The following is a 141175-nucleotide window of genomic DNA, read 5'->3' as shown; positions in this document are numbered from 1 at the left end:
GTGATGTACCAATGCCTTGATTTCTAAACAATTTGCAGTAAAAGCAAAACACAGAGTCCTTCGACACTGAATATTGGAACCAGTTTCGATGAATTTCTTCCCCATAAATGAGTTTCCTCTTGTAATGCTGAGCAGAGAATTTTCTTTTATTTCCATCCTTAGCCACACACTGTCATCACATCTGGGCCATGAAGCTGGATCCCCATACTGTAACTTGTTTGTAACTTCCTCATCCTTTCTTCCTTCTACTTCATTTACTTCAATTTATACATTTGCTCTGAAGGTGAATAAATTTTCTCCACTTCCATATCAGCCTGATGCTGTGAGCTGCCTTCATCTAGTTTCCATCATCTTGAGTTTCCAAACTGCTTTTTTGTGGATGTAAGCTACCCTCATCTTGAAGTAATATACCTTCATCTTGATGTTCCAAACTGCTTCCATGTGGATGTGAGCTAACCTCCTCTCCAAGGAAAATTCCTTCATTTGGATGCTGTGAACTGCTTCCATCTTTATTTGGATTAAAGAGAAGATATTTCAGGAAGGATCCCTGCTGTTTTGCTTGGTCCTTTTCCTTCTCAGACTTTCATTTATAATACTCAGCTCCTGAGGGTTTTCTTTTTCCTCTTGCTGCCATGGGGCATTTGAATATTGTTATGTACTGTGCTCCCGACTGCAAGTATTATAGCGTTAAGGATGGCTGACACACCCACCACACTGTTGGCGATTTAAACCACATTGCAGCCATCCCAACACGTCTTTTCACTGCTTAAAGATTCAATGATTAGTAACATACACTCACTTACCTATTAAAACAGCTAGTTACAATGTTTACATGGAAACAAAATGACCTTTTTCAACGTTATAACCCGACACCGGTTGTTTGGAAAATAATCCCCTCCCTCACGGTTACCCGCTTGGAGTGTGATGTCATCACTTTCATAGTCTATTAAGCTTTAACGCTGTTATTTTTCTTTTATCAACCTTATTTATTACATGTGAACCAATTAAAACAAAGAAAGTTCATAATTATACAGCCCGATAATAACGCTAAGGTTTAATAACGCTTAAAGATACTCACATTTTGGATTTATAATGCTGAAAGACATTATTCTTTGGCACCAAGAAACACAAGTTTCCGCAGTATTCCCTCAATTCTTAACCATCTACCTGTGACATGTGTTAAAATGACTGCTGGGCATAGGGAACTGTGGGCGGTTTTGGCGGGGGGGGGCGGTGCTGTGGTTCTCACGTAACACGCTGGGGGCCACATTAAATCAAGGCTGCCAGGTCTAGTTACTTGGATGTGACATTTGCAGCCCGTCACCCCCATCTGCCTCTTCCCACCGGGGGTCTCGTGCGTCCATCTGGCTGCGAGCCAGTAGCAGGAGTGTCCCTGCCTTGTTTGCGCCACACTGCTGAGCTGGGCAGAGGGTTTAAAATGCATTAAAACTATTCACGGATTCAGGTCCAATCCGGCAAATGGTTTCCGCTGACTAGCAAATGAGGCAAAACTTGCTCAAGAGTTGAAATGATTCGTTTCGACATTTTCACAACGGCGCGTTTCCACATTTTGTTTTAACACATTTCCAAGGCGAAATGTTGACAGGATGTTTTGCTCAACCCGAACCCTTTCCCCCTCTTTCTTTTATTAGTTTCTTTGTTTCAGTGAGAAAAACTGAAGGGAAAAAACAACGGTGTGGGTTAGAAATGAACCAATTGTTTTCCTGGTTTTTTTTTTGGCTTAGCCACCAAACTGAAAAATTGCGTATTTGCTCAGCTTCAGTGAGGGCAGGTGAACTCCTGTTTAATGCTTCTGCTGCTGGGCCCGGGAGGCCTGGGCTGAAGGGAGGCAAAAAGGAGCAGGGGCTCCCGGGGCAGAATGAACAGGAGAAGAATGGGGGTGGGCAAAAAGGAGTATGGAGAAGCAGGGACAGAGCGCCAGGCTCCCCGCCCTGCAATGCTGCATCTGGCTCGTCTGATCTTCCCCCTCCCCTAAGAAATCCACAGACACCAGCAGAAAAGCAGGTTGCCCACACTGACGTGCACGGCTCACAAATCACCCGGGTCAAAGGTTTGACTAGATTGTCCGTGTGTTGTAAGGACAGGTCTTGTTCCCTTCTGCCCTGAAGAGAGCACACCAGCCCCCACATTCATCCCCTTCTCCCATGGCCCCGCCCCCACTCTGCCTCCCCCCCCCAAGTCCCTGCCTCCCCCCACAGCTGCAGCCCTGAAAACAGAAAAGCTCTGCAGAGGGGAGCAAGAGCTCCTCCGCCCCGCCCCAATAGCTGGGGAAGATTTTTCCAGGGGCCCCAAATTGGCCGAGGCCCATAGGCCATGTGGGAATCTGCCACTGACACCCCTTCCCCACCCCCCCCATGGCAGCACGAGGTTTGCGGAGGCTTAGCCTCTCCTAGCCTCCGTTATGCGCCGCCCATGAAGAAAATTTTGGATATAGAATCTCTTTTCTAGACAACCTCCCTATTACAGATAAGGAAATTACTCTGGAAAGAAGGAATGACCCCATTTAGCTTAAGGTGGTGCACTATACCCTTTTGGGGTGGCCAAATCACAGAACAAGTAGCCAGGAAAGATGTGGCCAGAAGCTATTTTTGGTGGCTGGTGTTAGATCAAGATATAGAAACCACCAGGCTCTTCTGCTGAAGGAAGACAGCGTTGATATTCAGATCTGTGAGATAGTTGGTAGAGGCCTCTTGATCCGCTGTTACTGGACGTGACCCCTGAAGTTAGTAAAGATGGCAAAAGGTTTGGTTGTCAAGAGGAAGATGATGAGGAGGAGGAGATGGTAGTTCTAGAAGAGGGTGCCCACAGCGAAATCGCAGCCCTCACATAAGATTACATTTATGATTTTGTTTTTATTGTGCCTGTCAATTAAGGAATGTACTGAGGAGGAGGCTGGTGGATTGAAAACTGTGTTACAATGATAAGCTCTTGCTTTCAATGTCATAGAATATCAGGGTTGGAAGGGACCTCAGGAGGTCATCTAGTCCAATCCCCTGCTCAGAGCAGGACCAATCCCCAACTAAATCATCCCAGCCAGGGCTTTGTCAAGCCTGACCTTAAAAACTTCTAAGGAAAGAGATTCCACCACCTCCCTAGGTAACGCATTCCAATGTTTCACCACCCTCCTAGTGAAAAAGTTTTTCCTAATATCCAACCTAAATCTCCCCCACTGCAACTTGAGACCATTACTCCTCGTTCTGTCATCCACTACCACTGAGAACAGTCTAGATCCATCCACTCTGGAACCCCCTTTCAGGTAATTGAAAGCAGCTATCAAATCCCCCCTCATTCTTCTCTTCCGTAGACTAAACAATCCCAGTTCCCTCAGCCTCTCCTCATAAGTCATGTGTTCCAGTCCCGTAATCATTTTTGTTGCCCTCCGCTGGACTCTTTCCAATTTTTCCACATCCTTCTTGTAGTGTGGGGCCCAAAACTGGATACAGTACTCCGGATGAGGCCTCACCAATGTCAAATAGAGGGGAACGATCATGTCCCTCAATCTGCTGGCAATGCCCCTACTTATACATCCCAAAATGCCATTGGCCTTCTTGGCAACAAGGGCGCACTGTAGACTCATATCCAGCTTCTCATCCACTGTAACCCCAGGTCCTTTTCTGCAGAACTGCTGCTGAGCCATTCGGTCCCTAGTCTGTAGCGGTGCATTGGATTCTTCCATCCTAAGTGCAGGACTCTGCACTTGTCCTTGTTGAACCTCATCAGATTTCTTTTGGCACAATCCTCTGATTTGTCTAGGTCCCTCTGTATCCTATCCCTACCCTCCAGCCTATCTACCTCTCCTCCCAGTTTAGTGTCATCTGCAAACTTGCTGAGGGTGCAATCCACACCATCCTCCAGATTGTTTATGAAGATATTGAACAAAACCGGCCCCAGGACCGACCCTTGGGGCACTCCACTTGGTGGCGGGAAGCGCTGGGAGGTAGGCAGAGGAGCGAAGATGTAGCGTGCTCGGTGGGGATGTGGGGGAAGGGGAGCTTGGCTGTCTGTGTGTGCAGGGCACCTACTTATTTTTCCCTGTGGGTGCTTCAGCCCTGGAGCACCCATGGAGTCAGTGCCTATGGCGGGCAGCAGGAAATAACTCCACAGACCACATGTGGCCCACGGGCCATGTGTTTGAGATCCCTGGTCTAGAGCAAGGCAGGTGAGTTGTGCTGCTCTGCCTTAGGGAGCACCCTGCTTTGTCTCTCTCTGGTTTGAGTTCTTGTGTATTAGGGCTTTGGATTCTAAGCAAGAATATCTGGGGTTTTTTCTAAGTTCTCTGTGAACATACTATTGGATAACTCAATTTAAAAAGCACTTTTTTGGTCATCTAGAGACAGACTGAGGTGGTTGAAATAAACCTATTCCCCAAACAAATCAGGGCCTAATTCCATACCATTTTATACCCACTTTGCATTTATTTGCACTATACGAGATTGTCAGGGTTTCCTCCCCACTCTGAACTCTGGGGTACAGATGTGGGGACCCACATGAAAGACCCCCTAAGCTTATATTACACCAGCATAGGTTAAAAACTTCCCCAAGGCACAAATTCCTTTCCTTGTCCTTGGACGGTATTGCTGCCACCACCAAGTGATTTAAACAAACATTCAGGGAGGGGCCACTTGGAGCCCTATCTCTCCCAAAATATCCCCCCAAGCTCCTTCACCCCCTTTGTAGGGAAGGCTTGAGAATAATAAACCAACCAAATAGGTTAACAAGGTGAGCACAGACCAGACCCTTGGGCTTTTAGGACACTAAAAACCAATCAGGTTCTTGAAAGAAGAACTTTATTATAAAAAAAAAAAAGTAAAAGAAGCACCTCTGTAAAGTCAGGATGGAAGGTAATTTTACAGGGTAATAAAAAGATTTAAAACACAGAGGATTCCCCTCTAGGCTCAACTTCAAAGTTACAAAAACAGGAATAAACCTCCCTCTTGGCATAGAGAAAATTCACAAGCTAAAATAAATGATAATCTAATGCATTTCCTTGCTATTACTTACAATTTCTGTAATTTTAGATGTATCAATTCAGTAGGAGCTGGATTACCTACTTGGTCTCTCTCTTTGTCTCAAGAGGGAACACAAAGAGAGCACAAACAAAACCTCCCCCCTTCCCCCCCCAGATTTGAAAGTATCTTCTTTCCCCATTGGTCCTTCTGGTCAGGTGCCAGCTAGGTTAATTGAAATGATTAACCCCTTACGGGTAAGTGATTCTGTACCTCTGGCCAGGGAGGATTTGATGTTACTGCATACATAAAGGTTGTTACCCTTCCCTTTATATTTATAACAAAGATGAAGAACTATGGCGAATTGGGCCTGTATTTGTGGATTCTTACACCATCCGGGGTTTTCTTATTCTGCCTTTTTAAAACAAACAATGAGTGAAATATTCCCTTTCTTTTCTGGGGCAGATGGAAGCTCTCACAAATTTCATGATGGCCCTGGATCTGGACTCAGACCAAAAGGAAGTTGTCGAGATGGGTCTACAGAGCTATGGAAACCTCCTGGCTCATTTCGAAACTGAAGACCCATCAGAAGCAGCTTACAAAATGAAGGAGGAATTGAAGTCATTTGAAAATGCCACGCTAAATATTGCCATCACGGGAGAGACAGGTGCTGGAAAATCATCCTTCGTCAACGCCATCCAGGATGTGGGACATAAAGATGAAAATGCGGCTGCGACTGGGGAGACAGAAACAACAAGGAAGCCAACTCCTTATCCACACCCGACATACTCCAAAGTAACATTCTGGGGCATATCAGGAGTTGAAACACCTGATTTGAAACACCTAGATTTTCAGCTAGACCAATATCCTGAAAAAGTAAACTTTGACAGCTATGATTTCTTCATCATTATCACTTCTGAGCGATTCAAATCCAGCCATGACAAGCTCGCTAGGGAGATTCAGGGATTGGGAAAGAAGTTTTACTTTGTGCGCGCCGAAGTAGATGCCAACTTGTATAACGCCAAGAGGCAACGACCCTCCACTTACAAGGAGAAAATCTTGGAAGAAATGAAAGAGAATTGCATACTGCACCTGGAAGCAGAAGGGATGACCTATCCTAAGGTTTTCCTTCTCTCCAGCTTTGATCTAGAGAAGTACGATTTCCATGACCTGGTGGACACTTTGGATCATGAACTTCCCAGTCACAAGAGACAGGATTTCCTGCTCAGCCTGCCAAACATTTCTCCACAGACCTTACAAAAGAAGAAGGAAACCCTAAAACAGCCGATGTGGAAATTAGCCCTCCTGTTGGGAGCTGCTTCTAGAGATGTGGCTGTGATTCTTGGTCCTCATGTCAAAAGTCTCTCTCTTGCTTTTAATGTTCCCATCTTGCTGAAACGCACGCACGATTATTCCAAGAGCTTCGGCCTGGAGAATGAAAAACTCCCTTGCATAACTCACTGAGCACTCTGGAAAATCTGTCAATGACCTGAAAGCCGTGATAAAAACCCCACCGGCAAAAGATCTAACAGTCAAATATGTGTGGGAATTACTGAAGCAGAGCCTGGTCCTGCTCACTTTAAAGTCAATGGGTGCTTTATTAACATCTTCAATGGGAGCTAAATTGGAGGCCATAACTGAGACTTGGATGCTGGTACCAGATTTTAGTGAGTATTGTAGGAAAGTCCTACCAGTGTTATGTGCCCTCACAGCTGGAGGAATTTCTTATAGTGCCCAGAAGCTGGGAATGGGCGACAGGGGATGGATCACTTGACGATTACCTGTTCTGTTCATTCTTTCTGGGGCACCTGGCACTGGCCACTGTTGAAAGACAGGATACTGGGCTAGATGGACCTTTGGTCTGACCCTGTAGGGCCGTTCTTATGGTCTTATGCCACCAGCTTCATGCTGCATAGATTCCTAGATGGTGTTGCTGAAGACACCCAATGAGTTCAGGAGGTTGTTTTGGAAGAAGAAGGGAAAAAAAATCTTTATAACAGCAACGGACTGTCCATAGCCTTGGGAGTGAATGAAAAAGCTGAACTCCGGTGAAGATTGGAGCTGGACTATTCGAAAGCCTCACCTATGCTAGCCAAAGGGAGACTTTTTTATTCTTGAATTTGCTCCAGCAGAAGAGAAGAAAATGCCAAACAAGACTTCAGGGTGCCTATTTGATTTGTATTCCATTTTTCATTCACTGAATTAAATGAACTTTCCAAGATACCGCATGGCACTACTTATCCATATGAAATCATTGTGGGGTAAGCTTGCAAATTTATACCCCCAACATTGGAACAAGATCAGAAAGATAAACGCTCCTGTGATATGAGAGAGTTTGGTATGTCTAGAACTGAAAGGTGAAGGGTAATTATTTTAGTACTTCCCCAAATATGACCAACTGTTCCAGATCTTAGATTGTAGCTTGCAGGTTTTTTGGATTTCAGAGTAAGGAGTTTCAACAAAGAAGATAAATGGTCCCATTTGCTGTCTAAACAACGAAACATTTCCTATATAAACTGCTTCCCAGGTGGAGAAACTTTCTATTTTTTTAAACATATAATTACAACAATTCTGATATTCTTAGGGAGCTATGTTAAGTTCTTCCTTTGGGGGCTTTTATGTAGATAGACCTGAGTGTATGGAGATGGATAGATGGCTGTGTGTAGATAGACTGATGGGAGTGTATGGGGATGGCTGGCTGGCTGTGTGTAGATAGACAGATGGTAGTGTGTGGGGACGGATAGACGGCTGTGTGTAGATAGACAGGTGGGAGTGTCTGGCGATGGATAGATGGCTGTGTGTAGATAGACTGATGGGAGTGTATGGGGATGGATAGCTGTCTGTGTGTAGATAGACAGATGGTAGTGTGTGGAGATGGAAAGATGGCTGTGTGTAGCTAGATAGATGGGAGTGTGTGGAGATGGATAGATGGCTGTGTGTAGATAGACAGGTGGGAGTGTATGGGAACAGTTTCCATTAACCTTCAATTTTCAAGAGAAAAAAATTCCATTTTTGTCAAAAATAAAATCAGGTTTTTTTGAAAAAACAGAAACATTTTCCAGACTAAGTTTAGTTTTTACCTCCTGAATGAGAAGGTACAATATTGGCTTCGGGGGGGTTGTTCTATCGATGATGCCCTGAAAAAATTGTCATCCATTTATTTTGCACCAGCGAAAAATGTTTTTCAGGCAATTCTTTTGTCAGAAGGACTATCCTTTGCTCCCAAGCTGCAGACGACGTTGCAGACAAACCGACGTTTCAAGAACAAGGTAAAGAAACTTGGTTTAAAAAATTCCTTTTACATTTAGAACAACTTTGGCTCTTTGAAAATTCTTGACACGTGAGAGGGGAATGGGGCCCACTTTTACCAGGTAGATGATGCCAAGGCCACTTCTGCCCAAAACAAGACACATACCCTTAAATCTACCAGACACAGAGCTGGTACTTATTGTGAGGCTCATTTCTAGCCACAGTGCAACCGTGGCCATCTCTACAGACAGAGTTTTCGCTCTACCTGTGGCTGGAAATGTGTTATCCCCTCGGCAAGCTGCGGTTAAATTCTTTGCCAAGGCAGTAATTGGAAAGTGCAGTTCAAAATGTTACATCATTGTAAGCAGTGTCAGGATGAGCTCCACCCTGACATCTGGTGGTGAGGTGTGGCAAGTTGTGGAAAAGAACTTCAGGGGCTGATCTCATTTGCATAGGCACACCCACCCCGCCTAGAATGAGACCATAGCTGCCCAAATGGTCACTTTGGCTGCTGTGGGATCCCCAGTGTCTCTGTTATTGGGGCAGGAAGAATAAATTGTTATTACCCTGATTATGGGAACTGTGCTTGGAACTGTACGTGGCCTTTTGTTATGATGGAGGGATTCACCATCAACTAAGTAGCACTCGCTAGGCAAGGGTCATGGGTTCCAAAACTGTGTGAATGAAAAGAGGCTGGGGACAAGTACTAATACTTGGTGGCATGGGCCCCTTGGTGAGGGCCTTACATGCTAATTGCACTTCCTCCTCTCTCCACTGTGGAATATCAGAGCTAATTTTGATTTCATTAGAAGTCTAGTTATAGGCTGCTGAACTCATTTTGGGCTGACAGTGCACCAGCACTGGGGCTCCCCTACTACAAGCTGAATTCACCTAAGAGCTGAAATCACTGAGTGGTGTGTTAAGTAGGGGGGGAGCTGGAAGATATATTGTGGAGCAGTTGGCGGGCCGGCTGGAGGAGCAGTTTGTGGATGGCAGGAGCTGCTCGTGGAGCTGAGCGAAGGAGTTTGTGGGGTAACTGGCGGAGCGGAGCGCAGCCGAGCGAAGGAGTTCGTGGGGCGGCTGGCGGAGCGGAGCGCAGCCGAGTGAAGGAGTTCGTGGGGCGGCTGGCGGAGCGGAGCGCAGCTGAGTGAGGGAGTTCGTGGGGCGGTCAGCTTCAGATCATGTAAGGTGCCTCTTACCACCGTCCCATTTCCACCCAGGTTGGGAGGTAAAGCTCCGCAGATAAACTTTTGAACTCTGGGGCGGCCCTGACCAGGGACAGAGACTTTTGGGGCATTGGACTTTTGGGACTTTGAGTGATTTGGGGTTGCTGGACTCAAGAACCAAAGGGAAAAGGGCATGCCCAATTTGCTTGGGGTGGGTTTTTGCTCATGGGTTTTGTTATGAATCCTGTTGGTGGTGTTTCCCCAACATAATGCCACATTGTTTCTCTCTGTTCTTAAAAGGCTTTTGCTACACTCAGACTATGTGCTTGCGAGAGGGGAAGTATTGCCTCTTGGAGGCGCCCAGCGGGGGTGGTATATATTTGTCCCAGGTCACTGGGTGGGGGCTCGAGCCGTTTTGCATTGTGTTATTGGAATGGATCCCCTAGATATTGAACCCGGCCCTTGTTGCTGCCAACTCTGACGGGCAGAAGGGTTACATCATAGAATAAAAACGTGTTTCCCATTTAAGGGTTTGTTACTCAGCGATTCAGGAGATGGGAAAACCTGAAATCCAGCGTGCTGCAGCTAATGCAAGATTTACTTAATCAATAAATATGGTTATTTTTCATGAAGGACTAATCTCTAGCTGCAAACAGAGAGGGCTCAAAGAGAAGGCGTCAGGACTGGAGAGATGTCACTGGGATTGAAAAGGCTGGGACTGTAAAAGGAGAAGAAGGAGAGGGGCTGTGATAAAGGTTAGAAATGAATGACAGCTCAGAGGAGGTAGAACAGGGCCTTCCACGTCTAACACCAGGCAAGGGGTCATGGAAAGTGTGCAACAAATGGAATGGACACAGGACAGGAACATGTGACCTTTTATGGCCAAAACTGCAATCTAGGCTCTAACCCACGCCCTGGTGACTAAACACCCTTGCAAAGGGTAGTGTGACTCAGCAGTTTTCGGGGAATGTGGGTTCTAGTCAGTCTGGTGACATGGGTTCAAATCCCATTGTTGCCATGCTCTTCTCTTCAGAGGCATTTCTCACATACATGTGCAAACATCACAAGCTGTGTTTAGAAGCACATTCATAACAGCCTAAGGGAGCCAGGCACCCAAAGAGCAGTACTTTCTAGTGCACCTTAGTGACATTAGCATCCCACAGGTGTCTGCTCTTTGCTCCAGCTGCTTTCTAAAGGCAATTTGCAAAATCAAAACCTCTGGGCTTGTCAGGGATTTGAATGCAGGACCCCAGCACCCAAAGTGAGAATCATACCCCTAGACTAACTATCTAAACAGGGAAAGAATGAATTGGGGCTTCTCTGAGCTAGGATGGCTCCCACTGCACTCAAGCATCTTTGCCTCTTTAATTGCTGCCTCCACCCTGGGTGTCTCTGGCATTGACATCAGCCCATGAAACTCCCTGCCCCTGGATGTTACTCAGTCTGTCAAAAGGCTCCTTCTCATCTCTAGGACCCACACCTGTCTGCTCTGCTTTTTCAGGATGCTGCACCAGCTGTGGAGGATTTCCCTGCCTCCGTCCAGGGCTGGACGGTCACTCTGCAGAGAGAGGTTGTTCCATAAATGGCAAATTGAACAACATTCTCCTGTCATTGGGGCAACCTGTAGACTTACCCTGGCTTCGTTTGAATCTTTACACATAGTTAACCATTTTATCATCCATTAACCTTTGATACTGGGATGGAATTGAGACTCAGTTTTCCTACAGTTACTTTTGTGTAATCAACAGATCGTATCGCTCCTTTAGTTACCTTAATTTATACCACGGAATCACCTTCTTTCTTCTTTGTAGTTCATGTCATCGTGTTTGTTTTCATTCAGTTTCATTTTCTTCCTGTAGCATTTGAATTAAACATCATCTATTTCAAAGGTAAGTTCCTTTGCTTGGAGGATCACAGTGCAGGGACTAACCCCTCCAGGGGGAGAATGAACCAGGCACAGATATTAACCGCTAGCCCCAACTCCAGCCTTTGCGCATGTTTGTCGGATGAGACAAGATGAGTTAATAATTCCACCGGCCAGACTGGGACTTCTCACCGGTCAGTGATTTGGAAAATTTGGGTTTGGCTTTGCATTTGCAGTATTCATTTTGAATGTTAAAATTCCCAGGGACTCACCAGTTTGAAGGACCCCCTTTTGCCCCTTGAGGCAGGAAAGGGGAATATGAACACAGGACCTGTGACAGCTATAAGAACATCCAGCCATGTGCTGGGCCAAGCTAATGGAATTATGACAACCATCACTGACCCTAGCTGAATTCCTTTTGGGGGCCTCTGTATGAACAATGTGTTTGGGGGTGTGTGATTGTACTTGGGCTTGGCGACACCGAAAACATGACAGCGTCACAGCTGCGCAGCCATAATGCTGCAGTGTAGACGCACCTACGCCTCCCAGAGCAGTTCTCCCAGCAGCGTGGTTAATCAGCTCCCCAAGAGGCGGGAGCTAGGTTGAGGGAAGAATTCTTCCATCAACCCAGCACTGTCTCCATAGGCACATGGGTCGGCTTAACCAAATTGCTCAGAGGTGTGGATCTTTCACACCCCTGTGCGACGTAGTTAAACAATTTTCTGGCGACGACCGGGCCTCTGCAGGGAGGGCACATGATGTGGGCCTGCTCAGACAGACTGTGTTGTGCTGAGGATAACACAGTGAAGGAAGGGAACTGCTAGGCCTGGAGATCCCTAGATCCCTCCCGAGCCTTAGAGGGATTTCACAGCCTAGTGTGTACAGAGGACGGATTTTAACATTCAGAGTCATTTTCAAAGGCGCCTACGGTGAGTTCCAGGCCCCTTTTCAGCTCATTAGCCCACCTTCACCCACCATTGGCTGCTCCTCACTCCAGCTGTAGCTGCTTCCTAAAGGCCATTTGCAAAAGGCCAACCACTGGGCTCGTCTAGGAATTGAACCCAGGGCATCTTACACCCAAAGCAACAGTCATACCCCTAGACCAACAAGCCAGACAGGAAAGATTGCTGGGGTGCTCTCTCTGAGCTGGGATGTGTCGCTCTGCACTCCAGCATCTCTGCTTTTTTAATAGCTGCCTCCCTTTGCCCTGCAGGCTCCACCTCTCATGGGTGTCTGCGGTGTTAGCATCAGCCCACGGAACTCCCAGCCACTGGAAGTTACTCAGGCTGACACCTCAGCTGCAGGCCATCAAAAGGCTTGTTCCTGTCTCAAGTGACCCACAGGGTCCTGCTTGGCTCTGTCAGGATGGTGCATCAGTGGTACTAAAGCTGTGGCAGGTTTCCCTGCCTCCGTCCAGAGATGGCTTCTTGCCAGACATTCTTCCAAACGAGATTGTTCCATAAATGCTGAATTGTACCATCTTCCCCTGTCGCTGGGGCGACCTGTGGACTCCCACTCGCTGTGGGATTTGTACCCTCAGCCCCACTTAATCATTTTATCACCCACTCACCTTTGATCCTGGGCTGGACTTGGTACCTGCTGTTCACACGGTGACTTGTATGTGATCAGATTGGAGCGCTCTGTCAGTTGCCTTAGACCCTGGCTAGTCCGTCGCTTTCCTCTGCTTGCTTCTCAGCACCTATTTCCGTTCCTGCCTTTTCCTTTTCCTCCTGTACCATTTTAATTGATGAGTTTTCATTAATGCCAATAGCCAATCCCTTGGGTTTGTCAGGGCTGCATCAGCCATCAGATGCCTGGCTCCACCTCCAAGGCCCTTCCTGGCCAACCTGTCTCCTCTCACTCCCCGTCACTGCCCACCTTCTTCCACTGGTCCCCTTTTCAAAGAGGCCCCTTCCTGCTTCCTCCCACACCTCCCCTCCCACCGGGGCCGTGCTCCCTGGGCAGGGCGGCAAAGCCGCCTCTTCACCCTCCTTCGGATACCGCCTCACAACTCACCTTTGCCAGGAGGCCCCCAAAAATCAGCACAGCAGTTCGGCTGCTGAGGCCAGTGCCCATCACAGGTAACAACATTGTCTGTGGGTTCCCTTTCCGCCCCTATTTCCATCCCTCAGCTTTTGTCTTATGCTTCGATTGCAAGCTCTGTGGGGCAGGGACCCACTCTTCTGAACTGTTTTTGTGCAGCACCTGGCACAATGGGGTCCTGGGCCCCCACTTGGGCACCGAGGTGCTACAGCAATGATTCAAAACAATGCTAACGAACCGAGGGGGCAGAAAGGAGGATCCCCTTCCTGGGACAGCCTCCGATGCTGATGAATGCCCACGCCCCAGCTTCTGAAATACAGGGGATGTGGGAGGAGAAAGTCCTGGGTGGGGAATGCAGAGATGCAAGGAGCTCGGCCAACACAAGCTGTGGAGGGTGTGACCCTCTGGTGAACCTGCCTGTTGTGTGTCCCGGAGAATCCACCACGACCCTTGGTAAGTCGTGCCAATGGGTAATTCCACTCACCATTAAAACCCTTCAGCTTCTGGACCAATGTGGAGAGAGGACTGGCAACCTCCAGATCCAGCAATTCAGCTGGAAAACAAGGGGGCAATTTGCTTGGGTTTATCTAAAGAAGAGTCCAGGGGGAGATTCACATGTTGTGTCCAGTGTTCCTTCTAATTTTTCCCACGCAGATGCGGAATGAATTGTTTTATGTGCACCAATATGGAGGTGATGTGTGGCGGGGGTGGTGCTGAGGGATGCAGAGTGTGGGGGTGTGGGCTTTGGGGTACAGGCTGCGCCAGGGTTACGGCTGGGAGAGAGGACTCCCCACAGCTCTGTCTCCCCGCAGAAGCACCTGGGCTAGGGTGGAGTGGTGCCTCTTCCTGCCACGGCAGCTCCAGGGCTTGGCTGGGTTGGGGCTGGAGGGGAGGCACCTCTCCCCATTGTGGCAGGTCAGGGGCTGGGGCAGAGGTGTCTCTACTGCATGCAGGGCTGTCCTTACCCATATGCAAAGTACGCAGCAACACAGGGCACCAGGAAATTTGGGGCACCAAATTTCCTGGTGCCCTGCACAGCTGCGTGCTGCTCCAGCCCCTGCACTCACTGGTGGCGGGAAGTGCAGCAGCCTGGCCCCAGCCATGCTGCCGGTGAGTGCTGGGGGGATGGTTCTCCCCTACCTCCCAAGCCAGCCCCCCCACTCCCTCCCGCAGAGGCCTGGGGTCCCACACTCCCCCACCCTGCAGGGGGGCTGCGTAGTGCCCCAGAATAGCTAGGGACGGCCCTGCCTGCTTGGCAATTAAGAGGCTGCTGCGTGACCATGCAGCTTAGAGGAAACTTAGGTCATGTCTGCAGCTGCGCACCGAGGCTGTTTTAAGAAGGAAGATGAGGCCAGGCGCTGACATCTGGAACTCACACATCCCGAGCAAGCAGCGAGCCACATGTTCAATGGAAGACTTTGAAAAGCAGCTCCTGTCCGCAGGGGACCCATAGCCACCTCAGGTGCGAGTTACCGTCCTGCTGCTAGCGTCAATGCATCCTTGAGGCACACTCTGGCTCGAATCTTGCTCTAGGCTCCACTACTTTAAATCAGCTGGGAAAAGTGCCAAATATTAAATGGAGAGATTCAAACTTCTGCCATAAGCAACATTTCTTTCCCCTCAGAGACTCAGGAGATGGCAAAAGCTCATGGGATGCCCCCCCCCCCCCGGAAGAGCTAGAGAGACATGTGGGTGCAGATGGAGATGGAGAGATGGGCGGGGGCGGGTGGGGATAGCTAGACAGGTGGATGGGGTGCCTAGGGATGAATTGAGGGATGGATGGATGGATGACCAGCATTGCTCAGGGCTTGGCAGATGGAGGGGAATAAGACCCCCAGCCAAAGGGAGAATGCAGCCACCAATCCTTGCTCTACACAGCACAGCCCTGAGCGATGGAGCTGTCAGGTCCACCTGCTCACTGAAATCTTCATTTATCTCGACCTTGGAGTAACAGCTGCTGCTGCTGGAAATGCCTCCGTCTTTCCAATGGCCAAGCTGCAGCTGAATTGTCAGCCAGGTAAACTATCCACCTGGGAATAAAACCCCCTTCCCGCTTCTCGGGACTCGGGAAATGGGGAAGCCCCCACCCAGTTCCCTAAGGCTCCTGTGAGATTGTGATCAAAGACTTACCATTGGGATCTTTCACTGAGGAGGAATCTCTAGCTACCAACAGACAGAGCTCAGAGAAGGCCGCAGGCCGGGAGAGAGGGCTGTACAAAGAGAGACGGAGCAGGCTGGGGCTGTAAAAGAAGACAAATGAGAAGGGATGTGACAGAGGCTGGAAAGGAACGACCACCTAGAGAAGGCAAAGGAGACCAAGCAAGGGGGCCCTGAATGCTGGTAGCAAAAATTTATGCCACTGGGGATTTTGAATCTATAACTTCTTATAGCTAAATCTGCAATGTAATCACTCCATCGGGAGCAGGAGCTGACCAGAGCAGTGAGGGGTCTGAGGTGCTGGCTTGGGGCTCCTGTTTTTTCGGGGATGTCAGTTCAAACCTACCTGTTGAGGTCACTGACAGCCGCTTCACACACAGATATAAAGGGGATGATGGAGGGAGCTAGACGCTCACAGCTGTGTTCAAAAGAGCCTAAGGGGGTTAGGCACCCCATATAGTCACCAACACAGCAGGTCTTTCTAACCCATCCATAGCCTCTCCAGCAGACCTCAGTTCTGGGCCCCGTCAATCTCTTTTTCCCAGCTTCGGAACTGTGCCCACACACCCTCTGGCTGCTTTCTGCAGGCCATTTGCAAAGCCCAAACAGCTGAGCTCATCCAGGATCTGAACCCAGAACTTTTCACGCCTAAAGCGAGAATCATACCACTAGAGCAACAAGCCACATGCCAAAACCCCTCCACCCATGGCACCCTCTCTGAGCCAGGATGTCTCACTTGGCCCTCAGGCACCTTGGCACCTTTAATAGCTGTGTCCACCCTGCAGGCTCCACCTCTCATGGGTGTCTTTGCTGTTGGCATCAGCCCACAGAACTCCCAGCCACTTGAAGTTACTCAGGCTGACACATCCCCAGGCCATCAAAGGGCATATTCCTGTCTCTAATTACCCACAGGATCCTGCTCAGCTCTGTCAGGATGGTGCTTGAGCTGTACTCAGGCTGTGGAGGGTTTCCCTGCCTCTGTCCAGGGCTGGCTTCTTTCCAGTCACTCTGCAAAGCGAGATTATTTCACAAGTGGCTAATTGAACAACATCCTCTTGTCAGTGGGGAACCTGCCCCCTTCCACTGGCTGTGTGGCCTGTTTCTTTAGACCTAGTTAATAATTTTATCACACATTAACCTTTGATACTGGGCTAGAATTGATACTCAGTATGGTTACTTTTGTGTAATCAATACATTGTATCTCTCCTTTAGTTACCTTATATTACAGTTTTCAATCCATTTCTTTCCTCTGTATAGTTTACATTATCATATTTTCTTTCCTTCATTTTCATTTTCTTCCTGTATCATTTTAATGAAACATTTTGATTTATTTCAAAGCTAAATTCCTTTGGTTGGAATCCCCAAGTGCGGGCACCGGAATCTCCGGGGACAGAATGAGCCTGTGATAAACGAAAGGGGGGGGGGGGCAGGGGCAGGGGTATCTCCCTTTTTTGAACCGCCAGCCATTCAGGTTAGGTATAAAATCCCTCTTAGTAGCTGTTCTCTACTTGCTTTAACTGTAAAGGGTTAAAAAGTCTCCCTGCGATGCATAGGTAAAAGGAAGGGAGTGGGCACCTGACCAAAAGAGCCAATGGGAAGGCTAGAACTTTTTAAAATTGGGAAAAAACTTCCCCTTTGTCTGTCTGTGGTTGTTCTGGGGGAAAGGCAGACAGGGAGTAACTATGCTGTAAGAAGCTTGGGGCCAGGTATGAAAAATCCTAGGTATCATATCTAGAAACTACTCATTTGAAACCCCTGATACGTAAGTAAATCAGGAAATGTCTAGGAAGACACCATTAGATTTATTTCTTTATGGCTTGTGGACTCCTCTGTGCTAACCCCAAAAATTACCTTTTTTAAGAACAGAATTGGATTTTTGTGTCTTAAGAGGTTTGCGCACATGTTGTTTAATTAGCTGGTGGCAATAGCTGATTTCCTTTGGTTTTTTTCCTCAGCTCTTCCCTGGAGGGGGGTATGAAAGGGCTTGAGGATACCCCAAAGAAGGAATTCCCAAGTGTGCTTTAATGGGTCTCAAAGGGGTTTTGCATTTGGGTGGTGGCCTCATCTACCAATTCAAGGTCAGAGAAAAGCTGTAACCTTGGGAGTTTAATACAAGCCTGGAGTGGCCAGTATTAATTTTTAGAATCTTTGCAGGCCCCCACCTTCTGCACTCGAAGTGCCAGAGTGGGGAATCAGCCTTGACAGAGCCAAACCAAAATTAACCAGTAGCCTCAAGTCCCCTTTGATCTTATTTCCCCTGAACTAGTCATAGGAGAAGCAATGAGTTAATAATTCCCTGTGGGAGACTGGAGTTTATCCCAGTTAGCAATTTTGAAAATGTGGGTTTGGTTTTCCTTTTGTAACTCACCAGTTTGCAAGACTCCCTAAAGACAGGACAGGGGAATATGAGCCCACAAACTGACAGATCTAACAATGTTTGACAATATGCTAGCCAAATTTATGGGACTAAGACAATTACTGAATTAAGTTTAATCCCTTCAAAGTCCATTGTATTGCAAAGGAAATTGTGTGTGTGTGCTGGCGGAATTGCACGTAATTCCTCCAGGTGAATGACTAGTGCAATCTGTGGATAGCAGTAGGAACTTGAAAGGGCTTCAGACAACAATGCATGCAAAGTGGATTTCCTAGAAAGCACCTGAGAGAAGGGAAATGCACATTCTCCACAACCTTTTGAAGCTATGCCCTGGAGAGAGAGACCCATTATCTACTGGCGACCTGCTCCTGGAAACTCCAGATCAAAGATCCCCGAACTGTACAAAGGACAGACTAGACTTTCCATGAGCAGGCTACTTTTGTACTGAGGCTGCTCTGAACTTGTCAGCACAAAAGAGGCCCCCTTGTGGGCATTTGAAGGATTCACTAGAGCAAAAGTTGGAGACAACCAGGGTGACATCCATGAGGTTATTAGCACGTCTCGGTTCTTCTGTTGTTTCTGATATGTTTTCTCTGGACTGCTTTGACCTCGGGGATGGAATAGGCTTGCACAGGAAGTGCTGAGTGGTAAGTCGTAATTGTTGGCAAAGACTCTGTTAGTCTCAGAAGAGAAAGCAAGCAGGCCTGTTTAGGCAGGCTCTCTTCTGCTGAGAATAACGCAGTGAACTATGTAGCCTGCAAATACCTTGATCCGCCCAATGGCCTGTGTTCAGGTTTGGTAGTCAGAGACAGGAAAGCCCCGATCATGCTCCCTCTGGTTCGTGCCAGATTCTCATTAAAAAACTGACAGTGCTATTTGTCACTGAAGAATAATCTCTACTTACTACCAGAGAGGAGTTGCTCAGAGAGAAGGCAACAGGGCTGCAGAGATGTCTGTACAAATAGGATTAAAAATGCTGGCCCTGTAAAGCAAGACAATTGAAAGGGGACGTGACATGACTAACTGCCTAGAGGAGATCGATTGGAACCTCTCTTTTTTAACACAAGAACAAGAGGACATCAAACCAGTGTGTCAAATCTAAGTCATGCAGGATTTGAATCTGTAACATCTTATGTCCAGAGCTAGAAGCTAACCACTGGGCCACTAACCAGAGAACAGTTCACCTCTGCAGCTGGTTGTGTACTGCCATGTACCCTTCTTGGGAGGGATTTCACCAGTGCTTAATTTGTAATGAAAGAAGTGCTGGGGCTCAAACAATGTTTTTACTTTTATAACTGATGTGCCAAGCCCACATGAACTGGGGCTCTGAACTGCCAGGCCTGGAGATGCCAGGTCTCTGAAGTGCCAGGCCTGGAGGGGTCGGGGCTCTGAACTGCCAGGCCCAGAGGTGCCAGGCCCCCTCTAAAGTTCTTTATCCCACCTTCACAACTGAGCTCACCCACCCCTGTTTGCACCTTGTCCCAGATCTAGCTGCTTCCTAAAGGCAATTTGAAAAACTAGCACTGCTGGGCTCATCTGGGATTGGACCCCACGCCTCTCACATGCACCATGAGACTCAGGCCACTAGCCCCCCACAGCAGACATCATGTTGTCTCTGAGCAGGGTTGTGTCACTCCGCACTCTTTGGCTCTTTTATAGCTGGCTCTGCCCTGCAGGCTCCGCCTCTCATGGGTTTATCTGGTGTTGACATTAGCCCACAGAACTCCCTGCCACTGGATGTTGATCAGGCTGACAGCTCAGCCTCAACCTGTCAGATGGCTCTGTCCCATCTCTAGTTACCCACAACATCCTGCTCAGCTTCGTTAGGATAGTGGCTGAGCAGTACTAAGGCTGTGGAGAGTTTCCCTGCCTCCGTCCAGGGTTGGCTTCTTTTCAATCATTCTTCCAAGGGATTTTGTTTCATAAATGGCGAATTGAACAACATTGTCCTGTTGTTGAGGTGACCTGAGGACTTAGAGTGACTTTGTAATCCTATTTCTTTAGACTTAGTTAATCATTTTATTGTACATTCGCCTTTGATACTGGGCTGGACTCGATACTCAATGTTAGTACAGTTACTTCTGTGTAATCAACAGATCGTATCGCTCCTTTAGTTAATTTTTAGTCTGTCAAATCCAGTTCTTTGCTCCTTATCCTCTCCATCATCCCATCAAGGGCCTGTGCTCAGGTTTGTTTCTCAGAGACTCAGGAGATAGGAGAGCCCCAGCTCTGCTCCCTCGGGCTATTGCCAGATTTTTTATTAAAGACTGAATAGTGTTATTTGTCACTAAGGACAATCTCTAGCTGCCAGCAGAGAGGGCTCTGAGACAAGGCAGCAGAGCGGGAGAGGTCTGTATGAAGGGAGATGGAAAAGGCAGGGACTGTAAAAGGAGATGAATGAGAGAGGATGTGCTAGAACAGTGGTCCCCAAACTTTGGGGGTTGCGCCCCCCTTACCTCTGTCCATGGCCCCTGCTCCCCCGGAGCCAGGACTGGGACCAGGACCAGGGCCATGACTCCGGGGTGTGTCTGGGGGAACAGACAAGGGTAAGGGGTCCGAGGCTGGGGCCTCAGCTGGGGGTGATTCTAGGGCCAGAAGTGAGTCTGCAGCCAGGGGCTGAGGCTGGGGCAGGAGTGGAACCGCGCCGAGGCTGGGGAAGAGGCCAGCTGTTGGGCCAGGAGCCTAGGACACGGCTCGGGGCAGGACCGGAGCAGAGTTGGGGATGGGAGGGGCTGGGTGGCTGTGCCTTTAGAGGTGTGGGTTCAAATCCCACTGCTGCCAATTGCTCCCTGTGTGAGGGGGTTTCACAGACTTTGGTGTAAAGGGCAGGGGGACGGGACTGATTTACACGAGTTGTTTTCAAACCAGCTTTAGAGTTAGGCACTCAATATATTCACCAATTAAAGCAGGACTTTCTAACCCACGCTCAGCCTCTCCAGCGCTCTTCATCCCGTATTAGCAACGGTTGCTGCCCAAGCATGTCTGCTCCTCTTCCCAAACCTAGCCTCTTTGCAAAACAGGTCTGATCCAGGATTGGAACCCTGACCCACTTAACACCAGTGATGAGCTGCCAAAATCTTAACAACTGGTTCCCTCCTCACCCCACGAGGGGGTCGTTGCCCACCCATGCCCCCCTGGACTCCTGCCCCATCCAACCCCCCGCGTCCCTTGACTCTTCCCTAGGACCCCTGCCCCATCCAGCCCCCTCCCCTGTTCCCTGACTGCCCCCAGAACTGGGCAGGAGGGTCTCATGGGCCACCGTCATGGGTGCCTACCCTACCCCTAAGAGGCAGAGGGACCTGCCGGGGGGGTGAGGTGGGGAGTCCTGGGGGTGCTTACCTGGGGCAGCTCCCAGGAAGCATCCGGCAGGTCCCTCTGGCTCCTAGGGGTGAAGTAGCGTAGCTAGGGGGGAGCAGGGGGAGCAATTGCTCCCCCCACTGATCACACCAAAAGTGGCGCCTTAGGCACTGACTCCGTGGGTGCTCCAGCCCTGGAACACCCATGGGGAAAATTTGGTGGGTGCAGAGCACCCACCGGCAGCTCCCTGCCCCGCCCCACACCCGGCCCCAGCTCACCTCCGCTCCGCCTCCTCCCCTGAATGCACCGCCCCGCTCTGCTTCTCCACCCCCCCGGCTTCCTGTGAATCAGCTGTTTGGCGGGAAGCCAGGGAGGGCTGAGAAGCAGGGGGCAGCTTCCCACTCCGGCTGAGGGTGGCGGAGGTGAGCTGGGGCGAGGAGCGATTCCCCTGCGCGCCTCCCCCGGGTTACCTGCTGTGGTGCGGGTGGCCCTCCTCGCGCCCCCCCGCCCCAGCTCACCTCTGCCTCCCTGGGCCTGAGGGCGAAGCCGCCATCTGCGTCTCAGCCCGCCCCGGCTTCCCGCACGAACAGCTGATTCATGGGAAGCCAGGGGTGGGGGAGCGGAGAAGCAGAGCGGTGCGGCGTGTTCAGGGGAGGAGGCGGAGCGGAGGTGAGCTGGGGCCGGGGGTGGGGTGGGAAGCTGCCGGTGGGTGCTCTGCACCCACCAAATTTTCCCCTTGGGTGCTCCAGCCCTGGAGCACCCATGGAGTCGGCGCCTAAGGTGCCACTTTTGACCGGTTAAATTTAGAAGTCCTTTTAGAACCAGTTGTCCCTCGCGGAACAACTGGTTCTAAAAGGGCTTCTAAATTTAACAACCGGTTCTAGCTCAAGCTCACAACTGCTTAACACCCAAAGTAAGCATCATACCCCGTCTCACAAGCCAGCTGGCAGAGCCTTCTACACTAGGGGTACTCAATAGGCATACCGCGGGCCAGATCCGGCCTGCCAAATGCTTTTGAACAGACTCCAAAATCTTTTCCTGTACTTATTATTATAATTATTGTTTTCTTATTTTCTCTGGAGTCTGGACCTTGACTAGACCTTGACCAAGCAATTTGGACCTTAACAAAAAATAATCGACTACCCCTGTAAATCTACACAGTCTGTAAATCTACACATGCCTCACTCTGCAGTCATGTCTCTTTGACCTCTGTTGTGACCACGGAGCCTACAAAGTATACCCCTGTTGGGAGCTCAAATGTAAAGAGTATGGGAAAGTGTGTAAGACATTACATCCGCCATGAAAAACAGGCCAAATCGTTAACAATGCTGAATGTTGTAACAAGTGCAAGTGACCCACACGAAGAAGCTGGATTCATCCAAGCAAAAAGGCCCCACGGATACCATTCGAGGATTGCTGAAATCATGCATGGTGAAACACAGAAGATGTGGAACCAGAAATGAATAGACCAAAATTGGTGTGACTAATTTGGGGACACAATAATGAGCGGGGTGAAGTACGCTGCCCACTTGTCCCCTTTTTGGGTTTCCTAAAAAGAGGCTTTGATAAAACACACGATCAGTTCAGCTCGTCCTCCAGCCCAGCTTGTCTCGCCTCATCTTCCCGCAGCTCTTCCCTGCCCTGCCAGCACTGCAGCTCAGCTGTCGTCCTGAGAAGGAGAACCCCCAGCCTTGCTCTTGGTTAAGGAGCATTGTTTTTCCCCTGTGAAGACTGAAAGTCGTCACCTGGTCATGCCAGCTCATTTGTGTGTGGACAGAAGGAGGGCATGGCTCAAACCTGAATCAGTGCCCGGGATTAGTGTAGACATACCAAAGGACTGTCAGCTGGCTGTGGAGCTCCAGACCTGAGTTGTTAAGCACCTACAGTCTCTATGTAAAAGAATAAATGGACACAAATCAGGCGTCAAGAATTATAACATTCAAAAACCAGTCGGAGAACACTTCAATCTCTCTGGTCGCTCGATTACAGACCTAAAAGTGGCAATTCTTCAACAAAAAAACTTCAAAAACAGACTCTAACGAGAGACTGCTGAATTGGAATTAATTTGCAAACTGCATACAATTAACTTAGGCTTGAATAAAGACTGGGAGTGGATGTGTCATTACACAAAGTAAAACTATTTCCCCTTGTTTATTTCCCCTCCTACTGTTCTTGTAAAGTGCTGGAAATTGCCCACCTTGATTATCACTGCAAAAGGTTTCCCCCCTCCCACCCTCCTGCTCTCCTGCTGGTAAAAGCTCACCTTTCCTGATCACTCTTGTTACAGTCTGTATGGTAACACCCATTGTTTCATGTTTTCTGTGTATATAAAATCTCCCCACTATATTTTCCACTGTATGCATCCGATGAAGTGAGCTGTAGCTCACAAAAGCTTATGCTCTAATATATTTGTTAGTCTCTAAGGTGCCACAAGTCCTCCTTTCCTTGTTACGGATATAGACTAACATGGCTACTACTCTGAAATCTGTTACTATGCTCTAGGCATGGCTGAATGACTCCTACTAGCAGCAATTAACCATGGTCTTCTGTCCACAAACTTTAGCTAAACTCGGTGCATAAAGTTTTCACCTCTTAGAATTAGGATTCAGCCCAAACTAGTGTTTTCCCCAGGGATTGAAATACGAGGGGGAGTTCAAATGTATGGGTTGGGGATTGTAAAACCACTAAATTGGCAACACTGATGTAACTGGTTGACCACTGGGGGAGGAGGATGGGGAAGTTCAGGGGGGTGTTCACCCAAAACCCTCATGGCCACATCTCAGGGGGCTCCGAATTATAACCACCATGGCAGAGCCTGAAGAGACATGGCCTCCTTGCAGATCAAGCAGCATTCGGGTTCATTTCTGATTAGGTCCTCAAGGGGGTCTGTAATGAATAATGACTTTATTCAAGCAACAGTACCATTTGGCTACTGGAAACGGAGGTGGGGCCAAGAACTGGAACTAGGGAGACTGGGACAGAAAATTTAAGGCTTAGGACCATTTCCTAAAGTTTCAATTCTTGCAGGTTCGCTGGTATATTGGGACTCCTGGGTTCAAATTCCTGAGGAAGCCTGGTGAGAAAACTTCCTGAGCATCATTTTCCAGAGCTGCTGGGCTCCATACGTTCCTGTTGGGTCAGCAGAAGTTTTGGCTGCTTGGTGCTTCTGAATAGCAGGCCGCGTTCCTCAAGCCTGAGCATGGATGTGGCTGCTTGGCTGTCGCTGAGAATTTTCCACTTCTAATTCTCAGTCAGACCAGAGACTGGGAAGAGACAGCGCTTCTGGGAAGTTAATAGGAGCTGGGCATTCAGATCCCATTTGGAAACCCCCCCCCCACACCTGAGCCATTAGTCTGGGCTAATGACAAAACCGGAGTCAAACCCCAATATGGAAGGACTGTCCATAAAACTCCTTGGTTTATTATCCATATTGCAGTTGCACCCAGTGTGCCCATTATTATTATTATCATTATCCATATTGCAGTTGCCCAGCAACCCAGTGTGCCTGGCACTGCACAAACACAGAACAAAGAGACAGGCCTGCCCCAGAGAGTTGGCACATAAGTAAGGTCAGAGGTTGGATCTGAGGAGGATTCGGCGGTTGATCTGAGGAGGGTCGGAGTTTGGATCTGAGGAGGATTCGGGGGTTGATCTGAGGAGGGTCGGAGGCTGGATCTGAGGGGGATTTGGCAGTTGATCTGAGGAGGGTCAGAGGCTGGATCTGAGGAGGATTCGGGCGTTGATCTGAGGAGGGTCGGAGGCTGGATCTGAGGGGGATTTGGCGGTTGTTCTGAGGAGGGTCAGAGGCTGGATCTGAGGAGGATTCGGGGGTTGATCTGAGGAGGGTAGGAGGTTGGATCTGAGGGGGATTTGGCAGTTGATCTGAAGAGGGTCGGAGTTTGGATCTGAGGAGGATTCGGGGGTTGATCTGAGGAGGGTCGGAGGCTGGATCTGAGGGGGATTTGGCGGTTGATCTGAGGAGGGTCAGAGGCTGGATCTGAGGAGGATTCGGGGGTTGATCTGAGGAGGGTCGGAGGTTGGATCTGAGGGGGATTTGGCGGTTGATCTGAGGAGGGTCGGAGGTTGGATCTGAGGAGGATTCGGGGGTTGATCTGAGGAGGGTAGGAGGTTGGATCTGAGGGGGATTTGGCAGTTGATCTGAAGAGGGTCAGAGGTTGGATCTGAGGGGGATTCGGCGGTTGATCTGAGGAGGGTCGGAGGTTGGATCTGAGGGGGATTTGGCAGTTGATCTGAAGAGGGTCAGAGGTTGGATCTGAGGGGGATTCGGCGGTTGATCTGAGGAGGGTTGGAGGTTGGATCTGAGGGGGATTTGGGAGGGGATCTGAGGGGGGTTGGAGGCTGGATTGAAGGAGGATTCGGGGGTTGATCCTGGTAAGGTCTGGGTTTGGATGCAGGACTTGGTGGGAGGACTCAGTGTCCCTTAGAGGGATCACAGCTCATTCCCCTCCCCTGCCTGACTCTCAACCTGTGTCTCAAAGTGGACTGGTTCTCCATCAACGCAGGCAATGACGATCCTGCTGGTGCTACTGGACCCGCTGTAGTCACAGTCGGGGGGATCGGCTCCTCCTTGGAGCTCACAGACGGTGAGGGGGAAGGGGTCTTCACTGAGGCGCAGGTCTCCTCCTGCCGGCTCCCCCCCATCCCCGCAGACTGGCTGAATCTGGTTGGCGCTGCTGTGGATGAAGGTGTTGAGGTGTTTGCACTTGTGGGCAGTGGCCATGTCCCGGCGCCGCATCAGGAGGTTGCAGTAGCGCCGGGCGTCCGGAGGGCTGGGGTCGGAGGCATCTACGTGCTGCCTCAGGAACTTCTCATAACGTGACTCCTCTTGGGCCAGGGCCAGACTGGCAACCAGCAGGACGAGGGGCAGCAGGAGTGTGGGGCGGGTTCCCCTCAGGGCCATGGCTGAGTCTGTCCCTGGATCAACCTGCAGTGGGGAAAGAGGGAGGAGATGGATGGAGACAGTGCAGGGTGGGGATCTGCCTTCTCCACGGAACCTTCTGGGCACTGCCCAGATCCCGACAGAGATCAGGGCCCCTGTTGTGCCGGGTGCTGCACAGACCCCAACTAGGGTGTCCCAATGTACCAATTTTATAGGGACAGTCCCGATATTTGGGGATTTTTTTTATATGGGCTCCTATTACCTCCCACCTCCTGGCCCAATTTTTCACACTTGCTATCTGGTCACCCTAACCCAGTCTGAGATCAGGGTACCTGTTGTGCCAGGTGCTGCACAGACCCCGCCTGAAATCAGGGCCCCCATTATGCCGGGTGCTGCACAGACCCCTCCGATATCAGGGCTCCCATTGTGCCGGGCACTGCCCGAACCCCAACTGAGATCAGGGCTCCTGTTGTACTGGGTGCTGTTGTGATGTTTCTTCAGGTGTCCGGAGCTGTAAATCACCGCGTCACCCCCCTGCCTCAAAGCAAGAGAGATTTGCAGCTGCTAAAATGAGTCTGCTCCCTGCCTCTCCCGTCGGCTGGGTGGCCCGGCACACTCCTCTGGTCCTGGCACACCCTGGCCTTGCTTTACAGGTAGCCCTTGGGGCTCTCCAGTTCCCCAGCTCTTCAGAAGCATCTCCCTGCAGCAGGCAGCCTGGACAGGCAGAGAAATCACCCAGGCCGCCACCCCCAAAGAGCCAGGACATGGCCAGCCTGGTGGCTCTGCTGGGTCCTCACCCTTCCCTTCAATATCACAGCACTGAGATGCATTTATAACGAACCAGGGTCCAGTCCTGACTAAAGAATAGAGCTTTCTGTGCCATGAGGCAGAGAGACCAGAGGCTAAAATGTCCACAGAGAAGACACACATACGACCTCCAGCCCCAGTGACTCAACCTGCCCTCAGCCAGCCAGAATCCACAGCGAAGCTCCCTGTCCTACCTAATGTGACTTCTCGGTGTCCCTCTCCCACGTGGCTAGGAACCCTCTATGCAAAGCTTCAGAGAGACCCAGCTGCTCTGTCCTCACGTGGTGGCCAGAAAGGTGATCTCTCCCCTTCTCCTTATAGTCCAACTGACCTTAGACGGGCCAGGTAAAGGTCTCTGCCCCGCTGACTGTTCTCCAATCAGCTGACACACTCGTGGCTCCCTCACCCGACTCTCAGCTGGCTTTTCCTGTTGACTCAGACGCATGTAACTTCCCAAGTCTCTGGCCTTAGTCAGAGTGGTAAAGCCACATTTCTGTGTCAGGATGAACTTGTAGATCAAGTGTGTCCCTGAAACACATGCAAGGACCATCTGTGTGGCACATACCTCGTTATGTACCTTTTGTGCCTACGTTACACCATGGTGTTACTGAGCAGTGTGTCACCGGTTTTCCTTTGCTGTGCCTTGCAGAGAAATACTGTGGCAGTGTTAGGGGCAGTGAGATGAATTTGTAACAAAACCAGGGTACATTTAGGACTAAAGAACAGAGCTTCAAGTGCCACATAGCAAAGAGAATAGAGACAGAAAATGATCACAGATAAACCACAAGTATAAACTCTCTTCTTGGTGACTCAACCTGCCTTCAGCCAGCGACAACCCATAGCTAAGCACCTCAGTGTGACCCTGAGTCCCCGTGTTCACACCCTGCATTTATTGTAATAATCTCCATGCCAAGGATTCCATGCAAGGTAGCATTTAAAGAGTAATGACAGCCTGATGGGTAATATTCATGTGGAATGTGTGCACGAAATGCATAGCCAGAGTTATGAACATGAGCTGAGATTATGATTGCAACGTGTTTGCCAGGCGAGTCTGGGGGCAGGCTAAACTGGGTTCACAAAGACAAAGCACAAGCTCACGCCTCTGGTCAGGAGTCAGCAAAGTTGATGGGCCCTCACCTGTCAAATGGCCTATCTTTGCCAAGAAAGGGGGGCTCTGTCCCCATGAGACCCCATGTCTCCATCCTCACTGTGGGAATGACCTTTACGAGGGGTAACTGTCCAGAAACTGCATTTCAGAGGGTGACCGGACTATTAAAGCGAGGGGCAAAAACACCCCAGATCATCTCTTAGTCCCCTAAGAAGCTAAAGGGACCAGCTTTTTGGCTTTGGGAGTTGATCCTGATCTGAGAATCTGGTTTGCCAGGTTGCTGGGACCATGTGGGAAGGATTTTCCCTTCAACCAAGTCTAGCTTGTTAAGTTTTTGCTGCGGGGAAGCATTTTATCTTCATTTCTCTTGTCTTTCCTGACTTTCATGCCCGATGCTCGAACTCACTTGAAAGCTCTCACTGCATCTGTAAATCAACTTGCTTTATCTTTAATCTGAACCCATCCAGTGCTGTGTTTCATGTGAACCATTTGATAACTCCAGTTAAAAGAATAGACTTGGTTTGATCCTCCCGGGGGTTGGGAGGGCAATGGATCTTCAATATCTGAGCTGCCCAGGAGAGGGACGGACGATGCAGAACTCATCATCTGGGGAAAATCGGGGCTGGGAAGAGTTAACCAATGCTGGGGGCCCAGTGGCCAGCTGTGGCGCTGCAGGCAGGCTCCTGAACCCGAAACTTTGGCTCAGGACTGCCTAATGCATAGACGCGAAGAGGCTGCTCCCTGCGGCCTGCCGGCATCCCAGGCAGAGACAGGTAAAAGGGGACACGAGTCTTCAGTGCTCCGGATTGCCCCTCCTGAAGCAGGTCACACTGACCCAAAGCAAATTTTCAGGTTCACACTCCCACATGGCAGGGGATCCACTGTACGGCCAGAGCCAGCCCCTTGGAGTGATGGGCACAAAGAGGATCTCTCCCCTTCGCCTTATAGTCCAGTTGCCCTTAGACGGGCACCCTTAGGTAAAGGTCTCTGCCCCTGTCATAAATATAAAGGGAAGGGTAAACACCTTTAAAATCCCTCCTGGCCAGAGGAAAAATCCTTTCACCTGTAAAGGGTTAAGAAGCTAGGATAACCTCACTGGCACCTGATCAAAATGACCAATGAGGAGACAAGATACTTTCAAAAGCTGGGAGGAGGGGGAAGAACAAAGGGTCTGTGTCTCTCTGTGTGATGCTTTTGCTGGGGACAGAACAGGAATGGAGTCTTAGAATTTAGTAAGTAATCTAGCTAGATATGCGTTAGATTATGATTTCTTTAAATGGCTGAGAAATTAAGTTGTGCTGAATAGAATGGATATTCCTGTCTGTGTGTCTTTTTGTAACTTAAGGATTTGCCTAGAGGGATTCTCTGTGTTTTGAATCTAATTACCCTGTAAGATATTTACCATCCTGATTTTACACAGGTGATTCTTTTTTACTTTTTACTTCTATTAAAATCCTTCTTTTCAGAAACGGAATGCTTTTTCATTGTTCTTAAGATCCAAGGGTTTTGGGTCTGTGGTCACCTATGCAAATTGGTGAGGATTTTTACCAAACCTTCCCCAGGAAGTGGGGTGCAAGGGTTGGGAGGATTTTGGGGGGAAAGACGTTTCCAAACAACGCTTTCCTAATAAAAATAAACCCAGATAAACGTTTGGTGGTGGCAGTGGAAGTCCAAGGGCAAAGGGTAAAATAGTTTGTACCTTGGGGAAGTTTTAACCTAAGCTGGTAAAAGTAGGCTTAGGAGGTTTTCATGCAGGTCCACACATCTGTACCCTAGAGTTCAGAGTGGGGAAGGAACCTTGACAGCCCCGCTGACTGTTCTCCAATCAGCTGACACACTCCCGGCTCCCTCACCCGGCTCTCAGCTGGCTTTTCCTGTTGACTCAGGCACATGTAACTTCCCAAGTCTCTGGCCTTAGTCAGAGTGGTAAAGCCACATTCCTGTGTCAGGATGAACTTGCAGATCAAGTCTGTCCTTGAAACACGTGTGAGGACCATCTGTGTGGCACAGACACATAACTCTGTGCACCGTTTGTGCCTATGTCAGGCCATGGTGTTACTGAGCAGTGTGTGCAGCTTTCCTTTGTTACACCTTGCAGAGAAATACTATGACTGCACCCTGTTAGGGGCAGTGAGTGTGTTGGGCCTCAGAGGAGTTACAGAACAGAGGGACTTCTGCCAGGTGGCATGCAGGGGCGCTAAGGGTCACAGCTGCACAGACCCTGACCGAGATCAGGGGCTCGTTGTGCCAGGCACTTTCCAGTCCCCGACTGAGATCAGGGCCCCATTGTGCCAGGCACTACACAGACTCCGACTGATATCAGGGCCCCCATTGTGCCAAGCACTGCCCAGAACCCAACTGGTATCAGGGCCCCCGTTGTGCTGGTCACTGCCCAGACCCTGACCTGATCAGGGCCCCCATTGTGGTGGGTGACGATGCCCAGCTCCAGGGGCCTCATTTTTCCTCCTCTCCCCGAGACAGTGTCAGGGTTCGGGCCCTTGGCTCTTGCCGGGTTGGACCCCCTGTGGCCAGGTGGATCTTCTGGGCTATTGACCGGTTGTATCAATGGACTGGAAAAAACAGATCAAGTTTTCAGCAAAGACGGGGGATGGTAAATAACAAGGGCCGGGGTCACTGCTAGAGGACAATGTGGATTGGTTGGTAAACTGGGCCTAAGCAAGCAATGTGTGTTTGGATCCAGCTAAACGTAAAGCCATGCAGCTAGGAACAGAGACCATCAGTGTATCTCCATTGCAAGGTTGTGGCTGCTTGGTACAGGAAACGCCTCTGGCACCAGGAGAGGCCATGAGCGGGTTAGGACAGAGCCGTTTAGCTGGGCACAGGGAGTGCCCAAGTCTGGGGCTGTGCACGTTGTTTACCGTGTGCATGGTCATGGGTTCAAATCCTGGTTAGAAGCAGCCGTGAGCTCTAATTGTTTACTGTCATGGGAGGAAATTAACCCTCATCTGACAGAGCTCACTTTTGTCTGTCATCGGATGGGAGGGACCACCAGAAGTCTGTCTGCCCAGACGCCAGCTCCCGTAAGAGAGGAACGAGAGAGTCACCTCATTTGGGAGGGGGGGATTTGGTAGCACTTTCTGGGGTAGCACTTTTCCACCGTTGTTGGTTCAAATTCTGCCAGGAGCCCCATGCTTTGGGGGCCCGGGCCATGAATTCCTTGTCTCATCCTCCCCAAACCCATCTGGGAATTGACACATCTGGACCAGGAGGCTAGTGTGTGTGGGGGGGCTGGCTGCTACAGGATCCTATTTTCAGGGCCCTCCATCTGGAGCAGCCCACCAGGCCCAGCCAGGAGCCTCCCTAGAACCCCAGTGGAAAGGTGGAGTAGATGCAAAGGGGATAAGGAAAAGGGGGTTTAATGAGGAAAAACAACACACTTAATCCTGTAACCCAGGGGTTCCTGCCCTGGGCTTGTGAAGTGCGGGATCAGGCATTCACATCTTTCGTGGGCCGTTTGGCGGCTTGCCATGAAATTCCCAGCTCTGCCGTCCCTCTCCCAGGACTGATGGTGTCTCCACACGCTGCAGCCCTGCCTGGGCACTGGTGCTTTGGTTTGTCCCTGTGTATCGGCTATATTTTATATGCAACATTAAACCCAAGGGGATTTGCACCATGTCGGGAGATTTTCACACCCAGCTTTTCTCACGGGCTGTCTCCCACCTGGCGTCTCATGGGAAAGGAAAATTGTCTGGAACCAGCACCCCGTAGAGGAGAAAGGCCCCATGTCCCATTCCCTGCCCCTTTTGAGCAAGACAGTCATGTTTGTCAGCTGCTACTGAAGCACTGGAAATAGGGAGTGCTGCCTTGCCTATAGCAAATCCTCCACAACCCCCCCCCCCCCAGCCATTCTGCACTTGCAAAAAGTATTTTATTGCAGGAAGAAGCAAGAGAAAACAGCATCCAGGGCTCAGGCTGGTAACATCTCCACTGCACTTTGACCCCTCCCTCGCCTCCCCCTCCATGGATAAAGGATGGGGAAAAGGTGCCCACATTATATAATAGGCACTAGGGGGAGCAGAGGGTGGGGGAGGGGAAGGGGCAGCTATAATTTGCCATAGAAAAAGGAATAACAGCCTTTGTTGCTGTCCCCAGTGCGGTGTCCAAATACCCTGTTGGGGAGGAGGAAGGGGACGGCATCCAGCAGCTATGGGCGCGCAGGGCTGCCAGCATTGCCAAAGCCCAGAGGAGCTGCAGGTCTCCATGTCCGCCCCACGGCTCACGGGCCGCTGCACACCGATGGCAGGGCATAGTGCACAGGCTGCTCATTTGTGCAGGCAACACAAATTCTCTTATGGCTGACGGCTCCCCTGTAAATGCAGCGGGGCCAGAGGGACGCCCCTGTGGTCTGGCAGTCTGTGACTGGGAAGGGTGAGTTGCTGTAGTAAAAGTTCCCATGATGCCATGTCCCCTCTGAGCTGCAGATGGCAACTACCCCCGCCAGCACCCCGTGGACGAAGCTGTTGAGCTCTTTGCAGCTGGACACCGTCATGTTCCTCCGCAGCATCATGAGGTTGCAGTAGCGGTTGGGGTCGGGCTCCCAGCTCCTGGAGGTGTCGACATGCTGCCGTTGGAACTTCTCGTACGGCGTCTCCCTCCTGGCCATGGCCATGTAGGCCAGCAAGAGGAAAATCAGCAGCAGAAGGCCTGGACCCATCCTTTTCTTCATCGTTGGCTGGAGGGGAGAAAGCGGGAGGTGGGTGTGAGATGGGAATGTGAGACCAGCATGGCATGGACCCCCTTTGGGTGACTCACCTCCGCTGCAGTGATTTCAGGGCTCGTCCTCGCCGAAGGCTGCGGCAACTAGAGGATGCCAGTGTCACTCTATCACATAACATACAGTATTTAAATGGCCTCATGGCAGTGGCATCACCCTAGCTTTTCCCCCCTTCCCCTAAAAAGAAAAGGAGTACTTGTGGCACCTTAGAGACTAACCAATTTATTTGAGCATGAGCTTTCGTGAGCTACAGCTCACTTCATCGGATGCATACCGTGGAAACTACAGCAGAAGTGAGCTGTAGCTCATGAAAGCTCATGCTCAAATAAATTGGTTAGTTTCTAAGGTGCCACAAGTACTCCTTTTCTTTTTGCGAATACAGACTAACACGGCTGTTATTCTGAAACCCCCTTCCCCTAGTTTCTCTTCACCCCAACCATGGCCCAGCCATTTCCAAGCCAGTCTGCTAGTCGTTCATGTAAAGCAGAGTGGTTTGGAAGGGATCCCCTTGCCCGAGTGACCCTGGCAATGCCCCAGACACCGATGTGCCACGCCAAACATCCAGGCGCTCTGCCCAGGTGGGTGGGATTTAGAGTGTTTTGAATGCTTGCCAATCCCAGGGATTGTGCTGCCAAACTTCCCCTGCTCCTAAGGGTACGTCTACACTGCAGTGTAAACTCAGGGTTAGTGGGACACCACTCAGCCGAGCCATGTTGGGAACCCTGAGCTTGGGCGTCTATGTGGTATTTTAACCAAAGGGCTTTTCTAACTCGGGCTCAAACCTGGGGATCTGGCACCCACACTGCAGCCTGCAGACCCCCTAGCACCCCACAATATGGCCGCTCTAGCCCTAGGGCCCATGGGAAAACTTTTCTGCCTGCCCTGACTGTGAGCAGGAAGCAGCTGGCTTTGCAAAAGGCTTGCTGGGTTCGTTCTCTGCTGCCAAACCAGGCAGCTCTCTGATAGTGCATGTGGTCAGAAGAGAATGGGTCCACACTGACCTGAGCTGTGGCCATGAGAGGAGTAAGGAAGTTGTCCTGTGGAATTGTGGGATACTTCCAGCTGATTCCCAGGACCTGAGTCAAGCGGCGCTGCGTCTACACTGTAAAGCAGTAGGGCTCAGCCCCTGGGTCCCAGCTTCACTTCAGCTGGGACCCTCCAGCTAAGTTCCCTCTAACCTGCACGGCTGAGGGCTGCACAGGAGCATAGCTACACGGGCCTGGAGAGGAGAGAGGTCGGAGGTGGGTGGGTACTGGGGAGTGGAGCAGAGCAAGTTGGGGCATGCAGGGCTGCCGTGGGCCTCTCCCCTGGCCCCGGGGCTCCTGCCGCCACGGAGGAGAGGTGCCTCAGCCCTGGCCCCAGAGCTGCTGTCGGCAGGGAGAGGTGTCTCTCCCCCAGCCCCAGCCCCAGCCCCGGAGCTGCTGCCAACAGGGAGAGGGCTGGGGGGAGTCCTCTGAGCCCAGCCCCTGGGCAGCCTGCACCCTAAACTCCTCATCCCTGGCCCCACCCCAGAGTTTTCACCCCCAGCATGAGCCCTCACCCCCCTGCACCCCACCTCTCTGCCCCAGCCCTGAGCCCCCTCCCGCACTACAAACCCCTCAGCCCCACCCCCCGCCACACATCACCTCCATATTGGTGCACATAACAAAATTCATTCTGCACATGGATGTAAAAAATTAGAGGGAACATTGCCCACCTGCCCTGCAGGGTCCTGGGTCTGACCCCGGGGTTAGCGCAGTTGCAGTGTAGATGCAAGGGAGTGGGGTGGTTGGCTTGAGTCCAGGGTGAGGCACGGCCTTACATTGCAGCGTAGACACTAATTTTGGAATCATAAGTAGGGCTCTACCAAATTCACAGCTGTGAAAAATGTGTCACAGACTGAAATCTGGTCTTTTGTGTACTTTTACCCTATACTATACAGATTTCACCAGCATTTCTCAAACTGGGTGGGGGGAGGGCTCCGGCCCAGAAAAGGGTCACAGAGAGGGTTGCAAAGTTCTTATGGGGCGGGGGGGGGGTCTCAGTATTGCCACCCTTACTTTGCACTGCCTTCAGAGCTGGGCGCCCGGCCAGCAGCCACTGGTCTCCAGTTGCCCAGCTCTGAAGGCAGCACACCGCCAGCAGCAGCGCAGAAGTAAGGCTGGCAATTCTGCAACCCCAATACAATAACTTTGTGGCCCCCGCACAACCCCCTTTTGGGTCAGGACCCCCACAGTTACAACACTGTGAAATTTAAGATTTAAATTTCCAAAATAATGAAATTTAGGATATTTAAAATCCCATGAGTGTGAAATTGACCAAAATGGGCCGTGAATTTGGTAGGGCCCTAATCATAGGTCTGGAAACTGGATCTTGGTTCCTGGTGCTACCTGAGCACAACAGTCTGTTTTACGTGAATATTGCCTGGAGCTTTACCCTCCAGCAGCGAGTGGGGAAAAAAGCAGTGTGGAAGCAGGAGGGTATATTTAAAAAGTGGTTGCTTCTGGGGGTGCTGTATTTTGGGCCTCCCTTGGCAAAACCCCAACTTTGCACCAGGAGACTTCAATAGCACTTAAGACTCCCCTCAGTCCTGAGACCTTTGGAGCAGGTCTTTGCTGCTGGAGTGCCCACGCCCGAGCTGCTCTGAGAGCGACCCATGGCGGCAGGCGTGAGAGAATCGTTACAGCTCTGAACGCCCCAACTCTCAGGTCTTTGCAGCTAGTGGGCACCATCTCAGAGCCAAGTAGCCTTGAACAAGGGATGTGGGGGACCCAGGCTGGGATTCACGAGTCTTAGATTCTAGTCCTGGCTCTACCACTGACCTCTTGTAGGCGGCTTCAGTTTTGTTTGCCTCAATTTCCCCCCTGTAAAGCGACACCCACCTTCTTTGTACAAAGCTTTGAAGCTTCCTAGAATCATAGAATCACTCTCACAAAGTTTTTGAATTAATTTCCTTGGTTTTGTAAGTTTATTTATTCCTTGACCTCCATGGTGAATTCTGCCACTTGCAAAGCTGCTGAAGGAATTCAAAGGTCCAATGAGTTAAAGAAGTATGGGCTGGATGAATGGACTATAAGGTGGATAGAAAGCAGGCTAGATTGTTGGGCTCAACGGGTAGTGATCAATGGCTCCATGTCTAGTTGGCAGCAGGTATCAAGTGGAGTGCCCCAAGGGTCGGTCCTGGGGCCGGTTTTGTTCAATATCTCGATTAATGATCTGGAGGATGGCGTGGATTGCACCCTCAGCAAGTTTGCAGATGACACTAAACTGGGAGGAGAGGTAGATACGCTGGAGGGTAGGGATAGGATACAGAGGGACCTAGACAAATTAGAGGGTTGGGCCAAAAGAAATCTGATGAGGTTCAACAAGGACAAGTGCAGAGTCCTGCACTTAGGATGGAAGAATTCCATGCACCGCTACAGACTAGGGACCGAATGGCTCAGCAGCAGTTCTTCAGAAAAGGACCTAGGGGTTACAGTGGACGAGAAGCTGGATATGAGTCTACAGTGTGCCCTTGTTGCCAAGAAGGCCAATGGCATTCTGGGATGTATAAGTAGGGGCATTGCCAGCAGATCGAGGGACGTGATCGTTCCCCTCTATTCGACATTGGTGAGGCCTCATCTGGAGTACTGTGTCCAGTTTTGGGCCCCACACCACAAGAAGGATGTGGAAAAATTGGAAAACGTCCAGCGGAGGGCAACAAAAATGATTAGGGGACTAGAACACATGACTTATGAGGAGAGGCTGAGGGAACTGGGATTATTTAGTCTGCGGAAGAGAAGAATGAGGGGGGATTTGATAGCTGCTTTCAACTACCTGAAAGGGGGTTCCAGAGAGGATGGATCTAGACTGTTCTCAGTGGTAGCTGATGACAGAACAAGGAGCAATGGTCTCAAGTTGCAGTGAGGGAGGTTTAGGTTGGATATTAGGAAAAACTTTTTCACTAGGAGGGTGGTGAAACACTGGAATGCGTTACCTAGGGAGGTGGTGGCATCTCCTTCCTTAGAAGTTTTTAAGGTCAGGCTTGACAAAGCCCTGGCTGGGATGATTTAGTTGGGGATTGGTCCTGCTTTGAGCAGGGGGTTGGACTAGATGACCTCCTGAGGTCCCTTCCAACCCTGATATTCTATGATTCTATGATTCTATGAGAAGTGAGATTTTCAAATCCCTTTGAAAATCACAACCTGTAAATGGGAGGAGGAAGAAAAGTGCTTGTGAGCTGATGTTTCCAGATAAGGAGGGAAGATGGATGCTTCAGGCACCAGGGCGCAGGAGAGGGGCCGCTGGTCATGCCATGAAAAGGTTTTTGTTGGGGAGCCAGGGGAGGGGTGGGGGATTAGAGGGGTGAGGGAATGAGTGGCTGAGTACAGTGGGGTGCAGTGCAGAGAAAAAAGAGGTATGTTCTCAGCTGCCTGTGGGTCAGGATTGCATTAGCAGGAGCGTTGCCAGCAGATGAGGGAAGTGATTATTCCCCACTCTTTGGCACTGGTGAGGCCACACCTGGGGTATTGCGTCCAGTTTTGGGCCCCCCACTACAGAAAAGATGTGGACAAATTGGAGAGAGTCCAGCGGAAGGCAATGAAAATTATTAGGGGGCTGGGGCACATGGCTTATGAGGAGAGGCTGAGGGAACTGGGCTTAGTTAGTCTGCAGAAGAGAAGAGTGAGGGGGGATTTCATAGCAGCCTTCAACTACCTGAGGCGGGGCTCCAAAGAAGATGGAGCTCGGCTGTTCTCAGTGGAGGCAGATGCCAGAACAAGGAGTAATGGTCTCAAGTTGCAGGGGGACGGGGGGAGGCCTAGGTTGGATATTAGGAAAAACTATTTCACTAGGGGGGTGGTGAAGCACTAGAACGGGTTACCTAGGGCGGTTGTGGAATCTTCTTCCTTAGAGGTTTTTAAGGCCCTGCTTGACAAAGCCCTGGCTGGGATGATTTAGTTGGGGTTGGTCCTGCTTTGAGCAGGGGGTTGGACTAGATGACCTCCTGAGGTCTTTTCCAACCTTAATCTTCTATGATTGGATGATCTAGGGACTGATCGGGAAGAAAAGTGGGCCAGCTTGGAACTTGATTTTGGGGGGATAGTCGCATTCAAGACTCCCCGATGCGACCTGGAGAATGGGGGATCAGCACTCCGAGAAAGCAAGCCAAGGTACTTAGAGCACCCCAGCGATCAGGAGTCTGGCTGGCAAATGTTCCCAACAAGATAAAGGAGCACTGTTCCCATGGTACAGGGGGATATGGGCAGCGTGGGCTATGGCTTAACCTTTATTCCCCCCTCGCGTGGGACCCCCCTTCCCCCAGTCCCCTCAGGATCCCTGTTCCCAGGGAACCCCTTCCCCCAATCCCTTGAGGATCCCCCTTCCTGGGGACAGCCCTTCCCCCAATCTCCTTAGGGTCACCCCTTCCCAGGGACCACCCTTCGCCCATCTCCCCCTTCGCAGGAACTCCCCTTCCCCCCATCCTCTCAGGATCCCACTTCCAAGGGACCCCCCCTTTCCCTCAGGATCCCCCTTTGCTAGGCCCCACCCTTTCTTCCAATCCTCTCATGATCCCACTTCCCGGGGAACCACCCTTCCCCCATTCCCTCAGGATCACCGTTCCCAGGGACTCTCCTTCCCTCCCATCAGGATCCCCCTTTCCTGAGACCCCCTTCTCCCCCAGTCCCCTCAGGATGACTGACAGATATATAGCCAGTTGCTCTTGTGGATCAATATTAAAAATGTTCATGAGCCCAAACAGCCATGCTAACCAGCTAACCAGATGAGCTGAAGGAAAGCAGCACAGGGCAGGACGGAGACATAAATACCCCCCCTCTTGGGAAGCAATTAATATGGTGGCGTGTGCACCGTCCACGGCAAATGTGCTGCACACACATTCATCTAGGAGGCCCTGTATTTATATCCACTAGCTGGAGGGAATGGCACATATCCCCCACCAGCCGTTACTTGTTGCATGCCTTTTTTGGCTCTGATTTGGTAACCACATTCTATACCAGTCTGGACGTGACAGCACTCCCTGCCTGTACCAGGACACAACCCCAGTGTATCTTGTCTTTGTTCCCTCCCGCCTTGTGAAATAGCTCAATGTGAGAGAACAGCACAGTGGGGGAAAGCAGACCAAAACAATGAGGTCAGCACTGCATTAAGGTTCCTTGGTGCTTTGTCATCCTCTCGCAGAACATTTCGCAGGGCAAAAGGCAGTCTTCTGAAAAGCAGGCAATGAAAAGTTAAGATGCCAGCACAACCTTAACTCTGTCCTCTTCTGGCGCTACCTAATACACCCCATTAATGTTTATTCTGCCAACCTGGTTCACCTCCATGTACAAACCCATTCACCCACAGGCTTCCTGTTAAGGCTAGTAAAGGACAAAGCGGCATTAGCAGCGTTATATTCCACTCAGTGCGGGCAATATCCTTTTTAACAAAAGCCCCATGGCCCGCCACTCCCACAGCTTGCGGCTATGCAATTCTCCATCAGGGTTCTCCCATCGCTGAAATTCATCCACCTCCCCAAAGGGCACAGCTAGGGTAGCGGAAGAATTCAGAATCCTCCCTGTTCCATCTGGGGATTTCGATTTGTGTGCAAATGCAAAGTCTTTGAGATTGCAATTCCATGGCATGGACAGGCGGAGTCAGACCAGTCCAACAAGGCAAACGAGGCCACTGCCTCATGCCTGTCAGGTTTAGAAAAGGGAGCCAACCAGCGGCGAGGGAAACCTGTAACGGAGGAGCAGCACCGCGTTGTTTCTAGTCACAACATCTATGTACATGTGACATCGCCTCTTTGTTCTACTGCCTGGAGACACACCGGGTAATAACCCCAGTCCCAATCTTTGACAATGACTCTACAGTAGACAGGAAACCAGATCCCCAGGAGAAGCTAGGAGAGTCTGTCTTTAGCAATCTTTAGTATACATATCAGCCCCTTAACTAGGCCCCGCTGACAGGGCGGGGCAAAGGGGGCAACTGCCCAGAGGCCCAGGCAATTTAAAAGGGCATGGGGGACCCCGGCTCAAGTCGGTGCAGAAGGAGCCAGGAATGGGCTGGGGGAACGAGGACCGGCAGGAAGAAAGGAAGCAGGAAAAAGAATGAACAGAGACACGGGGGTGGAGCTTTGTAGCCTCCAGGGGGAGCTGGGAGCCCAGGCTCAGCAGCTTCTCCTTCCCCAGCTGGGGCCTGCACCAGGGACAGACTTTCATTGAAAGTCTTTGTGTGCCCACCCCGGGGGGACTTTCTCCAGCTGGACCCAGCCCCGGGCTCTGCTGCCCCTGGCCCAGAGCTATAGGCACCAGGTGCCCCCCAGCTGAGATCATGGCCCTATTCTGCTAGGCATTTTACAAACATGTAGTAAGAGAGGGTCCCAGCCGAGAAGAGATTACAATCTCCATAAACCAGCATGAACCTGCGATGAACAGGACTCTATTCCAGGAGGAGGGCTGGAGAGCTGAGATCAGGGTGGGGAGGAGCAGCTCTAAAAGATACCTTTAAGAACAAGACTTTGCCCTTCTTCAGTCCCTGATGTTTTAGCTCCCAAACCCACTGCAACGACAAACCAAAGTTTTCAGAAATGGCCTCTGGGTTTGGGGGGGCCAGCTCAAAACTTGATTTTGGGGGGGATAGTCGCACTCAAGGCTCCCCGATGCTAGCTGGAGAATGGGGGATCAGCGCTCCAAGAAAGCAAGCCAAGGTACTGAGAGCACCCCAACGATCAGGAGTCAGGCTGGTAAATGTTCCCAACAAGATAAAGGAGCATTGTTCCCATGGTACAGGGGGATATGGGCAGCATGGGCTATGGCTTAACCTTTGTTCCCCCCTCATGAGGGACCCCCCCTCCCCATTCCCTCAGGATCCCCCTTCCTGGGGACTGCCCTTCCCCCAATCCCCTGAGGATCCCCCTTCCTGGGGACTGCCCTTCCCCCAATCCCCTCAGGATCCCACTTCCAGAGGACGCCCTTCCCCCAATCCCTTCAGCATCCCCCTTCCCAGGGACCTCCCCTTTCCCCAATCCTTCAGGTTCCCCCCTTCTTGGGGACCACCCTTCCCCCATTCCCTCAGGATCCCAAGTAGTCTTGAACAAGGGATGGGGGGGACCCCGGCTGGGATTCATGAGCCCTAGATTCTCATCCTGGCTCAACCACTGACCTCTTGTAGGCAGCTTCAGTTTTGTTTGCCTCAGTTTTCCCCCCTGTAAAACAACACCCACCTTCTTTGTACAAACCTTTGGAACGTATAGGAGAGAAGAGCCTTGTCTGAACTCCTCTTTGGTGCATTTCCTACCATTCCTCTCTACTAGCTAAACTGTTGAACAATCCTGCCTGGATTATACCAGTGCCCTTCTCCCATGCTCTCCCACTCACCCTAGTGCTGGTGCCTCTGTTTCCCCCGGAGAATTGATCCAGCTGTCTGCAGAGCTGGCCTCCCCCTGGCTGCATAAGAGTTAAAAGAAGAGGGAACTGGTGGCAGAGAAATATCTGACGTTAAGTATTTCATAATCCAGGCCCACAAGAAGCGGCAACGCCCCATCGAAAGGGGAAGCTTTGCCCTGACCCATGGCAGGGTGGTTGGGACATACTCTGCTCACACTTATCACAATGACCTGCCCCTCGCTGTGCACTAGGGTCCCCATCCCAGTGCCCTCCGGGGTGCTGGGGGGGGGGCAGTGACTAGCACTGGGTGGCGTCCCGGTTCCGGGTCAGGATGCACATCCTCATGGCACCGTGGGAGGCAGATTTCCTCAATTCTGCAATGCAACCCGGCAGCAGAATTAACCCGCATTGCCAGGGCAGAGTTAATGGAGTGGCTGGGCGCTTTGTAGAAAAATGCACAAACATCAGCACAGAACAGGGCACAGCACCCCTTCCTGAGTCACCCATCCCACTCTCTGCCCCCCAGCACCATGCTGGGGCATTTGGGTCAGCTCTGATTCCAAGGGTGGAATGCCCCCTACTGCATCCCCTCTCACCCTCTGCCAAGGCGCACCCCTTAGGGTTACTGATCCAAATTTGGGGTTATTTGACCCAGAGGTTCCTGAGATACAGGCTGCCTGGAAAAAAATACCAGCTTTTCTCACCGTTGATGTATTTTTGCAACTTATTCTTTTTTTGCCCAGACCTGGGGGGTTGAACCACAGCTCTGGTGCTGGCATGGTGGTCTCGCTCCTTTGAGGAATACCCCCTGTGAGTGCATGGCACCCCCCGCAGGTCTTTGGGGGAGCAGGAATCAAAGCCTAAACTGCGTGCAAGTTTCGTTCTCCGGGGAGGCAGGTCCCTTAACTCGTCAGAGGTGCCGGTTTTGCTGCAAGCGGTGTTCCGGAAGGGCGCCGTATACTGCCGCGCAGCCGGAACGCTGCATTGCTGTCGGTTTTTTGTCAGTGAATATTTATCCTCTTCCCTGGCAGCTGCATCACCCCAGCGCAGGGAGAGGCTGAACTCTGGAGGGGCATCGGCATCCCCAAAGGAGCATGTCCTCCAGGGGCCATGTCGGTGATTAACTGATTGACACCGATCACCCGGACCCAACTGGGGAGTCCAACCCCGACCTCCAGGGCAGAGAAGAGTTTGGCTTTAGAAAACCTGAGCTCCTTTGCCGCGTAGGTTCCAAGGCCAGACGGGACCATTGCGATCCTCTGGTCTGACCTCCTGTAGAGCACAGGATGGCGAGCTGCCCCAAATTGATTCCTGTTTGAACGAGGGCAGAGCTTTTCAAAAACCAGCTGCCAGGGACTGAGCTGCCACCGCAGCCCTTGGCAAGTGTATCCCTGAAGCTAAGTCCCACCAAGTTGTCTGTGGTCTACTAGAAGTTGCCAGGTCCCGTATTGGACTATTCAAAGTACAGTGACACTCCTGTATAACTCTCCTGTCCAAGAGCCTATCCCGTGTCTTTTGTACAGCCCCGTAAGCAGCCCGGTACCCTGTACTGGCCCCCAAAACAGGCGGCGCGCCTGGTACTTGGGTTCTTTACAGCCAGAAGCGTCTTTTGCTGAGATCTCCTGGAATCGCAAGAGCAGCTGCTTGAACTCTTCCCTTTGCCGATCGTTTCCCAGGGCATCTGCCCGCTGAAGCGTGTGACAATGTGGGAATATTCTGTAATATGTTTATGAGGCCTGGCTGTGCCTCAGTTTCCCCTATGTGCTGTGTTGTTGCACCATGAGTGGAAGGGGACTGCTGGCTCCCTGGGCAGACTGAGACACATAAGTGTGGGTGTCCCCTAGCCATCTGACCCTTAGTCTCCATCTCAGGGGAGCATCTGAGAAGACAACCCCGAGGAGCCAACACCTAGCACCCAAGGATCGCGAGGGGCATGGACTGCCCCACCTCTCTGCAGGGAAGTTGAACAACCCCCCAGCAGGAGAAGAAAGGACTGGGAGGTGTGAGGTGGAGGATGAGAGCTGGGGCCTGGGAGAAGTCGGGGCTCTCACCTGGAGGTCAGGCAGCGCTTGAACCAAGGGGTTCCCTTCAGCTTGGCAGGGCTCTGGACTACCCAGCACGGTCTACACTTCACCCTTCATCTCTCTGTGCTACCCTAAGGACGTCCTAGGCTGTGTCCAGGTGACTCATGAACCCGACTGTTCTGACAGCGCCGTGTGACCGTCACTGCCAATGCTGGGCTAGGCACGTTCATCCCGGCAGCGCGGCCAAGTCTCCGTCGGGGGCTGTCTCTCATGGACGTGCTGGGCAGAGCTCATGGGTTGCAGCAGGGGGGCTTCAGGCCCAGGGGTCCAGTCTAAGGAGATGGCGAAGCCACGTGGATTACCCTGGAGGAAGAGCTAGAGTCTGCGGGGGCCCTCAAATACACAGAGTTACTGGCCCAGCCATGAATGTGAAAGAAAAACCAGCTCTGTGTGCTTTTTATGGGGGTTATTAAAAATCAGTAAACAAGGAAGCCTTTAAAAGCAATTAAACTTCTCACTAAGGCTGGTTCCTTTTCAGCTCTATGAAACTAACCCAATATTAGAAGATACATTGCTCAAATCAGGAAAACAACTGGGGCTGAGCCAGTCAATGAACGAACGGACAGTCCTGTTATATTGAATCAGCAATTGAACAAGTCAGGAAGGCGCAGATTTTTAAAGGAATTTTATTGCCTAGTGGGATTTTCAAATGCACTCATTGAAATCAATCAGAATGAAGCATCCACATGCTTTTGAAAATCCTACTACAAGCCTAAATACCTTTAAAAATCTGGCTCTTAACGGACAGAGCAAGTGATCGAGCCATGAGGTTTGTGCAGGTCGTGGTTACTTCTTAGAGTTACTCATCCAGGAAATGTAAGGAGGCCTCATTTAGCTCCGAGCCCTTCGAAGTTACCGTACAATTGGGATCTGTCCAGAGAGCAATCGGGATGCAGCGTGTGGAGACACTAGCTTTGATCGAACCTGCTCGCTAAAGATAGCAGTGTAGCCAGGGCGCCATGGGCAGCCCCTAGCACAATCCTAGCTGGGACCCTGAAGACATATGCAGGGGGATAACCTCTCTGGCCGTGGCTACACTGATCTTTGCAGGGGCCCAGCTCAACCACAGCTCTACACGTTCTGCCCCGACACAGGGCGGACGTCCCCTTGTACAGCTGGCTCCCTGCCCGGACTAATGCCCCTACTTTTGAAACAACAGCCGTGAGCAGCAATAAGTCCCCCGTTTCCAGAGGAGAGCGGGTTCCCCAGCAGGTGAGGATGCTCCGGTGCTCTGATGTGCACTAATAAAGGGCATGCAGGGAGTGGCACCAGGCACACAGGGCTGCGAGCGGGGGAAGGAGCTGAGAACAGGCATCATCGGTGCATGGAACAGGCCCTGTAGCAGTGCCACTGGGGGTGGGGAACGGGAACAACCGCTGAGCAGAATGGAGCCGTTCCCATGTCTCAGAGCTATTGCTCCAGGCCGGATTATCGACATGGGGTGTCCACTCTGTGCTGCCCAATATACAGTATAGCCGTCCCTTCCCCACCCCCACCCTCTGCTGCCCTCGTGCCCATTATACAGTATAGCCGCCCCTTCCCCACCCCCACACTCTGCTGCCCCTTGTGCCCATTATACAGTATAGCCGCCCCTTCCCCACCCCCACACTCTGCTGCCCCTTGTGCCCATTATACAGTATAGCTGCCCCTTCCCCACCCCCACACTCTGTTGCCCCTCGTGCCCATTATACAGTATAGCTGCCCCTTCCCCATCCCCACCCCCACCCTCTGCTGCCCTCTGCACCGTCCGGCCCTCTGCTGGTGAGTCCCCTGGCAAGGAGACCCCTGTACTCCTCTGCTGACGACACCTACGCAACACTGTGCTGGGACAAGGGGTTCCGGGTCCCTGGCGCTGCACATGCGCCTCTGTCCTGTGATCATGCACATGGCGAGGGACCTGAGGCCAGCCAAGATGGGCAGGGCCCCTCCATATTTTCTCCATCACCAAGCTCTGCCCCACTCCTCCAACTGATCTCCAGATCTCCTCATATCACAACCCGCTCTGCCAAGCCGCTCCGTCTTATCTCCTCACCGTTCGGCTGCACCCAACCCAGGGACTGCAGCTGCCATGCACAAAGCTAATTCCCGGTGGTGCTTGCCGATTCCAGGGGGGCAGCGGTAAAGTTGTGTGGGTGTCACAATTTGTGTCCCCCACTCCGTGGTCCAACAAGGACACCCACCCTCAGCCTTCTGGCTCCTCAGCTGTTGCCTCCCTTGGGCGGAGACCCACATCTCTCTCCCTCCTTTGCTAGCTCTATCCCCAGGAATGTCAGCCTACTTCACTGTGCTCCTCAGAGAGGGTGAAGTGTATAATTACCACAGTCAAACTACCGCTCCCTTCTTTCTAAGAAGCACCTTTATCCTTAAGGTCAAAGCATTCCAGAGAAAACAGATCGGAAACCCAAAACCTGCCCCACCAGCAGGTAGGCAGCAGCAGGTCCTGAGTAGCTGCACCCACCCGATGCTGTTAGGATGACCGGATGTCCAGATATTATTGGTGCCACCCCGCTATTCGGGGCTGTGTCTTATATATGCCATTATTCCCCCACCAGGAAAAACAAGTGTCCCGGTTTTGCACACATGCTTTCTGGGCCCCCTAAACATTACGTACACACCCTTTTCCCCTGCTGAAAGATAGGAACCGCAACCCTGAGTTCAGGGGGCGGGAATCATAGAATCACTGAATCATAGAATATCAGGGTTGGAAGGGACCTCAGGAGGTCATCTAGTCCAACCCCCTGCTGAAAAGCAGGACCCATCCCCAATTAAATCATCCCAGCCAGGGCTTTGTCAAGCTTGACCTTAAAAACTTCTAAGGAAGGAGATTCCACCACCTCCCTAGGCAACGCATTCCAGTGTTTCACCACCCTCCTAGTGAAAAAGTTTTTCCTAATATCCAACCTAAACCTCCCCCACTGCAACCTGAGACCATTACTCCTTGTCCTGTCCTCTTCCACCACTGAGAATAGTCTAGAACCATCCTCTCTGGAACCACCTCTCAGGTAGTTGAAAGCAGCTATCAAATCCCCCCTCATTCTTCTCTTCCGCAGACTAAACAATCCCAGTTCCCTCAGCCTCTCCTCATAAGTCATGTGTTCCAGACCCCTAATCATTTTTGTTGCCCTTCGCTGGACTCTCTCCAATTTATCCACATCCTTCTTGTAGTGTGGGGCCCAAAACTGGACACAGTACTCCAGATGAGGCCTCACCAATGTCGAATAGAGGGGGACGATCACGTCCCTCGATCCGCTCGCTATGCCCCTACTTATACATCCCAAAATGCCATTGGCCTTCTTGGCAACAAGGGCACACCGCTGACTCATATCCAGCTTCTCGTCCACTGTCACCCCTAGGTCCTTTTCTGCAGAACTGCTGCCTAGCCATTCGGTCCCTAGTCCGTAGCTGTGCATTGGGTTCTTCCGTCCTAAGTGCAGGACCCTGCACTTATCCTTATTGAACCTCATCAGATTTCTTTTGGCCCAATCCTCCAATTTGTCTAGGTCCCTCTGTATCGTATCCCTGCCCTCCAGCGTATCTACCACTCCTCCCAGTTTAGTATCATCCGCAAATTTGCTGAGAGTGCAATGCACACCATCCTCCAGATCATTTATGAAGATATTGAACAAAACCGGCCCCAGGACCGACCCTTGGGGCACTCCACTTGATACCGGCTGCCAACTAGACATGGAGCCATTGATCACTACCCGTTGAGCCCGGCAATCTAGCCAGCTTTCTACCCACCTTATAGTGCCTCCACGGTGAATCCTGCCACTTGCAAAGCTGCTGAAGGAATTCGAAGGCCCAATGAGAATTGAGATTTTCAAATCCCTTTGAAAATCACAACCTGTAAATGGGAGGAGGAAGAAAAGTGCTTGTGAGCTGATGTTTCTAGGTAAGGAGGGAAGATGGATGCTTCAGGCACCAGGGCACAGGAGAGGGGCCGCTGCTCATGCCATGAAAAGGTTGTTGTTGGGGAGCCAGGGGAGGGGTGGGGGATTAGAGGGGTGAGGGAATGAGTGGCTGAGTACACTGGGGTGCAGTGCGGAGAAAAAAGAGGTGTGTTTGCAGGGGCCTGTGGGTCAGGATTGCATTAGCAGGAGCGTTGCCAGCAGATTGAGGGAAGTGATTATTCCCCACTCTTTGGCACTGGTGAGGCCACACCTGGGGTATTGCGTCCAGTTTTGGGCCCCCCCACTACAGAAAGGATGTGGACAAATTGGAGAGAGTCCAGCGGAAGGCAATGAAAATGATTAGGGGGCTGGGGCACATGGCTTATGAGGAGAGGCTGAGGGAACTGGGCTTATTTAGTCTGCAGAAGAGAAGAGTTAGGGGGGATTTGCTTGCAGCCTTCAACTCCCTGAAGCGGGGTTCCAGAGAGGATGGAGCTCGGCTGTTCTCAGTGGAGGCAGATGCAAGGAGCAATGGTCTCAAGTTGCGGGGGTCGGTGTGGGGGGGGAGGCCTAGGTTGGATATTAGGAAACACTATTTCACTAGGAGGGTGGTGAAGCACTGGAATGGGGTTACCTAGGGTGGTGGTGGAATCTCCTTCCTTAGAGGTTTTTAAGGCCAGGCGTGACCAGGGCCGTCCCTACCCATACAGAAAATATGCAGCTGTGTAGGGCACCAAATTTCCTGGTGCCCTACGCAGCTGCATGCGGCTGCAGCCCTTGCTCCGCCTCTTCCCCATGGCCCTGGCCCCTGCTCTGCCCCAGCCCCACCTCTTCCCACCTCTGCTCCGCCCCAGCCCCGCCGCCACTCCACCCCTTGCACTGAGGACTGCAGCAGGGGTCGTGCCTGCCCTGCACTCGCTGGGCGGCGGTAATTGGAGCGACCCGGCCCCAGCCCGCTCTGTGCCGCCGGCTCCCAGCCGAGCTGCTGGTGAGTGCTGGGGGGCGGTTCCCTCTGCCCCCCAAACCCGAAGGCTGGGAACCAGGGGAGCAGATCGGAGCGGCCTGGGGCTGGGTCACTCCACTTCCCGCCGCCCCGTGAGTGTGGGGTCAGGCCCGCCCTGTACTCACCAGGTGGCAGGAAGTGGAGCCACCCGACCACAACCCGCTCCATTCTGCCAGCCCTGGGCTTGACAAGCCCTGGCTGGGATGATTTAGTTGGGGTTGGTCCTGCCTTGAGCAGGGGGTTGGACTAGATGACCTCCTGAGGTCCCTTCCAACCCTAATCTTCTATGATTCTATGATCTAGGGAATGACGGGGAAGAAGAGCGTTATGAAATAGTTTGGGTAGTGTTGCTTTTAAAAATGAGTACAGTGTGATTTGCTAATGCTTTGTGATGCATGCTGCATTTTTATGTGTGTCCAGAAAGGCAACGAGGCTGGAGCTAGCGTTCCTCTGTTTGTTTGTTAATTATGTGGTAGGGCTATATTTGTGTAATTATGTCTGTAGCTGTTATGGTTCAGAAGGAAACCTTCCAAATGTGACCTGAGAGCAACTGAGGCAGCCAAGTCTACTTGAGTTTGCAGAGAGCCTGAAACGATAGCTTGACGTGGGAACTCCCCGATTTATTTTAATGGGCCACAGCTGCAATATTAGCGAAGCACTCAGGGCAAAAGGAGCAACAGCTGCACATGCCATTCCTCAGTCCCCTCTGAGCTAGCCAATGCCACTAACACAGGGCCAGGTTGGAAGTGGTGCCTGTAAGAGGGAAGGCTCTGTATCCCATTCCTTGACACAAACGCTCCGCTGAGCCAGCACATCCTCAGCTGGGCTGGATTTCACTTGGCATCCTAGAGGTGAAAGGCCGCATAGTCTGCTGCCCAGTCTCTCTGGAGGAGCCTTTCACCCTGATCTGGAGCTAGGTTGGGGACCTAGAGATGAAAGGCTCCATATTCCATTCCCCAGATGCCCTGAGCTCTGAAGCTCATTGGAAAGAACCCCAAACTTGTCCTTCGTCCTGATCTCATTTCTCTTGCCTAGTGGACAGTTTTGCCCCACATGCTGCAACGCATTGTCCAGTTTTTAGGAACGGAATTTATGAAGCCGGCTGGGCAATGAGTCCCGATCCCTCCCCTCCAGCACACCTCCCGTTAAGTAACATGCACACGAACAAAAGGAAGAAACACGGCAGGAGTCACTTTATTTTACGCTTCGGATAATTTTGTTGATACAAAGTTATTTATGTGAAATTGGAGTCTTTGGTCGCAGCTTCTAGTAAAGACGAGCCCTTGAGAAAACTGACTTGGCTAATTCATAGCCAGAAGTAACAACAGGCACAAAATAAAACTACACACAATCCTATGTGACTGAGAAAACACACTGAGGCTCTTCCCCCACCCTTTTCACCTGTGATCTGTGCAGATCACTGAAGGGTGGTGATCTCTGCCTGCTGTGTAAGGGTTACTTCCCAATCCCAGAGCTGATTTTATGTCTGGGAGTGAGCCACCGAACTCCTGCCTAAAATCCCAGCTTGCAGAGGCGTAATCACAGCGCTCCCTGAGCAAACCTCTTGATCCCATGTGACAGGAGAGTGGAACCAGAGCGACGGCAGCACTATGAGGTAGGGGTGTCATTCGCTCATGCACATATACTCCTGCGAGTGCAAATAGCAATGCACCTGTGTTAGCGCGGGGAGTAGCAGCGGAGGCACGGTGGAGCCCTGTTAAGTACAAACCCGCCTGAAACTGGTGTGTATGTTACTCCTGGGGGAATTCTGCACCACTGTGCAATGCAGAATTTGCACAAAAATTAATGTTGTGCACACAGAATTTCCTTTCCTCCCCCCGAGTAGAAATGGGCTGCAGAGCTGCTGGCCACCACTACGGGCTTCTGGACCCGGCAGAGCCCAGCTCGCACATAGAGGACATTGCTGGTAAGAGGTGGGGGAGGAACTGGAGGGTTCCCAGCAGCAGCAGTTCCCCGCACCCCATGTAAGAAGGAGGCAGCATGCAGGAAACTCCACACAAGCTCAGGACCCAGCATCAGGCTGTTTGTCCCTCTGGATTCCTGGGCTCTGCGGGGAGGGGGTGCGAGTGTCTGGCCCCTCTCCTTGGCTCTGCCGGGAAGGGGGCAGAGAAACGGGGAATTTTTTGTGTGTCTGTGTTGTTACAGGTATTTTGAAATAAATTATGAAAATAATTGAAACTGGTGTGATTAAATCGTGTTATTTTGATAAATAATATATGTGATATTTTGCAGAATTTTAAAATATTCTGCCCAGAATTTTTAATTTTTTGGTGCAGAATTTTTAATTTTTTGGTGCAGAATCCCCCTGGGAGTAATAGTATGTGCTCAGCATGGCTCGGCTGGGTGGCGATGCTGCAGCGTTGATCCTTCTAGTCAAAGAGTGAAAAAATGCTCTGTCCATGCTGGCTCAGGAAATGCTTTTCCAGCCATGTTAGCTGCAGACCCGTTGGCAACCGGTTTTCTGGAAGCCCATGGTACGATCATTATGGTAGATTGCAGGGTTGTGTCTCTGTATCTTAATCCTAGTTGCTATTCCTAAGGGCAGACTGGGCCTCACTAAACACCCTGCACTGCAAAGCCACTACGACTACTGTAAAATACTAACCCTAAATATACCCCCGACAACCCCAATTCTTAGCAATACTTCTTAGCAAGGCAGCGAGCGGGCCCTTAGGTATTCCTGGGAGCTCCCTATTTCAGATCACTGGTTAGAAGGCGGCAGGGGGACTTCAGTAGGTGGGTTTGGATTGTCGTTGAATTTCATGTCACGGCAGAACAAGACGCTTTTCTTGCCCAGGCCCAGCTGGTACTGCCATATGTAGATCTTCTCTCTTGGCTGCAGGGTCAGGCTGACAGACTCTTCCACGTCGGTGGCCTCGCTCCAGTTCTCCTTCTCCGTGTTGACGCTTTTCCCGCCGTATTGAGTAGTGAGGGAGAACTGGTACTTGGCAATGGCTTCGGTGAGGGCTCCTGACTGGTATGATGCTGAGATGCTCACGTTCCAGTTGTGCTCTATGCTGCTCATCTTCTCCTTGGCATAGCCCACCTTCCTGGTGATCTTCTTGTTCCAGGTGATGGGCGTGTTGGAATCATTGGAGATGGTCTTGATGGCCTCCCAGGTGCCGAAAGCTGAACCCTGGGTGATAGCCAACCCACCAGGGAGGAAGTTGACCACATCCGGGTGGAAGGAATAGGTTACGGCATCCACGTTCTCGTGAAAATTGGTGGTTCGATAATACTGGATCCCCCATTCGTCATGGGGCTTGACAAAATAATAATAGCCCCTGACACCCCAGTAATAGAGGCCATCTCTGCAGGACGGGTGGAGGCTGTATTCGACAGCATCAGAATCGGTGTTCATGTTGGTGACCTTGCGGTAGACACCTTTGCTCTGGAAGACAATGTAGAAGTGCCCAAAGGCTGAGAGATAATGGTCTCCTCCCTGGCAATTGGGGTGGAGATTGTAGACTACGGCTGCTGTGTCCATGTTCATGTTGGACACACGGCGATAAGCCCCTCCTTTGATGATGTAGAAGAGGTCATCCTGGTAGGCGAGATAGTGCTCCCCGCCCTGGCAGGAGGGGTGCAGACTATACACGTTCAGATCTTTTCCTTGGTTGAAATTGGTCGACCTCATGTAGCAGCCCAGGTCTGAGCGGACGATGTAGTAATATTCGCCCACTCCGCAGAAATCGACCCCCGGGGCTTTGCTCTTGGGGACTATTGCAGGCATGGTGTTCAGCACTAGAAGATAAAATAGTTTCTTCCCATTAATTATTTTGTATTGGAGTGGCACCTAGAGCCCGCAGCTGGGATCACAGCCCTATTCTGCTAGGCATTTTACATACATGTGGTAAGAGAGGGTCCCAGCTGAGAAGAGATTACAATCTCCATAAGACAGCATGGTGGGGCCTATGGCTAGGGTGACCAGATGAAACGGAAAAAATATCGGGAGACATGGGGGAAGCAAAAAAAAAAAAAAAAAAAAAAAAATAATGGCCGGAGTTCCCGAAGCAAAATACACCCAAAAAAACACCGGAACGGCCAAAGCCACAATATCGGGACAAATGGCATCCCGACCGTGCGTCGGTCGGGATGTGGGACAAAGACCTAAAAATCGGGACAATCCCGATTTTATTGGGATGTCTGGTCACCCTACCTACGGCTGTGATGAACAGGACCCTATCCCGGGATAAGGGCTGGGGAGCTGAGATCAGGGTGGGGAGGAGCAGCTCTAAACGATACCATTAAGAACAAGACTTTGCCCTTCTTCAGTCCCTGACGCTTTAGGCTCCCAAACCCGCTGCAACATTCAAACCAAAGTTTTCAGAAATGGCCTCTGGGTTTGGGGGGGCCAGCTCAGAACTTGATTTTTGGAGGATAGTTGCACTCAAGGCTTCCCGATGCTAGCTGGAGAATGGGGGATCAGCGCTCCGAGAAAGCAAGCCAGGGTACTTAGAGCACCCAAGTGATCAGGAGTCAGGCTGGCAAATGTTCCCAACGAGATAAAGGAGCATTTTTCCCATGGTACAGGGCGATATGAGCAGCATGGGCTATGGCTTAACCTTTGTTCCCCCCTCTCTTGGGATCCCCCTACCCCCAGTCCCCTCAGGATCCCTGTTCCCCGGGAACCCCTTCCCCCAATCCCCTGAGGATCCCCCTTCCTGGGGACCGCCCTTCCCCCAATCTCCTTAGGGTCACCCCTTCCCAGGGACCACCCTTCGCCCATCTCCTCAGGATCCCCCTTCGCAGGAACTCCCCTTCCCCATATCCTCTCAGGATCCCCCTTCCAAGGGACCCCCCCTTCCCGTCATGATCCCCCTTCCCGGGGAACCACCCTTCCCCCATTCCCTCAGGATCACCGTTCCCAGGGACTCTCCTTCCCCCCCATCCCATCAGGATCCCCCTTTCTCAGGGGGAGAAGGGGGTCCCTGGACAGAGGGGATCCTGAGGGGATTGGGGGAAATGCAGCCCCTGGGAATGGGGGATTCTCAGGAGGAGAAGGGGGTCCCAGGAATCCCCCGTTCCCAGGGGCTGCACTTCCCCCAATCCCCTCAGGATCCTCTCTGTCCTGGGACCCCCTTCTCTCCCAATCCCCTCAGGATGACTGACAGAAATATAGCCAGTTGCTCTTGTGGATCAATATTAAAAATGTTCATGAGCCCAAACTGCCATGCTAACCAGCTAACCAGATGAGCTGAAGGAAAGCAGCACAGGGCAGGACGGAGACATACATACCCCCCCTCTTGGGAAGCAATTAATCTGGTGGCGTGTGCACCGTCCACAGCAAATGTGCTGCACACACATTCATGTAGGAGGCCTGTATTGATATCCACTAGCTGGAGGGAATGGCACATATCCCCCACCAGCCGTTACTTGTTGCATGCCTTTTTTGGCTCTGATTTGGTAACCACATTCCATACCAGTCTGGACGTGACAGCACTCCCTGCCTGTACCAGGACACAACCCCAGTGTATCTTGTCTTTGTTCCCTCCCGCCTTGTGAAATAGCTCAATGTGAGAGAACAGCACGGTGGGGGAAAGCAGACCAAAACAATGAGGTCAGCACAGCATTAAGGTTCCTTGGTGCTTTGTCGTCCTCTCACAGTGACATCGCCTCTTTGTTCTACTGCCTGGGGACACACCGGGTAATAACCTCAGTCCCAATGGCCCGCCACTCCCACAGCTTGCGGCTATGCAATTCTCCATTGGGGTTCTCCCATCGCTGAAATTCATCCACCTCCCCAAAGGGCACAGCTAGGGTAGCGGAAGAATTCAGAATCCTCCCTGTTCCATCTGGGGATTTCGATTTGTGTGCAAATGCAAAGTCTTTGAGATTGCAATTCCATGGCATGGACAGGCGGAGTCAGACCAGTCCAACAAGGCAAACGAGGCCACTGCCTCATGCCTGTCAGGTTTAGAAAAGGGAGCCAACCAGCGGCGAGGGAAACCTGTAACGGAGGAGCAGCACCGCGTTGTTTCTAGTCACAACATCTATGTACATGTGACATCGCCTCTTTGTTCTACTGCCTGGAGACACACCGGGTAATAACCCCAGTCCCAATCTTTGACAATGACTCTACAGTAGACAGGAAACCAGATCCCCAGGAGAAGCTAGGAGAGTCTGTCTTTAGCAATCTTTAGTATACATATCAGCCCCTTAACTAGGCCCCGCTGACAGGGCGGGGCAAAGGGGGCAACTGCCCAGAGGCCCAGGCAATTTAAAAGGGCATGGGGGACCCCGGCTCAAGTCGGTGCAGAAGGAGCCAGGAATGGGCTGGGGGAACGAGGACCGGCAGGAAGAAAGGAAGCAGGAAAAAGAATGAACAGAGACACGGGGGTGGAGCTTTGTAGCCTCCAGGGGGAGCTGGGAGCCCAGGCTCAGCAGCTTCTCCTTCCCCAGCTGGGGCCTGCACCAGGGACAGACTTTCATTGAAAGTCTTTGTGTGCCCACCCCGGGGGGACTTTCTCCAGCTGGACCCAGCCCCAGGCTCTGCTGCCCCTGGCCCAGAGCTATAGGCACCAGGTGCCCCCCAGCTGAGATCATGGCCCTATTCTGCTAGGCATTTTACAAACATGTAGTAAGAGAGGGTCCCAGCCGAGAAGAGATTACAATCTCCATAAACCAGTATGAACCTGCGATGAACAGGACTCTATTCCAGGAGGAGGGCTGGAGAGCTGAGATCAGGGTGGGGAGGAGCAGCTCTAAAAGATACCTTTAAGAACAAGACTTTGCCCTTCTTCAGTCCCTGATGTTTTAGCTCCCAAACCCACTGCAACGACAAACCAAAGTTTTCAGAAATGGCCTCTGGGTTTGGGGGGGCCAGCTCAAAACTTGATTTTGGGGGGGATAGTCGCACTCAAGGCTCCCCGATGCTAGCTGGAGAATGGGGGATCAGCGCTCCAAGAAAGCAAGCCAAGGTACTGAGAGCACCCCAACGATCAGGAGTCAGGCTGGTAAATGTTCCCAACAAGATAAAGGAGCATTGTTCCCATGGTACAGGGGGATATGGGCAGCATGGGCTATGGCTTAACCTTCGTTCCCCCCTCATGTGGGACCCCCCCTCCCCATTCCCTCAGGATCCCCCTTCCTGGGGACTGCCCTTCCCCCAATCCCCTGAGGATCCCCCTTCCTGGGGACTGCCCTTCCCCCAATCCCCTCAGGATCCCACTTCCAGAGGACGCCCTTCCCCCAATCCCTTCAGCATCCCCCTTCCCAGGGACCTCCCCTTTCCCCAATCCTTCAGGTTCCCCCCTTCTTGGGGTCCCCCATTCCCTCAGCAACAGTTTATTGCTCCAGGCCGGATTATCGATATGGGGTGTCCACTCTGTGCTGCCCAATATACAGTATAGCCGTCCCTTCCCCACCCCCACCCTCTGCTGCCCTCGTGCCCATTATACAGTATAGCCGCCCCTTCCCCACCCCCACACTCTGCTGCCCCTTGTGCCCATTATACAGTATAGCTGCCCCTTCCCCACCCCCACACTCTGTTGCCCCTCGTGCCCATTATACAGTATAGCTGCCCCTTCCCCATCCCCACCCCCACCCTCTGCTGCCCTCTGCACCGTCCGGCCCTCTGCTGGTGAGTCCCCTGGCAAGGAGACCCCTGTACTCCTCTGCTGACGACACCTACGCAACACTGTGCTGGGACAAGGGGTTCCGGGTCCCTGGCGCTGCACATGCGCCTCTGTCCTGTGATCATGCACATGGCAAGGGACCTGAGGCCAGCCAAGATGGGCAGGGCCCCTCCATATTTTCTCCATCACCAAGCTCTGCCCCACTCCTCCAACTGATCTCCAGATCTCCTCATATCACAACCACCGCTCTGCCAAGCCGCTCCGTCTTATCTCCTCACCGTTCGGCTGCACCCAACCCAGGGACTGCAGCTGCCATGCACACGGCTAATTCTCGGTGGTGCTTGCCGATTCCAGGGGGGCAGCGGTAAAGTTGTGTGGGTGTCACAATTCGTGTCCCCCACTCCGTGGTCCAACAAGGACACCCACCCTCAGCCTTCTGGCTCCTCAGCTGTCGCCTCCCTTGGGCGGAGACCCACATCTCTCTCCCTCCTTTGCTAGCTCTATCCCCAGGAATGTCAGCCTACTTCACTGTGCTCCTCAGAGAGGGTGAAGTGTATAATTACCACAGTCAAACTACCGCTCCCTTCTTTCTAAGAAGCACCTTTATCCTTAAGGTCAAAGCATTCCAGAGAAAACAGATCGGAAACCCAAAACCTGCCCCACCAGCAGGTAGGCAGCAGCAGGTCCTGAGTAGCTGCACCCACCCGATGCTGTTAGGATGACCGGATGTCCAGATATTATTGGTGCCACCCCGCTATTCGGGGCTGTGTCTTATATATGCCATTATTCCCCCGCCAGGAAAAACAAGTGTCCCGGTTTTGCACACATGCTTTCTGGGCCCCCTAAACATTACGTACACACCCTTTTCCCCTGCTGAAAGATAGGAACCGCAACCCTGAGTTCAGGGGGCGGGAATCATAGAATCACTGAATCATAGAATATCAGGGTTGGAAGGGACCTCAGGAGGTCATCTAGTCCAACCCCCTGCTGAAAAGCAGGACCCATCCCCAATTAAATCATCCCAGCCAGGGCTTTGTCAAGCCTGACCTTAAAAACTTCTAAGGAAGGAGATTCCACCACCTCCCTAGGCAACGCATTCCAGTGTTTCACCACCCTCCTAGTGAAAAAGTTTTTCCTAATATCCAACCTAAACCTCCCCCACTGCAACCTGAGACCATTACTCCTTGTCCTGTCCTCTTCCACCACTGAGAATAGTCTAGAACCATCCTCTCTGGAACCACCTCTCAGGTAGTTGAAAGCAGCTATCAAATCCCCCCTCATTCTTCTCTTCCGCAGACTAAACAATCCCAGTTCCCTCAGCCTCTCCTCATAAGTCATGTGTTCCAGACCCCTAATCATTTTTGTTGCCCTTTGCTGGACTCTCTCCAATTTATCCACATCCTTCTTGTAGTGTGGGGCCCAAAACTGGACACAGTACTCCAGATGAGGCCTCACCAATGTCGAATAGAGGGGGACGATCACGTCCCTCGATCCGCTCGCTATGCCCCTACTTATACATCCCAAAATGCCATTGGCCTTCTTGGCAACAAGGGCACACCGCTGACTCATATCCAGCTTCTCGTCCACTGTCACCCCTAGGTCCTTTTCCGCAGAACTGCTGCCTAGCCATTCGGTCCCTAGTCCGTAGCTGTGCATTGGGTTCTTCCGTCCTAAGTGCAGGACCCTGCACTTATCCTTATTGAACCTCATCAGATTTCTTTTGGCCCAATCCTCCAATTTGTCTAGGTCCCTCTGTATCGTATCCCTGCCCTCCAGCGTATCTACCACTCCTCCCAGTTTAGTATCATCCGCAAATTTGCTGAGAGTGCAATGCACACCATCCTCCAGATCATTTATGAAGATATTGAACAAAACCGGCCCCAGGACCGACCCTTGGGGCACTCCACTTGATACCGGCTGCCAACTAGACATGGAGCCATTGATCACTACCCGTTGAGCCCGGCAATCTAGCCAGCTTTCTACCCACCTTATAGTGCCTCCACGGTGAATCCTGCCACTTGCAAAGCTGCTGAAGGAATTCGAAGGCCCAATGAGAATTGAGATTTTCAAATCCCTTTGAAAATCACAACCTGTAAATGGGAGGAGGAAGAAAAGTGCTTGTGAGCTGATGTTTCTAGGTAAGGAGGGAAGATGGATGCTTCAGGCACCAGGGCACAGGAGAGGGGCCGCTGCTCATGCCATGAAAAGGTTGTTGTTGGGGAGCCAGGGGAGGGGTGGGGGATTAGAGGGGTGAGGGAATGAGTGGCTGAGTACACTGGGGTGCAGTGCGGAGAAAAAAGAGGTGTGTTTGCAGGGGCCTGTGGGTCAGGATTGCATTAGCAGGAGCGTTGCCAGCAGATGAGGGAAGTGATTATTCCCCACTCTTTGGCACTGGTGAGGCCACACCTGGGGTATTGCGTCCAGTTTTGGGCCCCCCCACTACAGAAAGGATGTGGACAAATTGGAGAGAGTCCAGCGGAAGGCAATGAAAATGATTAGGGGGCTGGGGCACATGGCTTATGAGGAGAGGCTGAGGGAACTGGGCTTATTTAGTCTGCAGAAGAGAAGAGTTAGGGGGGATTTGCTTGCAGCCTTCAACTCCCTGAAGCGGGGTTCCAGAGAGGATGGAGCTCGGCTGTTCTCAGTGGAGGCAGACGCCAGAACAAGGAGCAATGGTCTCAAGTTGCGGGGGTCGGTGTGCGGGGGGAGGCCTAGGTTGGATATTAGGAAACACTATTTCACTAGGAGGGTGGTGAAGCACTGGAATGGGGTTACCTAGGGTGGTGGTGGAATCTCCTTCCTTAGAGGTTTTTAAGGCCAGGCGTGACCAGGGCCGTCCCTACCCATACAGAAAATATGCAGCTGTGTAGGGCACCAAATTTCCTGGTGCCCTACGCAGCTGCATGCGGCTGCAGCCCTTGCTCCGCCTCTTCCCCATGGCCCTGGCCCCTGCTCTGCCCCAGCCCCACCTCTTCCCACCTCTGCTCCGCCCCAGCCCCGCCGCCACTCCACCCCTTGCACTGAGGACTGCAGCAGGGGTCGTGCCTGCCCTGCACTCGCTGGGCGGCGGTAATTGGAGCGACCCGGCCCCAGCCCGCTCTGTGCCGCCGGCTCCCAGCCGAGCTGCTGGTGAGTGCTGGGGGGCGGTTCCCTCTGCCCCCCAAACCCGAAGGCTGGGAACCAGGGGAGCAGATCGGAGCGGCCTGGGGCTGGGTCACTCCACTTCCCGCCGCCCCGTGAGTGTGGGGTCAGGCCCGCCCTGTACTCACCAGGTGGCAGGAAGTGGAGCCACCCGACCACAACCCGCTCCATTCTGCCAGCCCTGGGCTTGACAAGCCCTGGCTGGGATGATTTAGTTGGGGTTGGTCCTGCCTTGAGCAGGGGGTTGGACTAGATGACCTCCTGAGGTCCCTTCCAACCCTAATCTTCTATGATTCTATGATCTAGGGAATGACGGGGAAGAAGAGCGTTATGAAATAGTTTGGGTAGTGTTGCTTTTAAAAATGAGTACAGTGTGATTTGCTAATGCTTTGTGATGCATGCTGCATTTTTATGTGTGTCCAGAAAGGCAACGAGGCTGGAGCTAGCGTTCCTCTGTTTGTTTGTTAATTATGTGGTAGGGCTATATTTGTGTAATTATGTCTGTAGCTGTTGTGGTTCAGAAGGAAACCTTCCAAATGTGACCTGAGAGCAACTGAGGCAGCCAAGTCTACTTGAGTTTGCAGAGAGCCTGAAACGATAGCTTGACGTGGGAACTCCCCGATTTATTTTAATGGGCCACAGCTGCAATATTAGCGAAGCACTCAGGGCAAAAGGAGCAACAGCTGCACATGCCATTCCTCAGTCCCCTCTGAGCTAGCCAATGCCACTAACACAGGGCCAGGTTGGAAGTGGTGCCTGTAAGAGGGAAGGCTCTGTATCCCATTCCTTGACACAAACGCTCCGCTGAGCCAGCACATCCTCAGCTGGGCTGGATTTCACTTGGCATCCTAGAGGTGAAAGGCTGCATAGTCTGCTGCCCAGTCTCTCTGGAGGAGCCTTTCACCCTGATCTGGAGCTAGGTTGGGGACCTAGAGATGAAAGGCTCCATATTCCATTCCCCAGATGCCCTGAGCTCTGAATAGGAGGGAATGGGGACAGTTATTCACTCAGCAACAGAACTGTCCAATGGAAAAGAGCAGAGACCCCTACTCAAATTAGGGGATTGGACTTTGGACATGGGTGAGGGCGGTGTTACCAACTGTAGAGGGTATAATTCCTTGCAATTTCTGAGAGGCGGGGTTCCCTCTCCGGAGGCACCCAGCTCGAGCTGTATTTCTGTACACCAATAAAAGATGCCGGTATAGACTGGACTCTGAATCTAGAATTCTGTGGGATCCTAGAGTCGAATCAAGCACCTAAAGTGGTATGAGAGGGGGCTAATTGTTTTTTTCCCTAACAGTTTGGCAACCACGGCAGGACTGTAGGCGGCCATCGTCGGGGCCTCTCGCCTCCAAACATCCACTTGGCGCCAATGGGTGAGTTCACCTGGGACCTTTGGCAGCAGGAGGCACCGAAGGGTGAGCCTTAATTTCCCACATTCTAAATTCCAAAATCTGGTTTCTGGTTAAAGTGCACTTGGGAAGGGTGCGTGGCCTGATCAGCATAAGGCGCAGCCCAAGGAGAAAATATAGGATGGGTAATTCTTCAGGCGTAGAAAAGGGGATGCCCTTGTCTGAAGTGCTGGAAAATTGGAGGAGGATTGATGGTACCAAGGGGCTAGGGAAAAAGAAATTGGTACACCTGTGTCAGGAGGACTGGCCGCTTTTAACCAACGGCGGTAATCCTGCGGAGCGATGGCCAGGCGTAGGGACTTTTGATTTACAAGAATTAACCTTTTTATGCCAACAATTGGAAGATAGGTTTCCTAAATGGATGGATTATTGGTATGTGTGGGACAACTGGGCTTATGCGCGTGTGAAAGGACGTCCTCTTTCCTCCTCCTTTTCTTATTCATCTCCGGGGTCTCCAGCTCCACTCTGTGCTATGCCTGATTCTGCCCCTCCTCTGGCTTACCCTCGACTTTCTGACTTATGCCCCTCACCTCCTTGCTTGCCAATTGGCCATGCGTTCTGTCCAGGTGACAAGCCTCACGGGGGAGGACTCGGGTAGCCCTTGTAAGTGAGAATATTTAAGAGAAGAGACCAGGAGGGCTGGGGGCTAGTTAAGAAGCCCACCCTCCTTGTTAAATTGGTAGTGGGACAAAGCTGGTGCTCATGGAAGGGACAGTTCAGAGAGAAAAACAGGATTGGGCCCAAGCGGGCAGGCAACAAATAGAGAGATTGAAAAACAGGTTGGAAACTTCGAGGCCATAGTGAAAGAAAAGGTCGCTGCGTGTTTAACAGCTGGAGTTAAAAGTAAAAGTCAATCAAAAGTTTGGTAAAGTTTATTGTGCCCTTTTTAAAGTAAAAATCTTTAAGCTGTAGATCCAAAAGCAAGCCGGAAAGCATTTGTTTTAATGTAGGTTTCAGAGTAACAGCTGTGTTAGTCTGTATTCGCAAAAAGAAAAGGAGTACTTGTGGCACCTTAGAGACTAACCAATTTATTTGAGCATAAGCTTTCGTGAGCTATAGCTCACTGATAAGGTAAAAGCCACTGAAACCTGGGCTGCCTGTGAAACAAATACAAGAAAATATGTGTAATTCCTCTGTTTTGCCTGCAATTAACAAGGGTATTTGTATAAAAAGGAAATATTTTAAGCAATGACTGACTGCCCAGAAGGGGTAAATCTGTGTTCTTTTTGTCTTTCAAAAAATCAGAGAAAACTGATGCCAGCTAAAAAGCAATTCAACATATCATGAATTTACTGGCACAACAGGAATTATGTTCTGTGTTCTATGTTCTGTCTTGTGTTTGTCTTGTGTCCAGAATTGCTGTGTATAATTTTTCATAGGACAGTTTAATTTAAAATTAAATAAAAGGGTTAAATCAAAATGCAAATACTTGTTTTATTCAACTTGGACTACAAAGTGTTTGGATAATATCAGGAAAATGTAATATACTAAAGTTTAATACATTTGCTTAAGTAAAAAAAAAGAAATTTCATTGGTCAGATCTTTTAATTAAAAAATTGTTGTTAAAATTTGCACACCAACAGTCTTTGGAAGCAAGGACATGGAAGGTTAACCCACTCCCCATATTATACATGAGATCCTTCTGGCTACCTCAAATTTCTAGCCAGAGGGCTGAAGAGGGAGGAAAGCTATTGGACACCAGAGATTGTACCAAGTGGACTCCTCAAAAGTGAGTGTGCTTGTCCTGGCTTGTTGCTCCAAAGTTCCGTAATAAAGTCATTTTCCTAGAAGGGTGTATGTGGCATACATTAAACAATAAGACTAAAGTGCTGTATAATGGGCAATGTATATGTGTTCATTTTTAAAAAAAGGTGTGTAAGTAAAAAGTAAAAGTTTCCTTTGCAGGTTAATAGAAGCCAAGAAGAGAAAAGAAAAAGAACAAAAAATGAGCTAATTTAACTATGTAGCTGGCAGGCTCGGTCCAAAGATAAGATGCTGGCCTGCCCAAGGACACTACTCACAGCTAGGATTTGGCTCACAGCCAAGAAAGAGGGGGGCTTGAATACGCCCAAGCACCTGTGAAATCTGCAAAACACTGCCAGACAGTAACGAAATGTGTTAGGTCTCTGTATTTACAGGTGAAAGAAGTCCCGCTCCAAGGATCCTGAGCAAACCTGCCATTTGTTAAAACCAGGTGACTGGGTCTACATAAAGGTCCATCAGCAAAAGGCTACTTTGGCCCCACGCTGGAAAAGCCCTTATTAAGTCCTGCTAACTAGCAACACTGCTGTGAAGTGCCAAGGACTGACTGCCTGGACCCATTCTTCTTACTGCAAAAAGACCCCTCCACCTCGAAATGACTTCACTTCGACTACTGATCAGCCTGTCCCTCCTTCTGGGTTTTTTCTTTCCTCCTTTTGGACAGCAGGGGAAAGGACAAGGTGAAGTGCTAGTAACCTCTCCCTTGTCCACTGACAGAGCTAACCTGCATTCAGTATTTGCTAAAGAAACCAAAGCACTACAGGGTGACGTGCTAGTAACCTCTCCCCTGTATAATACAAAATCATGCCTGTTCCAAGAGAGAAGAAGGAACGCCTGCTCTGCTGAAACCACCAAGATCCAAGGATTCCTGACTGAAAAAGACACTAAGAATTGGCCTTGGTGGCAAAGACGGATCATTGTACACTGGCAGGGAGGGAGCTGCGGGATGTATTCTTGCGAATGTGGAGTGAAGTGGTGGGGTGAGTTTATTCCAGGAGCTGGAATCTGTGCTTTTTGTGGGCAAGTACCATCAGAATGCACTGTCCTCCCTAACTGTTTTCCGGATAATGAATACCAAAAACACCTTACAGCCACGAACATTACTCCCACCATCTGCCACCACTCCTTTGCAGTTAAAGGTTCCTGGATCCATCATAGCTACGTTAAGTTGGCGCTGGGACCCCCATCTGACCCAGACAAGCCATCGGACGAGCCACTTCAGGAATGAACGCCACTACCAACCCATGGACTGAGCTTTCCAGTTATTGGGACCTTTACAGCCCACCAGGACTTCTTGTGTTCCTGTTTATTGGACTTACATTGGTGGTTTTGTTTTTTGTATGGTATAGAGGAGAATGCCGACATTGGTATGGTTTGCCTGGGGGGTCCTCTCCCTATTCCCAAGTCCAGTACAAGGATGGGAGGGCAATAGCTTTTTGAATTTAACGCGCGCCATAAAACAGGGTGTAAATCGAACACAGTGTTGGATTTGTATTCATACCCCCACATATTTGGGTCAGGGGGTCCCGTTGATAGGGGTACCTATCCCTCTTAATCAAACAGACTCGCCCTTTTGGGATAGAACGTCTTTACAGCAAGCCACCTATCAGGATCGGGAGTATTCAATTGCAATACTAACTAAGGGAGTATTTTGTTTTACCTGGAATCAATCTGACCAGTATGCACGTCCTGTAGGGAAGAGTTCTTGTGTTATCACTCAGTGGGCAAATGGGTATTAAATAAAGACCGAGGGAGGAGGCTGGCAATGTGGGAGTAGTGATTCTTCCCCTTTCAACGAGACTCTTACAAATGACCTCTCCACAATAGGGAGTCGGACAGGTATAACTTGTCGTTTGGTTAATGTCTCTGATATATCAGGCCAATGGTGGGTTTGTAGTAGTCCCTATAAAGAGTATAATTTAAATGGTACAACCAAAAACACCCCTACCCATAGTCAACAAGGAGGATGGGAAGTCCCATTGGGAGCATATAAGCTGTTTGGAAAAGCAGCATTAAACACTGAAGGAATTTCCCTGAGAACCAGTCCTTATTGGGCCCTACAGGGTCATTATTTTGGGTGTGGCCAGAAAGCTTATAAGGTGTTACCAGCTAACTGGACTGGTAGCTGTTATATAGCCCATGGAATTCCCCATCTTTATGTTACTACTACGTTACCTAAAGGCAAAATTAGAAACATCCGGAATACCCCTATTGAATCACGGGGGGAAACTCTTCAACGGCTAAATGCTGCGTTGGAGGGCAACGCAAAGAATCCCCTCACGACAGGGAAGCTCATAGGGTGTTCCATTCTGGGGATAGTACCACTACTAACAGGGCCAGACATGACATGCATAGGCCGTTACACCGTGAGACTTCAAATGGTACTTAAAAAGGTTGCCTTGGAGTTAAAAGACTCAACAGTTCTGTTGCTGAGTGGACAGTCTATTTGTTGGGTGCTGGATTTGCTCCGGGAGACAGTTATCCCATTAATTATTCCAGCCATGGGGATGGGGGGGACCCCGGCTGGGATTCATGAGCCCTAGATTCTCATCCTGGCTCAACCACTGACCTCTTGTAGGTGGCTTCAGTTTTGTTTGCCTCAGTTTCCCCCCCTGTAAAACAACACCCACCTTCTTTGTACAAACCTTTGGAACATATAGGAGAGAAGAGCCTTGTCTGAACTCCTCTTTGGTGCATTTCCTACCATTCCTCTCTACTAGCTAAACTGCTGAACAATCCTGCCTGGATTATACCAGTGCCCTTCTCCCATGCTCTCCCACTCACCCTAGTGCTGGTGCCTCTGTTTCCCCCGGAGAATTGATCCAGCTGTCTGCAGAGCTGGCCTCCCCCTGGCATGGGAGCGGCTCCATTCTGCTCAGCGGTTGTTCCCATTCCCCACCCCCAGTGGCACTGCTGCAGGGCCTGTTCCATGCACCGATGACGCCTGTTCTCAGCTCCTTCCCCCGCTCGCAGCCCTGTGTGCCTGGTGCCGTTCCCTGCATGCCCTTTATTAGTAGCTAATTAGTAGCCTTGAACAAGGGATGGGGGGGATCCCCTCTGTCCTGGGACCCCCTTCTCCTCCTGAGAAAGGGGGATCCTGATGGGATGGGGGGGAAGGAGAGTCCCTGGGAATGGTGATCCTGAGGGAATGGGGGAAGGGTGGTTCCCCGGGAAGGGGGATCATGACGGGAAGGGGGGGTCCCTTGGAAGGGGGATCCTGAGAGGATACGGGGAAGGGGAGTTCCTGCGAAGGGGGATCCTGAGGAGATGGGCGAAGGGTGGTCCCTGGGAAGGGGTGACCCTAAGAAGATTGGGGGAAGGGCGGTCCCCAGGAAGGGGGATCCTCAGGGGATTGGGGGAAGGGGTTCCCGGGGAACAGGGATCCTGAGGGGACTGGGGGTAGGGGGGTCCCAAGAGAGGGGGGAACAAAGGTTAAGCCATAGCCCATGCTGCCCATATCGCCCTGTACCATGGGAAAAATGCTCCTTTATCTCGTTGGGAACATTTGCCAGCCTGACTCCTGATCACTGGGGTGCTCTAAGTACCCTGGCTTGCTTTCTCGGAGCGCTGATCCTCCATTCTCCAGCTAGCATCGGGAAGCCTTGAGTGCAACTATCCTCCAAAAATCAAGTTCTGAGCTGGCCCCCCCAAACCCAGAGGCCATTTCTGAAAACTTTGGTTTGAATGTTGCAGCGGGTTTGGGAGCCTAAAGCGTCAGGGACTGAAGAAGGGCAAAGTCTTGTTCTTAATGGTATCGTTTAGAGCTGCTCCTCCCCACCCTGATCTCAGCTCCCCAGCCCTTATCCCGGGAGCTAAGTATCATGAGAGCTGGCTGGAAAAGCATTTCCTGAGCCAGCATGGACAGAGCATTTTTTCACTCTTTGACTAGAAGGATCAACGCTGCAGCATCGCCACCCAGCCGAGCCATGCTGAGCACATACTATTACTCCCAGGGGGATTCTGCACCAAAAAATTAAAAATTCTGGGCAGAATATTTTAAAATTCTGCAAAATATCACATATATTATTTATCAAAATAACACGATTTAATCACACCAGTTTCAATTATTTTCATAATTTATTTCAAAATACCTGTAACAACACAGACACACAAAAAATTCCCCGTTTCTCTGCCCCCTTCCCGGCAGAGCCAAGGAGAGGGGCCAGACACTCGCACCCCCTCCCCGCAGAGCCCAGGAATCCAGAGGGACAAACAGCCTGATGCTGGGTCCCGAGCTTGTGTGGAGTTTCCTGCACGCTGCCTCCTTCTTACATGGGGTGCGGGGAACTGCTGCTGCTGGGAACCCTCCAGTTCCTCCCCCACCTCTTACCAGCAATGTCCTCTATGTGCGAGCTGGGCTCTGCCGGGTCCAGAAGCCCGTAGTGGTGGCCAGCAGCTCTGCAGCCCATTTCTACTCGGGGGGAGGAAAGGAAATTCTGTGTGCACAACATTAATTTTTGTGCAAATTCTGCATTGCACAGTGGTGCAGAATTCCCCCAGGAGTAACATACACACCAGTTTCAGGCGGGTTTGTACTTAACAGGGCTCCACCGTGCCTCCGCTGCTACTTCCCGCGCTAACACAGGTGCATTGCTATTTGCACTCGCAGGAGTATATGTGCATGAGCGAATGACACCCCTACCTCATAGTGCTGCCGTCGCTCTGGTTCCACTCTCCTGTCACATGGGATCAAGAGGTTTGCTCAGGGATACTAATGGGAACTATGCTAAGCTAATAACTTATGCTAAGTTATAAGAACAAACTTATTAAACATTCATATAAAATAGCATATAAGCCCTTTCTTATAAAAGATGTCAGTTTCCACCCTATGGTGCTGATTTACAAATACACAACAGCTTGAGTTAACCAGAGCACAAACCCCGCCCTGGTTTGCAAGGAGATAATCCAGGGCTAGGCGGTTTTGCAATGTAGTTTGGGATAGCTGATTTAGTTCAATTTGAAGGGCAGATAAGGCGTCTGCAGTAGCATTTGCCATTAATTCCAAAGCAGCTGGAATGTTAACTATGGCTTTTTCTAGCTTGCTTACTCCTAACCATGGCAGAAACCAATGCACAAAAGAGTGAAAGCCTGTGGGCCGTTGAGAAAGGGGGTTTAAAGGAATACTTCGTCGGTTTCTCCATACTAGATTGCGGATCTCTTCCTGGGTCAGGGTTTGGTGTACTGTCACGGCGGGTACTATAGCCCCGAAGGTACATGTACCACGCCATCCTGTCGGGAGAACCTTATAGGCCATGTGATTGCATAACCAATACCAGCCAGCCCCCTCAGGGACTAGCCACGGGGCCCCGGAGTAGGTGGAGGGGCCTGCTGCACCAGAGCTGACCTGGGTGGTGTCCTTGCACCCCACAAAATTCCCCACAAAAACTGTATTTTCCATGCCCTTACGTTGTGACACACATAAAGTATAATTACCCTGGGCCACCATATCAATAGACCATCTTTGGATCGTAACATTCCAGTTAAATGTAGTGTTTGCCCATAAGCTTAGCTTGGAGTGTTCGATTAAGAGGGATAGGTACCCCTACCAACGGGACCCCCTGACCCAAATATGTGGGAGTATGAATACAAATCCAACACTGCATTCGATTTACACCCTGTTTTATGGCGCGGTTTTGCATTATACAGGGGAGAGGTTACTAGCACATCACCCTGTAGTGCTTTGGTTTCTTTAGCAAATACTGAATGCAGGTTAGCTTTGTCAGTGGACAAGGGAGAGGTTACTAGCACTTCACCTTGTCCTTTCCCCTGCTGTCCAAAAGGAGGAAAGAAAAAACCCAGAAGGAGGGACAGGCTGATCAGTAGTCGAAGTGAAGCCAAAGTAGCCTTTTGTTGATGGACCTTTATGTAGACCCAGTCACCTGGTTTTAACAAATGGCAGGTTTGCTCAGGATCCTTGGAGCAGGACTTCTTTCACCTGTAAATACAGAGACCTAACACATTTCATTACTGTCTGGCAGTGTTTTGCAGATTTCACAGGTGCTTGGGCACATTCAAGCCCCCCTCTTTCTTGGCTGTCAGCCAAATCCTAGCTGTGAGTAGTGTCCTTGGGCAGGCCAGCGTCTTATCTTTGGACCGAGCCTGCCAGCTACAGCGTCGTGTTAACTCGTCCTCCATTCTTTTTCTTCTCCCCTTCTTGGCTTCTGTTAACCTGCAAAGGAAACTTTCACTTTCCACTCACACACCTTTGTTCAAAAATGAACATTATACAGCACTTTAGTCTTATTGTTCAATGTATGCCACATACACCCTTCTAGGAAAATGACTTTATTACGGAGCTTTGGAGCAACAAGCCAGGACAAGCACACCCACTTTTGAGGAATCCACTTGGTACAACCTCTGATATTCAGTAGCTTTCCTCCCTCCCCAGCCCTCTGGCTAGAAATTTGAGGTAGCCAGAAGCATCCCATGTGTAACATGGGGAGTGGGTTAACCTTTCATGTCCTTGCTTCCAAAGACTGTTGGTGTGCGAATTTTAACAACAATTTTTTCAATTAAAAGATCTGGCCAATGAAATTTCTTTTTCTTACTTAAGCAAATGTATTAAACTTTAGTATATCACATTTTCCTGATATTATCCAAACACTTTGTATTCCAAGTTGAATAAAACAAGTATCTGCATTTTGATTTAACCCTTCTATTTAGTTTTAAACTAAACTGTCCTATGAAAAATTAAACACAGCAATTCTGGCCACAAGACAAACAGAAGACAGAACATAGAACACAGAACATAATTCCTATTGTGCCAGTAAATTCATGATATGTTGAATTGCTTTTCAGCTGGCATTAGTTTTCTCTGATTTTCTGAAAGACAAAAAGAACACAGATCTACCCCTTCTGGGCAGTCAGTCATTCCTTAAAAATATTTCCTTTTTATACAAATACCCTTGTTAATTGCAGGCAAAACAGAGGAATTACTCTTGTATTTGTTTTATAGGCAGCCCAGGTTTTAGTGGCTTTTACCTTATCAGTTAGCTAATTTACATTAAAACAAATGCTTTCCGGCTTGCTTTTGGATCCACAACTTAAAGATTCTTACTTTAAAAAGGGCACAATAAACTTTACCAGACTTTTGATTGACTTTTACTCTTAACTCCTGCTGTCAAACACACAGTGACCTGAAAAGGAAGACACCACCTATTGTAGCCCCTAGGAGCCTAATAAGATATTAATTAAGTGGCACTGTATAATTGCATTCCTTTGGACAAGGGCCCATTTTCCTCAAAATGGCTGCAAAGAAACCAAGAATTCTTTTTCTTTCTAGTATTTCACAAAGTTCAACTGATTAATTCCCTCCAGCAACTACAAAGTTAACTTCTCACTTTCCTTTCTTAAATCACTTGCTTATCTCCCAAAACTACACCCAATCAACTCAGATTTTACCATTCCAAGCATTATTCCGGGATTTACGTTTCCCATTCCTGTAATTATTTACTCCTCTTTTTTTCACTATGCCCTCCAAGTTTCCAACTTGTTTTCCAATCTCTCTATCTGTTGCCTGCCCGCTTGGGCCCGATCCTGTTTTTCTCTCTGAACTGTCCCTTCCATGCGCACCAGCTTTGTCCCACTACCAATTTAACAAGGAGGGTGGGCTTCTTAACTAGCCCCCAGCCCTACTGGTCTCTTCTCTTAAATATTCTCACTCACAAGGGCTACCCGAGTCCTCCCCTGTGAGACTTGTCACCTGGACAGAACTTGGCAGTTTAACTATTTAATTTCCTCTTATGGCAGACACACTGTTGTTATGGCATATGCTGAGCACAAATGGTTAAATTTTGACAAGTCTCTGAAGGATTGGTACTTGCTTAGCCAGTGCTTCCTTTTCTGCCTGGAAGTCCTGTCTTAAGGCTTGCAACTGGTTCTGGGCATAGGTCAGAAAGCCGAGGGTAAGCCAGAGGAGGGGCAGAAGCAGGCATAGCACAGAGCAGGGCTGGAGACCCCTGAGATGAATAAGAAAAGGAGGAGGAAAGAGGATGTCCTTTCGCAGCGCATAAGCCCAGTTGTCCCATACATACCAATAATCCATCTGGGCTGGAGCTTTGTCCTCCAGCCTTTTCCTATGTGCTGTTAATTTTTCCCCAGCAAAAGACCCATCTGATGGCCATTCGAAAAATGTTTGAGTTGTTAGTGCTGGCCACTCAACCTTGCACAAGATTACAGCTTTCTTTTTACCTAACCCATGGGTACCAGAAATAGTCCCCCAATTCTTGAGAATTTCAGTCCCCTTACTTACACTCTGCCTAGAATCCATAATGGGCTACCAAAAGGACACCAAATGTGCCACCTTATTGCCTAAGCGACGGCTCACACCCCCGCTCCTCGGAGTTCTCAAAGGTGAACTCACCCTGTGCTGGCTGGAGCTGTCCGAGAGGAGGAGTGTAGTCTCACTTGTTGGGGTGAGCCTAGAGTCCCTTCGTGGTCGCCAAAACTGTTACGAATTACACCTGATAGGTCACGCACAAGAACTGCTACGAATTATACCTGATAGGTCACGCACAGTTCGAGTCTAGGCTGAGTCACACGAACAAAGTCCACAACTGCAGAGTTTCCAGAGACACTAAGTTTATTACGCTCGAGTGTGGTGCCCCCCTGCTAGTCAGGAGGGGACCCCGAATGCAGGTTATACAAAGATTACATATCTTTTAGCAAAGCATGTTGCCCTTGTGCATCGGAAACCTTAGCCAATAGACAAACCCTTCCCTTATCTACCACCTATCCCTGCTAGGTACATTCCCCTTGCTAAACCATTACTTCAACCAAAGCAATGCATCAGTAGCCTTTCTTATCAGGATGGGAGGCTCACATCGAGGCCAGGAGGCAGGGAGTTAGGAACAGACAAAGAACAGAAACCGGAAGTCGAGACAGGCTGGAAACAAGGAGGGGGGGGTCCACAGGAATGCAGTATCTAAGGAACACTCCTCCTGGTGCATGATATACTTGCTTTTAAACAATGGTGGGCCCGAAACCAAAATGGAGTCACATATGCTAACTTTTCCTTAACAGGGGCAGCAGGGGTAGATCAGGCTGGCTGGGCTGAGGGGCCAATCGGGGCGGGGGGGAAGGGGCAGGAGATAAGTCTGGCTGGGCCGTGGGATGCAGCTACCCACGTGGCAATGGGCTGGAGAAGCTAGGCTGCAGGAGGGAGGAGTTGGATGGAGGCCCCTGGCAGTCAGTCTGTGTGCACAGGGCTGGCATACCCAGCTGCTGGTCCAGCGTCTCTGTAACTAGTTCCCTGAGTAAAGAGCCCGTGCAGTGTTAGGGACACTGTGTCCTTGTGTTATCAGCTTACAGTTCATGAACCAAGGCAGGGAGAGGATGGACAAACTGGGCCAGTGGTCTGACCAGTGGGCCAGTGGGGAAGGGAGAGGCCAGGCTGACTGGACTGAGGGCTGCTACATTTCTAGCAGCCAGGCCTGCCCTACCCTGTGGCTAGGGTCTCTGCTCCTCTCGCTGCATGTGTGTGTGTGTGTTTGGGTGGGGCTGAGGGTGGGTATGTAGATGGGTGTGTGTGTACTGGTGTGTGGCATACGTGGATGGGGATGTCTGGGTGTGTGTCTAGATGGGTATGTGGGTGTTAACCTCGCATCATTCCTTCCTCCACAACCATAACGACACCCCACATGGGAGCCGGGCTCTATGGGTGACAGCGGGGAACGAGCAGCCATTGGCACATCCTGTGGCCTGGTGGAGTCACCAACCGTTAGCCCATTGCCCAATCCCGGGTTGGGAAACTTCCCCTGTGTGTGCAGGGTTTTCCCCACCGTCCCGGGGAGAGCAGCCTGCCCCAGGCCACAGGCAGGGATCCAGCAACGTCCCAACCACCAACCGAGCCCCGGTGAGCCACAGGGCTGGGCAATGCAGGACCGGGGAGGGATAGCTCAGTGGTTTGAGCACTGGCCTGCTAAACCCAGGGTTGTGAGTTCAATCCTTGAGGGGGCCATTTAGGGATCTGGGGCAAAAATTGCAGATTGGTCCTGCTTTGAGCAGGGGGTTGGACCAGATGACCTCCTGAGGTCCCTTCCAATCCTGATATTCTATGATTCTATGACAGGTCCTTGGGCCTTGCTCCCTGTCTGGGATGGGCTGGGTCTGGTCCAGGCTGATGGAGTTGGGGGCAGCCCCGTTAGGGCCAGATCTGGGCCTGCCCTGGGACTGGGAGGTGTCAAATCCCTGAGCCCGTGAGCACCGGGGGACACTGCACGGTGAATGGGACAGGGCCCTCATAGCCGGTGCCAGTGGAGAGAAGTGGCTGGGAACCAGCCCCTGGACTCGGACCCTCCCCGGTCATTGTCTGTGGGGTCCGGGCTGGTCAGGGGGAAAACCAGAAGAAACAGAGTGTCAGACTGGACAGTTTATCCACCCAGCCTGGTCTGCCCCAGATCCCCCTGGGCCCAGCCTGCCCGGCCTGCCCCAGAGACCCCTGGGCCAAGCCAGCACGTCCCACCCTGGATTCCCGTGGCCCAGCCAGACTGGCCTGTCCCGGATCCCCCCTTGGCCCAGCCTGCCCAGTCCTCCTACTCCAACAGGACACATCAGGGGATCAGATGGTGACGAGGTCAGATGGTGAGAAAGGCCCAGATCAGACAGACACAGGGACCAATGTACCCCCGACCACAGAGTGACACAAACACAATGAGAGCACACACACACACACAGAGACACGTGCATTCACACATGCATACACACGTGCTTTGCAGACGTGCACACGCACACACACATGTACCCTGCACAGATATACACACTGCTCACAGATATACACACAACACATACAGACTTGTCAGACAAACACACTCCTACACACTGCAGGGAGCATGACAGAAACCCAGAAAAGGTGCCAAGAAGCCGCAGGCAGTTCCTAGTCATACATGTTCCCTCCAGCCCTTGCCCTAACCCCAGGCCCTGGGGCTCAGAGGGCACTGGGGGGTAGGACCTGTCTCCCACTGGCTCCACTGGGCATGGGTGTCTCCAGCAGCCAGGCCTGCCCATCCCCTGGCTGGGTTGCTGCCCCTTGCTATGCCCAGGGACCGGAGCAAGGACCTGGGCAGGGACTGATTGGGGCAGGGGATTTTGGTTATGGGGTACCCAGGGCACCCAATAAGGGGATAAACCTGTAGCAGGGTAGAGTCACTGGGGAACCTGGGTCAGAACTCCTGGTTCCATCCCCAGTCTGGGAGGGGAGTGGGATCTAGTGGGTTAGAGCAGTGGGGGCTCAGAGTCAGGACTCCTGGGTTTCATTCCCATCCTTGGGGAAACACTGGGCTGAGGATCACAGGGGGAGGTGCAACAGGCACTGGGGCTGGGGGGTTCTCAGTGTCTCAGCATCCTGCCCTGTGCCCGCTTCCTCCCTAACTCCCTGCCCCACCTGGAGAAGGAGACTCAGGGACACTCATCTCTGACAGGAGCCCCAGGATTTGGGTGAGCTGAGAATGGAGCCCAGTTAGGGGGGAAATGCAGAGGAAGGGTCACTGCGGATTGACCTGGGGGGGGGGGGGGGCTGGAAGCAGAAGCGGACCCTGACTCACTGCACTCAGGGGGTGACTCTGGATTGATCCCCAGGGCAGCTGAGACCACATTCTTGGCAAGAGGGTGAAAGGCAGATTGGAGAACAGCTGGAACTCGGACTCCTGGGTTCTATCCCAGATTCCGGCAGAGGAGTGGGGTCTAGTGCTTTGAGGAGGGTGGCGGGGGGCTGGGAGTCAGGACATTGGATGCATTATAGACAACGCAGTAATGCTGACAGTTCAGTTTGTGGCTGGATGCTCTGCTAGGCGTGGTTCTCCACAGGGGTTTAGGAGCCCTGGGTTTCATTCCCTGCTTTTTAGGATGAGGATTTCCAAGGGCCCCCCCTCCACCCCCACCCCACATGCAGGCCAAATCCTGGGGTGTGTCCATGGGAGTTGGCCCCCCAGAGGGAGCTGAAGAACTTAACTGGAACTTCTCTCTGCTCAGTTTCCACACCTGTAACAGGGGGAGAAGAAACTTTTCCTTCCCTGCTTCCTGTGTAGGGCGAGCTCTGCCTGCATTTCACTCTGTGTCTGGGACACTCAAAGCTGAAAAAAGAAAAGTACTCCTTTTCTTTTTGCGAATACAGACTAACACGGCTGCTACTTGAAACCTGTCAAAGCTGAAAGGTTTTGCTACTTGAAACCTGTCAAAGCTGGAGTTGGGATCTCAGTCAGGGTCTGTGCAGCACCTGGCACAATGGGGCCCTGATCTTGAATGGGGTAATGAGGCTTTAGGGGTAGAATGGGCTGGCAGGGGGAGGGGTTGAGGCCAAGGAGGTTCCATGGAGGAGGCAGATCCCCACCATCATGTCTCCATCCATCTCCCCCCTCTCCCCAGTGCAGGTCCATCCAGTGACAGACACGGCAATGGGCCTGAGGGGACCCCACTGCTTGCTATTCCTGACCGTCCTCCTGCTGGCCGCATGCCTGGCCCACTTCAGACTGCCCAACAGCTTCCAGTGGTTCGTGAGAGAACATGTTGATTTCCCCAAGACCAGCACCACTAATGACCATCGCTCCTGCACCCTCATTATGCCACGCTGGAACCTGACCACTCCCTTCTGCAAACCCTCCCACACGCTCATCCACGCCCCTGCCAGCCAGCTCCCACACGCTCATCCACGCCCCTGCCAGTCATCCACACCCCTGCCAGTCATCCATGCCCCTGCCAGCCTCTGCGGCCACGGTGGGACATGTGACAGATGTGACAGTAAGGCAGCCTTCCGCCTCACCACCTACTGGGTGGAGCCCGGCTCCCACCCGGGCGCTGCACGTACCAAGGCAGAGCCCACACCAGCAGGATCAGCCTGACCTGCAGCCAGGAAAGGCACATGCACTTTGACAGAGTCCGGTAGAGCCCAGGTGCTGGCCATGCGCAGGGGGTCCCCTGCTGCCCCTTTTGCTCCTGGGAAGCCTTCTGTTCTTGGGGCTCTCCTGTCCCATCCCTGCCCCTCTGGGCAGCACACACGATGAGTGTCCACAGGGACATTCAGCATCTCCCCTAATCCCACAGGCCGGCAGCTTGGGGCCTGCGGAGGGTGGGGGTTCCCACCCTGGGTGCCCAGTTTCCATCCACACGAGTGAAAATCCGGACACCCAGCCCCCCTGACTGGCACTGGGACTCTCAGCCCAAGCCCAGAGCCCACCTCACTGGGTGCCCATCATACAGTACAGCTGCCCCCTCCCACCCTGCATCCAGGGGGTATCAGAGGCAGGTTGTGGGGAGAAGATTGTCCCAGGTGGGGCCCTGGAAGCTCTCACTGAGTTTTGTTTCCTTGCTGCTTCTTGCAATAAAACACTTTCCTGCCAATGCAGAACGAGTTGGTGTGTTTGGAGGTTTGGGGGCATTTTCAGGCTCTCAATGAGGCCTGTTTGCCTTGCTGAGCCTGACGCTGAGCTGTGGAGTGTGGAGTGACAAGGAAAAACTCCATGAAGAAACAAAACCCGCAGGGGGAGGGGTGCCCTGTTTAGGTACGGACAATGTGGTCAGAGGGTGTCATGGTGGGACTGAGACGCACTCTGATCCTACCCAGGGGGGACACACCTCAGCTTGGCCTGTCTCTGAAAGGAGGGTCCCAGCCAGCTTGGCTGGAGATCACTACAAAGGCTGCGGGTGGGCAAACTTCATCAGCCCGGAATGTGTCCTCTTAGCTCGCTCTCGGCTCTACCAGGCGGACTCTGGGTTTAGTTCCCATGTAGCCATTTGCTGCCAGTATTTTCCCTTGTGAGTTCACCAATGACTGTTAAATAAATTTCCCCTGGATTTCAGTGCACCCCAGGCCAGTGCTGTGCATCCAGGGGGGTGGTGACCGCAGAGGAACCTGGGGACCTGGGGCCCCGTCCCTCTGCCAGCAGCGAGTCTGTGAATGCCGTGTGTGCTGGGAGCCGGGGCTGGGCACCGCAGGGGGATGCTCGGGGGTTGGCATGTGCCTATTGCTCCAGAAGAATGGCCATCCCGGGTCAGACCAATGGGCCAGTGGCCTGTCTCTGAGAGCGGCCGGTACCAGTGATCCATCCCCTGCCAGCCAGGCCCCATCTTGTGGCTTCTGCTCACCTGCGGAGGGCGCCCGCGTATGCCGAGAGGGGCAGGTTTGTGTCGCTTGTGACTGGTGGAGTTGGGGTCCTGCCCCCAGCTGGCACAGACATTCCCAATAAGGGCAGGCAGTGGCTCATGGCCCTGGGCACCCTGAAAAGGCATCACCCCCGGGTATGGGGCAAAGTGGGAACAGAGGTGAACACAGCACCTGGCATAAGTAGGGAATGGGGGACCCTGGTGTGGGAAGGGGGCAATGAGGGGGGGCACATGGAGACCCTGGAAAGGAAGAGATTGGGGGGAGATGTGAGGAGACCCTTGAGGGTAAGGGCTCCAGGATTGTGAAAGCTTCCCTTGTGTGTGCGGGGTTTTCCCAGCCGTCATGGTGACAGCAGCCTGCCCCAGACCACAGAGTGCTAGAGGGGATCCTGTCCGACACCTGCAACATCCCAACCAACACCCGAGGAGCCAGCGCGGAATTCCCTTTATATTTATGACATATACATAGGGGCATTGCCAGCAGATCGAGAGACGTGATCGTTCCCCTCTATGCGACATTGGTGAGGCCTCATCTGGAGTACTGTGTCCAGTTTTGGGCCCCACACTACAAGAAGGATGTGGAAAAATTGGAGAGAGTCCAGCGGAGGGCAACAAAAACGATTAGGGGACTGGAACACATGACTTATGAGGAGAGGCTGAGAGAACTGGGATTGTTTAGTCTACGGAAGAGAAGAATGAGGGGGGATTTGATAGCTGCTTTCAACTACCTAAAAGGTGGTTCCAAAGAGGATGGCTCTAGACTGTTCTCCGTGGTAGCTGGTGACAGAATGAGGAGTAATGGTCTCAAGTTGCAGTGGGGGAGGTTTAGGTTAGATATTAGGAAAAACTTTTTTATTAGGAGGGTGGTGAAGCACTGGAATGGGTTACCTAGGGAGATGGTGGGATCTCCTTCCTTTAAAAAGAAAAGGAGTACTTGTGGCACCTTAGAGACTAACCAATTTATTTGAGCATAAGCTTTCGTGAGCTACAGCTCACTTCATCGGATGCATACTGTGGAAACTGCAGAAGACATTATATACACAGAGACCATGAAACAATACCTCCTGCCACCCCACTCTCCTGCTGGTAATAGCTTATCTAAAGTGATCACTCTCCTTACAATGTGTATGAAAATCAAGGTGGGCCATTTCCAGCACAAATCCAAGTTTTCTCACCCCCCCCCCCCAAAACACACACACACAAACTCACTCTCCTGCTGGTAATAGCTTATCCAAAGTGACCACTCTCCTTACAATGACAGGTTTCAGAGGAACAGCCGTGTTAGTCTGTATTCGCAAAAAGAAAAGGAGTACTTGTGGCACCTTAGAGACTAACCAATTTATTTGAGTGAGCTGTAGCTCATGAAAGCTCATGCTCAAATAAATTGGTTAGTCTCTAAGGTGCCACAAGTACTCCTCTCCTTACAATGTGTATGATAATCAAGGTGGGCCATTTCCAGCACAAATCCAGGTTTTCTCCCCTCCCCCCCCCCCCCCCCCCCCCCCCCCCCCCGCAAGACACACACAAACTCACTCTCCTGCTGGTAATAGCTCATCCAAACTGACCACTCTCCTTACAATGTGTATGATAATCAAGGTGGGCCATTTCCAGGATAAATCCAAGTTTAACCAGAACGTCTTGGGGGGGGGGGTAGGAAAAAACAAGGGGAAATAGGCTATCTTGCATAATGACTTAGCCACTCCCAGTCAAGCCTAAATTAATAGTATCCAATTTGCAAATGAATTCCAATTCAGCAGTTTCTCGCTGGAGTCTGGATTTGAAGTTTTTTTGTTGTAAGATAGCGACCTTCATGTCTGTAATTGCTTGACCAGAGAGATTGAAGTGTTCTCCTACTGGTTTATGAATGTTATAATTCTTGACATCTGATTTGTGTCCATTTATTCTTTTACATAGAGACTGTCCAGTTTGACCAATGTACATGGCAGAGGGGCATTGCTGGCACATGATGGCATCTATCACATTGGTGGATGTGCAGGTGAACGAGCCTCTGATAGTGTGGCTGATGTTATTAGGCCCTGTGATGGTGTCCCCTGAATAGATATGTGGGCACAGGTTGGCAACGGGCTTTGTTGCAAGGATAGGTTCCTGGGTTAGTGGTTCTGTTGTGCGGTATGTGGTTGCTGGTGAGTATTTGCTTCAGGTTGGGGGGCTGTCTGTAGGCAAGGACTGGCCTGTCTCCCAAGATTTGTGAGAGTGTTGGGTCATCCTTCAGGATAGGTTGTAGATCCTTAATAATGCATTGGAGGGGTTTTAGTTGGGGGCTGAAGGTGACGGCTAGTGGCGTTATTTTCTTTGTTAGGCCTGTCCTGTAGTAGGTAACTTCTGGGAACTCTTCTGGCTCTATCAATCTGTTTCTTCACTTCCACAGGTGGGTATTGTAGTTGTAAGAATGCTTGATAGAGCTCTTGTAGGTGTTTGTCTCTGTCTGAAGGGTTGGAGCAAATGCAGTTGTATTGCAGAGCTTGGCTGTAGACGATGGATCGTGTGGTGTGGTCAGGGTGAAAGCTGGAGGCATGTAGGTAGGAATAGTGGTCAGTAGGTTTCCGGTATAGGGTGGTGTTTATGTGACCATTGTTTATTAGCACTGTAGTGTCCAGGAAGTGGATCTCTTGTGTGGACTGGACCAGGCTGAGGTTGATGGTGGGATGGAAATTGTTGAAATCATGGTGGAATTCCTCAAGGGCTTCTTTTCCATGGGTCCAGATGATGAAGATGTCATCAATATAGCGCAAGTAGAGTAGGGGCGTTAGGGGACGAGAACTGAGGAAGCGTTGTTCTAAATCAGCCATAAAAATGTTGGCATACTGTGGGGCCATGCGGGTACCCATAGCAGTGCCGCTGATCTGAAAGTATACATTGTCCCCAAATGTAAAATAGTTTTGGGTAAGGACAAAGTCACAAAGTTCAGCCACCAGGTTAGCCGTGACATTTTCGGGGATAGTGTTCTTGATGGCTTGTAGTCTATCTTTGTGTGGAATGTTGGGGTAGAGGGCTTCTACATCCATAGTAGCCAGGATGGTGTTATCAGGAAGATCACCGATGGATTGTAGTTTCCTCAGGAAGTCAGTGGTGTCTCGAAGGTAGCTGGGAGTGCTGGTAGCGTAGGGCCTGAGGAGGGAGTCTACATAGCCAGACAATCCTGCTGTCAGGGTGCCAATGCCTGAGATGATGGGGCACCCAGGATTTCCAGGTTTATGGATCTTGGGTAGTAGATAGAATATCCCAGGTCAGGGTTCCAGGGGTGTGTCTGTGCGGATTTGATCTTGTGCTTTTTCAGGAAGTTTCTTGAGCAAATGCTGTAGTTGCTTTTGGTAACTCTCAGTGGGATCATAGGGTAATAGCTTGTAGAAAGTGGTGTTGGAGAGCTGCCGAGCAGCCTCTTGTTCATATTCCGACCTATTCATGATGACAACAGCACCTCCTTTGTCAGCCTTTTTGATTATGATGTCAGAGTTGTTTCTGAGGCTGTGGATGGCATTGTGTTCTGCACGGCTAAGGTTATGGGGCAAGTGATGCTGCTTTTCCACAATTTCAGCCCGTGCACGTCGGCGGAAGCACTCTATGTAGAAATCCAGTCTGCTGTTTCGACCTTCAGGAGGAGTCCACCTAGAATCCTTCTTTTTGTAATGTTGGTAGGGAGGTCTCTGTGGATTAGTATGTTGTTCAGAGGTATTTTGGAAATATTCCTTGAGTCGGAGACGTCGAAAATAGGATTCTAGGTCACCACAGAACTGTATCATGTTCGTGGGGGTGGAGGGGCAGAAGGAGAGGCCCCGAGATAGGACAGCTGCTTCTGCTGGGCTGAGAGTATAGTTGGATAGATTAACAATATTGCTGGGTGGGTTGAGGGAACCATTGCTGTGGCCCCTTGTAGCATGTAGTAGTTTAGAAAGTTTAGTGTCCTTTTTCTTTTGTAGAGAAGCAAAGTGTGCGTTGTAAATGGCTTGTCTAGTTTTAGTAAATTCCAGCCACGAGGAAGTTTGTGTGTAAGGTTGGTTTTTTATGAGAGTATCCATTTTTGAGAGCTCATTCTTAATCTTTCCCTGTTTGCTGTAGAGGATGTTGATCAGGTGATTCCGCAGTTTCTTTGAGAGCGTGTGGCACAAGCTGTCAGCATAGTCTGTGTGGTATGTAGATTGCAATGGATTTTTTACCTTCAGTCCTTTTGGTACGATGTCCATCTGTTTGCATTTGGAAAGGAAGATGATGTCTGTCTGTATCTGTACAAGTTTTTTCATGCAGTTGATAGATTTCCACTCCTTTTCCTTCCTTTGAGGTTTTTAAGGTCAGGCTTGACAAAGCCCTGGCTGGGATGATTTAGTTGGGGATTGGTCCTGCTTTGAGCAGGGGGTTGGACTAGATGACCTCCTGAGGTCCCTTCCAACCCTGTTATTCTATGATTCTACACTACGCCCCCAGATGCGTTCTCACATGCGTACACACTCTGCTCACCCACATACTCATACACACTGCTCAGACACACACACACACAAACACACTCGTCCACTGCTCATGTACTCGTACACACTGCACACACATACTCATACACACTGTACAGACATTCCCATTCATACGCTGGCTCTGGCTCTCTCTCACTCTCACACACACACACACACACACAACTGCAGGGGAAGGACACACACCCAGGCGAGATGACCGCACCCCATATCCCTTGCCCTTCCCCCAAGCCCTGGAGCTCAGGTGGTGCTGCAGGGGCGGGAGCTGGCTTCCATTAGCTTTGTTGGGCATCAGAATCTCCAGCACACAGGCCTGTCCCCCCTTTGGCTGGGTCACTGCCCCTCTCGATGGCCAGGAACCGGGGCAGGGACTGATTGGGTCAGGGGGTTGTGGTTCTGGAGTATCCAGGGCTCCAGTATGGGGGTAGATTCACTGGGGCTCCAGGGCCATGTGGTTAGAGGAGAGTGGAGCCAGGACTCCTGGGTTCTATCCCCAGCTCTGGAGGGGGAATGGGATCTCTTGGCTTAGAGCGGGGGGGGGGGTGGCTGGGAACCAGGACTCCTGGGTTCCATTTCCATTCTTGGGGAAACATTGGGTTGAGGGTCATAGGGGCAGGTGCACAAGGCACTGTGGCTGCGGAGTTTTCAGTGTCTCAGGACCCTGCCCTGTGCCTGCTTCTCCCCTAACTCCCTGCCACACCCAGAATCTCTGGGGCCTTTGGTAAGAGGAGCTGCCCCACCCCAACCCCAGCTGCCTTGTTGTGCTCTATATAACAACAACCAAAGGGGAAGGAGGCTCAGGGGCTCTCAGCTCTGCCGGCAGCTGGATCCATCTCTGACAGGAGCCCCAGGAGTTGGGTAAGCTGAGCACAAACCCAGCCAGGGGGGAAATGTAGAGGAAGGGACACTGTGGATTGACACCGGGGGAGCTGGGAGCAGAATCTGGGCTGTACCCATTGCAGACGGGGGTGACTCCAGATGGGGTGGGATGCGGAGGAGCTAGGCGCAGATTCCTTTCCACCCCATTGCAGAAAGGGAGTGCCTCCAGATTGACCCCGGATAAGAGCAGATCACAATCTTGGTAAGAGATTGAAAGGAATGTTGGGGGACACCTGGAACTGGGACCCCTGGGTTGTATCCCCAGCTCTGAGAGAGGAGTGGGGTCTAGTGGTCAGAGGAAGGGGGATATGGTAGTCAGGACAATGGACACATTACAGACAAAGTAGTAACACTGACAGTTCAGTTCCTGGCTGGCTGGTCTGCTAGTCGTGTGCCCCCAAGGGGGTTTAGAAGCCCTGGGGTTTCATTTCCTGTTTCTGAGGATTCAGATTTCCAAGCCTCCCTACCCCCACCCTGGATGCAGGCCAAACCCTGGGGTGTGTCCATGGGAGTTGGGCCCCCCAGAGGCAGCTGAGGACCTCAACTTGAACTTTTCTCTGCTCAGTTTCCCTCAGTTTCCCCACGTCTAATGCAGGGAGAAGAACCCTTTCCTTTCCTGCTTCCTGCCTTCTGTCTGCATTGCATTCTGTGTCTGGGACACTCCAAAAAGTAAAGGAGTACTTGTGGCACCTTAGAGACTAACCAATTTATTTGAGCATAAGCTTTTGTGAGCTACAGCTCACAAAAGCTTATGCTCAAATAAATTGGTTAGTCTCTAAGGTGCCACAAGTACTCCTTTTCTTTTTGCGAATACAGACTAACACGGCTGCTACTCTGAAACCTGTCATTATCCAAAAGGAAAGGGGCTCTCATCTTGGTTGGGGTCTTGCATAATGGGGTCTTGCATAATGAGGGCCCTGATCTCAGTCAGGGTCTGTGCAGTGCCCAGCAGAACGGGGCCCTGATCGTGGTCGGGGTAATGAGGCTTTAGGGGTAGAAAGGGCTGGCAGGGGGAGGGGTTTGGGCCCAGGAGGTTCCATGGAGGAACCAGATCCCCACCCCACCCTGTCTCCATCCATCTTCCCCCTCTCCTCACCACAGGTCGATCCAGTGACAGATGCAGCCATGGCTCTGAGGGGACCCTTCCCTTTGCTCTTCCTGACCCTCGTCCTGCTGGCCACCAGCCTGGCCCAGCACAGGCCAAGCAACCGCAACCAGCGGTTCCTCAGACGCCACGTTGATTTCCCCAAAACCAGTTCCCCCCAATGACCAAAGCTACTGCAACACCATGATGCAGCGCTGGGGTCTGACTCGCCATTTTTGCAAAATCACCAACACATTCATCCATGCCCAGGCCCCCCTGCTCCAGGCCATCTGCATCCTGGGAGGGAGATGCAGCTCAATCTGGCATTGCAACAGCAAAGTACCCTATGAGATCACCACCTGCTGGGTGGTGCCCGGCTCCCACCCAGGGCGCTGTGTCTACAGGGTGTGACGTTATTGACTTGAACTGGGACCATATAGAACATTGTTGCAACCAAGGTCCTGTGGTGGCACCAAATCTTGTATAAAGGGGGTCAAATAAGGTGTCTAAGACAAGGTTATGGTTTGCTAGTTAGGATTGTGCTGTCTATATGCATGTATCATTTTTGTATTTAAAGTTATAAGTATTGGCTCTATACTGTCTGTAGTTCAAACTTATGCTATACTTCTGGGTGACACCCCAGACAAGTTGGTGTCAGCTCTGCCTAGCCTGCTGGATGGCCCATTAAGGACCATCAGCAACACAACTGACCCATTGAGAGAAGGCAGACACGCCTGGGGACTCAGCAAGGTGTGCAGGGATCTGCCTATGGAGAGAACTCTGAGGTGTTTCCAGGCCATGTGAGGGACAGCTTATCTTTGGGAGAAAGAAAGAGAGACCACATGGCAAGAGACTATAAAAAGCTGCTGCAGCTCCTCCGTCTTGTCTTCAGTCCTGCTTCTTATCTCTGGAGGGACTTTGCGACACTGAAGCTTTGAACGAAGGACTGAATGACCCATCCCAGCGGTGGATGTGCTCCAGAGACTTGATTTGAACCTGCAGTTTATTCCATCACTGCTGCAAGCCTGAACCAGGAACTTTGCCATGACTATATGTAATTGTTTCCATTTAACCAATTCTAGCTCTCATCTATAGCTTTTTCCTTTTATGAATAAACCTTTAGGTTTTAGATTCTAAAGGATTGGCAGCAGCATGATTTGTGGGTAAGATCTGATTTGTATATTGACCTGGGGCTTGGTCCTTTGTGATCGAGAGAACCCTTTTTCTTTCCCTGCGGTATTGGTTTTCATAACCATCTGTCCGCATAACGAGGGGCACTGCTGGTGATACTGGGAAACTGGAGTGTCTAAGGGAATTGCTTGTGTGACTTGTGGTTAGCCAGGGGGTAAAACCAAAGTCTTCTTTGTTTGTCTGGTTTGGTTTGCCTTGGTGTGCATTGAAACCCCAGCCTTGGGCTGTAACTGGCCTGCTTTAAGCAATTTGTCCTGAATTGGCACTCTCAATTGGGTCCTGCCAGAACCAGCCTCGTTACACAGGGCCAGATCCTGGACCCGCAGGATCCTTGTGGGCTGTAACCGGCAGCAGCAGCCTGGGCGCTTCATCAGAGTCCTGTAGATTCCAGGCGCTGTCCATGGGCTGGGAGCAGGGAGGCCCCTGCTCCCTGCTTTTGCTCCTGGGCAGCCCTCTGTCACTGAGGGCTCTCCTGCCCTATCCTTGCCCCTCGTGGGCAAAGCCAGTCATGGGTCTCCACAGGGACATTTAGCATCTTCCCTTATGCAACAGGCCGGCAGTTTGGGGCCTGTGGGGGGATTTCCCACACTGGGTGCCCAGTTCCCATCCACACGAGTGAAAATCCAGGCACCCTAGCTGGCACTGAGACCCTCTGCCTGAGCCCAGCGCCCGCCTCGCTGGGTGCCCATTATACAGTACGGCCACCCCCTCCGACCCAGCATGCATTAGGTATCGGGGGCAGGTTGTGGGGAGAAGATTGCCCCAGGCGGGGCCCTGGAAGCTGTTCCTGAGTTTTGTTTCCTTGTTGCTTCTTGCAATAAAACACTTTCCTGCCAATGCAAAAGGAGTCAGTGTGTTTGGGGGGCAGGGGCATTTTAGGGCTCTCAGGGGGGCCTATTTGCCCTGTTGAGCTTGATGCTGAACCTTGGGGTCTGAAGTCACAAGGAAAAGCTCCAGGAAGAAACAAAACCCGCAGGGGAAGGGGTGCCCTGTTTAAGCAATGGACAATGGGGGCAGGGGGTTTCACGGGGGTACTGAGACACACCCTGTGCTTAGCTGAAGGGTCTCTGCCAGCTGGCGGCAACTTCCCGACTCTGCCGGCCATGGGTGACCCAACCCCTCCCTTCTCGGCCACACAGACGCCACTGTCCCTCTGCGGCTGGGCAGAAGCCAGAAGCAGAGCCTTGCAGGCAGGGGATGGATCACCTGATAATTGCCCTGGTCTGTTCATTCTCCCCGAACCATCTGGCACTGGCCACTGTCAGAGACGGGCCACTGGCCCATTGGTTTGACCTGGCGTGGCTGTTTTTCTGGAGTACCACGCACATGCCAACCCCCGAGCGTCCTCCTGCGGTGCCCAGCCCTGGCTCCACGGCACACACGGCCTTCACAGACTCACTGCTAGCAGAAGGACAGAGCCCCCCAGCTCCCTCTCGGGTCACTCCCCCGCCCCGGACACACAGCACCGGTGTGGGTTACACTGAAATCCAGGGGAAGTTTATTTAACAGCGCTTGGTGGAGTCGCAAGGAAAAGACCGTGAACACCCCGGGGAGGCTCATGACCAATGTTCACTCTAATTTTTGTCAGGCCGTGTGCACAAAAAAATTCTTCTGTGCAAATTGTTGTGCTTCTGTGCAAATTTTTGTGTGCGTGGTGTTTTGCCGTGTGCGTGCGGTTTAGGAACTGTGTGCTCGTGCACACGTGCACAGCTTAGAGGGAACAGTGCTCATGACTTTGGGCACCCCAGGGAGGTGTCACCCCCTGGAGTGGGGGAAAGTGGGAACAGAGGTGTACGTAGCATCTGGCATGAGGGGGGGCATGGGACCCTGGTATGGGGAGAGGGCACTGGGGGCACATGGAGATCCTAGAAGGGAAGGGATTGGGGGGAGTTGCAGGAGACCCTGAAGTAGATTTAGTTGGGGCTTGGTCCTGCTTTGAGCAGGGGTGTCATAAATATAAAGGGAAGGGTAAAGCCCTTTAAAATCCCTCCTGGCCAGAGGAAAAATCCTCTCACCTGTAAAGGGTTAAGAAGCTAAAGGTAACCTCACTGGCACCTGACCAAAATGACCAATGAGGAGAAAAGATACTTTCAAAAGCTGGAGGGGGGGGGAAACAAAGTCTCTCTCTGTCTGTGTGTGTGATGCATTTGCCAGGAGCAGAAAGGAATGGAGTCTTAGAACTTAGTAAGTAATCTAGCTAGATATGCGTTAGATTATAATTTCTTTAAATGGCTGATAAAATAAGCTGTGCTGGAGGAAATATGTATTCCTGTTTTTGTGTCTTTTTGGAACTTAAGGTTTTGCCTAGAGGGATTCTCTATGTTTTGAATCTAATTACCCTGTAAGGTATTTACCATCCTGATTTTACAGAGGTGATTCTTTTACTTTTTCTTCTATTAAAATTCTTCTTTTAAGAACCTGATTGCTTTTAAGATCCCAGGGTATGGGTCTGTGTTCACCTATGCAAATTGGTGAGGATTTTTATCAAGCCTTCCCCAGGAAAGGGGGTGTAGGGTTTGGGGAGGATTTTGGGGGGAAAGACGTTTCCAAGCGGACTCTGTCCCGGTTATATATCTGTTAGACGCTTGGTGGTGGCAGCAATAAGTCCAAGGGAAAAGGAAAATAGTTTGTACCTTGGGGAAGTTTTAACCTAAGCTGGTAAAAATAAGCTTAGGAGGTTTTCATGCATGTCCCCACATCTGTACCCTAGAGTTCAGAGTGGGGAAGGAACCTTGATAAGGGGGTTGGACTAGATGACATCCCGAAGTCCCTTCCAACCCTAATACACTGGGGGCACATGCAGAGCTTGGGTGGGGGAACGGGGAGATGCAAGGAGCCCCTGGAGGATGCCCTCTTCTTGCTGGGACACATCACTCTACACCGAGGCACTTTCTGCTGTGACATTTCCCATCACCTCCCCCAGCTCTTAAGTGCCTTGGATGGAAAAGTTTCCCCCCTAAAGTCAGACACCTCCAGCCCCGTCCCTTCACCCATTTCCTCAGCCACAATCCATGGGCCCAGGGGTTGTGAAAGCTTCGCCTGTGTGTGGAGGATCTTTCCAACTGTCATGGTGACAGCCGCCTGCCCAGACCACAAAGAGCAAGAGGGGATCGTATCCGACGCCTGCGACATCCCAACCACCAACCGATATCCGGGGAGCCAGTGGGGCTGGGCAGTGTGCAGGGGTGCCATTTAAGATTTTGGTTGTGGGGGGAGGGGGACACAACTGTAACCATGATTACAGGGGCTACTTAGGCACCTGAAAAGTCTAGTTATTTTGCAGACAATACCTTGGAAATTAGCTGACTATGTTTATAAAGAACCTCCAATACTCAGCTCTAACACTAACATGTTCTGACGTCTTGTGTCACATCACTTAAGGGACACTGGTTAGGTTTAAAGTTTTAAAGTATATTCTTACTCTTGAAAACAACAATTGAAACAATTGTAGAAAAATCTACAATTACTTTCCATCATTTAGGCTATTTTCTTTTTGCAGTTCACCAAGGTGTTGGGATAGATCATGTAACTTTTGGAAACATCCTACTTGGGCAAGACCCTGTGAGTTTATGCTGCACCTGCCTGGGGCTGTAGGAGTGTTACCACACTGCAAATAATAGACTAGAAACTGACTTTAAATAGGAGTGAAACTGACACTTTCAAGTCACTTTCACAGTATTGCCAACCACAAATGTTCCAAAGTCATGAGTCAGGCTCACCAAAAATCATGAGATTATGTACAAATAACAGATTTGGGGGGCTCTTTTTATTTGCCTTCTGCTTTTTGAGCCTTTAGGGGGCACTGGGGTCACATTTTGAAGCTTTCTCCACAGGCATGAGGGCTAGAAACTCCATTTTTCTTTAAGAATGAAGGCTGAAATCACCACATATCCACTGGACTCCAGGAGCTGGGGCTTTAAGGAAAACAATAATTATCATGAGTGAGACTCATGACAAAATCATGAGTTGGCAACACGGCTTTCACTTCTGTTTAAAGCAGGGGTCTCAAAGTCCCCGCCTGTGGGCTATCTGTGGCCTGAGAACCTCCCCACTGTGGCCCAAGGAATCTTTTAAATAAGTTCTTTCATCCGCCCCTTGTGGCTGCCTGCTGTGGGGGAGGTGTGGTGGTTCAATGACAAGACAGCACAGAGCTTTTAGCAAGCAAGCGGCTGGTCTGCTAACAGGCTTCTGCCTGTCAGCTTTCCACCTTCCCCTTTATTCTTTCTCTCCTCCTGCGCATTACATTCTCCAACAGATAAAAGGAATACACTGGCTTTGTTTAACATTCTTTCTATCTACCGCATTCCTTGCTCTTGGGCCTTGAGCCCAGTCCTGGGAGGCTTCCCACGATTCACGACATCTGGGTGAGATTCCAAGGTTGATGCCCTTGAAAGGAGCTGTGTGTGCACAGGTCCAGCACAACACTCCAGGTGTGCCCTGAATGTTGCCAAGCACATAAACCTTGTATGAATCCTACATCCCCTCCTTTTTTGTTTATTTGTGCTCGGCCATCTCATGGTAGCCATCAATTTGCTTTTGCAAGCCAATTAACTCCCAGACAGACAAGGTCATAACTCGTGGAGCCTGCCAGGGCGGTTCTCAACAAAGCCTTAACAAAAAGGAAATACATTGCACACAGCAACAGCAAAAAATAAGCTTAAGAAGGTAAAATGTAATTGGCCGGGCCCCAATTAGCCATGCTAAAGTACTGGGAAGAGAGGTTCGCGTAAGCAGCGAGCATCATCTCATTTCCAATTTCCTCAGGGTGATGACATACTGGAATAAGGCACATACCTAACAATTCTTCAGCTGCTACAAAATCAGATAAACAAAAGTGGGTAACATTTGCTATTGAAGCCAATCTTTCCCATAGGTTATATGTCATTCGGGCCCGTAACGGAGAAAGCGCTCCCGAGCCAACCCCTACAGGAAATAGCAGGCACAAAAGGCATATTGTCAATACAGAATTAGCAGTAATTTGGGCGAGAATTGCCACAAACAAAGTCTCAGAAGTCTCTGGCTGTTGGTTTGCTGCCAGTCTTCATTGAGCCACGGCGACCAATGCTTTTACTGCTTCCCATGTCACGGGCTGGCTTGGGACGCTACTCCTCCTCCGTTTCCGTCCCGCCGTTGTCGACCCGGGAGGCACCGCGTTCTCCTCCAAGATCAGCTGAAACTCCGGTATGGGGTTCGACAGCTCCTGGTGCCACGCCATGCTGTTTCAGTGCCGGTTGCACACACCGGGCCGGAACCCACAACGGTCCTGCAGGGAGAGACACAGCAGCATATCCCCGACCCCAAGTAATTAAAGGTACTGGGCCCAACCATTGCAGATCGGGCAGCTAACGGTAATAGACATGCGGTCTTTCCAGTACCTCGGACTTATGAAAATGCCAATCTGCGGGGGTCTGCTGATCTGCTTTCAGCGTTAAATTATTTAAAGTAAACAAAAGGATATGCATTTGTTGCTGAATGTCTCCTAAGGTTCGGAGACGCAGCTCCCCTTGTTTTAATTGTTTGTCGAGCAAGATTTTTAGTGTGCAATTTGCACGTTCAACACTAGCTTGGCCCGTGGAGTTATAAGGGATCCCGTGTGTGAGATGGATGTCCCATTGGGCACAAAAGGCGGAAAGGGCTGTGGAGCAGTAGGCTGGGGCATTATCTGTCTTTATCTGGCTCGGGCGACCCATAACAGCAAAACGGGTTAGCAAATGGTGAACAACTTTGGGAGTGGCTTCCCCAAGCTGTGGGGTCGCCCAGAGGAATCCCGAATAGGTATCAATGGAAACATGTAAAAATGAATAGGGGTGGAATTGTGGCACGTGAGTGACATCCCTTTGCCACAGCTGATTCGCTGCGGTACCTCTGGGGTTAACGGCATAAGAAAAGGTAGGGGCAGCAGCGGCACAGTGGGGGCAGGAACGAACAATGGAGCGTGCATGATCAGCAGGAATGTGAAACTGCCGGGCCAAAACAGAGTCAGACTGATGAAAAAAGGCATGGCTTTCAATGGGGTCAGGAAAAAGGGAATTTACCTGACCACGTAACGCACGATCGGCACGCGCATTGCCCTCAGTAAGCAGTCCAGGCAGAGGGGTATGACTGCGAATCTGAGCAACAAAATAAGGGAAATTACGAGTGGTGATGAGATACTGTAAGGACAAAAACAGGCAAAGAAGGTCCGCATCGACCTGAGGGGTATTAAGGGCAAGGGGTAAATGATCAATTACCTGATAAACATAATGCGTGTCCACAATCAAATTAAAGGGACAATCAGCAAAAAGTTGAAAGGCCAAAATAACAGCAGCTAGTTCCTAGGACTAGTGAAGCTCTCCAAGCGCTGTGCATGCAAATATTGTTGTACAAGTGAATGAAGCGCTTTCAGTTTTTCTAGGGGGAGGGGCCACTGGTCAATCCATACGGGCTCTAAGGATTGCCATACCAATGGTAATGTGGATGGCAAGGTGGGTGAGGGAGGATTTTGGGCCATTCTATATTAATATCGAGGGTGGTGTCCAGCTTTGCAAGTAAGTCACGGCCCCAAATATTGAGGTGGACAGGGAGTACAAAAAGATGGATTGTAGCAAGGGCACGGCCTCCTGGTTTGGAGACCGTGACCCAAGACAAACTTTGGCGCCCGGGTTTGCTACCCCCAATCCCCCACAACTCTTTAGAAGGAACTGTTGGCCAACCGACCGGCCACTCCAGATCACAAATCACTGTAACGTCAGCTCCAGTGTCCACCAGCCCTGTAAAAGGAACATTATTTCAGAGAAGTGTTAACTGAGGTTTCGAGGGGCGGACCGACATTGTTAGAGCAACAAGTGGAGAGAACGTGTTGTGAGATGGCGACTGAGCCAGCGTCGATCCAAAGCCGCCTCCGCCCCGGGCTTGATCCTCTGCAGCTGGCACCTGATTGGGGACTAAAATCAACTGCGCAATTGACCGTCCACGCGGGAGCGACTGTGGAAGATGAGTCCACACCTGAACCTTAATAATGCCGGTGTAATCGGCATCAATGACCCCTGGAATGACAAAAAAGCCCTGTTTCCCAGCATGTGAGCGAGGGAGAACGAGACCCACAAAGCCAGCAGGGAGAGGTCCCGTCAACTGCGTAGGTATGGCGCAGACCTCCCTTGGCAGCCGAAAATCAGTGTCCTCCTGCATGACCAAATCAAGCCCTGCACTTCCAGCAGTCGCCGCCCTCATAGACATTATAGACATTATAAGGAAGTATGGGCTGGATGAATGCACTACAAGGTGGGTAGAAAGCTGGCTAGATTGTCGGGCTCAACGGGTAGTGATCAATGGCTCCATGTCTAGTTGGCAGCCGGTATCAAGTGGTGTGCCCCAAGGGTCGGTCCTGGGGCCGGTTTTGTTCAATATCTTCATAAATGATCTGGAGGATGGTGTGGATTGCACTCTCAACAAATTTGCAGATGATACTAAACTGGGAGGAGTGGTAGATACGCTGGAGGGGAGGGATAGGATACAGAGGGACCTAGACAAATTGGAGGATTGGGCCAAAAGAAATCTGATGAGGTTCAATAAGGATAAGTGCAGGGTCCTGCACTTAGGACGGAAGAACCCAATGCACAGCTACAGACTAGGGACCGAATGGCTAGGCAGCAGTTCTGCGGAAAAGGACCTAGGGGTGACAGTGGACGAGAAGCTGGATATGAGTCAGCAGTGTGCCCTTGTTGCCAAGAAGGCCAATGGCATTTTGGGATGTATAAGTAGGGGCATAGCGAGCAGATCGAGGGACGTGATCGTTCCCCTCTATTCGACATTGGTGAGGCCTCATCTGGAGTACTGTGTCCAGTTTTGGGCCCCACACCACAAGAAGGATGTGGATAAATTGGAGAGAGTCCAGCGAAGGGCAACAAAAATGATTAGGGGTCTAGAACACATGACTTATGAGGAGAGGCTGAGGGAGCTGGGATTGTTTAGCCTGCAGAAGAGAAGAATGAGGGGGGATTTGATAGCTGTTTTCAACTACCTGAAAGGGGGTTCCAAAGAGGATGGCTCTAGACTGTTCTCAATGGTATCAGATGACAGAACGAGGAGTAATGGTCTCAAGTTACAGTGGGGGAGGTTTAGATTGGATATTAGGAAAAACTTTTTCACTATGAGGGTGGTGAAACACTGGAATGCGTTACCTAGGGAGGTGGTAGAATCTCCTTCCTTAGAGGTTTTTAAGGTCAGGCTTGACAAAGCCCTGGCTGGGATGATTTAACTGGGAATTGGTCCTGCTTTGAGCAGGGGGTTGGACTAGATGACCTTCTGGGGTCCCTTCCAACCCTTATATTCTATGATTCTATGATTCTATGATAGAGTCTACAGATTTTAAGGCAGAGGAATGGTTGTCTGAGTGGGAAACACCCCCATTTGGCCCTGGGTTCGGGGGGGACCCATCGCGTGGTTTCCCGACCTGCTACGACACTGATTAGCCCAGTGATAACCCTTCCGACACTTGGGGCACTTCTTTGAGGGTCGGGCAGGTGCCTTTGATGAGCGGCACTCCCGCTGAAAGTGACCCTCCTTACCACAGCGGTAACAACGCTTCCCCTCCTTCCCGGTTTTTCTCAGGGTGGCGGCCATAACCCCAGCTTTATGTGCTTGTGTGCCGATGTTCTGGCACGCCCGCAGCATGTCTGACAGCTCTAGAATTCCAGAGGCTTTTGCCGCCTGGAGAGCACGGCGGCAATCCTCATTCGCATTCTCAACTGCCATTTTTAACAGGATCTCCTGAGCTGCTGCAGGGCTATCCACCTGCTGGAGGATAGCCTCCTGCAATCTGTTGGTAAAATCCATAAAGGACTCTGATGCACCCTGATGGATACTGGCAAAGCTTTTGGTAGGCTTGCCCGAATCCGGGACCTTCCGGAAAGCATGCTGGGCGCAGGCGGAAATAATGGGGAAGACGGCCTGAGGGCGTTGAGACTGCATCTGAACAGTAGCAAACTGGCCCTCCCCTGCCAAATGCTCATAAATGATACCTTGCTCTCTATATACCTGGGCTTGGCGTTCTGCCATCTGCCGATACTCACTAAGCCAAATAACATACTGACTGGGTGTTAACATCATGCGCAACAGCGTCTTCCAATCTTCAGGGATTAGGGAGTACCCAGTACCTATCCCTTCAATGAGACCACGCACAAAGGTGCTAGTCAGGCCAAACTCACGAATTGCTTTCTTTACCTCTCTAACCACCGAATAAGGCAAAGTGACCCAGGTTCCAACGGGGTTGCCCTGGTCATCATTCTGCCAGGTCACCGGACAAACTGAGACCAGATCAGCCAGCTCCTCTGCTGTAAGATCTGAGCGAGTCTTCGCTGCATGAACCATTTGTTGCACCAGCGAAAGCCGCTGAGCAGATGTGGACGACCCCCCGGGGGGCCCCGGAACATGGGGCACCACAGTGGGATGGTGATCACACACCGGCTCCGGTGGGGAAGGCCAGGGAGGCGGTGGTAATAGAGGCACTGGGGGCGAAGCAGGGGGAGGGATGGTTGCAGGAGTGGACAGGGGTGGCGGGATCGGCAGCCCCTCTGTTGTCGCGGGAGAGGGCCTTTCCAAGGCGACACGCTGTGTCGCATCGCCAGGAGGGGGGATGGCTGCAGGAGCGGACGGGCGTGGCGAGATCACCAGCCTCGCGAGAGAGGGCCTGTCCGAGGCGACATGCTGTATCGCGTCGCGGCAGAGGTGCCAGGCATGTAAAGCCTGCACGGGCGCCCGAGGCTCTTCGTGCAATGTCTGGCCCAATCGCTCCCAGTCCGCTAGCTTAAGGGTTCCGGCTTCAGGGTACCACGGGCATTGAGCACTCACCTCCTGTAGCAGGAGAGTGAGTTCTCGAGTGGGGCAGTCGTGCTGAGCCTTACGCAGCAAATACTGTAGCTCATTGCTGTGTTGCACTTGCAAAGCAGAGAGGGAGCTTCCCATACTTACCACAATGAAAAATACTCACCGGGATCCGCGAAGCAGATGAGTGATGCGTCTGAAACCCTTGCCGGGCGAGTGAGTGCTGAGGGCCCCACGTTTGGGTGCCAGTTGTGGCGGTTCAATGACAAGACAGCACAGAGCTTTTAGCAAGCAAGCGGCTGGTCTGCTAACAGGCTTCTGCCTATCAGCTTTCCACCTTCCCCCTTTATTCTTTCTCTCCCCCCGCGCATTACGTTCTCCAACAGATAAAAGGAATACACTGGCTTTGTTTAACATTCTTTCTATCTACCGCATTCCTTGCTCTCGGGCCTTGAGCCCAGTCCTGGGAGGCTTCCCACGATTCACGACATCTGGGCGAGATTCCAAGGTTGATGCCCTTGAGAGGAGCTGTGTGTGCACAGGTCCAGCACAACACTCCAGGTGTGCCCTGAATGTTGCCAAGCACATAAACCTTGTATGAATCCTACAGGGGAGGTTTGGGGGGCGGGAGGGGAACAGATAGGAGAGATTCATATGCTCCTCCCCCCAACATTGAATGCTGCTCATTCACTGCAGGCAGCTCTGCTCCCTGCAAGCGGTTCCCTATCCCTGCTGTTGTGAGCGGAGCTGCCATGCTGCTGGCTGTCTGCTGCAGGCGCTGCCCCCCGCAGCTCCCATTGGCTGGGGTGGAGAGGGACGGAGATATCATCACTTGTCGCTGGGCAGAGTCAGCCGGGGCAGCATGAGGCCAAGGGAGTGAGGGAAAAGGGTGGGAAATGGGCTGGGAGGTGGTGTGAACACCATCTTCAGTGGCATCATTGGCCCACTGGGAGGACTTGAGGACTGGCACTGGCCCTAAGGTAAAATGAGTTTGAGACCCCTGGTTTAAAGACTAGTTACTTTCCAAAAGCTCTTAAGAAAAACACGCAGTGATTGAGTGGCGGTTCTCACAGGACAATATTTAAAACCAAGCACCAAGAAAATTCCACGTTTTAAAGTTGAGAAAAAAGTGACTCTTCTGAGGCATCTCAGGGCCACTGCAGGCAGGAAAGGAAAATAAACAGGCACAGGAGCTCTGGGCAGCTCTTCCTCTTGAAAGAAAGTTGGAGGGTCAAATCTTCTCGTCCTTAATCAGGTAAAACGTCTATTGCTGTCAGCGCCTGCACTCATAGACATTAACATGTGCTCAGTAATTACACACTTCATACTTAAATATCAGAGCCATCTTAACCAGCGCTACACATTTGATACACGTTGGCTCAGGGACGATATTTTCTGGCATATCTGAACAGTGCTGAGCACACAGATGGTGTCAGCCATACTGGGTACCAGGAAATGGCCCACCTGGATTATCACTACAAAAGGTTCCCCCCTCACCCCCCACTCTCCTGCTGGTAATAGCTTACCTTACCTGATCACTGTTGTTACAGTCTGTAGGGTAACACCCATTGCTTCATGTTCTCTGTGTATATAAAATCTCCCCACTGTATTTTCCACAGTATGCATCCGATGAAGTGAGCTGTAGCTCACGAAAGCTTATGCTCAAATAAATTGGTTAGTCTCTAAGGTGCCACAAGTCCTCCTTTTCTTTATGGGAAGGTTGTTGTTTGCTGCTTATGATGATACTTTCTGTATGTGTTTATCATTTTTGTATTCGAAGTTATGAATCTTGGCTATGTACTTGTTTGATTCTCAGCAGCCTCAGTGAAGCATTTTGTCAGCTTCTTGAGAAAGGACTATTCTCAGTAACTGCCCAATCAAGAAACACTTAACTGACAATGACATTGCGAGATGTCAATCCACATCTGAGCTTTCCTGGGAACGTTCAAACTAAACTAACATGAATACAAAGAAATCTGATGAGGTTCAACAAGGACAAGTGCAGAGTCCTGCACTTAGGATGGAAGAATCCCATGCATCGCTACAGACTAGGGACCTGCAGAAAAGGACCTAGGGGTTACAGTGGATGAGAAGCTGGATATGAGTCAACAGTGTGCCCTTGTTGCCAAGAAGGCCAATGGCATTTTGGGATGTATAAGTAGGGGCATTGCCAGCAGATCGAGAGACGTGATCGTTCCCCTCTATTCGACATTGGTGAGGCCTCATCTGGAGTACTGTGTCCAGTTTTGGGCCCCACACTACAAGAAGGATGTGGAAAAATTGGAGAGAGTCCAGCGAAGGGCAACAAAAATGATTAGGGGACTGGAACACATGACTAATGAGGAGAGGCTGAGGGAACTGGGATTGTTTAGTCTGCAGAAGAGAAGAATGAGGGGGGATTTGATAGCTGCTTTCAACTACCTGAAAGGGGGTTCCAAAGAGGATGGCTCTAGACTGTTCTCCGTGGTAGCTGATGACAGAACAAGGAGTAATGGTCTCAAGGTGCAGTGGGGGAGGTTTAGGTTGGATATTAGGAAAAACTTTTTCACTAGGACGGTATGAAACACTGGAATGCGTTACCGAGGGAGGTGGTGGAATCTCCTTCCTTAGATATTTTTAAGGTCAGGCTTGACAAAGCCCTGGCTGGGATGATTTAGTTGGGGATTGGTCCTGCTTTGAGCAGGGGGTTGGACTAGATGACCTCCTGAGGTCCCTTCCAACCCTGATATTCTATGAATTGTGTCGGCCTGTGTCATAAATATAAAGGGAAGGGTAAACCCCTTTAAAATCCCTCCTGGCCAGAGGAAAAATCCTCTCACCTGTAAAGGGTTAAAAAGCTAAAGGTAACCTCGCTGGCACCTGACCAAAATGACCAATGAGGAGACAAGATACTTTCAAAAGCTGGGAGGAGGGAGAAAAACAAAGGGTCTGTGTCTGTCTGTATGCTGCTTTTGCCGGGGACAGAACAGGAATGGAGTCTTAGAACTTTTAGTAAGTAATCTAGCTAGGTATGTGTTAGATTATGATTTCTTTAAATGGCTGAGAAAAGAACTGTGCTGAATAGAATGACTATTCCTGTCTGTGTGTCTTTTTTGTAACTAAAGGTTTTGCCTAGAGGGATTCTCTGTGTTTTGAATCTAATTACCCTGTAAGGTATCTACCATCCTGATTTTACAGAGGGGATTTCTTTACTTCTATTAAAAGTCTTCTTGTAAGAAAAGGTTTCAGAGTAACAGCCGTGTTAGTCTGTATTCGCAAAAAGAAAAGGAGTACTTGTGGCACCTTAGACTAACCAATTTATTTCATAGAATCATAGAAGATTAGGGTTAGAAGAGACCTCAGGAGGTCATCTAGTCCAACCCCCTGCTCAAAGCAGGACCAACACCCAACTAAATCATCCCCGCCAGGGCTTTGTCAAGCCGGGCCTTAAAAATCTCTAAGGATGGAGATTCCACCACCTCCTTAGGTAATGCATTCCAGTGTTTCACCACCCTCCTAGTGAAACAGTTTTTCCTAATATCCAACCTAGACCTCCCCCACTGCAACTTGAGACCATTGCTTCTTGTTCTGTCATCTGCCACCACTGAGAACAACCGAGTTCTTTGGAACCCCCCTTCCGGTAGTTGAAGGCTGCTCTCAAATTCCCCCCTCACTCTTCTCTTCTGCAGACTAAACAAGCCCAGTTCCCTCAGCCTCTCCTCATAAGTCAAGTGCCCCAGCCCCCTGATCATTTTCGTTGCCCTTCACTGGACTCTCTCCAATTTGTCCACATCCCTTATGTAGTGAGGGACCCAAAACTGGACGTAATGCTCCAGATGTGGCCTCACCAGTGTCGAATAGAGGGGAATAATCACTTCCCTCGATCTGTTGACAATGTTCCTACTAATACAGCTCAATATGCCGTTAGCGTTCTTGGCGACAAGGGCACACTGCTGACTCATATCCATCTTCTCGTCCACTGTAATCCCCAAGTCCTTTTCTGCAGAACTTCTGCTCAGCCAGCTGGTTCCCAGCCTGGAGTGGTGCATGGGATTCTTCCTTCCTAAGTGTGGGACTCCACACTTGTCCTTGTTGAACCTCATCCAGTTTCTTTTAGCCCATTCCTCCAGTTTGTCTAGGTCACTCTGAACCCTATCTCTACCCTCCAGTGCATCTACCTCTCCCCACAGCTTAATGTCATCCATGAACTTGCTGAGGGTGCAATCCATCCCATGCATCCAGATCATTAATGTCAGCAGGGAGCTGTGAAACCCACTGGTAAAGTGTCTCCATCCCTCTCTAGTGGTAGAGCCACCAAGAACGTGAAAGCTTTCTGCTGCTACCAGTTAGCTAGCTAGCTCAAGTGTCTGAGGACTGTGTTTGGCACCAGAGAGCTCAGCCTTGCTTTGCTCTCAAAAGCTTATGTTCAAATAAATTGGTTAGTCTCTAAGTTGCCACAAGTACTTCTTTTCTTCTTGTAAGAAAACTGAATGCTTTTTCATTGTTCTAAGATCCAAGGGTTTGGGTCTGTGTTCACCTATGCAAATTGGTGAGGATTTTTATCAAGCCTTCTCCAGAAAGTGGGGTGCAAGGGTTGGAAGGATTTTGGGGGGAAAGACATTTCCAAACAACTCTTTCCCAGTAACCGGTTAAACATTTGGTGGAGGCAGTGGAAGTCCAATGGCGAAGTGTAAAATAGTTTGTACCTTGGGGAAGTTTTAACCTAAGCTGGTAAAAGTAAGCTTAGGAGGCTTTCATGCAGGTCCCCACATCTGTAACCTAGAGTTCAGAGTAGGGAAGGAACCTTGACACCACCCCAAATAGATGCCTGAAAGAAACTGGAACAAAGGACAGTAACTATGGGGGGTGTGGGTGATTGCTGGACCCAGACGAGGAAGGAGTCTAGTCTGTGAAAGAAGCTTATTGGAACATCTCTGAGGGTGAGATTTATCTGCATTCAGTTTCCTACTGTATTAGACTTGTGTGTTTTTGTTTCATTTTGCTTGGTAATTTACTTTGTCTTGTCTATTATTACTTGGAATCACTTAAATCCTACTTTATATTTAATAAAATCACTTTTTACTTATTAATTAACCCAGAGCAAGTAATTAATACCTGGGGGAGCAAACAGCTGTGCATACCTCTCAATCAGTGTTATAGAGGGCGAACAATTTATTAGTTTCCCTTGTATAAGCTTTATACAGAGTAAAATGGATTCATTTGAGGTTTGGATCCCATTGAAACTGTGTGTCTGGGTGCTAGAGATAGGAGCACTTCTTAAGCTGTTTTCAGTTAAGTCTGCAGCTTTTGGGGACGTGGTTCAGTCATAGAATCATAGAATAACAGAGTTGGAAGGGACCTCTGGAGGCCATCTAGTCCAACCCCCTGCCCAGAGCAGGACCAATCCCAACTAAATCATCCCAGCCAGGGCTTTATCAAGCCTGACCTTAAAAACTTCTAAGGAAGGGGATTCCACCACCTCCCAAGATAACACATTCCAGTGTTTCACCACCCTCCTAGGGAAAAAGTTTTTCCTAATATCCAACCTAAACCTCCCCCACTGCAACTTGAGACCATTACTCCTTGTCCTGTCATCTGCTATCACTGAGAATAGCCTAGATCCATCCTCTTTGGATCCACCTTTCAGGTAGTTGAAAGCAGCTATCAAATACCCCCTCATTCTTCTCTTCCGTAGACTAAACAAGCCCAGTTCCCTCAGCCTCTCCTCATAAGTCATGTGTTCCAGTCCCCTAATCATTTTTGTTGCCCTTCGCTGGACTCTCTCCAATTTTTCCACATCCAGAAAGGGTAAGGGCCCAAAACTGGACACAGTACTCCAGATGAGGCCTCACCAATGTCGAATGGAGGGGAACGATCACGTCCCTCAATCTGCTGGCAATGCCCCTACTTATAAACTCCAAAATGCCATTGGCCTTCTTGGCAACAAGGGCACACTGACTCATATCCAGCTTCTCATCCACTGTCACCCCTAGGTCCTTCTCTGCAGAACTGCTGCCTAGCCATTCGGTCCCTAGTCTGTAGCTGTACATTGGGTTCTTCTGTCCTAAGTGCAGGACTCTGCACTTGTCCTAGTTGAACCTCATCAGATTCCTTTTGACCCAATCCTCTAATTTGTCTAGGTCCCTCTCTATCCTATCCTACCCTCCAGCGTATCTACCGCTCCCCCCAGTTTAGTGTCATCCGCAAACTTGCTGAGGGTGCAATCCACACCATCCTCCAGATCATTAATGAAGATATTGAACAAAACCAGCCCCAGGACCGACCCTTGGGGCACTCCACTTGACACCGGCTGCCAACTAGACATGGAACCGTTGATCACTACCCGTTGAGCCCGACAATCTAGCCAACTTTCTACCCACCTTGTAGTCCATCCATCCAGCCCATACTTCTTCAACTTGCTGACAAGAATACTGTGGGAGACCATGTCAAAAGCTTTGCTAAAGTCAAGGAACAACATGTCCACTGCTTTCCCTTCATCCACAGAACCAGTTATCTCATCATAGAAGGCAATTAGAGTAGTCAGGCATGACTTTCCCTTGGTGAATCCATGCTGACTGTTCCTGATCACTTTCCTCTCATCTAAGTGCTTCAGAATTGATTCCTTGAGGACATGCTCCATGATTTTTCCGGGGACTGAGGTGAGGCTGACCGGCCTGTAGTTCCCAGGATCATCCTCCTTCCCTTTTTTAAAGATGGGAAGTACATTAGCCTTTTTCCAATCTTCCGGGACTTCCCCCAATCACCATGAGTTTTCAAAGATAATGGCCAATGGCTCTGCAATTACATCTGCCAATTCCTTTAGTACTCTCAGATGCAACGCATCTGGCCCCATGGACTTGTGTATGTCCAGTTTTTCTAAATAGCCCCGAACCACTTCTTCCTTCACAGAGGGCTGGCCACCTCCTCCCCATGCTGTGCTGCCCAGTGCAGTAGTCTGAGCGGCGGGGAACCAGCTGAGCAGCAGGGGACAGCAGAGCAGCAAACAGCAGGAGTTTGCCTGGAGTGAGCCCACTGAGGCTTACACCGTAACGACTTCTCTGAGTAATTACTGCATCTCCTGAGGAAGTTCATAGTAGGAAAGTAATATGGATGGGGAGTTTTCAACTGTTGTGACCTGCACTGGATGTGCCATGTTTGTCTTTCTTCCACAGGACAGAAGCGACTTTGTGTGTACAAAGTGCAAGCTGGTCTCCATATTGGAAGAGAAGGTTCAAGGTCTGGAGCAACAGGTATCGACCCTTCGTTGCATAAGAGAAACTGAAGATTTCCTGGACAGACGTCAGGATATGCTTCTACAGGTACACGGTTCTGAAGATGCAGAGCAGGCTGCGCAGCACGGACAGGAGGACGGTGAAGAAATCTGGCAACATGTGACCTCCAGAAGAAGAAGGGGGAACGTCCATGTACCAGCAACACAGACACAGGTAAGTAACCATTTTCATGTTCTCTCCACAGGTACCATTGCAGGGAGTGGCCCAGATGATACATCTGGGGGAAGGGAGCAGAAGGAGACTCCACCAGTTGAAAGGCATGAGATGCACTGTCCTAAGGTTGGGTGTTCCACGACCACCACTCCCAAGAGAAGGAGGCGGGTGGTAGTGGTCGGGGACTCTCTCCTCAGGGGGACTGAGTCATCTATCTGCCGCCCTGACCGGGAAAACCGAGAAGTCTGCTGCTTGCCAGGGGCTAAGATTTGCGATGTGACGGAGAGACTGCTGAGACTCATCAAGCCCTCGGACCGCTACCCCTTCCTGCTTTTCCACGTGGGCACCAGTGATACTGCCAAGAATGACCTTGAGCGGATCACTGCAGACTACGTGGCTCTGGGAAGGAGGATAAAGGAGTATGAGGTGCAAGTGGTGTTCTCGTCCATCCTCCCCGTGGAAGGAAAAGGCCGGGGTAGGGATCGTCGAATCGTGGAAGTCAAGGAATGGCTATGCAGGTGGTGTCGGAGAGAAAGCTTTGGATTCTTTGATCATGGGATGGTGTACCAAGAAGGAGGAGTGCTAGGCAGAGACGGGCTCCACTTAACAAAGAGAGGGATGAGCATCTTCGCGAGCAGGCTGGCTAACCTAGTAAGGAGGGCTTTAAACTAGGTTCACCAGGGGAAGGAGACCAAAGCCCTGAGGTAAGTGGGGACGTGGGATACCGGGAGGAAACACGAGCAGGAGAATGCGAAAGGGGAGGGCTCCTGCCTCATACTGAGAACAAGGGGCGATCAGCGGGTTATCTCAAGTGCCTATACACAAATGCACAAAGCCTTGGAAACAAGCAGGGAGAACTGGAGGTCCTGGTGATGTCAAGGAATTATGACATGATTGGAATAACAGAGACTTGGTGGGATAATTCACATGACTGGAGTACTGTCATGGATGGTTATAAACTGTTCACGAAGGACAGGCAGGGCAGAAAAGGTTGGGGAGTAGCACTGTATGTAAGGGAGCAGTATGACTGCTCAGAGCTCCGGTACAAAACTGCAGAAAAACTTGAATGTCTCTGGATCAAGTTTAGAAGTGTGAGCGACAAGAGTGATGTAGTGGTGGGAGTCTGCTATAGACCACCGGACCAGGGGGATGAGGTGGATGAGGCTTTCTTCCGGCAGCTCGCAGAAGCTACTAGATCGCACACCCTGGTTCTCATGGGTGACTTTAATATTCCTGATATCTGCTGGGAGAGCAATACAGCGGTGCATAGACAATCCAGGAAGTTTTTGGAAAGTGTAGGGGACAATTTCCTGGTGCAAGTGCTAGAGGAGCCAACTATGGGGGGAGCTTCTCTTGACCTGCTGCTCACAAACCGGGAAGAATTAGTGGGGAAAGCAAAAGTGGATGGGAATCTGGGAGGCAGTGACCATGAGTTGGTTGAATTCAGGATCCTGACACAGGGAAGAAAGGTAAGCAGCAGGATACGGACCCTGGACTTCAGGAAAGCAGACTTCGACTCCCTCAGGGAACGGATGGGTAGGATCCCCTGGGGGACTAACATGAAGGGGAAAGGAGTCCAGGAGAGCTGGCTGTATTTCAAGGAATACAATATTTCAAGGAATTGTTCAATATCTTCATAAATGATCTGGAGGATGGTGTGGATTGCACTCTCAGCAAATTTGCGGATGATACTAAACTGGGAGGAGTGGTAGATACGCTGGAGGGGAGGGATAGGATACAGAAGGACCTAGACAAATTGGAGGATTGGGCCAAAAGAAATCTGATGAGGTTCAATAAGGATAAGTGCAGGGTCCTGCACTTAGGACGGAAGAACCCAACGCACCGCTACAGACTAGGGACCGAATGGCTAGGCAGCAGTTCTGCGGAAAAGGACCTAGGGGTGACAGTGGACGAGAAGCTGGATATGAGTCAGCAGTGTGCCCTTGTTGCCAAGAAGGCCAATGGCATTTTGGGATGTATAAGTAGGGGCATAGCGAGCAGATCGAGGGATGTGATCATTCCCCTCTATTCAACATTGGTGAGGCCTCATCTGGAGTACTGTGTCCAGTTTTGGGCCCCACACTACAAGAAGGATGTGGATAAATTGGAGAGAGTCCAGCGAAGGGCAACAAAAATGATTAGGGGTCTAGAACACATGACTTATGAGGAGAGGCTGAGGAAGCTGGGATTGTTTAGCCTGCAGAAGAGAAGAATGAGGGGGGATTTGATAGCTGCTTTCAACTACCTGAAAGGGGGTTCCAAAGAGGATGGCTCTAGACTGTTCTCAATGGTAGCAGATGACAGAACGAGGAGTAATGGTCTCAAGTTGCAGTGGGGGAGGTTTAGATTGGATATTAGGAAAAACTTTTTCACTAAGAGGGTGATGAAACACTGGAATGCGTTACCTAGGGAGGTGGTAGAATCTCCTTCCTTAGAGGTTTTTAAGGTCAGGCTTGACAAAGCCCTGGCTGGGATGATTTAACTGGGAATTGGTCCTGCTTCGAGCAGGGGGTTGGACTAGATGACCTTCAGGGGTCCCTTCCAACCCTGATATTCTATGATTCTATGAATCCCTGTTGAGGTTACAGGGACAAACCATCCCAATGTGTTGAAAGAATGGTAGATATGGCAGGCGACCAGCTTGGCTTAACGGTGAAATCCTAGCGGATCTTAAACATAAAAAAGAAGCTTACAAGAAGTGGAAGGTTGGACATATGACCAGGGAAGAGTATAAAAATATTGCTCGGGCATGTAGGAATGAAATCAGGAGGGCCAAATCGCACCTGGAGCTGCAGCTAGCAAGAGATGTCAAGAGTAACAAGAAGGGTTTCTTCAGGTATGTTGGCAACAAGAAGAAAGCCAAGGAAAGTGTGGGCCCCTTAATGAATGAGGGAGGCAACCTAGTGACAGAGGATGTGGAAAAAGCTAATGTACTCAATGCTTTTTTTGCCTCTGTCTTCACTACCAAGGTCAGCTCCCAGACTGCTGCGCTGGGCATCACAATATGGGGAATAGAGGGCCAGCCCTCTGTGGAGAAAGAGGTGGTTAGGGACTATTTAGAAAAGCTGGACGTGCACAAGTCCATGGGGCCGGACGAGTTGCATCCGAGAGTGTTAAAGGAACTGGCGGCTGTGATTGCAGAGCCATTGGCCATTATCTTTGAAAACTTGTGGCGAACGGGGGAAGTCCCAGATGACTGGAAAAAGGCTAATGTAGTGCCAATCTTTAAAAAAGGGAAGAAGGAGGATCCTGGGAACTACAGGCCAGCCAGCCTCACCTCAGTCCCCAGAAAAATCATGGAGCAGGTCCTCAAAGAATCAATCCTGAAGCACTTACATGAGAGGAAAGTGATCAGGAACAGTCAGCATGGATTCACCAAGGGAAGGTCATGCCTGACTAATCTAATCGCCTTCTATGATGAGATTACTGGTTCTGTGGACGAAGGGAAAGCAGTGGATGTATTGTTTCTTGACTTTAGCAAAGCTTTTGACATGGTCTCCCACAGTATTCTTGTCAGCAAGTTAAAGAAGTATGGGCTGGATGAATGCACTATAAGGTGGGTAGAAAGCTGGCTAGATTGTCGGGCTCAACGGGTAGTGATCAATGGCTCCATGTCTAGTTGGCAGCCGGTATCAAGTGGAGTGCCCCAAGGGTCGGTCCTGGGACCGGTTTTGTTCAATATCTTCATAAATGATCTGGAGGATGGTGTGGATTGCACTCTCAGCAAATTTGCGGATGATACTAAACTGGGAGGAGTGGTAGATATGCTGGAGGGCAGGGATAGGATACAGAGGGACCTAGACAAATTGGAGGATTGGACCAAAAGAAATCTGATGAGGTTCAATAAGGATAAGTGCAGGGTCCTGCACTTAGGACGGAAGAACCCAATGCACAGCTACAGACTAGGGACCGAATGGCTAGGCAGCAGTTCTGCGGAAAAGGACCTAGGGGTGACAGTGGACGAGAAGCTGGATATGAGTCAGCAGTGTGCCCTTGTTGCCAAGAAGGCCAATGGCATTTTGGGATGTATAAGTAGGGGCACAGTGAGCAGATCGAGGGACGTGATCGTTCCCCTCTATTCGACATTGGTGAGGCCTCATCTGGAGTACTGTGTCCAGTTTTGGGCCCCACACTACAAGAAGGATGTGGATAAATTGGAAAGAGTCCAGCACAGGGCAACAAAAATGATTAGGGGTCTGGAACACATGAGTTATGAGGAGAGGCTGAGGGAACTGGGATTGTTTAGTCTGCAGAAGAGAAGAATGAGGGGGGATTTGATAGCTGCTTTCAACTATCTGAAAGGGGGTTCCAGAGAAGATGGTTCTAGACTATTCTCAGTGGTAGAAGAGGACAGGACAAGGAGTAATGGTCTCAAGTTGCAGTGGGGGAGGTTTAGGTTGGACATTAGGAAAAACTCTTTCACTAGGAGGGTGGTGAAACATTGGAATGCGTTACCTAGGGAGGTGGTAGAATCTCCTTCCTTAGAAGTTTTTAAGGTCAGGCTTGACAAAGCCGTGGCTGGGATGATTTAATTGGGGATTGGTCCTGCTTTGAGCAGGGGGTTGGACTGATGACCTCCTGAGGTCCCTTCCAACCCCGATATTTTATGATTCTATGGTACTGAAGTCCCAAGCTGCCAGGGAAAATGGGCTCAGAAATAATCTCAGCACATCAGGTGGCAGTCACAAGGGGATTTCTGTGACCCAACACATCATAGCCTGACTGCCAGTGGATGCATGGGTTGTGGGCAACAAGTCAGAAGATGCCAAAGACAACTGAGGAATATGGTCCATAGTAGCCCATATTGGAGGATTCTTGGTGGCCTGAAAGGGCAGTGAACTCTAAGGGAGCCATCTTGTGTGTGACTGGTCCTGGCGAAATGAGGGACCCCTCTATGGACTCCACTAACTCTGGAAGTCCATGCACTGGGTGGGGAAAAGATATGCTTGGGTGGGATCCACATCCATGGAATTGCTTGAAGGCACCCGAGTCCACCAGTATCTCAAAGTTAGTGCTGGGCTTTGCAAAGTGCGAGAGCTGGAGAGGGAGTTGGAGATGTGTTGGTTGCTGATTGGCCATCACCAGGGTACTGGCAGATGAGTGTCGGTGTGCGCTGCTGGGGAGGGAGGAAGGGTGCCAACACAGCCTGGACGACCTTATCAGGGCTGGTGTCTGGCATTTCCTGACCTGGGCACAGCTTGGGCCCTGGGAGGGCAGCTCATTGCAAAATATCCTGGTTCCCCACAGTATAGGCAGAGGCCCAATGCCAGACGTCCATTCTTTTCCATGTTGGAGAGGTGGGGCCAGACCTGAGTGACTTACATCCGTTTGCCAATAGAAAAGGGACTGGTGATGGCGGAGCTGGAGCTGGCAGGAGCGAGGCAAACCATCTTTCTTCTTGGAGGCCTTTGGTCAGTTAGTTGTAGATCTTAATGAAGGCCGGATGTGGATTCCACCCAGACCAGTTTATTTTTCACATTGTTGTTTAGGTCAAGCTGACTCTAATTTAGGAATCCACTAAATTTATCATGATTGCTATGGAATGCATCAGCTAGGTAGAGCTTGAGTTTGTCGGAATCAGAGCTTAAGGCAGCTTGGCTTGAACTTGCGCCTCCAGGGTGGCAACTTGGGCTTTGAAGATCAGTAATGGACTCAAGAACAGCTCTGGTGACTCTTGCAGCAAATCAGACAATGTAGCCAATCAGGCAGTGTGCTGTTGACACCAATCAGCTCTACCGGTACAAGCTTCTTTCCACTGGTATTACTGCCCCAAAAGGAAAATCCAAAATTCTTGCTTTTGTGAGTCACATCTGTCCATGTTCGGGATTGGTCCTGCTTTGAGCAGGGGGTTGGACTAGATGACCTCCTGAGGTCCCTTCCAACCCTGATATTCTATGATTCTATGTGTCATGTTTGGGCTTGTATCTGCGTTTGTGTGGGTCGGTCTTGTGTGTTTCATTTTTTTGTCTGGTGTGGTTTTGTGTTCTGTGTGTTTGAATCCCTGGCTTGTACTAGTGTTGTGTGTCTCATATTAGGTTCTTCTGTGTGTGTTTGTGCTTTGTGCATGGGTGACTCTTGCTTGGAACAATCTTGCATGGCTTCTCTTCCAACTTGTGTGCACGTTTTTATCTTATGTTGGGGTGTCACAGGGCGAGTACACCCCGTCCCCCCTTTGGGTAGGGCAAGAGTTTTACAGCCCTGTGGCTAAGTCCACTTGGCCACCCTTTACCTCAGGAAAGCCTGGCCTAGTGTCCAGAGTCAATATAGCTGTCCTCTCCCCCAGGGAAGTGTGGTCTAAAGGCCAGAGTCAGGATTGGGGCCCTGTCCCTGAGGACTGAGTGGCCAATGGCCAGAGTCAGTATAGAGGGCTCTGCCTCGCAGGATATATGCCCTAGTAGCTAGAATCAATATAGATGCCCTCTCCCTTGGGGCCGTGTGACCCAATGGCATTGCTTAATGGCTGTAAGGGGGGGATGGGCCATCACCAAGGGGGGGTTTGTTGGCGGGGGTAAGGGGATCCGGGTCCTCCCTACTCCATGAGGCCCCAGCCCTGGGCCCTGTCAGCGGCGAGTGTACTCATCACTGAGTCAGCGAGGATCCTAGCAAAACACGCTGACTTATCACTCAGTTCCATTACCAGATCAATGTATAGTCCCCCTGGACTACTTCCTACCCTGTGTCCGGATGCGGTGGTCCTGGTGTCTCTGGGGTCTCTGGGTTCCTCGGCCTGTGCAGCTCTCTGCAGCTCCGCTCGCCCTCAGGCATCCTCAGGTAGGCAGGTAACAGCCTGGGTCTCAGCGGGTCTGGCTTCCACAATTTGGGGCTTCAGTGGCTCCCAGGCTCAAGCTGGCAATGTGTGTCCTCTCTCTCTTTGGTGGACAGCCCTGACTGAGCTAAGCTGCTCCCTTTTATACTGGTGCTCCAGTTGGAGCATGCCCAGCAGGGGCGAGGGGGTATGGCTTTCTTGGCCCACAGTGCGGGGTTAACACTTCCCTGTCCAGTGTGAGGTGAGTACACCTGGCTTGGGTCAGTCAGATCCTTGTCTGTCTCCAATGTTGTGCCCTGTGTGTTCTTGTGTGTCTATCTGCATGCATTCCTCCAAGTGTCTCTTTCCACATACCATCTTCCTTCCCTTGCCCAGAGCCAATGGGTGAGCAAGCCGAAACGCCAACCCCGCCCTACCCAACCTGTTCCTTTTGAAACAGGGACGTGGCTTCGGTCCCAAGAGAAAAAAATTACAACACTCCTGTGTCACTCTCTCTCTCTCATCATGTTCTTCCTCATCTCTCTCTCTCCTTTCATTATTAAAATTCCAAGCACACATTTCTTCCCCTCACAAATAGGGCAGACACCCAATGGCATCCAATAGGGGGTTCTTCTTCCTTCAGAGAATCATTCTTATCCTGAAGGGAAAGAATCACTTAGCTGCAGGTTGGCCATGCGTCTGGTTTTGAACCAGACGCCTCTTTTTAGGTGGTTTGTCCCCAGATACAATGGGATGTGCTTTTGTCTGGTGTTGGACAAGGGACGCCTTTTGGAAGAATGCGCAGTTCTGCCACAGCCAGCGTGACCTGGCACTCATGGGGATGGAGTAGCATGCTCTTTGAAATTGCATCCTCCGTATGGCATGACCTCATACGTACCATGTCTACTAGGTCACGCCGGTGGGAGTGGGGTCACCCCGTTCCCAGAAGTACCATCGTTTCTGGGATTCTGGGAATGCGTGAGTGGCCACCGTACGTGGATGTGTGAGGTGTGCTGTCACACCCAGCCCTTAAGACTGAGTTTGATCTCCTCTCTTCCTGTTCTGACAGCACGGTAGCCCCAGGGATACGTGTGCTGTAACTGCCATCTTCAAATCACCCAAGGGATTTAGATGTCCAGTTTCCAGCTAGTTCTCATGGCCTCCAAATTCCTTATGTGCCTGAGAAAATCTCAGACCTCAGTGTGCTTGCATGCAGAGCTCTGCCTCCCACTCTCTTTCCGCTGTGCTTTTGGAGACATGATGGCCTGCTGATGTAGAACGGATCAATGAAATTGGTTTTAATTGTTCACTTTATTAATATAACTTCATAAGAAAAGTTTTATGAATGAAACAACATTCATTCATAAAACCAGTTACCCCAATAACTGGTTAATTGAGTTTCACTTTCAATCCAATTGCTGCTTAAATCACTGAAACTTGCACTGCTTCAACATTGTAACGCAATAAATATATAAATAACAAATAAATTCGTTAGTTTCTAAGGTGCCACAAGTCCTCCCTTTCTTTTTGTGAATACAGACTAACACGGCTGCTACTCTGAAATTGTAACTTTGTTCACTGTTTGCCATTCCTTACACTTGTCCATGTTGTAACCCAAACTCCATTTTAACTTGTCCCAAACTCCATTTTAAAATGCTCACTTCATTTTTGCAAAACCCTGCTGTAATCTTATTAGTTTAGTTTAGATGTGTGAATGAGGTATGTATGGATGATGGAATCAACCTCCAGCCCCAGCCTGTCCTGATGAAATAAAAGTGTAAACACCAATGGCTGAAGATGCAGACAAAGCAAGAAGAGTCCACCCTAACAAGAAAAGAACAAAAGTACAACTGAAGAAACATCAAAGCCAGGTCCCAGGCTGAAAATCATGTCTGCAATTGACAGGTGATCAATCACACCGAACCCAGAGGCAGCGTGACACAGCACGATCTATAGACTCTGGATTCAAACTAAAGCCTACAAAAAGGATGGGTGAGAGGGAAGACTTTGGAGGGTAACATTCTGCTGCCAACATGGAAGGGCATCGGTGCATGCCCAACAGAGACCCAGCCCTTCCTTGTGCCCGGCTTTCTTGGCCAGTTAGCTGCCACAAGCTACGAACCCAAGCCACGAGCTCAAGCTACATACAGGACTGGTAACTATACAGCAGCTGCAGAACATTTGGGGTGTGTGTGGATGTGTGTGTGTATACATAGGTATTAGATATTAGTTATTGGTCATAAATCAAATTGTGTTATAATAAATGTGACGTCTTGTCCCCTGAAACGATCCTGTGCAGTTTTGTCTGTATAACACTGATCAGATGAAGAGAAACCATTATAGTTCCTCATTAAGGTCCAGAGCTGCCTGAGGAAAGGAGGGTGGTGATGCTGCTGGTCAGAATTGAAGGACACGGGCATGAATGTGTTCATGGGGAACCCAGGGCAGAGAGAGAGTAGGGGGCTGCAAGCTGAGATTGAGGGGCATTAGCAGAGCTCGGTGTGGGTGGGGAGAGGCCAGGGCTGGGACAGCAGAGGCTGTGGGTTGGGAGTGAGGGGCAGCGGCAGAGCTGTGAGTTTCCAGGTTTGGGCTGGATTAGGAAGGTGCCAATGGGTCAGGACTTAGGCTCTGTCTGCAGCAAATGAAGAGTATTTGTAGCACACGTCAGCACTGCTATGCTAGCTTTAATCTAGCTAACACAGGTTAAAAGGGAAGTAGAGACATAGTGGCATGGACTTCAGCATAGGTTACCAACCAGAGTAGCTTCTGGCGGTCTGGAACTTGATTGATTAAAGCTGGCCCAGCTCTGCCCACCCATGCTACAATCACACCTTTGCTTGCTGGGTAGACACACCCTGAGATGTTTCCATGAAGCCCAGGTGTCTAGCAGGACATGTGCTATTTATTCCCCACCCATGCCCTTCCTGCCAGGTCACTGCTTTTAATTGCCAGGTATCAGGAAGTCCTGCTGACACAATTGTTTACTGGATTTGCCCTCTCACTCCATGTCTGGCTGGGCTCTATATAACCCATGCCAAAATGTGCAGGAGGATCAGGGTGAGGTTCAGCTCTGCAGAGGCTGGGATCCATCTCTCTGACAACAGCAAAGGAACAAGGACTTGGGTAAATTGCAGGAGATTCCACCAGCTGGGAGACAGGAGAGAACAGTGTCACATGGGGCTGCAACTTCAGGATTTGTTTCTGGGATGCAGCATGACCTAGTGGTTAGAGCAGGTGGACAGGGAGTCAGGACTCCTGAGTGCTATCTCCCCTCTGGGAGGGGAGTGGGGAATAATGGGATAGAGTGGGGAGGCCCTGATTTCAACTGGGGTCTGTGCAGCACATGACACAATGGGGGCCCAGATCTTCGGCAGGGTATTTAGGTGCCATGTGATAAAAATAATAACTCTCTTATATTTGGGCAAGAGTTGGGTGGGAGGTGAGGGGTCCTGGGGCTAGAGTGGGATGGGATCATGGGTTGTGGTGGTTTTTGGGGGACAGAGTGGGGTGTGAGGGTATAATGGTGGGCTTGGGGTTCAGGCCCTGGAGGTTCCATGGAGGAGACAGATCCTCCCCCGCCATGCTGTCTCCATCCATCTTCCCCCTCTCCCCACTGCAGGTCGATCCAGTGACAGACACGGCCATGGCCCCAAGAGGACCCCGCCTCACGCTCCTACTGCCCCTCATCCTGCTGGCTGCCGGCCTGGCCCAGCTCAGTGAAGGTGCCAGCTACCAGCAGTTTGTGAGACAACACGTCGACAACCCCAAGACCAGTGCCTCCAGCAACCGGCTCTACTGCAACCTCCTGATGCAGCGCAGGGGCCTGACCCGCCGCCAATGCAAACCAACCAATACCTTCATCCACGCCCGCACCGGCCAGCTCCAAGAGATCTGCGGCAGCAGAGGGAGACCCGTCAGCGGCAACCTCTATGACAGCAACAGATCATTCAGAGTCACCACATGCCGGGTGCTGCCTGGCTCCCGACCAGGGCACTGTAGATACAGGGCTGCAACCGGAGTCACCAGGGTCCGTGTGGCCTGTGTCCAGGGGCTGCCTGTGCACTTAGAGCCAACGTACCTGCCATGAGCTGGGAACAGGGGATCCCCCTGCTGCCCCCACGCCCCTTTTGCTCATTGGCATTCTTCTTTCGCTGGGGGCTCTCCTGCCCTATCCTTGCCCCACCTGGGTAGCGCCCGCCATGAATCTCCACAGGGACATTCAGCATCTCCCTTTATCCCACAGGACAGCAATTGGGGCCTGTGGGGAGATTTCCCACGCTGGGTGCCCACTTCCCATCCACGCAAGTGAAAATCCGGGCACCCAGCCCCCCCAGCTGGCACTGAGACCCTCAGTCTGAGCCCAGCCCTCGCGTCGCTGGGCAGGATCCAAACACAACTGGCCTGGACTTGGGCTGGGCTGCCCCGAACCACCAGGAGTGGAAGAGGCCGAACAGCTCTGAAATCCCAGACTGATTTGGTTCGGGTCCCCTACTTTACTCTCCCAGGATAGACCAAAATTCCCATGAACCACTTGGTGGCCACCCCTCCCCCATCCCCTGCTCCCTGCTGCCCCTAGTGCCCATTATACTGTACAGCCCTTTCCCATCCCTGATCCACTGGATGCTGTGTGGATGTTGTCTCAGGCTGAGCTCTGGGGAAGCTGTCACTGAGTTTCATATTCTCGCTACTTCTTGCAATAAAATACTTTCCTGCAAATGCAGAACAAGGGGGAGTGTTTTTGCGGGGGCTGGGTGCAGAATCACTGGTTATCCGGAGTTATTTAACCCTAGCAGCATGCCAGGAATACAGCTAGATTGCTCAGAGGGATCAGGGAATGGAATAAGGTGCAGAGGCTCCGATCCAGCCCTAGGTCAGGGGACCAGCTGGCTCAGGGGGCGGGGGAGTGCAATCTGGGGCTTTTCCTCTTTAAGGGGCACTGGCTCTGATCTGGCTCCAGAACTGGCTGGCTCACGGGGGTGGGGATTGGATATGGGGCCTTTCCCTTTCAGAGGCCCTGTCCCTAGTCCCTGTGTGGCCACAGGCTGGGTGGCTCGGTGGCAGTTGGGGAACATGGTACAGGACCTCTTTGTTTGAAGGGCACCAGCTGCAATGTTGACCCAGAGCGGTAGGGTCTGGCTGGCTCTGGGTCCATATCTGGGAGGGGGATCCAGGAATAAAGAGGCTTCCTCTGAGATTTGCCAGTGAATGGCTCATCTGCTCGCAGCCACAGGCTCCATGGCGATGGAACGGTGCTTGGTGCTGAGTTGCAGCAGGCATTGGGCTCTGTCCTGCCCCCTGGAACCAGTCTGATTTGGGTGTGGAGGAAAGGGGGAGTTGGGATCAAACTGGGATCAGATCCCGGGCTTCCAACATCCAGTATAGGCAGAGCCAGTGTGAGCTCTTTAGCACAGCCACTGTTGCAATTGTCTACAGCTTGGACAACTGGCGGCCTGCACTATTAGCATCTTCCAGCAGACCAGCACCTCTGCCCGCCCTCACAATAGTATGAGACACATTGGCACCACCTGACCCTAGGGTTGCCAGGTGTCCGGTTTTGCTACCGGAACGCCCGGTCAAAAAGGTAGCCTGGCGGCTCTGGTCAGAACTGCAGACTGGGCCGTTAAAAGTCTGGTTGGTGGTGCTGCTGATTTAAGACAGACTAGACCCTACCTGTCCCGGCACCATGCTGCACCCTGGAAGTGGCTAGCAGGTCCGGTTCCTAGGCAGAGGGGCCATGGGTCTCCCCGTGCTGTCCCTGCCCCAAGCACTGGCTCTGTGCTCCCATTGGCCAGGAACCGTGGCCTATGGGAGCTGGGGGGGTGGTGCCTGCACGTGAGAGCAATGCACAGAGCCTCCTGCCCCACCCCCAGCTAGGAGCTAGACCTGCTGGCCATTTCTGGGGGGCAGCACGGAGCTAGGACAGGCAGGGAGCATACCTTTGCCCTGTTATGCTGCTGACTGGGAGCCGCCCGAGGTAAGCCCATGCCCGAACCCCAACCCCAGCCCTGAGTCCCCACCAAACACAGAGCCCCCTCCTGCACCCCAACTCCCAGCCCTGGGCCCACTACAGAGCCTGCAACCCCAGCCGGAGCCCTCATGCCCCCCATCACCTCAACCCTCTGCCCCAGCCCAGAGCCTATCCCACACCCTAAACCCCTTATATCAGGCCCCACCCCAGAGACCACAGCCCCAGCCCAGAGCCCATACCCCCTCCTTCATCCCAACCCTCTGCCTCAACCCACAGCCCCCTCCCGCACTCCGAATACCTTGGTCCCACCCCCCATCTGGAGCCCCCTCCTGTACCCCAAATCCCTCACCCCAGAGCCTACACTCCCAGCTGGAGCCCTCACCCCCTTTAAGATCTTTTAAATACCTTTAAAATCCCTCCTGGCCAGAGGAAAAATTGTCTCACCTGTAAAGGGTTAAGAAGCTAAGATAACCTCGCTGGCACCTGACCAAAATGACCAATGAGGAGACAAGATACTTTCAAAGCTGGAGGGGGGAGAAACAAAGGTCTGTGTGATGCTTTTGCCGGGGACAGAACAGGAATGGAGTCTTAGAATTTAGTAAGTAATCTAGCTAGGTATGCGTTAGAGTCTGTTTTGTTTAAATGGCTGATAAAATAAGCTGTGCTGAATGGAATGTAGATTCCTGTTTTTGTGTCTTTTTGGAACTTAAGGTTTTGCCTAGAGGGATTCTCTATGTTTTGAATCTGATTACCCTGTAAGGTATTTACCATCCTGATTTTACAGAGGTGATTCTTTTACTTTTTCTTCCATTAAAATTCTTCTTTTAAGAACCTGATTGCTTTTTCATTGTTCTTAAGATCCAAGGGTTTGGGTCTGTGTTCACCTATGCAAATTGGTGAGGATTTTTATCAAGTCTTCCCCAGGAAACGGGTTGTAGGGTTTGGATTTTGGCGGGGGAAAGACGTTTCCAAGCGGGCTCTCTCCCTGTTATATATTTTTTAGAGGATTGGTGGTGGCAGCAATAAAGTCCAAGGGCAAAGGGTAAAATAGTTTGTACCTTGGGGAAGTTTTAACCTAAGCTGGTAAAAATAAGCTTAGAGGGTTTTTCATGCAGGTCCCCAGATCTGTACCCTAGAGTTCAGAGTGGGGAAGGAACCTTGACACTGTTGCCGGCACCCAGTGCCGAGAGGCTGAACAACCGCTTGAGTGGTTTGTTACCCGGTGTGCTACACCCAATAATTACAACAGGGTGAAGAAGCAGACAAGTTTATTTGCAGCTGCAAAAAGGTACAGGGAGAATAAAATCTCAAATCCTGCACAACAGAGCAGGAAGTTACACAGACTTTTATACATTTTTTTTCCCAGTATACTTATTCAATAGCAAGCTGCTCCAAGTATTTATATAGCCAGCCAATCCAGTTCCCAGCTAGTTCCCTGATTCTTTGTATCATTTGTTAAACTATACATAAAGCTGCTTTATTCAGCATTGTTTTTCCATATCTCCCCTGTTTGGCCTTGCTTAGTTTTAGGCAGTCTGACTCTGCAACATACTGTTGCAGATTCTCAGCATAACTGCTGTGTGTGCCTCCAGGCAGGGGGGCCAAGGACACTTGGGCCTAGTACGCAGAGCTGCTGCGAGTGCCTCCAGGCAGGAGGGGGGCCAAGGACACCAGGGCCTAGTGCAAGGGGGCTTCATCGACACTCGTGGTCTTTCATCCCCTCGAGTTACCTAGTGGCCATGCCCCAGTGTTCCCAACAACACCCTCTCACACCCCAACTCCCTGCCCCAGCTCAGTGAAAGTGAGTGAGGGTTGGGAAGTGTGAGCCACTGAAGGAGGGGGAATGCAGTGAGTGGGGTGGGGGGGCTTCACGGAAGGGCTGGGGTAGGGAGTGGGGTGTCGGGAAGGGGTGGGGCTAGGGTGTTCAGTTTTTTGTGATTAGAAAGTTGGCAACCCTAACTGACACCTGGCAACCCAGAGGGGTTGGGCAGCATGGGACAGGCCCTCGGGCCTCACTCCCTGCTCGGGATCAGCTTGGGCTGGTCCAGGCTGATGGGGTCGGGGCAGCCCCGTTAGGGCCATTTCTCGGCTTGCCCCAGGACTATGAGGGTGTCAAAGCCCCAAGTCCAAGAGCACTGGGGGACACTGCAGGGTGAATCAGACAGGAGTTGGTGCAGAGGGAGCCTGGCAAGCCGGTAACAGTGGGCCCTGGAGCCAGCCCCTCCCCAGTCGTTATCTGCGGGGCTGGGCTGGTCAGGGGGAAAGACAGAAGAAAAAGAGCATCAGACTTGATAGTGTATCCAACCAGCGCAGCCTGTCACAGATCCCCCTGGGCCCAGTCAGCCTGGCCTGCCCCAGATCACCTGGATGCAACCAGCCAGGCCTGTTCCAGGTCCCCCTGGGTCCAGCCAGCCTGGGCTGCCCTGGTTCCCCCTGTCAGTCCAGCCAGCCCAGCCTGCCCCGGAGCCCCCTGGGCCCAGCCTGCCTGTCCTGGATCTCCCTAGGCCCAGCCAGTCCAGCCTGTCCCAGATCCCACTCCAACAGGATAACTCCAGGGATCAGATGGCGACAAGGTGAGCTGGAGAGAAAGCCCCAGATCAGCCAGACACAGGGACAAATGCACCCTTGGCCACAGAGTGACACAAACACAAGCAGTTTGACAAAGCACATACCCCCACAGAGCACTCTACACACACACACACTCACAAACACATTCACTGAGACATCCAGACGCACTCCGCGTGTGCGTGCACACATACACACTCCCAGCCATGTACTCTATACACACATGCATACAAGCACTCCCACACACACTTTCTGAATACATGTGCCCCTACACACTACATGCACCCCCCAGCCCCATACATATGTAAGGAGACTGTTGTCCCCTTACTAACATTCAGCGGGAGTGTTTTGGCTGGCTAGCTCCAGTACTAAAAGGAAGGGGAAGGGTCAATGGGAAATCAGGACCCTGAGACTGACAGTCCCCAGGAACAATATGGCGAGGCCAATGCTCCAGGTCAGCCTGACTGACAGGGCGGGCAGGCTAATCAGGAAGTCAGGAGGCCAGGGAGGGACCGGTCCTCTGTGTGAGCTGGACTTGCGTGGGTCAGACAGAGTGGGGCCAAGCTAAGGAGAGAGCAGGGGCCCGAGCTGAGCTGGGGAGCAGAGCCGGGCCAGCCAGCAGAGCCAGAGACACAGCCCAGGGAGAGCAGACCTGCAGCCACTGAGCCAGAGAAGCAGCCCAGGGGGCTGGAGGCAGAGCAGCGGCATCAGTGCTGAGGCAGAGTGGAACCAGAGCTAGAACAGTCGAGCTGGAGCAGTCTGGAGCTAGGTGTGGTGAGCAACTGGGGCCAGCCGGGGGGGACCCTGGGCAAAGGGCCCAGCGCAGACTGGGAGAGGGATCTTAACCTGAGAGGGCTGAAGCTGAGAAGAAGGGTCCCAGCACCCAAAGCCTGGAGGTGCGTGGCCACCACCAGATAGAATATCAGGGTTGGAAGGGACCTCAGGAGGTCATCTAGTCCAACCCCCTGCTCAAAGCAGGACCAATCCCCAATTTTTGCCCCAGATCCCTAAATGGCCCCCTCAGGGATTGAATTCACAGTCCTGGGTTTAGCAGGCAAATGCTCAAACCACTGAGCTATCTCTCCACCCCAACCCACAGTATCCCTGCAGCACAACCAGGGCCTGAGAAGGAGGCCTGGGACCTACAAGGAACAGACTGTGAACTGCCCTGACATCCAGAGACACTCTTTGTGATGTTCCCTGTCACAGAGTAGGGTGACGTGTTTTCCTTTCATCTTTTCCATTTTTCCTTATTCTTTTTAAAAATAATTGTTGATTAAATAACTTGCATTTGCTTTAAATTGTAGGAAATGATCTGTGGGTCAGGGAAGCATCCAGTGCAGAGAGTGTACCTCGCAGTGGGGACACCCTAGCCCCTGTCCTAGGTGACCACATCAGGGTTGGGGGGTCAAGCCCCCCAGGAATCCTGGGCCCAGCCTTGTTGGGGTTACAAGGACTCTGCCAGGCAGGAGAGTGGAAGAGAAGTCCTCAAGAGCGGGGAGGCCTCTGGGTAAAGGAAGTGGGAGCGAGGACTCAGATCCTTCCACTAGCCCACTTCACTGGGGTAGTGCAGAAGCCAGGAAAGTTCCCCACAATAGCGGGGCCATTCCCCTGCTTACACATAATCATGCATTCAGTCTAGCCACGCAGGACTAGTTGACGCTAAAAAGGCTATGCCAGCATATCTGTACTGGCAGAGCCTCCTAGTGGAGCTGTGGTAAATAGCGACCTAAGGAGCTTTTGCTGGTATAGGTAACCCACCTCGCCAGTGCTTTGCACAGTGGCAGTATCATAGCCAATGAGGTTAATCCGAGGCGCGATTATTGCTAATTGAAAACTTTTCCCAATACCCCACCATGACGACTTGGAATATAGTCGGCATTGGCAATTTTTGACAGTCTCTACCAATGATTAAGCGATTCCGGTAAAAGGTCTCTTCTGTCAGCATCTGCACAGGATTTTCCACACACAGAGCAACAGAGTTACGCTGGCAAACCTTTGCGATGTAGACCTGGCCTCTCTGACACACACGCTTTATGCACACGCACGTTTTACATCCCGATGTGCATTTCCTCATGCAGACGTGCATGCACCTTATACACACATACATGCACTCTACACAGACGCACTGGGCAGACACATTGTATACATATTCTCGGTCCCTCTCACACACAGATACGCATAACTCTGTTTATCAGTACTTGACTGGCCCGACAATCTACACATACAAATAACTATTAAACAGTGAGCACAAGGACAAATTGGCTGGTGATCACAAACACACACAGAAACATGCATCGCCATACTCAGTGTGATGGGGGTGTTCATGCCACACCGCACCTGAAAGGGTTAAGGTATTTGGGACGGATCTAATTAACCTGCTAGGCTGCACCTGGGGGACAACCAGGCTGGCTAAGCAAGTGCTGCAGAGCAGGTGCAGGCTAGGCTTGTACAAAGCCAGTAAGCTGAGAACAGAAAGGGGCTGCAGGGGAAGTAGTCTGCAGTCACTCTCTGGGAGGAGGGACTTCAGGCTGGAAAACCTAGGGAGGAGGGAGCCAGAAGATAGAGCAGAGAAGGCACACAGGAAGGCACCCAGGGAAACAGAAACAGGGTCTGAGATTGAGCAGACTGTAGTTGCTGGGCATAGGGGTTCCTGGGCTGGAACCCAGAGCAGTGAGTGGGCCTGGGTTCCCCTACCAGCTACTGGGAAAGTGGCACCGGACCTAACCAGGGATTGGAGCCTGTCTGGAGCGGCATGAGGTCAGCTGATCCACTGGCCCTGTGATACCCCCAGGAGGGGAAACACAGAGTGGCCGGGATGGAGGGTCAAGTCCCGAAGAGGCAGCGCGCTGAGAGTGAGAGGAGCCGTGGGGACAGTACATGACAGAAGAAGTGCCAGACTAACAGTCTGTGCAGCCAGGAGGAGGTGCCCTCACGATGTGTAGGCATACATATCTATCTACAGACACACGGAGAGCCAGACAAAAACCCGTACCCATACACATGCCAATTCATAACCCGCAGCCACCCACACTTCTACAGGACTCATCCCCTCCCACTGCGGACAGCAGGGACATGCACGTACACACATACATTCACACTCTCTCTCTCACACACACACACACAGGCTCATTCTCTCCAGCAGGTGTGGCAGGGATACACACACACACACACACTCATGGCTGGTACCATTTCTGGTCATGCTCCCCAGAAGGAGCAGCCATGTTCTATCCTAACCTCCTATCAGTGATCCCAGGGCACTGCATCTTGCTGTGATGTCATGATCCTTGGGATACCCTCCTCCACCCCCCACGAGGTCTTTGTACTTCCCAGGATTGGAGGCAGGGCTGGGGGGCAGGCAGGACAGTGAAACCGAGATGCAGAATTCAAAATGGGCTCATGCAAAGAACGTAACTAAAGCGACTTACTGTGGGTGGGGGCTGGGAATCCTGGGGGTTAATTCTCAGATTTTCCCTGGTACAAAACTTCCCCTGCCCATCTGAAAGAGCAGGCAGCACCCTGGTGAGATCATAGAATCACAGAATCATAGAATATCAGGGTTGGAAGGGACCCCTGAAGGTCATCTAGTCCAACCCCCTGCTCGAAGCAGGACCAATTCCCAGTTAAATCATCCCAGCCAGGGCTTTGTCAAGCCTGACCTTAAAAACCTCTAAGGAAGGAGATTCTACCACCTCCCTAGGTAACGCATTCCAGTGTTTCACCACCCTCTTAGTGAAAAAGTTTTTCCTAATATCCAATCTAAACCTCCCCCACTGCAACTTGAGACCATTACTCCTTGTCCTGTCATCTGCTACCGTTGAGAACAATCTAGAGCCATCCTCTTTGGAACCCCCTTTCAGGTAGTTGAAAGCAGCTATCAAATCCCCCCTCATTCTTCTCTTCTGCAGGCTAAACAATCCCAGCTCCCTCAGCCTCTCCTCATAAGTCTTGTGTTCTAGACCCCTAATCATTTTTGTTGCCCTTCGCTGGACTCTCTCCAATTTATCCACATCCTTCTTGTAGTGTGGGGCCCAAAATTGGACACAGTACTCCAGATGAGGCCTCACCAATGTCGAATAGAGGGGAACGATCACGTCCCTCGATCTGCTCGCTATGCCCCTACTTATACATCCCAAAATGCCATTGGCCTTCTTGGCAACAAGGGCACACTGCTGATGCAAACCTCACAATGCCTGGTTTCCAAGGCCAGGGTGTTTCCCGCTGAGCTATGGAGCCAGCTGTCAGAGAAGAGGCAGAGGCAAAGAGAGACACAGACTCAGTGATGTTTTGCAGTGATTTCCCCTGGGCTCCCAGCCAGGGCTCTCCCTGGCAAATTCCCCAGTCTGGGCTGGGCTGCAAGGCCAATTAGATTGCCCACAAGCTTGTGGCTGGCTGACAATGGGTAGGAATGCTAGATATACACACGTGCAATCACTCTCACGCATGCTATGGAAGGCAGCCGCTGTCGGCAGCATGGAGACTCACCATTGTCCTCCCCATGGGACAGCCTCCGGGAACAAGGCGCTGCACTTTAGCTCCATGTAGCTAGATGAAGTGAACCCTAGGTGGGGGCATCGGGCTGACCTTGGCCAGCTACATGGAGGTGAAATGTACCTGGGCTTCGTCGCCAGGAGGATCGCAGACCTAGTTTGGCTTTGTTTCCCCTGGTGAAGAGTCACAGGCTGCGTGTTGCTCGTCTCCACCCAGGGATCATGCAGTCCTTTGTGTGGTGGCGTGTCCACCTGAACCCCAACTACAGCTCCCACTCGGGGGAGGAGGGGGCGGGTGGGCGGAGGACTGTTGGAAATGCAGCCCAGCAACTGCCGGAGAGGCTGGGAGCAGCTTGGCAGAAGCTCCTTCGTAGCCAGCTGGGAAGAAGCTGTGAGGACATGATGAGAACAGAGGGTCAGGGACCTGGGGAAGACCCTGATGGGCAGGGACAGGAAAGTGGCAGGAGCCCAGAGGAAGGGCCTGGGTCCCCCTAGCTCTCCCCAGACCCAGGGGAGAAGGGCAGGCTGCCAGGGACACCAAAGACGAGCCCCGGATGGGGGCCTCCTTGGCATTGGGGTCACCAGACATGGGGTTTCCTTGTGGTTTGGGCTGGACTCTGGATTACCCTGAAAGGGGCGAGAGCTGAGAGCAACCTGGCTGGAAGAGCAGGTCACAGCTGCCAAGGGGCCCCCACCTTGCTGGTCCGTCAGCAGGGTTGGAGTGGGGAGAAGCGCCCGGCCGCAAGGGGGCATCCAAACGGTGAGTCTCTTTTCCCTGGGGGTACCTGCCAGGGAAGTCCCCCAAGGCCTGGAGAAGCAATCCAGCTCCCAGCAGGCTCTGGGGTCTGGGGAGTTTCCTTGGGCCAATCAGCAGCTGGAGATGGGCGTGGTGGGGGGAGCACAGGCTGGAGGACGGGAGGCATTGGGGAGGTGGGAAGTTGGGGAACCGCAGGCCGAGGGAGGGTGGAGCTCAGTCAGGGTTCCCAGCAGTGGGGGAGGTGGTTGTGGGGGGAGTTTACCCCTTTCCCCTGGGAGCCCTGTGAATCAGGAGACCTCACATGACACCCCCCGGAAAGAATCACACCACAGCCAAGTGCTGTGCTGGGAGCCGGGCCAGGTAACTAGCCCAATCAACGGTTCTGTGGCTTCGTGCTTGGAGCCCACCCGGTGTTGTGAGTTCAGATTTCACTCAGGTCTTGTCTTTAAGAGAATTAACTAAAAGTCCCTTTCACCCTAGGACACTTCCCAGGGTACCCAGGGTTGTGAGGTGCCTCACCGCCGCCCCACACCCTTTACATGAGGCCAGCTTGTCGGGAAAGCACCAACCTCTAAAAACACAAGCGGTAACTTGCAGGCCTCGTTCTCTCCACAGGTGAGCTGTCGGCACTCGCTCAGCCTCCAGCCCTCTGGAGCACCCAGCCCTGTTCCATCAGGCGCTCGGAGTGTGTGGGTTTGTGGTTCCCAAAGGATCATCACGGAGATCCGTAGTGCGAACAAGAATGAGTTGATGACCACTGAATAGAGGGTCAAGTGACAAGAGTCAGAATACTGGGGACACAAAGGGTGACGTATAAGACAAATCATAAGGTGTTTTCTAGAGACTAAACTCAACAAACAAAGCTTTCCCCTGCCTCCTACAAGTTCTTATTCCCAAGATCTTTCCCCAGTAGTTTCAACCAGGGTAATCATGACCCCATCTCAGAAACCCAAGCCCTCCAGCAGCTTGTCCTGCAGGAATAACTGGGGGGTCCACTGCCCTTCCTAGGCATAAGTTCCAGAAGTTCGTTGTCTTACCCCTAATGAGGAGTGCTGTTAACACTTACTGGTAATTTCCTCTCTTTGAAGATTTCACAATCCTTTGTGAGCATTCGGCTCAGATGTGCGGGTGGATCTCCACTATGCACTGTATGAGACTCAGGGTTCATGTGACCAGCCAGAGAGAGAGAGAGATGCTTCTCTTCCTTGCAGCCTGTCAGGAGAATGTGGATCGCTCTTTGGGAGGCTGTCTTAACTCACAGACCTAGAAAACATAATTTTTAGCAGAGATACATAACTCCTTAAATCTTCCCCAGGCATATGGCTTGCAATGATTCACAGGGCCAGTCTGATGCAGGCTTTTATTACAGACCCTGGCATGACATTTTCTGATGAACTAGAATGTAAATCCCAGACCCAGGGATTCCTGTAACCCATATGCCCTCTGCCAATTGGTGTCACAAGGTCCCTGGGTCACACTGTAGGTGATTTTATATTCACATTGGGCCACGCCCCAAGCAAAGATTCTGGCCCTAAATGTGTTTTTAATCTAATCTACTGATAACACTAATAACTACCAAAGGCTGTAGGCCCCTCGTCTCTGCCCACTTCCTTCCCTCCTCTGAAGTTTGCTTCTGTTCTTTATCTTACTTTATTTTTTCAGTTTCTCTGTATGTAAAACAAAGATAAGGTGGAATAAGATTTAAAACCGATTGGATTTTTATAAATTTGGTTTGTTGGCAAACTGTAAAACAAACGCTTGACATTTTAATCATTTGTATGATCTATAATCAAATGTTTCAAGTGTAGTAAAGGTCAGGTACCAAATAGTTACCACATTATGAGAAGTTTATATATGTAGTTTGCTATTGTGTGTGTGTGTGTTTGTAATTAAAATTTAATAGGGAAAAACGCTGATGATTAATTAATTATCTACTTTATTAATATTCCTACAGGGAACTGCCCCAGGGACTTCCCCCAGCTCCTGAATAGAAATTGCCCCCACAGAGCAGGAGCTGGAATCTCCCCATGTGACATTTGAATGCCGCTCCCAGCTGGTTTTTGGCAATGAATTGCTGATGGAGAGCGGAGCTGTGGTCTGCCTACAGGAGATGATGATGAATTCGCACCAGCAGGTGGCACAAAAGATCCATCAGCTGTGCAAAGGAGAGTGCTATGTGGTGACAATTGGAGGTGAGGTGCTGGCTGCAGGCATTTTGTTACAAGGCTTGTTGGGCTAAGAGCTATGGGGGGGAGAGAGGTCAGGGTTCAAATCCTGGATGAGCCCATTTTTTGGCAAATTGTGCTGTCAAGAAGACAATTATTACTGAAGTTGCAAACTGGTTTATAGTAGAACCTCAGAGTTACGGACTGACCACTCAACCACATACTTCATCTGGAACCAGAAATACGCAATCAGGAAGTCGCAAAGAACAAAAAAACAAAAAATAAATAAATAAATAAAAAGGACAAATACAGTACAGTGCTGTGTTAGACGTAAACTACTAAAAAAATAAAGGGAAAACAACATTTTTCTTCTGAATAGTAAATTTTCAAAACTGTATTAAATCAATGTTCAGTTTTAAACTTTTGAAAGAACAACTACAACTTTTTGTTCAGAGTTACGAACATTTAGAGTTATGAACAATCTCTGTTCCCGTATCTTTGAGGTCCTACTGTAATACAAATTGTAAAAATCTATCCATCCAAACAACCTGTTTTCAATGTAGCTAAATGTGAAGTCACACATCCAGGAAGAGACCATGAGGGCTATACTGATAGGATGTGGGACTCTACCCTGGGAAGCAGTGCCTTTGAAAAAGATTTGGGGGTCATGGTAGATAGTTAGCTGAACAGGAGCTCGCAGAGTGATGATGTAGCTGAAAGGGCTAATCGGACCCTGGGATGCACGAATAGTGGAATCTTGAGTAAGAGAAGAGAGATTAATTGGCCTCTGTATTGGGCACTGGCGCAACTGCTGCTGGAATGTCATGTCCAGTTCTGGCATCAACAATTGAAGAAGGATGCTGATAATTTGGAGAGGGTTCAGAGAAGAGCCATGAGAAAGATTAAAGACCAGAAAACATGCTGTATAGTGATAGACTCAAAGGAGCTCAATCTATTTATCTGAACAAAGAGAAGGGGTGACTTGAGCACAGTCTATAAGTACCTACATGGGGAATAAATATGTGATACCGGACTCTTCAGTCTAGCAGATAACGTGATTCAATGGCTGGAAGAGGAAGCTAGACAAATTGAGAAGGAAGTAAGATGTACATTTTTGTCAGTGAGGATAATTTAGCATTGGAACAATTTACCAAGGGTTGTGGTGGATTCTCCATTACTGGCTGTCTTCACATCAAGATTGAGTGTTTTTCTAGACAATCTACTCAAGTTCAAACAGGAATTAATCTAGGGCAGTTCTCTGGCCTCTTTTTTACAGGAGGTCAGGCTAGATCAGTGGTTTTCAAACAATTTTCTGGCGACCCAGTTGAAGAAAATTGTTGATGCCCACGACCCAACGAAGCTGGGGATGAGGGGTTTGGGGAGAGGCTCAGGGATGGGACAGAGGGTTGGGGTGCAGGGTGAGGGCTGAGGGGTGGGGCTTGGAATGAGGAATTCAGGGTGTGGGAGGGGGTTGTGGGCTGGGGCAGGGGGTGTAGGAGAGGGTCAGAGCTCTGGGCTGGGGCCAGGGATGAGGGGTCTGGGGTGCAGGAAGGGCCTCCAGGTTGTGGGGGCTCAAGACTGGGGCAGAGGATTGGGGTGCAGGCTTACCTCGGGTGGTTCCCAATCATCAGCGCAGTGAGGGTGCTAAGGCAGGCTTCCTGCCTGTCCTGGCACTGCAGACTGTGCTGCGCCCCGGAAGTGGCCAGCAGCAGGTGCGGTTCCTAGGTGGAGGTGCGCAAGCGGCTCCACATGTCTCTCTCCCGAAGGCACTGCCCCCCCAGCTCCCATTGGCTGGGAACCGGTGCTGGGGGTGGGGGCAGCGCACGGAGCCCCATGACCCCCCACCTAGGAGCTGGACCTGGTGTTGGCTGCTTCTGGGGCGCAGTGTGGTGTCAGAACAGGTAGGGACTAGCCTGCCTTAGCTGGGCAGCTCCGCCGACGGGACTTTTAATCGCCCGGTTGGCGGTGCTGACCAGAGCCGCCGTGACCCAGTGCCTTACATTCCACGACCCAGTACTGGGTCACGACTTGCAGTTTGAAAACCACTGGACTAGATGATCACAACAGATGCTTCTGGCCTTGGAATCTATGAATCCATCCTTCCTGCCTCATACACACCCATAGATCTATCTAAATCCATACACATCTAATTGTCTATCTATCTTAATTCATCTCTTTCTTCCTGCCTATCTGAAATTGCCTCTCCCACCACACAAAGAGGTACCTGAGTCTGTGTTGTTGTATCTCTCCATCTTTTAGGGTAGCTGTGTATCACTCACATATTCTGCAGTTGGCTAATGGCAAACAGAGATGAGCACAAGAGAACTGGAGTTGCCACAAGAGAATAGACCCTGGGTCCGTCTAGCTTGGGAACCCATCATGGCTGTTGGCCTGGTCCAGCATAGGCAGGTGCAAGATCTCCCCTTGTGGGCAGTTCTCTGGATGGTCTCCCTTATACTGATGTTGGGAGGAGAGCAGTTTGCACTGGATTAAAAAAGAGCAGATGAAGATTCAGGAATCCTAGGTTTAATTCCAAGCTCTTGATGGGACGTGGGGTCTAGTGGGTTAGAGCAGGCCCAGAAGTGGAAGTCAGGACAAAGGGGTTCTGTTCCCAAGACTGGGGTGAAAGGTTGAGATGGGGCTTGAAAACACAGACAATCTCATTGGAAAACCACAACACATTTCCAGCACTCTTGAAGTGTTCAGCGGCTTACATCTTTGCTATCCCCAGTGTGACTGCGTTGGGGTGGACTAGGCCCAAAGCCCCCTGTTGGAGGCCTCAGAGTCCTACCACACCCATCCCAGGAAAGAAGCAGTGGAGAGGTCATCCAAGTAGGCTAGAGTGGCTGTAGAGTTAGCAGCCAATCAGAGAGGCTTCAGGGAGCAGCCAATGAGGGCCCAGCAGGCTGAAATAAAAGGAACTGCAGGGCCATAGTGAGCACAGTTTGCTTGCAGGGACTGGGGCAGGGGTCTCAAACTCAATTTATGTTAGGGCTAGTGCCAGTCTTCAAATCCTCCCAGCAGGCCAATAATGCCATTGAAGATGGTGTTCAGAAAAGAAAACGGGGGGGAGGGATAGCTCAGTGGTTTGAGCATTGGCCTCCTAAATCCAGGGTTGTGAGCTCAATCCTTGAGGGGGCCATTTAGGGATCTGGGGCAAAAATTGGGGATTGGTCCTGCTTTGAGTAGGGGGTTGGACTAGATGACCTCCTGAGGTCCCTTCCAATTCTATGATTCTATTTTTTTCCCGAATTTCTTAGAAATAATAAAACTATCATACAAAGTTATTCTTTGCCTGCCAGAGAGTTTTTAGTGTTTGCCAGACATCTGATGTGCAGCAAGGTGTGCATCAGATAGTTGTGTTTGGTATTTTGACTTGTTTATATTAATTATGGAAAAAAGTGACACTGCTTCCATGGCTGACTTTGCCCGGCAACTAATGATGCTGCTTCCATGGCTGAGTGTGCCCAGCAACTAGCGATGGTATCTCTGTCCCTCTCTCCAAGCCAATGGGAGCTGCGGGGGGCGGCACCTGCAGCAGACAGAGCCAGCAGCGTGGCTGCATCGGTCTCTCCTCTGCGGGCCACAGTGGAAGGTTCTCGGGCTGCAGATGGCCCACATGCCGGAACTTTGAGACCCCTGGACTGGGGGAACAAGAGGAGTTCCTGGCTGGCTGCAGGAGCTGAAAGGGCCTGGATAGATCAGTCTTCTAGCAGGGACCACGAAGCAAGTGGTGCTCCTGGGTGGCTGCAAAGGCTAAATCAGATAGTTGCTGGCAGGGATCAGGGAAATGAGGGAATAGCTTCTGACTGGCTGCCAGGACTGACTACCGGGGAAATGGTCCAGGGAAATACAGTTAGTTAAAGGGACGTGGCACGTGGTTGGTACTTAGAGGGTCCCTAGGGTGGGAACCGGAGTACTGGGTGAGCCTGGGTCCCCACCCCCAACAAGGTGGTGTAGACAGGCCCGGGGAAGGGACTGTCTGTGAAACTGTGACCTCGGAAGGGGGCTGAACTCAGACTGACCCAGCTGGAGAACTGGGGTCAAAGGACTAAAGGGCAGGTGAAGAGCCCTCAGGGAGAAAGGCTTGGGGTGCTGTTTCACCCCAAAGCAGGAATATTCACATGTAAGCTGGCCAACTAGGGTACTGAGGCCCTGTTGGTCAGACTGAGGACCAGAGCTTGGGGAAGACTACAGAGATGTTGGAGCCTGCGGAGGGCTACAGGACATTACTGAAGGTTTTGAGATAGGCCTGGTTGGACAGTGTACCCCAGAAGGGAGGGGCAGTGTAGGCAGTTTGGCCAGAGGACTGAGTGACTAAAGACCTGCCAAGAGATCCATCGGCTGGAGGGGGTGCTTGCGAGAGGTGGATGGCGCCCTGCTGAAAAGAACTGAGAGATTGCGGTCACCATTGTCCAGAGACAGGGGGCACTAGCGAGAGGCAGATGCCGACCCCTTTACAGTGACATGGTAATTGCTTTGCAGGTTTCAGGTTTTATTGAGTTTAGGGAGCACAGAGAATGGCAGGCAGGAAAGAAATGTTCAAAACTGATGAAGAGAACAATGATAAACATAACACTTAACATGACGAACGTGAGGATTATACATTCTTAGACTGAATACACAACACCAGCAGCGTGAAACTGGCTGATAGTTCTTAATGAAAGGACACAGTTTGAGATGGCTGCTATTTGTCACAGAGGGGAGATGACATAGGGGCAGCAGAAGGTGGGGATGGTGGCAAGGGGCGGCTATACTGTATAATGGGCACTGGGGCAGCAGAGGGTGAGGGATGGGGAAGGGATGACTATACTGTATAATGGGAACCTGGGGGCAGCAGAGGATGGGGATGTGAAAGGAGCGGCTATACTGTATAATGGGCACTAGGGGGCAGCAGATGATGGGGGTGGGAAAGGGGCAGCTATACTGTATAATGGGCACTGGGGGCAGCAGATGATGGGGGTGGAAAAGGGGCGGCTATACTGTATAATGGGCACGAGGGGCAGCAGAGGGTGGGGGCGGGGAAGGGGCGGCTATCCTGTGTAATGGGCACTAGGGAGCAGCAGCGTGTGATCAGGACATTTCAGTCCAAGATCCCTGCATCAGAAGAGGCAGCACCAGAATCCAAGGGAATTGGGAGTCACCTCCTCATCTCCCCGTCAGATCTGGCTCTCTGCAAAATGCACGGGGTGCTCATGCTTGTCGCATGCGATGATGATCATCCTAGAGTCCCGGGCCGCCCGGTACTGGCAGTTGTCGAGGGGTTTACCTCCGTGCCAGGTGCAGTGGGTGATCTGGAATGGTCTGAGGCTCTGGCGCATGGCCTGCCTGGTTCTGGTTACATAGTTCCTGCCTCCATGGCTAGTGCAGATGGCTTTGATATCGTCACTGTTCCCATGAATGAAGGTGTTTGTCTCCTTGCAGACTTTTGGCCCAGGATTTGGGTACCTCCTCCTGTCCTCCTTCATCATGTAGCGCATGCGGTTGTTGCAGTAGCGGTCGTCACGACCCTTGGGCTTTGCATCAAAGTGCTGCAGGAGGAATCGGTCATACTGCTCCTGGCTGGCTGATGCTCCCAACAGCACCAGCGCAGCAGCCAGTAGCAGCAGCAGCATGGGGGTCACTTTCAGAGCCATGGCTCCAGCCAGATGGTCCTGAGGACGCATTGAGAGACAAGAACTTCAGAGCGGCCATACAGAGTCAGACCATGGTCTATCTAGCCCAATATTCTGCCTCTGACAGTGGCCCTTACCAGAGCTTCAGGTGGAGTGTACAAAACAGGACAATTATGCAGTGATCCACCTGTGTTTTCCACTGCCGGCTTCTCACAGTCAGAGATTCAGGGACACCCAGAGCATGGGGTTGCATCCCTGACCATACTGGTTAAAAGTCACTGATGGGCCTATCCCCCATAAAATTATCCAGTTCTTTTTTGAACCTGTTTATATTCTTGGCCATCACGAAATCCCATGGCAACCAGTTCCACTGATTAATTATGCATTGTGTGAAAAAGTACTTTTTCTCGTTGGTACTAAACCTGCTGCCTATTAATTTCATCAGGTAACTCCTAGTTTTTGTACTGTGTGCCAGGGTAAATAACATTGCTCTGTTCACTTCTTCCACACCAGTCGTTATTTTATAGACCCCTATCATATCCCACCAAGTTGTCTCTTACACTGAATGGCCCTAATCTTTTTAGTCTCTCCTCATATAAAAGCTGTTCCACACCCTTGGTCATCTTTGTTGCCAGTCTCTAAACCTTCTACCGTCCCACTATGTCCTTTTTGAGATGGGGTGACCAGAAATGGACACAGTATTCAAGGCATGGGTGCACACTGGATTTATATAGCATCTTTTTGATGTTTTCTGTCTTATTTTCTGTCCTACTCCTAATCGTTCCTAACATTCGGTTTGCCTTTTTGCTCACTGCAGTGCATTGAGCAGAAATGTTCAGAGAATTGTCAATGGACACTCCAAGATCTCTTTGGTGGTAACAGCTAATATAGACTCCATCCTAGTTTATGTGTAAGTGGGATTATTTTTTCCCAGTTTGTATTACTTTGCATTTATCAACATTGACTTTCATTTGCCATTTTGTTGCCCATTCACCCAGTTTGTGAGATATCTTTGTAACTCCTTGCAGTCACCTTTGGACTTAACTATCTTGAGTAATTTTGTATCATCTGCAGACGTTCTCACCTCCCTGTTCATCCCCTTTTCCAGATCATTAATGAATATATTCAACAGCCCGGGTCCCAGTACAGATCCTTGGGAGATCCCACTGTTCATCTCTCTCTATTGTGAAAAATGACCATTTATTTCCACCCTTGGTTTCCTATATTTCAACCACTTACTGATCCATGAGAGTACCTTCCCTCTTATCCTATGGGTACTTAGTTTGCTTAAGAGCCTCTGGTGAGGGATCTTGTCAGAGGCTTTCTGAAAATCCAAGTACATCATATCAATTGGGTCACCCTTGTCCACATGCTTGTTGACCCCTGCACAGAATTCTAGTAGATTGGTGAGGCATGATTTCCCTTTACAAAACCTCTGTTGACTCTTCCCCAACAAATTGTGTTTATCTTTGTGTCTGATAATTCTGTTCTGTACTATAATTTCATCTAACTTGTCTGGTACTGAAGTTAGGTTTACCAGCATGTAATTGCTAGGATCACCTCTGAAGCCTTTTTTAACAATCAGTATTACATTCACAACCTTCCAGTCATCTGCCCCAGAGGCTGATTAAAAAGGTTACATGCTGTAGTTAGCAGTTCAGCCATTTCATATCTGAGCTCCTTCAGAACTCTTGGGTGAATCCCATTCGCTCCTGGGGACCAATCACTGTTTAATTTATCAATTTGATCTAAAACTCCTTTATTGACACCTCAATGGGGGATGGTACTTCAGATTTGTCACCCCAAGCAAATAGCTCAGGTGTGGGGAAACTCCCTCACATCCTCTGTAGTGCAGATGGAGGAAAATAATTAATTTAGCTTCTCCGCAATGGCCTTGTCTTCCTTGAGTGCTCCTTGAGCACCTTGGTTGTCCAGACGCCCCACTGCCTGCCTGTCTGGCAGGCTTCCGGTTTCTGATGGCCGTAAAAAAATGTTGCTGGTAATTATTGTGTCACTTAACTTTTCTGTGCTTCTGCTTTCCCCTTCTGTGAAATGGGGCTGATGCTCTTAGTTCCAGCCTCACCTTAGTCCTTGAATGCTTCGCCCATCCCCACGGTATCAGGGCGTTTTGCAATCTCCTAATCTAATACACCTGCAGTCTAGACTTTGGATTGAAAAGGAGACATGGCATGTTTGTTTTATTTTATACAAAGCAGGAGTCCTTGACTCTGTTAGCCAAGCAGAGATCAGAAAGCTCTGCTGTTGACACAATTATTTTTGTTCTCTGCTCTTTCTAGGGAAACTATGACCCCTTATCTCTTCTCTTGGCAGGTAAATAGAGAAAAGATTGATTTTAAGCACTCTCTTTCGCTTTCCTTTCCTTCTGTGGTTGTTTCACCCTAGCCATATTTTAGACTGTAGGAGCAGGGAGGCGATTTGTATACTACTTTGGTGGAAGCGATACTGGCATACTGCAAATACGGCACCCGGTTCTGGGGTCTACCTTCTGGAAAGGATGTTGAAAAATGGGAGGAGGAGCAGAAAAGAGACTCAACAATGATGTAAGGGCTGAAGAAAATGCCTGAGAGTGAGGGAATGAAAGAGCTTGATCTGTTAAAGTATCTAACAGCAGACTGAGAGGTGATGACAATGTATAGGGACCTTCACGGGGAGGAAACAGCACTCAGTGTCTGTTTAATCTAGCAGAGAATGGCAGAGAAAGAACCAAGGGCTGAAAGTTGAAGCCAGACAAATTGAATTTAGAAATAAGGTCCCAGATTTTAATGGTGAGGATGAGGAATCATTGGAACAAACGACCAAGGGGAGCAAACTCCACCTTCTCCATCTCTGGCTGGCTTCCAATCCAGATTAGACAGCTTTGTGGAAGGTGCTTTACCCAAACAAAAGTGATTGGGCTCAGTGCTGGGGTAACTGGGTGAAATTCTCTGGCCTGTGATATACAAGAGGTCAGGTTAGATAATTAAATGGCCCCTTCTGGCTTTAAAATCTAGGAATGGTTCTGGTGGGAGGCAATTCACTGAGGGTGGTTCAGAGTGTGAACACACCAGCTCTACAGGGCTTCTTGTGGAAATGGGTGAGGAAGGGATGCCTGAAGGTATCTGGTCTCAAATTTCCCCCGGGTTAGACAGTGGATCCCACCCCAAAACTAATCCCCAGAGAGATACCCCCACTCAGAACCACTTTGTAACCCCCTCTCAGGGTATGTTCCTGTCTCTCTCGTAGCTGATCCCTAGAGGTTTATGAGGCTGTCAGATGGGGGACCTGAGCTGGGATTTTGAAAGGAGCCTTCCAGAGCTAGGATGCCAAATCCCGCAAGAGATCCCATAACTCCCTTAGGCCCCTTTGCAGACCCCAGCCATAGTCCTCCAGCAGTAGCAGCTCATGTGCTTGGCATCAATGGATTCTAAATATCCCACAGGGACCCAGCTAGCGCTGGTCAGATGATCAGCCCAGCTTTGCACAGCATGGGAGGCTGAATGTCGCTCCTTGGCAATTGTGTCCTTTCATTTATTCTCCCTTTAAAGAGACACTTTAAAATGAGCAGACAGCTTGAGCTCTGAGCCTCCCTTTCTGCATGAACTGACCCAACCCCTCTCACCTGCTTTTGTGTTTTGAAATTCTTCAGCTCACAGGTAAGATCTAAACTGGTGGAAACTCCTGCTCCAGTGCTCAGAGGAACCATAGTGGCGTCTGCCAAGCCCTTTGCTCCAATCTCTAGGTGACATAGTCTTTCCTACAGGCAGGAGTCCTGAATCTCAACCCACCCCACTCTAACCCACTAGACCCTACTCCCATCCCAGACCTGGGGATAGAACCCAGGAGTCCTAATTAAAATGGATTCCACTCCAAAAACTAATCCCCTGGAGTGTGTATATGGGGCTGCTCTAACCACTAGACCCCACTCCTATTCCAGAGCTGGGGATAGAACCCAGGTGTCTTAACTCCCAGACTCCCCCCTCCTCTCCTCTGACTACTTGATTGTTTTCTCCTCCCAGAGCTGGGGCTAGACCCCAGGAACCCCAAGTCGCAGCCTCACTGTTCTCATTCACTGAACTCCCTTCTCATCCCAGAGCTAGGGAGAAAACCCACAAATCCCAGCCTCCCGCCCCCCACTATTTTAACTCCTAGACCCTCCCCCCTCCCACAGCTGGGCAGAGGACCCAAGTGCTCTGACACCCAATTGTACCTGCCCTGATCACCTGACATTCTGCCCTCCCGCAGCTGATTAACTGAGCCATCTCCTCTGTCTACACCTGTGGGATCTCTGGCCTGAAGATTCAGATCAGCTTAAGAACTAACCGTGGTGTGGTCTCTTCCTGGCCAAAGTCCTGGTTCCTCAGCTCCTGTCCCCTTGGGGAATAGACGAGCTGGCTGCAGAGTGTCGCTGACGCTGTACCCCCCGTAGCTGCCAGTTATATAGAGCCCGTGGGGGGTGGGGGAGGGACTCCCAGGCTCAACTAACACTGCGGAATGGGCAGCGTTGTGCAACCAGTGCCAGTAATGTCAATGCACTGGGCCAGTGGCCCCGTGAAACAAACAGACCTTGGAACTGAAGCTGACCCTGTTTGTGTCCATTCAGGCCCATAGCTGGCGGGGAGCTCTCCCCAGCACAATGGGCTTAGCACAAGCCAACCACGCACCTAAGACAGGACCAAGGGGTCTGCCAACTTGTGATATCAACACAACATCCCCAGTCAGGAGAGAGAGGAATAGCTTTATCCTGTTTTGCTATTTGGAGGGGCTGAGCTATTCCAAGAGACCTAATGGAATGAGGTACCCAACTCCCATGGACCAGCCCCAGGGGCTAGGTTCACAAAGGGGCTTAGGTACCTAAAGGACCCGAGAGCTATAGGCTGACAAGGAGTTTGGCTCCTGTTGAGGCTCCCGACATCCATTGATTTCACTGGGAGTCAGCAGCCTCACTCCTTGGAGCGCTGCATCCCCAAGTGCCAGGATCAGGCCCCGCTGGCATTCACAAAACCCTGCTCAGCTGCCACCAAACCCTGTAGGTGCCTAAATCCCCTGGAGTCAGAGTGTAGGATGTGAAATTTCCCTGGGTGTCGACATCTATATGTGCGCACGGCTCCAGGCGTCCGGATGCCTCAGCCCCAGAGCGATGTCTGAACTGTGGTGGGAGACGTGTCCTCTACTGTGCTCTTCTAGGGGGCGCAATCCCATGGGGCTCCTCTGGGGCCACCTAGCTCCACACAAAAACATACTGGGTGATAGGCCCTAAGGGCAGCAGAGGGGGAGAAATGGGAATTGACTGAGACCCGGGGTTCTGTGTAAGGCGATTTGTTTGGAATGCTTCAGAGGGGTAGCCGTGTTAGTCTGGATCTGGAAAAGTGGCACCTAAAAGACTAACAGACGTATTGGAGCATGAGCTTTCGTGGGTGAATACCCACTTCGTCGGATGCATGATGAAGTGGGTATTCACCCACGAAAGCTCATGCTACAATATGTCTGTTAGTCTATAAGGTGCCACAGGATTCTTTGCTGCTTTGTTTGGAATGGGACTTTTTGTGGTTCAAAGAAGAGCATCTATGCGAATAGCTAAGGGGAGTAAGGAGGTAACTGTCAGAGTTCAGCGAAGCTGCACCTGTGTTCCCGTTCCGCGGTTCAGCAAGGGCACCTCACTCTAGGCTCCCAGCTCCTCAGCCGTCATTTCTCTTGGCCAGAGACATGCGTTTCTCTCCTCCCAACTCAGGCTTTTCCAGGCTGCACAGTTCCCTGTCTACACTGTGATATCCCCAGCAAGCCAGACTGCCTAATGCCGTGCCTTCACTTTGCTTTCCAGGCTGCATCTGTGCTTTCCTTATGACACCGAGTCACCGGGGTGATGCTCTGGAACTACTCCATACGAAGCCAGTCAGGAATCTGGGGGAGCCTCCTCTCTCTGAGCATACTATCACCTGGGTAAGAAGCTTATGCAGCTTTGACCTTCCTGGGTCTGATCTTGGAGCATTCAGCATCCCCTGCCCCACCGTGTGCTTCCCGCAGCAAATGCACCTGGGTGGGGCTCCCGGGGAAGCCAGATGGCCCAGCACCCCAACTCCGCAGTCAGATGTGACTCTCAGCCAGCCGGTAAAACAGAAGGTTTATTAGACAACAGGAACACAGCATAGAACAGAACTTGTTAGCACAGAAATCAGTGACTTGCAGCCAAGTCCATCTTGGGGGGGAGGGGAGCCCAGAACCAGGGCTCTCATCCCCCTCCTGGGTCTCAGGTTACAAAGGGGTGACCATAGCATCCATGCAGGCAGCTGGAGAAGCCCCTGCAAAAGTCACACACCCTTATTCCCACCACCTAGACATTGGTGCAATACACAGGGAAACTGAGGCACTCACAGCATCCATGCAAACAGTAAGACTCACATAGGCTCACATACAACATAACAAGGGAAAATCCCCACTATGTCATATCTCTCCCTGTTTCGAGACCAAACTGAGTGGGGTCACTTTAGCCAGTGACCTGGGGAAGTTCAGGCCTCCCTCTCCAGGACAAAGCATCAGCTATAACATTTGCATTCCCCTTAACGTGGATCACCTCCATCTCATAATCCTGGAAGGACAGACTCCACCTCAGGAGCTTGGCATTGGCCCCTCTCATCTGGTGCAACCATGGCAGGGCGAGTGGTCCGGATACACAGAGAAGTGCGGCCCAAATAGATCTGGTTGCAGCCTTTTAAGAGCCCACTCCATGGCCAGGCATTCCTTCTCTATGGCTGCATAGCCCTGCTCCTCGGGAAGCAGCTTCCTGCTCAGGTACATGATGGGGTATTTCTCACCCTTTGCATTGGCCTGGCTCGGCACTGCACCCAGTCCTGTGTCTGGAGCATCGGTGAACACCATAAAGGGCTTGTCAAAGTTTGGGTTTCCCAGCACTGGGCTCTTGACCAGATTCTCCTTCAGCATGCAGAGAGCCCTCTGGCACTGCCCTGTCCAGACCAGCTTGTCTGGCTTACCCTTCCTGCATAGCTCAGTGATGTGAGCTGACACAGAGCTAAAATGGGGCACAAACCTCCGGTAGTGCCCCCCATCCCAATAAAGGCCTGGGCTTGTTTTCTTCATCTGGGGAGCAGGCCAGTCTCTGATGCCCCCACCTTGGCTGGCTCTGGCTTTCGGCAGCTGCTCCCCACCTTGTGGCACAGGTACGTCACTTCTGCCATCCCCACCTTGCACATCCCAGCTTCTACAGTCAGCCCTGCATCCTGGAGGTGACTCAGCCCCCTCTTCACCTGGGACACATGGTCCTCCCTGGTCTGGCTAATGGCACAAATATCATCAATGTCTGCTTGGGTACAATTCTCCATCCCTCTCAGTAACTGATCCCCCGGGCGCTGTCAGGTGACCGGCACCTCCTGGAGGCTGAAAGGTAGGACCAGGGATTTGTACAGCCCCACGGGGTGACAAAAGCAGGTTTCAAACTGGCATCTGAGGCTTCTCTGACTAGGGGTCCTAAAAGGTAGCAGCCAGTCAGGCAGCAGCACAGGAGCCAGCAAACAGAGCTGTAAACAGGGGAGTTTGAAAGGGGAGTTTGTCTTGTGGTGCTTGTTTGGGGTTTGTTTTTTGCTGTGGGGGGTGGTGTTTTGGTGTGGTTTGTTTCCCAGATTAACAGGGTTTAGGTGGGAAGGCTGTGACAGATACAGAGGCAGCAGTAGGAGTGACCCATGTCGTGGAAGACACAATGAAGATGACTGGATGTGGAAGCTGCGGTATGTCCATGATCCTGGAGGGGGCACCTGGAAAGAGTTTTGTCTGATGAAATGCCCTCTGATACAGCTGATGGAGGAAAAGATCTGAGGTTTGGAGATGCAGGTGGAAAGTCTAGTAGAGTTTAGGAAGGGGTTTGAGCAGATTATGGAGCAAAGACATAAGGTATCTGAAGGGAAAAGCTCAGATTTGCAGATGGAATCAGGGCTGGGGAATTCTGAGGGGAGACTGGGTGAGGAAAGTGGTCAGTGGAAGCATGTGACTAAGAGAACCAGGCAGAGGAAAAGACGGGCTAGTGAACGAGAAATAGAGCTTAAGAATAGGTATGCAGAGTTGCAAAATGAAGAAGGGGCTCAGCAGGTAGTCACTGAAGGTGGAAGGGCAAGGAAGAAGAGAAGAGCGGCTAGTCCTATAGGAAAAGAGGAAGAGTCAATGGAGATTACGCCGAATATGAGCCCCAGGAGGATACAGGATGGGTTAAAGAGGATTACAAGGGAGAATAGGAATGGAAAGAACTTGCAGCCAGAGGGAACAGGGGATAGGCTGGAGAATAGCACCGTCACTAGGAAAAGACAGGTCTATGTGATTGGGGACTCTTTACTGAGAAGAATAGATAGGCCTGTAACCAGAGCTTATCCGGAGAATAGGAGGGTGTGCTGTCTTCCAGGTGCTAAGATACGGGATGTAGACCTGAGGTTGAAAAGGATTCTAAAGGGAGCGGGAAAGAATCCGCTAATTATCCTTCATGTGGGAACAAATGATACGGCTAGATTCTCGCTGGAAAGTATTAAGGGAGACTATGCTAGGCTGGGGAAGACGCTTAAGGAAATTGAGGCTCAGGTGATCTTTAGTGGGATTCTGCCTGTTCCTAGAGAGGGGCAACAAAGGTGTGACAAGATTATGACTATCAACAGATGGCTTAGGCAGTGGTGCTGTAAGGAGGGCTTTGGGATGTATGGCCACTGAGAGGCATTCATGGACAGAGGACAGTTCTCTCGGGATGGACTTCATCTGAGTAGGGAAGGAAATGGACTTCTAGGATGGAGGCTGGCACAACTGATTAAGAGAGCTTTAAACTAAGAATTAGGGGGAGATGGTTGGGAGATGTCCAGGTAATCTCCACGCCAGAATTTAGCATTGAGAGGAAAGAAAATGAAGTAAGAGTGGATACAGCCGTGGGTAGGAGGAAAGGCAGTGTAGATACAAGTCTAACAGGTTATACTGGTAGTAAAATGACCGTGCCTAATAGGGTACAGAATGTGAGTGAGGCCAAACAGCAAAAATTAAGATGTTTGTACAGTAATGCGAGGAGCCTAGGTAACAAAATGGAGGAACTAGAGCTACTGGTGCAGGAAGTGAAACCAGATATTATAGGGATAACAGAAACATGGTGGAATAGTAGTCATGACTGGGCTGCAGGTATTGAAGGGTATGTGCTGTTTAGGAAAGACCGAAATAAAGGTAAAGGTGGTGGAGTAGCACTGTATATCAATGATGAGATAGAATGTAAAGAAATAAGAAGCGATGAAATGGATATGACTGAGTCCGTCTGGGCAAAAATTAAATTGGGGAAGAAAACTGTTAGAGCCTCCCCTGGGATAGTGCTTGGGGTGTGCTATAGACCGCCGGGATCTAATTTGGATATGGATAGAGCCCTTTTTAATGTTTTTAATAAAGTAAATACTAATGGAAACTGTGTGATCATGGGAGACTTTAACTTCTCAGATATAGACTGGAGGACGAGTGCTAGTAATAATAATAGGGCTCAGATTTTCCTAGATGCGATAGCTGATGGATTCCTTCAGCAAGTAGTTGCTAAACCGACTAGAGGGGATGCCATTTTAGATTTGGTTTTGGTGAGTAGTGAGGACCTCATAGAAGAAATGGTTGCAGGGGATAATCTTGGCTCAAGTGATCATGAGCTAATTCAGTTCAAACTGAACGGAAGGATTAATAAAAATAAATCTGCAGCTAGGGTTTTTGATTTCAAAAAGGCTGACTTTCAAAAATTAAGGAAATTAGTTAGGGAAGTAGATTGGACTGAAGAATTTATGGATCTAAAGGTAGAGGAGGCCTGGGATTATTTTAAATCAAAGCTGCAGAAGCTATCGGAAGCCTGCATCCCAAGTAAAGGGAAAAAAATCATAGGCAGGAGTTGTAGACCAAGCTGGATGAGCAAGCATCTCAGAGAGGTGATTAAGAAAAAGCAGAAAGCATATAGGGAGTGGAAGAAGGGAGGGATCAGCAAGGAAAGCTACCTTATTGAGGTCAGAACATGTAGGGATAAAGTGAGACAGGCTAAAAGTCAAGTAGAGTTGGACCTTGCAAAGGGAATTAAAACCAATAGTAAAAGGTTCTATAGTCATATAAATAAGAAGAAAACAAAGAAAGAAGAAGTGGGACCACTAAACACTGAGGATGGAGTGGAGGTCAAGGATAATCTAGGCATGGCCCAATATCTAAACAAATACTTTGCCTCAGTCTTTAATAAGACTAAAGAGGATCTTAGGGATAATGGTAGCATGACAAATGGGAATGAGGATATGGAGGTAGACATCACCATATTTGAGGCTGAAGTGGAACAGCTTAATGGGACTAAATCGGGGGGCCCAAATAATCTTCATCCAAGAATATTAAAGGAATTGGCACAAGAAATTGCAAGCCCATTAGCAAGAATTTTTAATGAATCTGTAAACTCAGGGGTTGTACCGTATGATTGGATAATTGCTAACATAGTTCCTATTTTTAAGAAAGGGAAAAAAAGTGATCCGGGTAATTATAGGCCTGTTAGTTTGACATCTGTAGTATGCAAGGTCTTGGAAAAAATTTTGAAGGAGAAGGTAGTTAAGGACATTGAAGTCAATGGTAAATGGGACAAAATACAACATGGTTTTGCAAAAGGTAGATCGTGCCAAACCAACCTGATCTCCTTCTTTGAGAAAGTAACAGATTTTTTAGACAAAGGAAACACAGTGCATCTATTTCAGGTTTCAGAGTAACAGCCGTGTTAGTCTGTATTCGCAAAAAGAAAAGAAGTACTTGTGGCACCGTAGAGACTAACCAATTTATTTGAGCATGAGCTTTCGTGAGCTACAGCTAATTTACCTGGATTTTAGTAAGGCATTTGATACCGTGCCACATGGAAAATTATTAGTTAAATTGGATAAGATGGGGATCAATAGGAAAATTGAAAGGTGGATAAGGAATTGATTAAAGGGGAGACTACAACGGGTCCTACTCGAAGGTGAACTGTCAGGCTGGAGGGAGGTTACCAGTGGAGTTCCTCAAGGATCGTTTTTGGGACCAATCTTATTTAATCTTTCTATTACTGACCTTGGCACAAAAAGTGGGAGTGTGCTAATAAAGTTTGTGGATGATACAAAGCTGGGAGGTATTGCCAATTTAGAGAAGGACAGGGATACCCTACAGGAGGATCTGGATGACCTTGTAAACTGGAGTAATAGTAATAGGAAGAAATTTAATAGTGAGAAGTGTAAGGTCAAGCATATAGGGATTAATAACAAGACTTTTAGTTATAAGCTAGGGACGCATCAATTAGAAGTAACGGAGGAGGAAAAGGACGTTGGAGTATTAGTTGATCATAGGATGACTATGAGCCACCAATGTGATATGGCCATGAAAAAAGCTAAGGCAGTCTTGGGATGCATCAGGAGAGGTATTTTCAGTAGGGATAAAGAGGTTTTAGTACCGTTATACAAGGCACTGGTGAGACCTCACCTGGAATACTGTGTGCAGTTCTGGTCTCCCATGTTTAAGAAGGATGAATTCAAACTGGAACAGGTACAGAGAAGGGCTACTAGGATGATCCGAGGAATGGAAAACTTGTCTTATGAAAGGAGACTCGGGGAGCTTGGCTTGTTTAGCCTAACTAAAAGAAGGTTGAGGGGAGATATGATTGCTCTCCATAACTATATCCGAGGGATAAATACCAGAGAGGGAGAGGAATTATTTAAGCTCAGTACCAATGTGGACACAAGAACAAATGGATATGAACTGGCCACTAGGAAATTTAGACTAGAAATTAGATGAAGGTTTTTAACCATCAGAGGAGTGAAGTTTTGGAATAGCCTTCCAAGGGAAGCAGTGGGGGCAAAAGATCTATCTGGCTTTAAGATTAAACTCGATAAGTTTATGGAGGAGATGGAATGATGGGATAACATGGTTTTGGTAATTAAATATTCATAAATAGGCCCAATGGCCTGTGATGGGCTATTAGATGGGGTGAGATCCGAGTTACCCAGGAAAGAATTTTCTGTAGTATCT

General features: G+C 50.7%; 5 protein-coding genes, 1 long non-coding RNA gene and 2 pseudogenes across 11 annotated transcripts; 3 read left to right on the top strand and 5 right to left on the bottom strand.

Annotated features, from left to right (window-relative positions):
* Positions 1 to 5456: 5456 nt before the first annotated feature.
* LOC125622516 (interferon-inducible GTPase 5-like) lies at positions 5457 to 10964 on the top strand (annotated as a pseudogene).
* A 14603-nt stretch (positions 10965 to 25567) lies between these two features.
* On the bottom strand, positions 25568 to 26038 carry LOC125622584 (ribonuclease-like). Its single transcript, XM_048820686.2, has one exon. The coding sequence runs from the start codon at positions 26036 to 26038 to the stop codon at positions 25568 to 25570; it is 471 nt and encodes a 156-aa protein (XP_048676643.1).
* A 5769-nt stretch (positions 26039 to 31807) lies between these two features.
* On the bottom strand, positions 31808 to 41115 carry LOC125622341 (ribonuclease). 2 transcript variants are annotated; one of them, XM_048820321.2, is made up of 2 exons: positions 41004 to 41115; positions 31808 to 32625 (listed from the first exon to the last, which is right to left on the bottom strand). In XM_048820321.2, the coding sequence occupies exons 1-2, from the start codon at positions 41076 to 41078 to the stop codon at positions 32170 to 32172; spliced, it is 531 nt and encodes a 176-aa protein (XP_048676278.1). In that variant the 5' UTR covers positions 41079 to 41115; the 3' UTR covers positions 31808 to 32169. The 2 variants fall into 2 exon arrangements, with proteins under 2 accessions (XP_048676278.1, XP_048676279.1); XM_048820322.2 differs by lacking the exon at positions 41004 to 41115 and adding an exon at positions 33669 to 33887.
* An 8048-nt stretch (positions 41116 to 49163) lies between these two features.
* LOC125622340 (uncharacterized) lies at positions 49164 to 70634 on the bottom strand. Of its 5 annotated transcripts, XM_075118890.1 has the most exons (3): positions 70264 to 70531; positions 57575 to 57677; positions 49164 to 51754 (listed from the first exon to the last, which is right to left on the bottom strand). In XM_075118890.1, the coding sequence occupies exon 3, from the start codon at positions 51741 to 51743 to the stop codon at positions 50712 to 50714; it is 1032 nt and encodes a 343-aa protein (XP_074974991.1). In that variant the 5' UTR covers positions 51744 to 51754; positions 57575 to 57677; positions 70264 to 70531; the 3' UTR covers positions 49164 to 50711. The 5 variants fall into 5 exon arrangements, 4 of the variants coding, with proteins under 4 accessions (XP_074974991.1, XP_048676276.1, XP_074974990.1 ...); XM_048820319.2 differs by lacking the exons at positions 57575 to 57677; positions 70264 to 70531 and adding an exon at positions 64686 to 64756; XM_075118889.1 differs by lacking the exons at positions 57575 to 57677; positions 70264 to 70531 and adding an exon at positions 64547 to 64566.
* Positions 70635 to 87779: 17145 nt separating this feature from the next.
* Positions 87780 to 94044, bottom strand: LOC125622469 (uncharacterized). Its single transcript, XR_007352734.2, has 3 exons — positions 93595 to 94044; positions 89663 to 90376; positions 87780 to 88890 (listed from the first exon to the last, which is right to left on the bottom strand). It is a non-coding gene; the product is annotated as an uncharacterized LOC125622469 (long non-coding RNA).
* Positions 94045 to 100629: 6585 nt separating this feature from the next.
* LOC125622331 (ribonuclease-like) lies at positions 100630 to 112313 on the top strand. Its single transcript, XM_048820311.2, has 2 exons — positions 100630 to 100852; positions 111217 to 112313. The coding sequence occupies exons 1-2, from the start codon at positions 100715 to 100717 to the stop codon at positions 111682 to 111684; spliced, it is 606 nt and encodes a 201-aa protein (XP_048676268.2). The 5' UTR covers positions 100630 to 100714; the 3' UTR covers positions 111685 to 112313.
* A 5586-nt stretch (positions 112314 to 117899) lies between these two features.
* On the top strand, positions 117900 to 118049 carry LOC125622687 (U4 spliceosomal RNA; annotated as a pseudogene).
* A 10525-nt stretch (positions 118050 to 128574) lies between these two features.
* On the bottom strand, positions 128575 to 133540 carry LOC125622599 (angiogenin-2-like). Its single transcript, XM_048820719.2, has 2 exons — positions 133478 to 133540; positions 128575 to 129196 (listed from the first exon to the last, which is right to left on the bottom strand). The coding sequence occupies exon 2, from the start codon at positions 129176 to 129178 to the stop codon at positions 128702 to 128704; it is 477 nt and encodes a 158-aa protein (XP_048676676.1). The 5' UTR covers positions 129179 to 129196; positions 133478 to 133540; the 3' UTR covers positions 128575 to 128701.
* Between the last annotated feature and the right edge of the window lie 7635 nt (positions 133541 to 141175).

Source organism: Caretta caretta, chromosome 13 (assembly GCF_965140235.1).
Source record: "Caretta caretta isolate rCarCar2 chromosome 13, rCarCar1.hap1, whole genome shotgun sequence".
NCBI lineage: Eukaryota > Metazoa > Chordata > Testudines > Cheloniidae > Caretta > Caretta caretta.
This window is presented reverse-complemented; position numbering and strand designations above follow the sequence as displayed.

Bases quoted from the DNA above. Each gene is read 5' to 3' on its own strand.
- LOC125622331 (XM_048820311.2), top strand. From the start codon at position 100,715: ATGCTTCTACAGGTACACGGTTCTGAAGATGCAGAGCAGGCTGCGCAG. The intron at 100,853-111,216 runs GTAAGTAACCAT...TCCCCACTGCAG, and splicing joins TACCAGCAACACAGACACAG to GTCGATCCAGTGACAGACAC.
- LOC125622584 (XM_048820686.2), bottom strand. From the start codon at position 26,038: ATGGCCCTGAGGGGAACCCGCCCCACACTCCTGCTGCCCCTCGTCCTG.
- LOC125622341 (XM_048820321.2), bottom strand. From the start codon at position 41,078: ATGCAGCCAGGGGGAGGCCAGCTCTGCAGACAGCTGGATCAATTCTCC. The intron at 32,626-41,003 runs GTGAGTGGGAGA...TCTCCCCTCCAG, and splicing joins ACAGAGGCACCAGCACTAGG to CCAACGATGAAGAAAAGGAT.
- LOC125622340 (XM_075118890.1), bottom strand. From the start codon at position 51,743: ATGCCTGCAATAGTCCCCAAGAGCAAAGCCCCGGGGGTCGATTTCTGC.
- LOC125622599 (XM_048820719.2), bottom strand. From the start codon at position 129,178: ATGGCTCTGAAAGTGACCCCCATGCTGCTGCTGCTACTGGCTGCTGCG.